The sequence below is a fragment of the Leucopleurus acutus genome (assembly GCF_964270905.1).
Source record: "Leucopleurus acutus genome assembly, chromosome: 2".
Taxonomy (NCBI): Eukaryota; Metazoa; Chordata; class Mammalia; order Artiodactyla; family Delphinidae; genus Leucopleurus; species Leucopleurus acutus.
This window is the reverse complement of record NC_139143.1, coordinates 23,928,339-24,067,425: the sequence shown is the minus strand read 5'-3', so window position 1 is coordinate 24,067,425 and position 139,087 is coordinate 23,928,339. Positions and strand designations below refer to the sequence as shown.

General features: G+C 48.0%; 1 protein-coding gene across 1 annotated transcript; it reads right to left on the bottom strand.

Annotated features, from left to right (window-relative positions):
• Positions 1-34,299: 34,299 nt before the first annotated feature.
• Positions 34,300-94,484, bottom strand: STUM (stum, mechanosensory transduction mediator homolog; the record flags this gene model as incomplete). Its single annotated transcript, XM_082832478.1, has 3 exons — positions 34,300-34,420; positions 39,052-39,231; positions 94,277-94,484. 3 exons carry the CDS (start codon positions 94,482-94,484, stop codon positions 34,386-34,388), a joined length of 423 nt encoding a protein of 140 aa, XP_082688604.1. The 3' UTR covers positions 34,300-34,385.
• Between the last annotated feature and the right edge of the window lie 44,603 nt (positions 94,485-139,087).

Sequence of the window (139,087 nt, the reverse complement as noted above, 5' to 3'; positions counted from 1 at the left end):
CCATATCCCTGGGTAGGTGAGCCACAAATGGGAAGATAATCACAACTGCAGAGGTTCTCCCCAAGGATTGAGGGGTTTGAGCCCCACATCAGGCTCCCCAGCCTGGGGGTCCTTCACCAGGAAGATGAGTCCCCAGAATGTATGACTTTGAAGGCCAGCAGGGTTTGCATATAAGAGAGATGGAGGGCTGTAGGAAACGGAGACTACAATCTTAAAAGGCTCATGTAAAATCTCACATGCTCTGAGACCCAGTGCAGAGGTAGTAATTCAAAGGGAACCTGGATCAGACCCACTTGTTGATCTTGGAGACCCTCCCAGAGAGGCAGGAGGCAACTGAGACTGCCTCTGGGGCCATAAATGTTGGCAGCAGCCATCTGGGGGAGCTCATTCTACCACAAGGACATTGGTGCTGGAAAGCACTATTTTGGAGTCCTCCCTCTAGCCTATTAGTGCCAGAGGCTTACCTGCCACCAGTAGGCCAGCACCAGCCTCAGGTGTCCCCAGGTCCCACAGCCAGCCATCCTGGAACCCAGACCTGCCCACCAGCAGGCTGGCAGCCCATTCACAAGGCAGGGCCTAGCAGCCAACCAGACCATGACCCATCCCTGCTGACCAGTGCACTCACAGTAGTCAGCCCTGCCACAATAGAAGGACCCATGTAGCCCAGAACATATAGTTCTGGTGACAAGAGGGGAGTGGGCTGCTGGATCCCATTGAACTTCTCCTATATAAGGCCACTTCTCCAAGATCAGGAAAGGTAATCAACCTATCTAATACCTAGAAATAAACACAGAGAATTAGACAAAATGAGAAGACAAAGCAATATGTTCCAAATGAAGGAGAAATAAAAGAAGAACTAAGTGAAGTGGAGATGAGCAATCTACCTGATAAAGCATTCAAGGTAATGATCATAAAGATGCTCAACAAACTCAGGGGAAGAAAGGATGAACCCCGTGAGAAACTTAACAAAGAGTTAGAAAATATAAAGAAGAACCAAGTGGAAATGATGAATATAATAACTGAAATTAAAAATGTACTAAAAGGAATCAACCAAAGATTAGTAGATTAGTAAAGGAATGGATCAGTGAACTGGAAGACAGAGTAGTAAAAATCACCCAAGCTGAACAGAAAAAAGAAAAAAGAATTTTTAAAAAATGAGGATAGTTTAAGAGACCTCTGGGGCAACATCAACCATACTAACATTTGCATTATATGGCTCCCAGAAGGAGAAGAGGAGTGAAAGGGGCAGAGGACTTATTTGAGGAAATAATAGCTGAAAACTTCCCTAACCTGGGAAAGGAAACAAGCATCCAAGTCCAGAAATCACAGAGAGTCCCAAATAAGATGAACCCATAAAGGTTTATACCAAGACGCATTATAATTAAAATGGCAGAAATTAAAGTTAGAGAGAGAATCTTAAAAGCAGGAAGAGAAAAGCAACTAGTTACTTACAAGGGAACTCACATAAAGCTATCAATTAACTTTCAGCAGAAACATTGCAGACCAGAAAGAAGTGGCATGATATATTCAAAATGATGAAAGGAATAAACCTACTGCCAAGAACACTCTACCTAGTAAGTCCATCAGTCAGATTTGAAGGAGAGATGAGGAGTTTTCCAGACAAGCAAAAGTTAAAAGATGTCAGCATGACTAAACTGGCTTTAAAAGAAACGTTAAAGGGGGCTTCCCTGGTGGCTCAGTGGTTGAGAGTCCACCTGCTGATGCAGGGGACATGGGTTCATGCCCCGGTCCGGGAAGATCCCATATGCCGCGGAGCGGCTGGGCCCATGAGCCATGGCCGCTGAGCCTGCGCATCCGGAGCCTGTGCTCCACAATGGGAGAGGTCACAACAGTGAGAGGCCCATGTACCACAAAAAAAAAGAAATGTTAAAGGAATTTCTTTAAGCAAAAAAGAAAAGACCATAAATAGAAATATGATAATTATGAAAGGAAAAAATTTCATTGGTAAAAGCAAACATACAGTTAATGTAGTAGATCAAGCACTTATAAAGCTAGTAGGAACATTAAAAAACAAAAGTAGTAAAATCATCTATATCAACAATAAGTAGTTAAGAGATACACAAACAAAAAAGATGTAAAATATTATATCTAAAACATTAAACATGAAGGAAGGAGTAAAAATTAGGGGTTGTTAAAATGCCTTCAAACTTAAGAGATAATCAACTTAATCATGTATGTATATGAAATAATAATAGTGTTATATATGAACCTCATGGTAACCACAAACCAAAAATCTATAATAGATACATACACAAAAAAGAGAAAGTAATCCAAATATAACACTAAAGATAGTCATCAAATCATAAGGGAAGAGAGTAAAAGAAGAAGAAAGGTACAAAAAAGAACTATCAAAACAACCAGAAAACAATTAACAAAATGGCAATTTGTACATACATATGAATAATTAGTTTAAATGTAATGGACTAAATGTTCCAGCCAAAAAACATAGTGGCTGAATATATTTTTTAAAAATTTTTAAAAAGACCCATATATATGCTGCCTACGCGTGACTCACTTCAGATATAAGGGCACACACAGACTGAAAGTGAAGGGATGGAAAAAGGTATTCCATGCAAACAGAAACATAAAGTTGGGTAGCAATACTTATGTCAGATGAAATAGACTGTAAAACAAAACCTGTAAAAAGAGACAAGGACATTTCATAACGATAAAGGGATGAATCCAGTAAGAATATGTATAACAATTGTAAGTGAATAAGGGCCCAATATATGAGCACCTAAATACATAAAGCAAATATTAACAGACATAAAGGGAAAAACTGACGGTAACACAATAATAGTAGGGAATTTTAACACCCCACTTACAACAATGGACACATCACCCAGACAGAAAGTCAATAAGGAAACACTGCCCTTAAATGATACATTAGGCCAGATGGAATTAATAGATATGAAGAGAAAATTTAATCCAACACCAGCAGAATACACATTCTTTTCAATTACACATGGAGCTTTCTTCAAGATAGATCACATACTAGGCCACAAAACAAGTCTCAATAACTTGAAGAAGATTGAAATCATATCAAGCATCTTTTCCTGCCACAATTATATGAGACTAGAAATCAAATACAAGAAAAAAAATTTAAAAATCACAAACATGTGGAGGTTAAACGATACACTACTAAACAACCAATGGGCCACTGAAGAAATCAAAGAGGAAATCAAAAAATATCTGGAGAGAAACGAAAATAGAAACACAATGATCCAAAATCCGTGGGATACAGTAAAAGCAGATTTAAGAGGGAATTTTGTAGTAATACAAGCCTAACCTAGGAAACAAGACAAATCTCAAATAAATAATCTATCCTTATACCTAAGGAAACTAGAAAAAGTTTGCGAATATAACCCAAAAGTAGTGGAAGGAAAGAAAATATAAAGATCAGAGCACAGGGCTTCCCTGGTTGCACAGTGTTTAAGAATCCGCCTGCCAATGCAGGGGACATTGGTTTGAGCCCTGGTCTGGAAATATCCAACATGCTGTAGAGCAACTAAGCCTGCACACTACAACTACTGAGCCTGCATTCCACAACTACTGGAGCCTGCATGCCTAGAACCCATGCTCCACAATAAGAGAAGCCACTGCAATGAGAAGCCCATGCACCGCAACGAACAGTAGCCCCCGCTCACCACAACTAAAGAAAGCCTGTGCATGGCAGTGAAGACCCAACACAGCCAAAAATAAACAAATAAAATAAAGAAATTTATTTTAAAAAAAAGATCAGAGCATAAATAAATAAAATGGAGACTGAAAAAACAATAGAAAAGATCAATGAAGCTAAGAGTTGGTTCTTTGAAAAGATAAACAAAATTGATAAACCTTTAACCAGACTCCTCAAAAAAAAAAAAAAAAAAAAAAGGGCTCAAATAAATACAATCAGAAAGGAAAATAGAGAAGTTGCAACCAGCACAACAGACATACAAAGGATCATATAAAGATTACTGTGAACAATTATGTGCCAATACAATGGACAACCTAGAAGAAATGGATAAATTCCTAGAATCTTACAATCTCCAAGACTGAATCAGGAAGAAATAGAAAATATGAATAGACTACCAGTAATTAATTTGAATCAGTAATAATAATAATATTTTTTAAACTCCTAACAAACAAAAGTCCAGGACCAGATAGCTTCACAGGTGAATTCTACCAAACATTTAAAGAAGAGTTAACACCTATCCTTCTCAAACTATTTAAAAAAATTGAAGAAGGAATGCTTCCAAACTCATTGTACAGGCCAGCATCAACTTGATATGGAAACCAGACAAAGATATCACAAAAAAATAAAATTACAAGCCAATATCAATGATGAATATAGATGAAAAAAGTCCTCAACAAATATTAGCAAACCAATTCAATCATACATTAAAGATATACACCTTGATCAAGTGGGATTTATCCCAGGGATGCAAGGATGGTTTGATATTGGAAGTCAGTCAATGCAATACTACACATTAAAAAACTGAAGAATAAAAATCATGTGATTATCTAAATAAATGCAGAAAAAGCTTTTGACAAAATCCAACATCCATTTATTATAAAAACACTCAACAAAGTGGGTAGAGAATATACCTCAACATAGTAAAGGCCATACAAGACAAACCCACAGCCAACATCATACTCTGCAATGAAAACATTTCCTCAAAGGTCAGGAACCAGGCAAGGAGCCCACCCTAACCACTTTTATTCAGCATATTATTGGAAGGCCTATCCACAGCAATCAGACAAGAAAAAGATATAAAAAGAATCCAAATTGAAAACGTAAAAATAAAACTGTCACTGTTTGCAGATGACAAGATACTATATATAGAAAATCCTAAGGACACCACCAAAAAATATTAGAACTAAGAAATGAATTCTGTAATGTTACAGGATACAAAATTAATATATGGAAATCTGCTGTATTTCTATACACTAAAAATGAACTATAAGAAGAGAGATTAAGAAAATAATTCTATTTATAATGGCATCAAAAAGAATAAAATACCTAGGAATAAATCTAACCAAGGAGGTAACAGACCTGTACTCAAAAGACTATAAGACATTGATGAAAAAAATTGAAGATGACAAAAACAAATGGAAAGATATCGTCCTCATGGATTGGAAGTATTAATATTGTTAAACTGACCATACTCTCCAAGGCATTGTACAGATTTAATGCAATCCTTATCAAAATACTAAAGGCATTTTTCACAGGACTAGGACAAATAATTCTAAAATCTGTATGGAAACACAAAATACCCCCAAATAGCCAAAACAATTTTGAGAAAGAAGAACAAAGGTAGAGGTATCGCACATCCTGATTTCAAATTACACTACAAAGCTACAGTAATCATAACAGTAGGTATAGACACATAGATCAATGGAACAGAATAGAAAGCCCGGAAATAAACTCACACTTATAGGTCAGTTAATCTATGACAAGGGAGTCAAGAATATATAAAGGGTAAAAGAGAGACTCTTCAATAAATGGTGTTGGGAAAACTGGACAGACACTTGCAAAATAACCAAAATGAACTACTTTCTCACACCATACACAAAAATAAATAGTTGGTGGGAATGAAAAATGTGCACTTTGGAAAACAGTCTCACAGTTCCTCAACAGGTTAAATATGGAATTACCATATGATCTAGAAATTCCACTATAGGTTCATACCCAAGAAAAATAAAAACATATGTCCACACAAAAACTTGTACACAAATGTTCACAACACCATTATTTATAATTGTCATAAGTGGAAACAATACAAATGTCCATCAACTAGTGAATGGATAAATAAAATTGGTATATCCATACAATAGAATATTATTTGAGAATAAAAAAGAATGAAGTACTGATACATGCTACAACATGGACAAACCCTGAACACATTATGCTAAGTGAAAGAAGCCAGACGACATATCAAATGGTTCCATTTGGATAAGACATCCAGAAAAGGCAAATTTGTAGCGACAGGAAGTAAATAAGTGGTTGTCTTAGAGCTAGGGGGATTGGGATGAAAGGGAGAGTGACTGCTAACAGTTATTGAGTTTCCTTTTGGAGTGATGAATATGTTCTAAAATTGGTGATGATAACTATCCTAATAAGGGATAACAGTGCATCATTTAGAAGGATAAGAAATAAATACTATGAATAACTTTTTTTAAAATAAATAACTTTAAATTTAACAACTCAGATAGAATGGACAAGCTACTAATGCTCACTAAAGAAGAAATAAATAAATTGAATAGTCCTATATCTCTTAAAGAAAATTAATTTGTAGTTAAAAATCTTTCCACATCAGGCTTCCCTGGTGGCGCAGTGGTTGAGAGTCCACCTGCTGATGCAGGGGACACGGGTTCGTGCCCCGGTCCAGGAAGATCCCACATGCCACGGAGTGGCTAAGCCTGTGAGCCATGGCCTCTGAGCCTGCATGTCCGGAGCCTGTGCTCCACAACGGGAGAGGCCACAACAGTGAGAGGCCTGTGTACTGCAAAATAAATAAATAAATAAATAAATAAATAATATTTCCCCATCGATTGGTTCAAGATGGTGGAGTAGAAGGACGTGTGCTAACTCCCTCTTGTGAGAGCACTGCAATCACAACTAACTGCTGAACAACCATCAACAGGAAGACACTGGAACTCACCAAAAAAGATCCCCCACATCCAAGAACAAAGGAAAAGCTGCAGTGAGACAGTAGGAGGGGCACAATCACAATAAAATCAAATCCCATAAGTGCTGGGTGGGTGACTCACAAACTGGAGAACACTTATACCACATAAGTCCACCCAGTGGAATGAAGGTTCTGAGCCCCATGTCAGGCTTCTGAACCTGGGGGTCCAGCAACAGGAGGAGGAATTCCCAGAGAATCAGACTTTGAAGATTAGCGGGATTTGCTTGCAGGACATTGACAGGACTGGGGGAAACAGAGATTCCACCCTGGGGGGGAACACACAAAGTAGTGTGCACATCAGGACCCAGGGGAAGGAACAGTGACACCATAGGAGACTGAACCAGACCTACCTGCTAGTGTTGGAGAGTCTCCTGCAGAGGCGGCAGCTTTGGCTCACTGCGGGGACAAGGACACTGGCAGCAGAAGTTCTGGGAAGTACTCCTTGGCGTAAGCCATCCTGTCCCGGAGATTAGCCCCACCAAAGAGCCTGTAGGCTCCAGTGCTGGATCACCTCAGGCCAAACAACCAACAGGGAGAGAACTCAGCCCCACTCATCAGCAGACAAGCGGATTAAAGTTTTACTGAGCTCTGCCGACCAGAACAACATGCAACTCTACCCACCTCCAGTCCCTCTCATCAGGAAGCTTGCACAAGCCTCTTAGATAGCCGCAGCCACCAGAGGGCAAACAGCAGAAGCAAGAAGAACTACAGTCCTGCAGCCTGTGGAATGAAAACCACATTCACAGAAAGACAAAATGAAAAGGCAGAGGGCTATGTACCAGGTGAAGGAACAAGATAAAACCCCAGAAAAACAACTAACTGAAGTGGAGATAGGCAACCTTCCAGAAAAAGAAGTCAGAATAATGATAGTGAAGATGATCCAGGACCTCACCTCAGAAAAAGAATGGAGGCAAAGATTGAGAGGATGCAAGAAATATTTAACAAAGACCTAGAAGAATTAAAGAACAAACACCTAGAAGAATTAAAGAACAAACAGAGAAGAACAGTACAATAACTGAAATGAAAAATACACCAGAAGGAATCAATAGCAGAATAACTGAGGTAGAAGAATGGATAAGTGACCTGGAAAACAGAATGGTGGAATTTACTGCCATGGAATAGAATAAAGAAAGAAGAATGAAAAGAAATGAAGACAGCATAAGAGACCTATGGGACAACATTAAATGCACCAACATTCACATTATAGGGGTCCCAGAAGGAGAAGAGAGAGAGAAAGGACCCGAGAAAATATTTGAAGAGATTATCATTGAAAACTTCCCTAACATGAGAAAGGAAATAGCCACCCAAGTCTAGGAAGCACAGAGAGCCCCAGGCAGGATAAACCCAAGGAGAAACACACCGAGATGCATAGTAATCAAAGTGACACAAATTAAAGACAAAGAAAAATGATTAAGAGCAACAAGGGTAAAATGACAAATGACATACAAGGAAACACCCATAAGGTTAACAGCTGATTTCTCAGCAGAAACGCTACAAGCCGGAAGGGGGTGGAACGATATATTTAAAGTGATGAAATCGAAGAAACTACAACCAAGATTACTCTATCCAGCAAGAATCTCATTCAGATTCGATGGAGAAATCAAAAGCTTTACAGACAAGCAAAAGCTAAGAGAATTCAGCACCACCAAACTAGCTCTACAACAAATGCTAAAGGAATTTCTCTAAGTGGAAAACACAAGAGGAGAAAAGGACCTACAAAAACAAAACCCAAACAATTAAGAAAATGGTAACAGGAACATACATATTGATAATTACCTTAAATGGATTAAATGCTCCAAACAAAAGACACAGGCTCACTGAATGGATATAAAAACAAGACCCATGGAGAGACCTTCAAGATGGCAGAAGAGTAAGATGTGCAGATCACTTTCCTCCCCACAAATACATCAGAAATACATCTACATGTGGAACAACTCCTACAGAACACCTACTGAACACTGGTAGAAGACATCAGACTTCTCAGAAGGCAAGAAACTCCCCATGTACCTGGGTAGGGCAAAAGAAAAAACAGACAAAAGAATAGGGACAGGACCTGCACCTCTGGGAGGGAGCTGTGAAGGAGGAAAGGTTTCCACACACTAGGAAGCCCCTTCGCTGGTGGAGAAGGGGAGTGGGGGGTGGGGGGGAAGCTTCAGAGCCACAGAGGAGAGCGCAGCAACAGGGGTGCAGAGGGCAAAGCAGAGAGATTCCCACACAGAAGATTGGTGCCGACCAGCACTCACCAGCCTGAGAGACTTGTCTGCTCACCTGCCGGGGCGGGTGGGGGCTGGGAGCTGAGGCTCGGGCTTCAGAGGTCAGAACCCAGGGAGAGGACTGGGGTTGGCTGTGTGAACACATCCTGAGGGGGCTAGTGCACCACAGCTAGCTGGGAGGGACTCCAGGGAAAAGTCTGGACCTGCCTAAGAGGCAAGAGACCATTGTTTTGGAGTGTGCGAGGAGAGGGGATTCAGACCACCACCTAAACAAGCTCCAGAGATGGGTGCGAGCCACGGCTACCAGTGCAGACACCAGAGATGGGCATGAGATGCTAAGGCTGCTGCTGCAGCCACCAAGAAGCCTGTGTGCGAGCACAGGTCACTATCCACACCTCCCCTCCCGGGAGCCTGTGCAGCCCGCCACTGCCAGCGTCCCATGATCCAGGGACAACTCCCCCGGGAGAACACATGGTGCACCTTAGGCTGTTGCAATGTCATGCTGGCCTCTGCCACCGCAGGCTTGCCCCACATTCGGTACCCCTTCCTCCCCACGGCCTGAGTGAGCCAGAGCCCCCGAATCAGCTGCTACTTTAACCCCCCTCCTGTCTGGGTGGGGAACAGATGCGCTCAGGTGACCTACACGCAGAGGCGGGGCCAAATCCAAAGCTGAACCCCAGGAGCTGTGCGAACAAAGAAGAGAAAGGGAAATCTCTCCCAGCAGCATCAGGAGCAGCAGATTAAATCTCCACAATCGCCTTGATGTACCCTGCATCTGTGGAATACCTGAATAGACAACAAATCATCCCCAAATTGAGGTGGTGGACTTTGGAAGCAACGATATGTATATATTTTTCCCTTTTCTCTTTTTATGATTCTGTATGTGTATGCTTCTGTGTGTGATTTTGTCTGTATAGCTTTGCTTTTACCATTTGTCCTAGGGTTCTGTCTGTCTCTTTTCTTTTTTTTTTTTTAAGTATAGTTTTCAGCACTTGTTATCATTGGTGGATTTGTTTTTTGGTTTGGTTTTTCTCTTCTTTCTTTCTTTCTTTTTCTTTCTTTTCTTTATTACTTTTTAATTCTTTTTTATTTTTAATAATTTTTTATTTTAATAACTTTCTTTTCCTTTCTCTTTCTTTCTTCCTTCCTTCCTTTCTCTCTCTCTCTCTCTCTCTCTCTCTCTCTCTCTCTCTCTCTTTCTTTCCTTCTCTGTGTTCTTCTGAGCCATGTGGCTGACAGGGTCTTGGTGCTCTGCCTGGCTGTCAGGCCTGTGCCTCTGAGGTGGGAGAACCAAGTTCAGGACAATGGTCCACCAAAGATCTCCCAGATCCATGTAATATCAAATGGTGAAAGCTCTCCCAGAGATCTCCATCTCAACGCTAAGACGCAGCTCCACTCAATGACCAGCAAGCTACAGTGTTGGACACCCTATGCCAAACAACTAGCAAGACAGGAACACAGCCCCATCCATTAGCAGAGAGGCTGCCTAAAATCATAATAAGGTCACAGACACCCAAAAACACACCACTGGACACAGTCCTGCCCACCAGAAAGACAAGATTCAGCCTCAGTCACCAGAAAACAGGCACTAGTCCCCTCCACCAGGAAGCCTACACAACCCACTGAACCAACCTTAGCCACTGGGGGCAGACACCAAAAACAACGGGAACTACGAACATGCAGCCTGCAAAAAGGAGACCCCAAATGCAGTAAGTTAAACAAAATGAGAAGACAGAGAAACACACAGCAGATGAAGGAGCAAGGTAAAAACCCACCAGACCAAACAAATGAAGAGGAAATAGACAGTCTACCTGAAAAAAATACAGAATAATGATAGTAAAGATGATCCAAAATCTTGGAAATAGAATGGAGAAAATACAAGAAACGTTTAACAAGGACCTAGAAGAACTAAAGCGCAAAAAAAAACAGTGATGAACAACACAATAAGTGAAATTAAAAATTCTCTAGAAGGAAACAATAGCAGAATAACTGAGGTGGAAGAATGTAAGTGACCTGGAAGATAAAATAGTGGAAAGAACTACTGCAGGGCAGAATAAACAAAAAAGAATGAAAAGATTTTAGGACAGTCTCAGAGACCTCTGGGACAACATTGAACACACCAACATTCGAATTATAGGGGTCCCAGAAGAAGAAGAGAGAAAGAAAGGGACTGAGAAAATATTTGAAGAGATTACAGTAAAAACTTCCCTAATATGGGAAAGGAAATAGTTAATCAAGTCCAGGAAGCACAGAGAATCCCATACAGGATAAATCCAAGGAGAAACATGCCAAGACACATATTAATCAAACTATCAAAAATTAAATACAAAGGAAAAATATTAAAAGCAGCAAGGGAAAAAAACCAAATAACATACAAGTGAATTCCCATAAGGTTAACAGCTGATCTTTCAGCAGAAACTCTGTAAGCAAGAAGGGAGTGGCAGGACGTATTTAAAGTGATGAAAGGGGAAAACCTACAACCAAGATTAGTCTACCCAGCAAGGATCTCATTCAGCTTCGACAGAGAAATTAAAACCTTTACAGAGAAGCAAAAGCTAAGAGAAATCAGCACCACCAAAACATCTATACAACAAATGCTAAAGGAACTTCTCTACTCAGGAAACAGAAGAGAAGGAAAAGACCTACAATAAGAAACCCAAAACAATTAAGAAAATGGTAGTAGGTACATACATATCGATAATTACCTTAAATGTAAATGGATTAATGCTCCAACCAAAAGACATAGACTGGCTGAATGGATACAAAAACAAGACCCGTATAAATGCTGTCTACAAGAGACCCACTTCAGACCTGGGGACACATACAGACTGAAAGTGAGGGGATGGAAAAAGATGTTCCATGCAAATGGAAATCAGAAGAAAGCTGGAGTAGCAATTCTCCTATCAGAAAAAATAGACTTTAAAATAAAGACTATTACAAGAGACAAAGAAGGACACTACACAATGATCAAGGGGTCAACCCAAGAAGAAGATATAACGATTGTAAATATTTAGGCACCCAACACGGGAGCACCACAATACATAAGGCAAATGCCAACAGCCATAAAAGGGGAAATCAACAGCAACACAGTAATACTAGGGGACTTTAACACCTCACTTTCACCAATGGACAGATCATCCAAAATGAAAATAAATAAGGAAACACAAGCTTTAAATGATACATTAAACAAGATGGACTTAATTGATGTTTATAGGACATTCTATCCAAAAACAACAGAATACACTTTCTTCTCAAGTGCTCATGGAACATTCTCCAGGATAGATCATATCTTGGGTCACAAATCAAGCCTTAGGAAATTTAAGAAAATTGAAATCATATCAAGTATCTTTTCCAACCACAATGCTATGAGCCTAGATATCAATTACAGGGAAAAAAATCTGTAAAAAATACAAACACATGGAAGCTAAATAATACACTACTTAATAACCAAGAGATCACTAAAGAAATAAAAGAGGAAATCAAAAAATTCCTAGAAACAAATGACAATGAAAACATGACAACCCAAAACCGATGGGATGCAGCAAAAGCAGTTCTAACAGGGAAGTTTATAGCAATACAATCCTACCTCAAGAAACAAGAAACATCTCAAATAAATAACCTAACCTTACACCTAAGGCAGTTAGAGAAAGAACAATAAAGCCCCCCAAAGTTAGCAGAATGAAAGAAATCATAAAGATCAGGTCAGAAATAAATGAAAAAGAAATGAAGGGAACAATAGCAAAGATCAATAAAACTAAAAGGTGGTTCTTGGAGAAAATAAACAAAATTGATAAACCATTAGCCAGACTCAACAAGAAAAAAAGGGAGAAGACTCAACTAAATAGAGTTAGAAATGAAAAAGGAGAAGTAACAACTGACACTGCAGAAATACAAAGGATCATGGGAGATTACTATAAGAAACTCTATGCCAATAAAATGGACAACCTGGAAGAAATGGACAAATTCTTAGAAAAGCACAACGTTTGGACACTGAACCAGGAAGAAATAGAAAATATAAACAGATGAATCACAAGTAATGACATTGAAACTGTGATTGAAAGTCTTCCAACAAACAAAAGCCTAGGACCAGATGGCTTCACAAGCAAATTCTATCAAACATTTAGAGAAGAGCTAACACCTATCCTTCTCAAACTCTTCCAAAATACAGCAGAGGGAGGAACACTTCCAAACTCATTCTATGAGGCCACCATCACCCTGATACCAAAACCAGACAAAGATGTCACAAAGAAAGAAAACTACAGGCCAATACCACTGATGAACATAGTTGTAAAAATCCTCAACACAATACTAGCAAACAGAATCCAGCAGCACACTAAAAGGATCATACACCATGATCAAGTAGGGTTTATCCCAGGAATGCAAGGATTCTTCAATATATACAAATCAATCAATGTGATACACCATATTAACAAATTGAAGGAGAAAAACAATATGATCAATATGATCCTCTCAATAGATGCAGAAAAAGCTTTCAACAAAATTCAACACCCATTTATGATAAAAACTCTCTAGAAAATGGGCATAGAGGGAACTTACCTCAATATAATAAAGCCCATATATGACAAACCCAGAACCAACATCGTTCTCAATGGTGAAAAACTGAAAGCATTTCCTCTAAGATCAGGAACAAGACAAGGATGTCCACTCTCACCACTGTTATTCAACATAGTTTTGGAAGTCCTAGCCATGGCATTCAGAGAAGAAAAAGATATATAAGGAATACACATTGAAAGAGAAGAAGTAAAACTGTCACTGTTTTACAGTGACATGATACTATACATAGAGAATCCTAAGGACGCTACCAGAAAACTACTAGAGCTAATCAATGAATTTGGTAAAGTTGCAGGATACAAAATTAATGCACAGAAATCTCTTGCATTCCTATACCCTAATGATGAAAAATCTGAAAGAGAAATTAAGGAAACACTCCCATTTACAATTGTAATAGAAAGAATAAAATACCTAGGAATAAACCTACCTAAGGAGACAAAAGACCTGTATGCAGAAAACTATAAGACACTCATGAAAGAAATTAAAGATGATACAAACAGATGGAGAGATATGTCATGTTCTTGGATTGGAAGAATCAACATTGTGAAAATGACTATACTACCCAAAGCAATCTACAGATTGAATGCAATCCCTATCAAACTACCAATGGCATTTTTCACAAAACTAGAACAAAAAATTTCACAATTTGTATGGAAACACAAAAGACCCCGAATAGCCAAAGCAATCTTGAGAAAGAAAAATGGAGCTGGAGGAATCAGGCTCCCTGATTTCAGACTATACTTGAAAGCTACAGTAATCAAGATAGTATGGTACTGGCACAAAAACAGACATATAGATCAATGGAACAGGATAGAAAGCCCAGAGATAAACCCAAGCACATATGGTCACCTTATTTTTGATAAAGGAGACAAGAAGATACAATGGAGAAAAGACAGCCTCTTCAATAAGTGGTGCTGGGAAAACTGGACAGCTACATGTAAAAGAATGAAATTAGCACACTCCCTAACACCATGCACAAAAATAAACTCAAAATGGATTAGAGACCTAAATGTAAGGCCACACACTATCAAACTCTTAGAGAAAACATAGGGAGAACACTCTATGACATAAACCACAGCAAGATCCTTTTTGAACCACCTCCTAGAGAAATGGAAATAAAAACAAAAATAAACAAATGGGACCTAGTGAAACTTAAAAGCTTTTGCACACCAAAGGAAACCATAAACAAGATGAAAAGACAACCCTCAGAATGGGAGAAGATATTTGCAAATGAAGCAACTGACAAAGGATTAATCTCCAAAATTTACAATCAGCTCATGCAGCTCAACACCAAAAAAATAAACAACCCAATCCAAAAATGGGCAGAAGACCTAAATAGACATTTCTCCAAAGAAGACATACAGATTGCCAACAAACACATGAAAGAATGCTCAACATCACTAATCATTAGAGAAATGCAAATCAAAAGTACAATGAGGTATCACCACACACCAGTCAGAATGGCCATCATCAAAAAGTCTACAAACAATAAATGCTGGAGAGAGTGTGGAGAAAAGGGAACACTCTTGCACTGTTGGTGGAAATGTAAATTGATATAGATAGTATGGAGAACAGTATGGACATTCCTTAAAAAACTAAAAATAGAATTACCATATGACCCAGCAATCCCACTACTGGGCATATACCCAGAGAAAACCATCATTCAAAAAGACACATGCACTCCAATGTTCATTGCAGCACTATTTACAATAGTCAGGTCATGGAAGCAACCTAAATGCCCATTGACAGATGAATGGATAAAGAAGATGTGGTACATATATACAATGGAATATGACTCAGCCATAAAAAGGGACGAAATTGGGTCATTTGTAGAGATGTGGATGAACCTAGAGACTGTCATACAGAGTGAAGTAAGTCAGAAAGAGAAAAACAAGTATCGTATATTAACGCATATATTTGGAACCTAGAAAAATGGTACTGGTGAACTGGTTTGCAAGGCAGAAATAGAGACACAGATGTAGAGAACAAATGTATGGACACCAAGGGGGTAGGGGTGGTGGTGGTTTGGGCATGAATTGGGAGATTGACATATATACACTAATATGTATAAAATAGATAACTAATAAGAAATTGCTGTATAAATAAATAAATAAAATACGTATATGCAAAAAAAGAAAACATCTTTCCACAGAGAATAATTCAGGCCATGATGGCTTCATTAGCAAAATCTACTAATTGTTGAAAGAAACAAAAATACAAATTCTACACTAACTTTTCCAAAATGTAGAAGAGAAGGGAACACTTTCCAACTCATTTTGTGAGGTCAGCAGTACCCTGTTATCAAAACCAGACAAACCATTACAAGAAAATGACAGATTAATTACTTTCAGGAACATAGACACAAATATTTTCAACAAAATGTTAGCAAATCATGTCTAGCAATATGCAAAAAGAATAATACATCATGACCATATGGGGATTATCCTGGGGATGTGAGACTGCTCAGATTTGAAAGTTAATCAATGCAATTCATCATATCAATAGACTAAATAAGAAAAGATATATGATCATATTAATAGAGGCCAAGAAATTATTTAACACAATTCATCATCCATTCAACATTCAATTCCAGGTAAATAGGAATCAAAAAAACTCTTTAACATAATAAGGGCTTCTACAAAAACAACTGCAACTAACATCATACTTAATGGTGAAAGACTAAGTGTTTTTCTCCTAAGAATGGGAACAAGGCAAAGATATGTTCTCTCACCACTCCTATTCAACATTGTACTGAAGGTCCTATCCACTGAAATAAGACCAGAAAAAGAAATTAAAAACATGCAGATTGCAAAGAAAAAAAATAAAATTATCTCTATTTGCAGATGACATTTTTGTCTACTCAGAAAATCCAAAAGAACCTTACAAAAAAGCAACGAAAACTAACAGGTGAGTTTAGCAATGTCTCAGGATACAAGGTAAATACACAAAAATCAATTATTTTTTCTATATACTAGTGATGAACAAATAGATATTGAGATTTTAAGAACAGTACCATTTACCATAAATCATGCCCAAAATGATGAAATACTTAGGTATAAATCTAACAAAATATGTGCAGGATTTATATGCTGAAAACTGTAAAATGCTGATGAAAGAAATCAAAGAAGCACTAAATACATGGATTGATATAACATATTCATGAATGGGAAGACTCAATCTTGTTAAGATGTCAAGTCTCAAAATTCATGTAATCAAAACCCTAGAAGGATTTTTTTGGGGTAAAAACTGATAAGTTTATCCTAAAATATACATGGTAAGACAAAGTAATTAGAACAGCCAAAACAATTTTGAAAAAGAACATAGTTGGAGGACTCACACTACCTGATTTCATTACTTACTATAAAGCTAGAGTAATTGAGACAATGTGGCACCAACGCAAGAATAGACACATAGGTACATATATATAGTGGAATACTACTCAGCCATAAAAAAGAATGAAATGATACCATTTTCAGTAACGTGGATGCAACTAGAGATTAAGTGAAGTAAGTCAGAAAGAGAAAGACAAATACCATATGGTATCACTTATATATGGAATCTAAAATATGACACAAATGAACCTATCTGCAAAACAGAAACAGACTCACAGACATAGAGAACAAACTTGTGGTTGCCAAGGGGGAGGGGAGGTGGGGGAGGGATAGATCAGGAGTTTGGGATCAGCAGATGCAAACCATTATAGATAGAATGGATAAAGAGAAGGCCCTACTGTATAGCACAGGGAACTATATTCAATATCCTGAGATAAACCATAATGGAAAAGCATTTTTTTTTTTTTTTTTTTGTGGTACGCGGGCCTCTCACTGTTGTGGCCTCTCCCGTTGCGGAGCACAGGCTCCGGACGCGCAGGCTCAGCGGCCATGGCTCACGGGCCCAGCCGCTCCGCGGCACGTGGGATCCTCCCGGACCGGGGCACGAACCCGTGTCCCCTGCATCGGCAGGCGGACTCCCAACCACTGCGCCACCAGGGAAGCCCCGGAAAAGCATTTTTAAAAGAATGTACATATATGTATAACTGAATCACTTTGCTGTACAGCAGAAATTAACACAACATTGTAAATCAACTATACTTCAATTTAAAAAAATAAATTAAAAAGAATAAACACATAAATCAGTGGGACATGAGAGAGAGTTCAGAAAGAGATCTATACACAGATTATGAATTCATTTTCAACAAAAATGCAAAAGTAACTCAATGAAGAAGGGATAGTTCTTTCAACAAATAGTGCTGGAACAATTGGACATCCATACACAAAATAAACAACCTTGACTCAAACTTTGCATCGCATGCAAAAGTGAACTCATGTAAACTGAACTCATGTAAAACCTAAAACTATAAAACTTCCAGAAGAAAATATGGGATAGCATCTTTGTGATTTGGAGTTAAGCGGAGAAACTTCTGTTCTTTTTTTTAATTAATTAATTTATTTTTGGCTGCGTTGGGTCTTCGTTGCTGCGTGCAGGCTTTGTCTAGTTGCAGCGAGCAGGGGCTACTCTTCGTTGCATTGCATGGGCTTCTCATTGTGGTGGCTTCTCTTGTTGTGGAGCACAGGCTCTAGGCATGCAGGCTTCAGTAGCTGTGGCATGCGGACTGAGTAGTTGTGGTGCACTGGCTTAGCTGCTCTGCAGCATGTGGGATCTTCCCGGACCAGGGCTTGAATCCACGTCCCCTGCATCGGCAGGCATACTCTTAACCACTGTGCCACCAGGGAAGTCCCCAAAACTTCGGTTCTTTTAACAATATTGTAAAGAAAATGAAAAGACAAGCCACAGGCTGAGAAAAAATATTTGCAAAACACGTATCTGACAAAGGATGCAACCATTGTATCCAGAATACATTTTAAAAAATTTTTTTGTGGTGCAAAACACATAACATGAAATCTACCTTCTTAACAAAATTTTAAATGTACATTATGCTACTGTTAACTCTATGCACACTGTTGTACACTAAATCTCTAGAATGTTTTCATTTTGCATGACTGAAACTCTGTACTCATTAAACAGCAATTCTCCGTTTCCTTCTCCATCCAGCCCCTGACAACCACCATTGTACTCTCTGCTTCTGTGAGTTCAACTACTTTAAATACCTTGTGTAAGTGGAATCATACAGTATTTGTCATTCCGTAACTGGCTTATTTGACTTAGCAGAATGTACTCAAGTTTCATCCATGTTATAGCACATGACAGGATTTCCTTCTTTTTAAAGCTAAATACTATTCCATTGTATATCTATTCTATGTTTTCTTTGTCCATTCATCCATTGATAGGCATCAGAAACTCAGCAATATGAAAACGAATAACCTTCCGCCAAATGGGCAAAACATCTGAACAGACATCTCACCAAATAAGATAGGAAATAAGCACATAAAAAGATACTCAACATCATTAGTCATACGGAAAATGCAAATTAAAACCATAATGAACTGCTACTACGTACCTATTAGAATGGCTTCAAAAAACAAACTGTGATTGCAAGTGCTGGTGAGGATACAGAGCAAGTGGGACTCTGACTCGCTGCTGAAGGGGATACTGAAGGGAATGGTGCAGTCACTTTAGAAAATAGCTTGACAGCTTCATATAAAATAAACATACGCTTGTCATACAATCCAACAATCCCACGATCTCTCGTATTTACCCAAAAGAAATGAATATTTTATGTTCGCACAAGAACATTCCCAAATGTGTGTAACTTTATTCACGATCATGAAAAACTGAAAACTCTGCTTATCTCCGTCAACTTGTGAATACATAAAAACTGTGGTTATCCTTACAGTGAAATACTACTCAGCAATGAACAGGAACAAACTATTGGTACAGGCAACGACATGGATGAATCAGAAACGCATTATGCTAAGCGAAAGGAACAATTATTCTAGTTATAATTATATATGATTCTCATGATACGACATCCTGGAAATGTAAAAGCTACAGTGACAGAAAACAGCAGTGGTTGCGAAAAGCTGAGGTTCGGGGCAGGGCTTGAACACAGGAAACTCTCTGGTGGGAAGGAGCTCTTCTATACCTTCATGGTGGTCCTGGTTATACAGCTGTATGTGATTGACAAATTATACATAGGTCTGTATATAGAACTATTCCCTATAAAGGGTGAATTATGTAAATTATTTCTCCAAAAACCTGACTGAAAAATTAATTGATCTCTGTTATGAATAAAAAAGGCTGGAACATAAAGAAAATAAATCACCCAGCATCACTGTTAGTGTCTTGGACTAATTCCTTCTACATTTCTTTTTTGGGCATCATCACCCTTAACCCTTTGCCTGCTCTATATCAGCTCTGTTCTAGGCATTGTGCAAGTGTTATTTCATTTATCCTTAAACATGGTTATTATTTACAGAAACCAAGTGTGATGGTCAGTTCTGTGTGTCAACCTCATGTTGCTGTGAAGGTATTTTATAGATGTGTTTAAAGTCCATAATCAGTTGACTTTCAGTAAGGAAGATCAACCCAGATAACCTGGATGGCTGGATTCAATCAGTTGAAAGACTAGAGCAGCAGAACTGGGACTTCCCAGGAGAAGCAACTTTACCTGTGCCTGGTAGCGTCTGCTCACGTCCAAGCATTCCAGCACGCCCTTCCTGGTGGTCTGCCCTGCAGGTTTTGGAGTTGCCACAATTGCCTAAACCATTTCCTTGCTATCTATGTCTCCTACTGGCTCTGCTTCTCTGGTTGATATGCCTGAAAGATACACCAGAACTCAGAGGCATCACGGATAGGCATCAATTTACTCAGCTAGTTAGTAGCTCAGTGGGTCCTGTCCTTTCCCACTGTGTTACTCCACTCAGAGGCGAGACCCTCAGGGACAGAAGAAAGAAACATTTTGACTTGCGTCTCAGGTTAAAAAGAAAGGAATGGCATCCTGACCTTTCCCTCCCTCCCTCCCTCCTCCCCCATTTCCTCTGCAGAATCCCAGTCAGTGAATTCTCTCTCTGCGGCCCCTTATTTATTTTATGCTTCTCCCTTCCTCTCTCCTTCCTCCCTACTCAGTTTCCGGCTTCCCCTGCACTAGGTTGACAAGAACCCCTTCCCTGGTGAAAGAGCCGCAGGCTTTCCTGCAGCAGGGCCTTCCAGAAAGGAGCTGGAGTCCTCCCAGCCAGCATCCACTCTCCTCCACCTGTCTCTGGCAGGCGACAGTGGCTATGGAAGAGGCTCCTTCTCTTGGCCCGTTCGTTCGGGAGAGAACAGAGTGGATGCGCCAGCAGTGGCAGGGCTGGAAGTTCTAGCATCTGCAGGGAAGGGTGCGAGTTGGCTCAGGCTCTCTCAGGGCCCGGGGTGTGGGGAGTGTGGGGAGTCTTAAGCCTGGGGTTGCAATCACTCAGGAAGGGAGGCCGAGGTGGGTGCCGAGGACTCATTTATTTCATGGCTATGCCTAAACCTGTGTTGGGCAGTGAGGTGACCATTGCAAGGAGAGAGCTGTGGTGACCCCAGCTCTTTTCTAATCTCAAGGCCCTGGATGGTGGGGCACTGGGACTTGCGATCTAGTTGGTGAGACACCCACTCTCTACACCTACATGCACATACACTTGTCAGCAATCAAAACACATGGACGGGCTTCCCTGGTGGCGCAGTGGTTGAGAGTCCGCCTGCCGATGTAGGGGACTCGGGTTCGTGCCCCGGTCCGGGAAGATCCCACATGCCTCGGAGCAGCTGGGCCCGTGAGCCATGGTCGCTGAGCCTGCGTGTCCGGAGCCTGTGCTCCGCCATGGGAGAGGCCACAACAGTGAGAGGCCCGCGTACCGCAAAAAAACAAACAAACAAATAAAACACAAGGACTAGGATTCCTTGTTCAGAACATGGGCATGTCTGGAATCCAGATCACATGGGTGACGGTTAAAAGGACCAAAGGTATTTACCCTGCAGAAGAGAAGGGGAGATGGAGACAAGAGAGACACCTTCAGATAATCGAGGGGCTGGCTATCTAGTAGAAGAGGGAGAGGACCTCCTGTACTCCCATCTTATCCTCATTCTTTAGCTCTGGAAAGAACCACTGGGACTGATGGGGAGAAGTTACAGGAAAGTAGGTTATGACTCACCCAACAGGCTCTCACAATTCTCTTTCCATCCCACAGAGGAATAAGGTAGTGAGTCCCTGGTCATTGGAGGAATTTACACAGAAGCTTCATGACCACTCATCTGGCCGATGGTAGGGGGGATTCACAGAAAAGGTAGGGGATGCGGCACCATGACCTCCAAGCTCCCTCCCAACTCTGAGATTTTATGAAGAGCCACTTGACATGCAGAAAAGTAATTTTCAACCAACAAATAAGCTTTTATTTTAACTGCCTTTTTATATTTTCCAAAAAGTTTTCATGAACATGTATTGCTATTATAGTGAAAAAGATACATTTAAAGGCTCAATTTTTTTTGCATCAAATCCTGCAAAACCAGATGGTCTGCCTGTGTCCTGAAGAGGATGTAATAATGGCATGATTGACAGGAAATGAATGTGGAAAGCAATCTGGGGAGGTGAGTTTTGAACGGGGTGGTCTCGACCTTCACCACTCAAACAAAACTACTGTCAGTAGAGAATCTGATCTCTCCAGCTGGGCACTCAGGGCAGGCCACCTCCATGGGGACGGCCAGACCAATTCCCAGGCTGGGACCTTGAGGCCAAGGCAGCAGTTGAGGCCAGTGACCTGCAGTGCCTTCTTTCCTTACACCGTGGTCCTTGGCACATGCAGTGTTCCCCACCTCTGCAAAGTGCGGCTCCCTCAGATGTTTCCAGGCATGCTCCCAAATGACCTGGGGCCTCAGGACTCTGGGCTGCCCTACGGCCACAGCAAACAGTGCCTCTTGGGTCTCACAGCAAAGAGAGAACAGAGCCTGGAGGTTAATGCTTTCGCTGAAATTGAGAGACATTTTGGAAATCCTGGTCAGTCCCGAGTGTCACCATCGCTTCAAGAGGCTTGGCTGTCCACCTTCTTCCATCTGTTTGTTCTCTTTCTGTCTAGCTTCTTTCTGGTCCAAATGAAATTCTTTGACTTGTGCTTACTTTCATGACTAGTAACCAGCATTTCAGACAGGCAGGAAGCCAACGGACACAAACTTTGCTCCTATCCTAGGTTCCGAGATGGTCCTTTGCACAGAATATTTCCCATTCTAGGTAGAAGGTGGGAGGTGGAATAGGGGCCAATACGCAGGTGTGCTTCGTGTCAATTAGCAACTTGCTGCTTCTAACTCTTCCTGCCCCGTGGAATGAAATTTCTCTGGAACAGGGCCAGAGACGGCACAAGGGAAATAAAAAAATGATCTGAGCTGGTGCTATTTGGGGGAGAGTTTCATGTCTGAGAAACCAAGTTCCCTCTGTGAAGCGACTTGGGCCACTGGCCTTGCTTTGTGGAGAATTTAGTGGGGCTGGACGGCAGGACACTGGCTGAGGGTCCAGAATCATAGAGAATTCCCAGGGACTTTGGAACACTAACCTCTGGCTGCAGTTCTCGCAACGGCTAGAAAGGAGAAACTTAGACCGAAGTCATGAGCCTTCAGCCTTAGTTTCTTATGCTTTAACTGGCTCCTTATTCACCAGCTAACAACTCCCAGCATGCTTTTGGTGCCTCGCCACGTGCTCAAAGGCCCTGCACCCACCTGGAGGGTCCATACTTACAATCTTTTATTGGTGGGAAAAGAAAGGGGTTTTGTATGTATGTTAACTTTTTCTGGAACTTCTTATTTGTTTATTTATTTTATTATTATTATTATTTTTTGGCCATGCCATGAGGCTTGTGGGATCTTAGTTCCCCAATCAGGGATCGATCCCAGGCAGTGAAAGCGCGGAGCCCTAACCACTGGACCACCAAGGAATTCCCAGGAACTTTTTTTTTTTTTTTTTGAGGTACGCGGGCCTCTCACTGTTGTGGCCTCTCCTGTTGCGGAGCACAGGCTCCAGACGCTCAGGCTCAGCGGGCATGGCTCACGGGCCCAGCTGCTCCGCGGCATGTGGGGTCCTCCCAGACCGGGGCACGAACCCGTGTCCCCTGCATCGGCGGGCAGACTCTCAACCACTGCGCCACCAGGGAAGCCCTCCAGGAACTTTTTAATGTAAAAAAAATTTTTTTCATTGAAATCACTGTGCCTATATACACCTACGTTTTTTCTTCTAAATAGTGTTCTCCACTACTGTCAGGTGAGACAGGAGGGGTCAGGCGGAGTGGGAAGCTGGGAGGACGGGGCTGGAAGAGCTAAAAACCTGAAACACGTAGGAGCCAGACCCATCACTTGTCACAGGTGGAAAACAATCACACGTGTGCCCAGGCCTGGCGCATGCACACGTGTGTGTGAGTGTGTGTATATATGTATGTGTATGTGTACATGCCATGTACGTAAGGATCGAGTCTGTGTCTGACACATTGTAGAAGCTCGGTAGATGGTGGCTATTGTTCATAGGTGGGAAGAACAGTGAAGATAGGATGAGTCAGAGGAGGCTTTGGGAGCAAATATTTACTTAGGATTTTTTCGTGTGAGTGAAAGAATCTCAACTTGAACAAGTTTATGAAAAGGAAGAAAGCAAAAAAGGCAGGGAGGGGGGAGGGAGAGAGGGCAGAGGCGCACAGATGGCTCATGCATTTAAACTGTGGGATGGGCAGGGCTGGTACTGCCTTGGGGGTGACGGGTGGCATCCTCCCTCCCTCTTTCACCTCTACTCTTCCCTGTGTGCTGATGTCTTGCTCCATCCTCATGTCTCCACGAGTGGGGGGACCTTGGCCATTGGCAGGTTTGGGCTGACGGACCACCGCCTCAGGACCAAGGAGGGAAAATTGCTTTCCCGTACTCCTGTTAGAAAGATCTCAGGAAGGAGCCGGATCTTTGCAGGTTAGCCCAGCAAGAGGGACACGCTATGGGCCTGTCTGGGGTGGGGAGAGGTCTGGGAGTGGCTTCCTCCCCCAGAATCCCCTGAGCCGAGCAGGGCAGGAGCTGGCCCCTGGGAAATGCAGGTGGAGGGCAGAGCAAAGAAGATTCCAGTCTTGTCTCGCCCTGGCGGGTGCGGTTCCTGAGCTGGGCCTGGGAGCCAGCGAGGATCTGAGTGGAGGGGGGAGGCGGGCTGCCTCCGCTCAGGGAGAGGGAACAGGCGGCCGACTCTGGGGGCACCCCCATGCTGGGGGGACAGGATGCTCAAAGCCACCACTCTGACCTCTTTGTAATAAAAATCTATACATCACCACCTCGGCTTTTTCAGAAGATTCTGGATGTGTTTCAAGTTTCCCCAGAAACTTAAAAGCAGCAGCGGAGGTGAATCCTCTGTCCCCTGACTGCTGGGTTCCCCTCCTGGCCCGGAACCTCAGGAGATGGGGACAGCTTCTAAGGGTTTGGAAAGTGCTTATTTCTTTCACTGAAGACATTCCTAGTTTTAAAAGTTTCTTTGCTTTCTAGAGCTTTTTTCTTTCTTTTTTTTTTTTTAAACATAGCTATTTTTGACAAAAATATAAATAATCACCACCCTGACTGGAGAGACAGCTGCAGGCTCCTGCTCTGAGCCCCTCCTCTGATTACCCTCCACAGAGCCAGAGCCCATCGCGGGGCCTGGACTCAGCATTGCGGGTGGAGGGGGCACTAACCCAGGGGCCATTCAGGTCTCCAGGTTTTCCACAAGGACACTCAGGGCCAAGGCCACAGGAGTGGCCGCACAGCTGCGCCCCACAGAAACTGGCAAGTGGGTGGGCACCCTAGGCCCAGGACATGGGGCTGCCCCCGGAGCCATGAAAGTGTACCCCACTCACGTGGCCAGACATTGCTCTGTCTCCTCTTTTTCTGCGGGGGGTCCCCCTTTGCCCCCTGCTACCCACCAAGTGACCATCTCAGTAATTCCTAATTTATGTCGCTGTGTGAGGAGGTCTCAGTGACCTAGCTGGCGGCCATCCTCCAGCACTTTGGGCCACTGGCCAGCTGGGGGTTGAGGACAGGTCATGGGGCTGGGGGAGAGGAGCCATGCATACAGGACTCAGCTTCCTGCTCAAGGAGCTGCCCGGGCCCGCTGCTTCCTCAGCACCTCTGCCCTCCCTCCCTCCATTCCATTCCTCCTTTCCATAAACTGATTTAAGTTGAGTCCCTCTCACTAGTGACAACAAATTCTAGTTAAGTCCTTGCTCCCAGCATGCTCTCTGCCCCAGCTCTCTTTCTGCTCCGGAGGCCATGCATCTTCAGAATAGATCCACAGCCCAACCACGGCCCCCCCGCCTCCTGCCCCCCATGTACCCTCCCACATCCCCTCCTGTGACTGACTGCAGGCGACCACAGATCTCCCTCAGAGCCTGGGCTCTGGGAGTGCAGGGATTTCTGGACAGCAGATGGCTCTGTGTTTTTCACAGCCCCTTCTCTCTGGGTCTGAGAACTCTCTGTCTCTTTGGGGGACACTGTTCCTCACCCTCCAGGAGAGGCACTAGAAGGTTCAACCACGTCACCTTCCTCAGGATGAGCAGGTGGCGGCGGGGAGGGGAGAGGAGATGTCGGTGCCCCCCAGGGTTCTTTTCTGTCACGTAGCAGGGCTGGAGAATGCTGCTAACTTCATTTCCCACTGTGCCTTCCCACCAGCCCCCTGAAGCCGGAACCCTCTGCAGGAAGCAGTCTCTAGCCAAAAGCATTCCTGGAATAACCTGAGCACAGTAAGTACTTGGAAGATGCACACCGTCAAGAAATGCTCCCCGGGGTGTCTGGGCAACCGTGATGTGTCTTCGGTCATTATGCTGCCTCGAGCTTTGCGTCCTGGTTTTAGCAGTGACTAAAGTCAACACTTAGGCACAGATGGCATTTCTGGGGCCTCGAAGCAGTCCCTGAGGTTGAACCTGAAGTCCCCCTGGAAGGTGTACCTTGCAGCAGATTCATTCTTTGGGCCACAGCGGCATCAAGGTCCCGAGACGGCAGCATCTCTCAGTAGACACACCAAACCGCCCCCGACAAGTGGACGAGGATGGCGGGCCCCAGGGGTCCCAGGCTGACCTGAGGAAACAGCGAGCGGCAAGGCCTTTCCATTGGGGTGTGAGTACTGGGGTGACACGTGGGGATTCACCTCCCACAGCCCCCGGTGTTGAATGCAGCACTGCAGACGTGGCCTCTTTCTGGACCCCAGGTTGCTGCTCCTAAGGCATCGGAAATCAGACGTTCTGTTCTGTCACCTACACCGCACTGCTGCTGAGTGCCAAGCCGCCTGTCAGATGCTCCCCTGGCACGAGGGAGAGCCTGGAGCCTTCTCAATTCCTAGCACGACTTGTTCATTTCACGCTATTAGATTTCATCTTGTTAGATGGCCTCTGCCTCTCCAGAGCTCTTTGAATTCTGATTGGTCTAATATATTTAGTTCCCTTCAGCAACACATTGGATAAGCTCTCTAGGTCTTCATTCAGTTATTAAAGAGAACACCGACTGGGCCACGGGCCATGCCCTGAAATTCCTTCCAAGGTAACATCAGTTCAACCAGTCCCTTGTTACAACTGACCCGCTAGTTATAAGTTTTCCTAACCACCCTTATGCAGCTTCTTATTTACACCGGAGACTTGGACAAATAAGTACTCTATACACACGTCCCTCATCAACCCGTCTGGCAATCAACAGAAGAAAATGAGTTTCATCTGTACACTTATTTTTGGAAAACCCAGTCTGGGCCCAACACTCGATTTAGCCCGCAAACTCCAGGTTGAGAAGGGATCAGATTACCAAACATGTGGGCCTTTGAGGAGTAACTTGTACAAGCCTCCCAGGAGAAGGGGGATGCGAGGAAGCAGTGTGAAGGAAGGCAAGGCCCGCCTTGGAGAAGGGCAACCTTCGTGACAGGAAGGACACCGACAGCAAATGCTGCTGAGGGAGAAGGAGGGAGGCATCGAGGACCAGTCAGAGATCTGCCCAATTCTGAAAACGAGAGGACACAGGGACTCGAGAAGCCACCAGAAAGGTCACATGGGTGTTTATTACATAGAAAAGAGGGAAAGGAAGAAAAGGTTTCCAAAGCCATAGTTCTGGGATTTAAAAAAACACAAACTTGGAATGTCAGAGAGATGCCATGCTTTCTACATTTATAATAGGAATATATAAATATGTACATGGAGATATGTACACAAGTTTTTATTGTCATACATGGTATTTTTCATTACATGTACAGTAAAGGTGCTCGAATTATGCATCTGAAAGCTGGCAGAAGGCTGGAGAAACTGGAACCCTGCTCAGTGCCTAGAGGGCGCTGTAGAGACCCAGCAGCAGTGGGCAGGTCCGCCAGTGGCGGCTGGGTTTTGAGGGTCTGTGGGAGCTAAGCTGCAGGCAGGCCTGGGCCCCAGGCTGCAAGGTTTGGGCCAGGGCAAGTCTGGAAGCTTCCCTAGTCTGTGGCATTAGAAGTTTCTTCCTCTCTTGGAACCGAGGAAGGCTCCAGTCATTGCCATGGGCTGGAAAAGCCCCTTGGCTGGATTGGATCCCAGGGGAAGCTTGTGGAGGCAGGGTGGGCTCCCAATGGTCAGGGTAGAAGTGAGACAAGAACGCCCTGGAGATCGGGGAGTAGATCTTGCCAGAGAACAATAGAACCGTAAGGCGATTAATTTAACATAAAGAAGAGCGACCCAAACAAAGCCAATCACGGAATCAAAAACTGTAAATCACAGCACTCATCCATATATAAATTCAGCTGATAAGCAACAGAACCAGTCCTCTTTCTATGTACGTTGTTTTCTTAAAAAATGGCATCACGTACAACAGCATGGAGCTTAGGCTGTGAAGGGGGCCGGCCAAGGGCTCCCTCAGGGCGCCCAGGCCACTTAGAGCCACCGTCACCCTCTCCCTGCTTGGAACATGGGCCAGAAAGTCGGGTGGACGTGACCTCTGTCCCCCTTCTCTCCTCACTGGTTCCTATACCGGGGCTGGTGGGAGGGTTGTAGGAACAGAAAAGGACCTCAGAGGACAGGGTTGTCTGCAGTCCTACAAGAGCCCAGAAGGAGACCACTGTCCCCTCTTCTCTGGGCAGACTCCTCTTGCCCCTCCCACAGAAGGCCAAGCTGGGGCGCGGGGCTGAGCACAGCCAGGTTTGGTGAGGTGTGGGTGCTAAGCCCGTGGACCCTGGGAGGAAGAGGTCCAAGACCAGGGGCCCTGGAGGGAGAGGAAACAGTGTGGGCATCTGGGCCTGGGATGGGGGTGACGACGGCAAAAGTGCCACCGGCCAGAGGCCCTGCTGAAGGGAGGTGGCTCCTGGATGGGGCACGGGGCTCCTCTGGAGACGGTAAGTACCAATCCTGAGTCTCCAGACAGACCCTGGCCTGACTTCTCCCAGCATCAAAGGGGCTGTGAGTGTGCACGTGCGCGCTGTGTGTGTGCACAGGCAGGGGTGTGCATGTGTCTGTGCTTCTGCTCACTCCAGGGTGAAAGTGCGGGGTCGGGGATGACCGTGGAGTCCGGACCAGCCTGGGTGGTTGGCATTTTGGCAAATCCAGACAGGGAGGAAGAGGGGTTAGGAACAGAGATTCCACAGCTAAATCAAAAGCGAGAGACAACTTGTACCAGAAATTAGGACACACAAGTGGGACCCTGTGGTCAACCTCCCCTCTCTGGGGCAGAATCAGGAAGGGAGAGCAGAATTGGGGGGGCCAGTGTTTCTCTTTTACTAGGAAGAGTCCTGGCCTCTAAGTCCATGGGGCCGGCTACTCCCTGGACCTGGCCCTGGCCCTGGCCCTCGTCTGACAAGGCTCGTCCTCCAAGCCCTTTGCTCTGAGAGAAGCGGGAAGGATGACGGTTGCCCAAGCCCCTCCTTGTACCCAAGCTACAGATTTTAAACTGAGGCACAAGACACTGGGAGAGACGAATAGCGCTGAGGCTGGAACTCACCCCCGGGGTTTCGGGGGACATTCGGGGTCACTCTCGTTGGGGTTTCCCCCATCCGTCAGCAGAGTGGCTCATCCTGTCTCCACGTGGGATCTGGGGTGGATCCATGAGAATCTGAGCGTAAGCCTCCACACTTCTGTTGAGCCCAAGAGCGTTCTGAGGTTCTAAGAATCCAACGGGAAGAAAAGTGATGAAAAATACAGGACCCCGGGCATCGCCACCTGCTCAGGCTGACCTCAGCCTCCCTTCCCCTGACAGCCTGGACTCCTGTCTCCTCCAATACACACAGAACTCTCTGCGGGGGAGAGGCTCCAGCCCCAGGCCCTGGAGAGCATCTCCTCTCTTGGACCTCCACTCACCTTGCTATTCTACCTGTGGAGGTGGGGATCCTAGCTCACCAGGTAAGTGGTATCTTTGAGCTGCTCCTCCGAGGCCACGCCCAGGACCTGCTTGGCCCACTCAGTGCCCGCTGAGCGCTTGCTGAATGCATAAAAGCAAAACAGGGAGCCTCCCCTGGCGGGCCTGCTAGAGGCCAGCACAGGGAGCCCATAGAGACAAACGCCAGGTTCCACGGGGGAGGGTGTGTCCGCGGAGGGTCAGCAACTGCTTCAGACTGCTCGTCCCACAGCCAAGGTCATGGTCTCTGGGGAGGGTCAGTGTGGCCGAAGTGGCGGCTGGTGATTTAAAAGTGTTCATCCACCTCCGATGCCCCTGTTGAAAGCCCTCTAAGCAAGCCGGCCAGAGGGAGTGGCAGTAACAGTGAACAGCCCCTGCAGCCAACAACTGGAGGATTTACATCTCAATTACATATCCCCAGGCCGTTTACACGATGGAGGAGGCTTTCTCTGTCAACACCACTAACAGGATAAAAACAGCCGGTGTCATTAAATCCTGAGGTGGGCCTGGAGCCCATGGCCAGCTTCTCCCAGGGTAGGATCCGCCCTGGCTGGGGCCCAGCGGCCCAGAGGGAGGTGGATCCAGGCAGAACTGAAGTGACCCTCACAAACTCACCTGTCTGGGCAGGGATGGGGGCTCACTAAAGAAAACACGTCAGGTCTTTGTTTTTTTTAATTTTAGAGAGCCAAGATGGCCCAGAAAGACCGCTGTCAGCCAGCCCCTTGCTTCCCTCCTCCGGAGCCCCAGGCCTTTGGAAGCCATCCTCCTGGTCCCGTGGATTCGGTCCCTCCTTTCGCTGGCCTCAGGGCTTGGTGTTTGGTTTTTGTTTCTGAGATCTGGGTCCCCGTTCCTCCAGGGGGAAACGTTGCCGTGTGGCTTTCTTTCTTTCTGTCCTTCCTGTTTGCGTGCCCCCTACAGCTCCTCAGCCCTGGTGGCGCCCAGACGAGGCTGAAATCACTGCTGTGCCTCTGAGACAGGGTGGGTCAGGGACTGGAGCCCCTGGGCGGGGTCCTGCGTGTTGGGACCAGGCAGGTTTGCCTTCCTTCATCAAGGGAGCGCAGGTTTGAGGGCCGCCCAGGATGGTGGCAGCAGGGTGGCACCCTATTACTTCTGAGTGGGCCGGGCACTGCCCCCCGAGAGGACCCTCTCTTGTCGCCTCAGTTCTGACATCTGAAAAACACCCCACCCGCTCCCATCCTCACACACTGATATCCCCCTCCTCTGATTCCCCGGCAGGCTATCGGTAAGGGTCACAGGAGATGAAATGCACCCCGCAGTGCCTGGCAAGGGCTCAGCATCTAGAGGCTGCCCTTGTCGTGGGGGCTGACACGTGGGTCCGAGGCAGCAGAGAGAAGGCCTCGTGTCCCTTCCTTACATTCCCTCAAGTACAGCCCCAGGCTGGCTCCAAGGCCAGGCCTGCTGCTCGTCAGGCAGGGGCCGCGGGAGGGCTCCTGCTTGCAGCCTCAGCGCCACGGCAGGCGGGAGGGGTGCCAGACCGGAGCCGGGAGCCATCCACCCCTTTGCTCCCCACGGGGACCCCGGCCTTCCCGGCCCGAAGTCTTGGCTTGGGCTCAGATCTTAAGATCCAAGTCAGCTGTGTCCACCGTCCGCAAGACACTCCCAGGCGGCCAGGTGGCTGATTCTTGCTCCGGGATCCTGCTCTGGCCCAAGGGAATGGCCACTGTGTTCCAAGTGTCATAATGAGGTCTGGGAGTATCTCATTCACTGTGAAGTTCTCTGTGTGCCTGTGATCCCTGCCCTGAACACCCGTGGCCTAGGAATGTCCTACGGAATTCTGACTGATAAATGGCTGGACCTGAAATGCACCCTGGAGCTTCTGGACCATCACCCTTGTGCTGTACCACTGAGGTAAGCCCAGATCTGTCAGCAAAGGGCTGTGTGTCAACCAAGCTCTTGCTGGCCAGAGAACCATGCTTTTCAGCCGGCTGGTGTTTCAGAAATTAACTTTGGCCATCTAAAAGCCTGAGCGGCCAGCTCAGGGGACTAAAGGTACACCAGCCACTGTTCCTTATCTAATGATGATGATGATTCTGAGACCATGGTCTCACTCAGAGAGAAGCTATTTTGAGCTGTTCCACCCGCCTGGCAATCCTCATAGACTCATTGTTCAGAAGACGGGCTGGGGTCCTCTTGGTTTCTTCTGCACGTCAGTTACCTGGAAAGGGGCTGCCTCTTGAGGCTGGTGTCTTCTCAAGTTTGGAGAAGCAGCCGCAGGTGAGGGGAGGGTCCGGGGACCGGGGGGTAGGAGGGGAGATGTCCTTCCAAGCACACAAACCCTGGCATGAAGCCATCCCACACTGGGACACATGGTGACACTTGTCACTCAAGAAAACTCCACCCGTGTCTGAATGTGTCACTAAACACGAGACAGAAATTGCTCTCTCTTCTCTACCTCCTTAGCAGCCACCCCCGGCCACGCCAGGAAAATAAGATCCCCCCTCTCCCTGTGGGGGCCGTCCCCTCCTGACACCTGTCATCTCTCCGGGGAGTCAAGCAAACTCGGGGGAGCTGTTTGGGGTGACGGGCCGTGGGCTAGAGTTACTTCCCTCAGCTGGAGCTGTTTTTATCTGATTCTAGGGGAGGCTGCGTGCTCTGATGCCGCTTCCTCGAGAGCAGCCAGCCGCCAGCCTGCTCTCCTCTTGGCCTGGAGGATGCTGTCTTCACACAGCAGAAGGTTCTGACTTTCTGGATAAAACCAGATCTGAGCCCACACCTTGAAAACACAGAGGCTGCCAAACGTGAAAGGAGCAGCAAAGGTCCAGGTTGGGGCCAGGAAGAAAGGAGGGGGAAGAGATAGACACTGCCAGGTGTCCAGAAAGTGCAACCCCGCCCCAGGCAGCTCATCAGAGCTAAGGAGTGGACAGCGGGGTAGGATCAGGCCAAGGAGAGAACCCACCCCTGAGTCAGGGCCAGAGTGGGCTAGGGGAGCCAGTGGCTGGAAGCAATTCTGTCTCTCCCAGGATGCCGGTTTGCTCTCCGGGCCACAGGGACCCTGAGGCCCACTTCCTAGCAGGACTGTCATTAGAAAGCCCAGCGGATGGGGTAGGTGGGCCACTGCCCCAGGTGGAGGGTTGTAGGAACAGAGACTATGCAAGCAGCGGCTCGCAAAGGGGCTCACGGTGGAGCGAGGGACCTGTCCTGCGGCCGGCTCCCCAAGCCTTTGGGGAAAAAGCCCAGACAGGCCACTCCTCCAGCCCTGGCCAAATTCTGACTGAGCCCCTGATGGATAGGAAATGCCCCTTGGAGAGAAACACACCCAATGGCACAAAGTCCAGTCAGGCCAAAAACTTGGCTTTGGGCCAGTCCCACATTTTAGCGATTCCTACATTAGAATGAAAATGAAAAGAAAACAGACATGTAAATGTCCATCTCGTCCCTGTCATGTAGGTCTCCGTTCTCTTAACTTCTGATGGATCTTGAATCAGACAGCTTCTGTTGGCTCCCGGCTCTGTAACAGTCACTTACAGAGGTGTCTTAAAGGGCCTGACCGTCCCTTTGCAACAGGAGAAATCCCTGTGTAACACCAACAGTATCACCTGAATGCATCTGTTTGCAAGAAGGATTTTCAGAGAGAGGGCCAGCACCCCATACAATTTTGTTTTCTCTTTCTGTTTTTTGCAATCCTAAAACCGCCAAAGCTCTCAAATGGTGACTTTTCTCCCATAGCTTATTTAGTGGCAAAATCTGACCTGTACTGAGGTAAGGCTATTTACAGTTTTATTGATCCTAATTAGTCTGACTATTCACATGTTTCTTTGCAGAAATGGTCACGTGTTTGATGGTGGTGAGCTGTTCCAGACTCTGCCGGGCTGTAAGGAAATGTATGGCAAACATCTCTTATTCTCCTCCTCAGATCCAAAATTTGTCATGTCAGAGACCCATTCGGCCCCACGGATTTCAGAAAAAGGGGTGTGGACCCCAAATGGTGTTAAGTATGACGGGAAAGGCTGCCCATGCAAACCTAGGTTGGTAAATTGGTGTATGAACATCGGGCAATTCCAGCAGTTTCGCCCCGGGAATGGAGCCACTGCCCTCCTTCCCAGGGAAACAAAGGTCAAACGCACCCAGGCCTGGAGATTTCAGGGGCGAGGAGGTGAGGGCTGCGATTAGGGTCAGCAGACACCTGCGGAGATCTGTCCCCCTGACAGCTGAGGGCACAGCAGGCCTTTCCACGCTGGGCTGGAGTCTGTCCATCCTCACTCCCGCTGCCCCCAGGAGACCAATCTGGCAGGGGCTGGGGACCCGGAGGAGGTGTCCACTGCAGTCCTGCCCCTTGACGAGCCCTGCTCGTCTGGACAGGGCCACTGCTGCCTGGACTGGCGGCCCCTCGCGCCCTCGCAGTGGGCGGCGGGTGACGCGAAGCGGGCCGAGCCAGGGCGCTCCTGCCTCTCTCTAGGCATTCCCATCTCCATCCCACTCCCCACCCAACCCAGATGCTCTGCGTGTCTGCACTACAGGGCTTTCTGGAGCAGCGGGAGGAGCTGGTAGCCCTTAGAGCCTGCTGAGAGAAGCAGATGCGTGTTCAAAATAAATAATATTTTTAAGTCCCCTCTTTCCACTCCAAACCCGGGAAGCGGCAGAAGAGAACATGTGAAGACCCCGTGCCCGCCTCTGCCTGACGTGGCCCTCCAGGACACTGGGCTTCTCAGTGGCTCGCCCGGGCTCACAGCTGCTGTGGGATGCCCTGCTCCTTGTAGCCTGTAAGGAAGAAGCAGAGGAGAGATGGTCAGACACCTGGTTCCCTCAGCACTTCTCCAGGTGGTGCCCCCAGACTAGAATATGCTAGAACTTATTCACACAGAGGTGTAAATGACTGCCAAGGTCATTGGCTTTTAACGGGAAACAAAGGGATGAATGGAGAACAGTGGATCCTTGGGTTTAGTGGGGGATATATGAAAGGAGGGTGTCTGCTGCAGATCTGGTGGGGCTTGGAAGGTTATCACTGTGCTCCTGAATCCACACCCTTGAAGCTACTGCACAAAAGTGGCCCCAGCAGACTGGCCTGCTGTGATTTCCCAACGCGGAGCCTTGGGAGAAGGTACCAGGCAGGCTTCCCCAAGTGATGGGCATCTGGTGCATGTGGACCGAGAGGAGGAAAGAATTAAAAAGGAAGACAGCGTACACAAGGCAGGAGCCGAGTGTGCGTGCTCCATCAGCTGGACGCCTCTGACACAGGCCAAGGCGACGGATGGCTTCGAGCCTTTAAAGCCTTGGTGATGATTACGAGGACATGGGAAAAAATTGACCACTGTTGCTATTAAGGAACTGATGCTAGTTTATTTGAGCATGAAAGGGTATTGTGGGTTGTTTTTTTTTAAAGACATCTACTGGGCTTCCCTGGTGGCGCAGTGGTTGAGAGTCCGCCTGCCGATGCAGGGGACACGGGTTCGTGCCCCGGTCCGGGAAGATCCCACATGCCGCGGAGCGGCTGGGCCCGTGAGCCATGGCCGCTGAGCCTGCGCGTCCGGAGCCTGTGCTCCTCAGCGGGAGAGGCCACAACGGTGAGAGGTCCACGTACCACCAAAAAAAAAAAAAAAAAAAGACATCTACTGAAATATTTAAGGGTGAAATTATAAGTCTGGAATTTGCGGAGTGGTTACCCCTATTAGCTGGTAACTCAGCCCACAGAGGAGCATCAGTGGACTCACATGTAGTTTTTCTCTTTATTTACCAGATATTCATCAAATTTAGTTGTTCGGGGTAGAGGAAGATGTAGGGAATAATCGATGAAACCAGAGTGGCCATGAGTGGCTGATGGTTAAAGCCAATATGCGTGTTTGGGGCTCATTGTGCGAGGCCTTCTACTTGTGTCTATGTTTACACATTTTCCAAAATAAAAAAAAAAAAGAAGCTTCTGAAAATAGAAGCTTGTTGACCAATTGGGAGAGGGGGTGTTTGTGTGCATTGGGGGTGCAGGGCAGGACAGTGAAGGGGAGGCCCAAGGCAGCCCAGGCATGTGGCCTGTCATCCCCCAACAGACTCACCTTGGGAAACTTTGGAGCAACACAGGGTTATGAGGCAGCATGAGGAAGAGGAGAAAAAGAGAAAGGGAAAACAGTCTGAAAACAGAGGCCAGAGGGACTGCCTGAAATATAAAAAGAGGGAGGATGCACAGTGCGGCCCAGGAGATGGAAGCGGGCTGTGGCCAGTATTCACAGGGACCAGCCCCTGCGGCCAGTGGCCAGCCCCAGCAGGCGTGTGGACTTGGCTGCAGGAGCGCACAGAGAGCATCCTCCGCTCCCTGGGGGTCACACTCAGTGCGACACTGCCAAGAAGCTCTCTCCCCTTCCCTCCGTATCTCAGCCAAGGCCGCTCTTCTGCTCATCTCCTGCCCCTCACTCTTCTCCCACCCCCAACCCATGTTTGTCTTGAGATGGAATTCTGGATGGACCCCAAGAGGGATGAGTACAGGACAGGTTTAACTGTGACAACCTAAAGATGTTGAAGTGACCCATCCTGGCCCCAGCCCAGCTCTGTCTGAGCCACAGGGTTCGCCTTTTATGTGGACAGGAGTCACATATATAAAACCTATTGCTTTGGGAAAGATCCAGGTGGGGGATGGTAAACAGACTTTATCTTGCAGACATCTTGGATCCATTGATAGTGACTGCCTGAGCCCTGTGTTAAGAACATGTAAGACTATTCAGCAGAAAGTGTCATGACTGATTAGCAATGTCTGTCATGGGTATGGCAGTAGAGAGAGGCTCTCGTACAACTACCAAATATTTATTGACCCACAACCAATACAGGCTGTTGTTAACTGTTATTTGTTATTATTCATATAAATAGAGCAGTGGCCTTGTAAGTTCCTGATTTTAACTTCTACTTTGATCTATATTTCTCTGATTACCCTCTTAGGAGGTTTTTCTTGATGGTACATTTCTTGATGACACCCCAGGCAATGCCAGGTAAAAAAAAATCACCCTGTATTGTTATAATTGAAAAGTTCCCTTCATTTTCACAGGACGGGGCTGGAGTGACACCGGAAAGAACAGCCCCTTATCCAACTATCTACCAGGACAAATAAGTCAATTGTGGCTATTCTCTTCGACGTAGTCATCCTGGGATACACACACTGCATTGTTGCTCGGGGCAGTTCCAGCCCACAGCACCATCTCAACAGTGGCAATTACTCATCCTTTGAGGGTGGGCTTACTTTTTGGAGTAAGGGCAAAGGCACCCCTTGCTGAGATGGGTGAGCAGGTCTGGTGGCCAGGTGGGGTAAGTGGGTAGCGGTGAGGTGTGTTGGGTTTTCTGGTGCAGCCCTCAAGTCCATCCCCCAAACAGTGTTCTAAAAAATCTGACACAAAGACAGCATCCCTGGAACCAAGGAGGTGACCCACAGTGAAAGCTTGGATCGGGGCGGGGGGGGGGGAGGGTAGGAAGGGTGGGGAGGTGGGTTCCAGCACTTGATTAGCCTGGCGCCAAATACGGCCCCGACACCAGCCACAGAAGAGGGATTTCTGCTGAGTCAACAGCTAGGGTGGTGGAAGGTGAGGAAGTGACAGACCCCCATCTGCCCTTCTCGGGTCTCTGTTTCCTCCTTTAGGAGGTGATAAGGGGAGTTCTTGAAGCTGTCTCTAAGATCCAGACCCCTGTGGGTCCTGGTATCAAGCATGACCAAAAAAAGAAAACCAGAAAGCTCTCGGGATCAGATTAGGCATCAACACATTTATTGAGACCCACCCTGTGACACAGGCTTGTGCCGCTGTAACAGGAAATTTCCTTACTAACATGCCCCAGTGCCTGGCCAGACAGTTGTGTGATGAGGAGATGATGTAGTAAGAGGGGTCGGGGCTCCTATTGGGTGGAGATGGGGCAGCCGTCACAGGCTTTCCATCTGCCGCTGAGGACGCCTCTGAGAGCAGAGGCCCCTTCCAGTTTCCAACTGGGACCAAGGTCAGGAGCTTACAACAGGCCTCTCGGGAAGCACCCAACTCCCCCTGGGAAATTGTCAGACTTGGCTTCTCAGGACTCACAGGATGACAGGCAGCACTTCCGTCCAATTAGCGATGTTCTGCACCCCTCCCCACAAATGCAAGTGGTCCGTGGACAGGCCCATGGGGCGGGGCTCCCATGAGGGGCCTGCCTTGATCTCTGCCTGCTCTGCCCACTCTCCGACATCCTCCCTGACAGCAGCCCCTGCCCCGAGAGCAGCTCTCCACAGCAAGGAAGGACGGCTCCTCAGCTTCTCCCTGCCCAGTGTCCCCCTCCCTCTTCTCTGGCTGCCCCTGTCTCCCAGCTCTAACTTTGGGATGCCCTGGCAGTCCAGCATCCCAGGCAGGGGAGGAGCTGCTTCCAAGCAGCCTGTCTGACCAATCTACGGGCTCTGCCGAGCTCGCTCATGCTCAGGGACCTGCATTTTCTCCGGCCTGGTGGCTTACTTGGTCACTGACCCGAGCCTTGCTGGGCCCTGGCATCTGTGTGTGCCCTGAATCTTGGGTCCTCACAGGATCCTGAACTCAGACTGGGTCAACTAGGAATCATTCTAGATCGTTCTAGAGCCCCTGGCCCCTGGGCTTCCCCTCCTGCTTCTGCTGTCCTTACCTGGCACAGCTCACCTCTGGCATTGACATTCCACCTGTCAATGGTTTTGTCAGGTGTAGGACACAGTAGGAGCGTGGGGTGTGGGGAGAAGGGCAAAGTGCCTGAGGAGACGTGGTCCTTGTTAGGACCTGAGGCCTAATGAGGTAGACGGAACGTGTGACAATACAGGGACATGCACAGGGGCACAGGGTGACGAGTACGGCTGCTTAAAATATGTGTCTGTTTTAAGATCTCACTAGGTTATTTTTAAAATGTTAATCAAGTCTTCTCTGGTAGTTTTGTGTCGGGATCAAGTTTGTGTTAAGTGACTGGTGAAGGTCCACTGCATACAAATTAGGAAGAGTAAGGCTTTAGCATCAAGGAACGAAGAGCTTAGTTTAAAAGAAGTTGAAATTAGGCTGTTCTAGTTATAGAAAAAGTTACAGTGTTTCCTGAGGGCAAACATACCCAGTGGGCTTTTCCTTCTGTCTGGAAACGGCATGATGGAGCACAGGGGACCTGAGCTGACGCGGGCCACACCCCTGCTACCGCGGTTGTCAGCAGGACTGTTTCTGAGCTGAACGGGGGCTCCCTCCCTCCCTTATTCACGCCCTTCCCCTCCGGCTCAGGCCCCTCAGATTCCCTGCAGGCCTCGGGGCTGGGCGTGCGGGGAGGGTCCCGGAGGCAGATCGCCCTGCGAAGCCCCCATGCCCTGAAGCATCGCAAACACCCAGACCACCCTGGCCCCTGCCCCTCCCCCAGCCCTGCTCCCCGCATGCCGGCCCGCTCCAGCGGTTACTCACTGGCGAGGATGACCATGTCCATGCCCCAGAAGATGCTCATAATCCAGCCCACCATGACGATGGCCGTGAGCATCTGGATGAGGGCCGCGGCGATGTTCAGCCAGAAGACGCAGCACACGTGCCTGTCCGGGAGGTCAGTGCGGGCGCCACACAGCACGGTGAAGGCCGAGACGAACGTACCTGTGAGAGGCCGGAGGGGACAGCCTCCTGAGGGCGCTGCGAGACACAGCGGCACGTGCGCTCATCACTAGCGCACATCACAGCGGCACGTGCGCTCATCACTAGCGCTCATCACATGAACTAGCGGTTCACCCTCCGGGAGCTCCGAGAGAGCGGCCTGGGTGGCACCTTCCGGCTCAGGCCACCTCTGCTGCCCATACTAGAGATGCCAATGTCCCAGCCTGGAGGGGGCATGGCCTGGGGATGCCAAGGACCCAGCACAGTCCTGAGGCCTCTGGGGGAACACAGAGGTCACAGGACAATTGGTCCCTGCCATTAAGGAATGATGGTGCAGCCACTTGCAAGGACAACAGACAGCGGGTGGAAAGGGCACCAACCTCGTGTGGCAAAGATCCTCAGGGCCTAGCAGTTCAGAGGTAGGAGCTGCTGCCGCTGAGGTGACACAGAAGCCACCCACAGGGTAAATTCAGGAAATGACCCCCGGCACACATGCTGATGGCGGGTGCCAGCAGAGGGGAGAGAGCACAGGCCAGGGCATATCCTGAGGGGGCTCCCCCAAGCACCCCAGACCTGAAAGGGGAAGGACAGAGAGCCCGAGACTTACTGGGCAGCCACAAAGTACAGAGCAACGTGGTGGGTGTGTCCACGGTCTTTACCTCGTCCCAAACTTCCCAGAGCCCTGCGGGTACTATTGCTGCATTTACTGACATTTCTCTCCAGCCAGGCTTTTATCTACACGGGCTCTGAGCCCCTCAATGACCCTGCGAGGCAGCTGGCCTTCCTTCTATTTGTATGAGTTTCCTATGGCTGTTGTAACAAGTTACCACAAACTTAGTGGCTTAAAACAACGCAATTCTGGAGATAAGAAGTCTGAAATGGGTCCTCAGGGCTGGGTCCTTTCTGGAGGCTCTGGGGGGCCGGAGGTTCCCTGGCCTTTTCCAGCTTCTTGAGGCTGCCTGCATTCCTTGGCTCGTGGCTGTGTCATCAAAGCCAGGAGCTGCACTTCTCTCCTCTCTGACCTCAGCTTCCATCCTTACATCTTCTCTCTCTGACTCTGATCCTCCTGTCTCCCTCTTATAAGGACCCTTGTGATTCCATTGGGCCCACCGGATAATCCAGGGTAATTCCCACATTTTAAGACCCTTAACTTAGTTACATCTGCAAAGTCCTTTTTACCATGTAAGGTACCATATTTGCAGGTTCTGGGGACCAGGGTATGGACATTTTTGGCGGGGGTGGCATCCTTCTGCCCACCACACTAGCTTACATATTGTATTAACCAGGTGTTTCTGATGCTTTGATATCTGGGGCCTTGCTGACCCTGGAAAGACCCCCTCCCAGAGCTAGCCAAGTCCTAGAGATACTAAATGACTTTCTTACGCAAGCCAACCAATCCACAGCCCACACCCAAACTCCTCCTTTATGGACTCTCACACTCTGGGTCACTCCCTGCTACCCTAATCACCCAGAGCCAGGTACCAGACCACTAGGGCAGCCCCTACACCCCAGAGACCACTGAAATGGTTCAAACTAACCAATCCTAAACCTGCTTACCCTGTGTTGCCGTTCCTTCCCGTGGAAACCACAGTAAAGGCTCCTCCCCACGTGTTCCCCTCACTCCCTCTGCCTCCTAATTGTGCTTTCTTATTTGCCACCCCCAAAGTGCGGTGTGCCCCCTCCTCTTAGGAACTGTGAGTAACAAGCTATCTTTCCTGCAAACTATTATATATAGAATGGATAAACAACAAGGTCCTACTGTATTCAGTATCCTGTGATAAACTATAATGGAAAAGACTATGAAAAAGAATATATATATGTATAACTGAATCACTTTGCTGTACACCAGAAATTAATACAACTTGGTAAATCAACTATACTTCAATAAAACTTTTTTTAAAAAAGGAATGTTAAAGAGAAAAAAACTATCTTTTCAGTGGCCATGATTTCCTGATCTGTTGGCCTCACCATACCTAACTAACAATAAAATCTACATTTTAAATCATGCACACACACACAATCAAGAGTTAAGTATCTTATCCAAGGTCACACTCACAGGTGGGCATTGACCCCACCGCTGTCTGACGCGGATGGCCATGCTCTGTCATCCTGACCTCACAGGTGAAGTGACCTGGGAGAGCGGGTCCAGATGAGAACGCAAGCCACTTGGGAAATCAGCCCATGATTCTCACGTTCCTACTTCTCATACTTCCTGCTCCTTGAAGAAGCTGCTCAGCAGGCGGGATTGGGGTGGACGGAGTGGGGGGAGCTTTGATTCCCCTCCCTCTCTGCACCCTGGCTGCTGGTCCTTCTTTGCCCAAACTTGGTGGCTCCTACTGGCTTCCTAATGTGGCCTTTCCCTCAGCCCACACACTCGTGCCTCAGATCCAAGGCCGACCCCTGAGTCCACCAGGCTGATTTCTGATCCCAACCCTGCCCCGTCCTCCTCTTCATCCGAACAACTGCCACTGCTTGTGAGTGTTTCTGCCTCCTGAGCTACTGAGAACTCCTCTGAGGTCCCAGGTGGCATCCCATCCACCTTTCTGCCCCCAGCCCAGCACAGCGCCTGGTGAACAGCAGGTGGGATATGGGGACCCAAAGAAATGCAACCCGTGTGAAGTTCATCCTCAGACCACCTGCATCATCGCCTGCAGTATTTGTTTAAAATGCAGATGGCTGGGTGTCCGTCTGAGAGCTGGATGTCTAAGGGGTGGCCCAGGAATCTGCATTTCTAAGCAAGTTTCTCCTTCCACTCAAATAATGATAATGCCCACTAAAGTGTAATTACCAAGGGTTCAAGATCAACCAAACAGATTCAAGATCAAGATTCAAGTCTAAACAGCCCCTCTGTGTTCCTGACGCAGCGCCAGGGGTGGCCCTCTGGGAGATTTGGGGAGGCAAATGCTGTTCTCCCACTCTCACCAAATGGACAGTCCGGTATTTTTTGGTTTCTAAAAATTTATTTATTTATTTATTTTTGTCTGTGTTGGGTCTTCGTTGCTGTGCACGGACTTTCTCTAGCTGCGGCGAGCAGGGGGGTACTCTTCGTTGCAGTGCGCAGGCTTCTCATTGGGTGGCTTCTCTTGTTGCGGAGCACGGGGTCTAGGCGCGCGGGCTTCAGTAGCTGTGGCACGCGGGCTTAGTTGCTCCACGGCATGTGGCATCTTCCCGGACCAGGGATCGAACCCCTGTCCCCTGCATCGGCAGGCAGACTCCCAACCACTACACCACCAGGGAAGACGGACAGTCCGTTTTGTCAGCAGGGTGTTGAGTAGACTGAAAGTGTCTGAGATGACTAAGACAAAGAGCTGAAAAATGATGGGGACACGAATTCAGGGCTTGGTAGTGGGCACGGGAGGAAACAGGACATAGGGACCATGAGAAAATGTGCGCCACCATCCTTCGCCTCTGCTCGTGTATTATGCTGTGGGATATGAGATGAACACAAGCTGACACCATTAAAAAAGAGAACACCACTGAAGTAGAAAGATGGTAGAAGGTGAACACAAGCACGTGGGGGAAATATCAAGTAAAATTAACACAGATATCATCTACTGCACACCCACAGTGTGCTGCAGCATGTTACCTTCTCCTAACCACACTACCTCTAATCCTTACGACAGTTGGATAGCGGTTCCCACCTTATAGAAGGGGAAACCAAAGCTCAGAAAGGCTAAGTGACTTGCCCACATAGCAGAGTGCAGATTTAAACCCACATCTGTCTAGTGTGGAAGGCTGAGCTCTTTTCAGTCTAGGAGGTTGCATCCTTACATTAAAAATTAAGGAAAATTATGGAAAACAGTATGGCCCTTCACAAAAAAATTAAAAATAGAGTCACCATATAACCCAGCAATTCCACTCCTGGGTATATACCCAAAAGAACTGAAAGCAGAGTCTCAAAGAGATATTTGTACACCCATGTTCAGTGCAGCATTATTCACAATAGCTGAAATGTGGAGGCAACCCAAGTATCTACAGATGGATGAACAGACAAGCAAAATGTGATCTATACAGACACTGTAATATTATTCATCTTTAAAAAGGAAGGAAGTTCTGACACAGGCTACAACATGGATGAACTTCGAAGATATTATGCTAAGTGAAATAAGCGAGTCACAAAAAGACAAATGTCTGATGTCACTTGTATGAGGTACCTAGAGTAGTCAGATAATAGGAAGAGAAAATAGAATGGTGGTTGCCAGGGGCTGGGGGAGGAAGAAATGAGGGGTTATTATTTAATGGGTACAGAGTTTCAGTTTTGCAAGATGAAAGAGTTCTGGAGACGGATGGTAGTGATGGTTGTACAACAATGTGAATTTGCTTAATGCCACTGAACTGTACACTTTTTTTTGTTTTGTTTTTTAAAATTTATGTATTTTATTTATTTATTTTTGGCTGTGTTGGGTCTTTGTTGCTGCGCACAGGCTTTCTCTAGTTGCGGAGAGCGGGGGCTACTCTTCGCTGCGGTGTGGGGGCTTCTCTTGTTGCAGAGCTCGGGGTCTAGGTGTGCAGGCTCAGTAGTTGTGGCTCGCCGGCTCTAGAGCACAGGCTCAGTAGTTGTGGCGCACGGGTTTAGTTGCTCCGCGGCATGTGGGATCTTCCCGGACCAGGGCTCGAACCCGTGTCCCCTGCATTGACAGGCGGATTCTTAACCACTGTGCCCTGTGGAAGTCCCGTGATTGGATTTATAATATAAAAACATCGTTTTAATCTATTCAACCAGAAGTTTTTAAAAATGATTTTAGCACCCTTTCATATGAAGAGGTGTTAATTACTTTAAATGAGTCTTACCCGCTAAAGAACGGACCCTGTCCAACAGCGACGGGTTAGTTCTAACTTATTGCATGAGCACAAACCACGAGCCCGTGCTGGGCCCTGGGAATACAGAGTGCAGCAGGAGATGGGGCTCGGCCGGGTCCCTCTCCGGGAGCTCACATTCTGGTGGGGACACTGGGTCACAAAAGGAACAGTGACGAATCTTGTTTGGTTTATCAGAAAAGGCTTCACAGAAGAGAACATGAAGTGGGGAGAGGTCTGGAAAGCTGACGGGAAACATTCAAGGGGAGGAAGAGGGGAAGTGCATCCCAGAGATGACCCAGTGTGTCCGTCTGGAAGCTCAGAGGGTGGCAGGGGACTTTGAGGGCACAGGGAGCTGAGCATAGGGTGCAGCGTTCAGGGCAGGGATGAAAAACGGGGCTGGAGGTGGGCAGGGGTCAGACTGCAGAGGGCCCCGAGGGACTTGCTGTGGGGCCCAACTTCCTCTTCTAGGCAACACGCGGCCCCAGGAAGGGTTTCAATGGGGAATCACAGACCAGGGTTTTGACTCCCAAGGGGAGGATGGGGCAGAAGGGGTGAGGCAGAGGCTAGGAGATGAGATGAGATGAGGTGGGCAGGGAGGCATGGCAGTGGGGAGGGGAGGCGGAGAAGGACCCCCAGGAGGGGATGGTGTCCCGGGGATTGGGGGACCTGCTCCACGTCAGGGAAGGGAGAAGGGGGCACAGGTGGGTCTGGGTGTCTGGTTTCCCACATTATGTGATGAGGGTTGAGCCACGAACCAGGTACGGAGTCCAGCGAGGGTTGTGCCCACGGGCTGAGCAGAGCCGAGCTGGAGACAGAGGCTGAGGGTAGCACAAGTCACCAAATCGAATGATGTCACCCGGGGGGTCATGAAAAGACCCAGGGGGACATTAAGACCACAAAGGGGACAGAGCCGGGCCGATCCGAGAGGTGAGGGAGAGTGTCCCAGAAACAGAGTCTCAGGGAAGAGAAGCTGGTGGACAGGGTCACTTACCGCAGAGATGGAGAAGGGACAGCGGGGTCCCGGGTCTGATTAGGTCACGAGCAGCCTCGGGGGGGGGGGCTGAGAGGATGATGAGGAGAGAAGAGAATGTCAGAGGTTTGAGGGGAGAATGAGGTGAGGGTTTCAGAACACAGACGAGGACCACTGTCTCAGAAGTACTTGGGAGAAACTTCAGCTTGTCTGTCTGCTGAGAAGCCGCCAGAGAGGGAGAGGATGAGGACATAACCAGATAGAGGGTAAGTGGGTGGCGAGGTTCTCGATAAGGTGAGAAGGTGAGGGGTGAGGGGGGAGTCTACAGCAGATTTCCCAAACCGGTTTGCGCATTAGAATTCTCCAACTGAGGTTCATGCAGATGCAGGTCGCAGAGCTGCACCTCCAGACCACCAAGGGCACAGTGACGCATCCAGGGATAGGTCCAGGGATTGCTTGTTTGAAAGGACGAAAGAAACAGTCCCCCAGCTGATTCTAACTCACAATCAGGTTTGAGAATCCTTCTCCAAGGGGCGGAGAGACTGGTTTCCTGGTTACAGAACCGGAAAACCACAGAACCTTGTAGGAAATTAGTCCGTAATTCCGACCTTTCACTCTGTCCCACAGCATCCGCCACGTGACCCGGCGCTGAGTCAGTGGAGGTTACCCTCTGCAGCAGAGGCAGGGGCCTGGCCATAATGTTTCTGGAGGTGTCAAGGCCCGGCCAACACTAATTGGCACAAAGGAAAAGGATGGTAATGAATTGAACTGTCAACCCCCAAAATCAGTGTGCTCTAAGACACCTGCAACTTAGGCATGGACATGTGCTTTGCATGTCCTACAGGATCCTGAGAGAGAGAGGAGGGTGGGAGAAGCCTGAGGAGGACTCCACCCTCACTGCACAGAGATTTACAGCAAAGACCCCCAAGGACTTTGCAGCCATAGCCCTCTCTGGCCACCATGGATCTGCCGAGGTCACTGGCTTCCCCGAGGAGCTCAGGGCTCAGGCCCCAGGCGCAGGCAGTGGGGAGGGGAAAACATCCCTCCACTTCCATCCTGGATATCCCAAAGCGTCCTGGGGGAGGGCTCCTGGTTCCCCCGCTCCCCCGCCACTCTTCTGTCAGGTGCCAGAAGTGGGCTGACGGTTTCCCATCAGCAGAGGGACTGGTTCTGCTCTATAAGATTGAGCCTGGGGGCTGAAATCGTCCTTCATGAGCCCCATCAGGTTCAGCTTGTCACATGACTCACGTGAGAGAAGTAGAAGGTTCTGGGCTCAAGGGGGGCTCTCAAGGCCTCTTGAACTCAGGGGGAGAAGGGCAGAGCTGTCCTCTGAAGAAGTTGCTCCCCAGAAAATGCGCTCCCCTGGGACGGAGACCAGTAAGTCCAGCTGGATCCCAGCCATCACCTGCAGCTGGCTCTGTGGTCATTAAGATGTGCTACTCGTCAGTGGCCGAGACGTACATCTGGATCCCCTCCATCATTCCTCCAGGGAGGGCTGGTTGAGCACAGCTCTCTTACCAGCACAACCTTGAACGTGAGCTTCGGGGGAGGGGAAGGAAATGTAAGGGAAGGCTTGGCCCGGACTTCACAGCTGATTTGGAAGGACAAGCCACACCGTACAAAACACGTCCCACTGCTGACTGTGTGTTCCAGTTCACAGCCAGAATAAGATAAACGGCAGACCACGTTCAGGGTCAAACTCAGCCCTATGAGATTTCAATTCTCAAACCTGGAGGTGGGGGCGTAAGAAGCAATGGAGATTGTGCTAAAAATACACCTTCCTGGGCTACACCAACCTAAGATTGTAATTCAGTGTGTCTGGTCATCATCTTTTCATCATTGTGCAATCATTTCAACGGGAAATGGAAAAGGAAAGGAAAAAGAAATGACTACAAGTTCACAAATGATTCTGGACAAAGGCCCTAGGAAGACAGAATCAGGAGGGTTTAAAAGTGCCTGTGACAGCCACTATGGAGAACAGTATGGAAGTTACTTAAAAAAATAAAAATAGAACTAACCTATGACCCAGCAATCCCACTACTGGGCACATACCCAGAGAAAACCATAATTCAAAAAGACACATGCACCCCAATGTTCATTGCAGCACTATTTACAATGGCCAAGACATGGAGGCAACCTAAATGTCCATCAACAGAGGAATGGATAAAGAAGATGTGGTACATATATACAATGCAATATTACTCAGCCATAAAAAGGAACGAAATTGGGTCATTTTTAGAGACGTGGATGGACCTAGAGACTGTCATACAGAGTGAAGTAAGTCAGAAAGAGAAAAACAGATGTTGTATATTAACACATATATGCGGAATCTAGAATAAATGGTATAGATCTCATTTGCAAAGCAGAAATAGAGACACAGAAGTAGAGAACAAATGTATGGACACCAACAGGGGAAAGGGGAGGGGGTGGGATGAATTGGGATTGACATATATACACTACTGACACTACGTATAAAATAGATAACCAATGAGAACCTACTGTATAGCTTGGGGAACTCTACTCAGTGCTCTGTGGTACCTAAATGGGAAGGAAATCCAAAAGATAGGGGATATATGTATACCTATAGCTGATGCACTTTGCTGTACAGTGGAAACTAACACACCATTGCAAAGCAATACTCCAATAAAAATTATACTCCAGGAAAAATTTTCATACTCCAGTAAAAATTAATTAAAAATAAAATAAAAGTGCCTGTGGCCTAAGTAAGCCAGGGTCGGTCTGCAGAAGATAAGGTCTTGGTCCTGGATGGGGTCCTGCATGTTCCTTCTGTCATCCCGGCTCCTGTGGTTCTGATTTCCTAACAGACGGGGCAGAAAGGGGAGAGGCTTTTGGACATTGTGTGTTCACATGTGCTTGTGGGAAGGCACGGTCTGTTTTTTCAGCCTGATAAGTCGAACAGAGTCTGAGAAGGCTGTGCTAGGTGGGCAAGGAATGCACGCCAGACCAGTACAAGCGGGACCTCGTGCGTCTCAGAGAACGAAGGGTATCGCTGTGAGCCGAAGGACAGTCAGCCCAAGGTCCAAGGCTGTGGAGGTCTGTGAGGACGACTGTGTCCTCCTCCAGAAAGTGTTTCGTAGACCCAACACCATGCTTCTCGTGTCCTGGCCAGCAAGGAACTTGCAAAGAGGAGACCAATTATAAAACCAAGAGAGAACAGTGCAGGCAAAACATGGACAGTTCTAGTATTTTTGTCATCCTGACCACCCTCAACGTCTTCAAAACAAATCTGCCTTGTTTCTTCAAAACAAAGCTAACTGCATCCCTCAAGAACAAAACAAAAAGGCCACATACTTAACGGGAGAAGATATTTGCAAATGATACATCCAACAAGGGGTCAATATCCAAAATATACAAAGAACTCGTACAATTCTACATCAAAACAAGAACACAAACGACCCGATTTAAAATTGCACAGAGGAGCTGAATAGACATTTTTCCAAAGAAGATACACAGATGACAATTTTCCAAAGAAGACATACAGACGACACATGCGAAGATGCTCAACGTCAGTAGTCATCAGGGAAACGCAAATCAAAACCACAACGAGGTGTCACCTCACACCTGGCAGAATGGCCGGCAGTAAAAGGCAACAAATAACAAGTGTGGGCGAGGATGCGGAGAAAAAGAAACCCTCCTGCGCTATTGATGGGAATGTAAAGGCAGCTACTGTGAAAAACAGTATGGAGGTTCCTCAAAAAATTACAAACAGAACTACCATACTATCCAGCAATCCCACTTCTGGGTATTTATCTGAAGAAAATGAAAACAGTAACTTGAAAAGGTATATGCTATGTTCATTGCAGCATTATTTGCAGGAGCCAAGGTAGAGAAGCAACCTGTGTCCATCAATAGATAAAAGGATAAAGAAGATGTGGTATGTGTGTGTGTATACACACACACACACACACACACACGCACAGTGGAATAGTGCTCAGCTATAAAAAAAGAATGAAGTATGCCATTTGCAACAACATGGATAAACCTAGAGGGAATTATGCTAAGTGAGATAAGTCAGACAGAGAAAGACAAATACCGTTCGATTTCAGTAATATGTAGAATCTAAAAAAAACCCAAAACAAATGAACAAACAAAACAGAAACAGAGTCATAAACACATAAAACAGAGTCTGGTGGTTTGCCAGAGGGGAAGGGGTGGGAGAGGAAAGAAATAGGTGAGGGAGATTAAGAGTGACAAACTTCCAGGTACAAAATACATGAGTCATGGGTATGAAATGTACAGTGTGGGTAATCCAGTCGATAATTATGTAATATCTTTGTGTGGTGACAGATGGTAACTAGACTTATCAGGATGATCATTTTGAAAGGTACAGAAATATCGAATCCCTACGTGGTGTAACAGTAACTAAAATAGTGTCATAGGACTATTATACTTCAAAAACAAACACACACGGTTGCAGAAAAAGAGATCAGATTTGTGGTTACCAGAGTCAGGGGCTACGGGGAAGGGCAACTGGATGAAGGGGGTCAAAATGTACCAACTTGAGGTTCGTTGTAAGATAAATAAGTACTACTTATGTAGTGTAATGTACAACATGATAAATATGTAAACACTGCTCTATGTTATAGATGAAAGCTGTTGAGAGAGCAAACCCTAAGAGTTCTCATCACAAGGGAAACATTTCCTTCTATTTCTTTAATTTTGTACCTACATGAGATGACGGATGTTCACCAAACCTACCAAGGCGATCATTTTATGATGTGTATAAGTCAAACCATTATGCTGTGTACCTTAAACTGATATAGTAGTGTATGCCAATTATATCTCAGTAAAACTGGAATAAAAATATATTAAAAAAATCTGCTAGTGTCTTTGCCCCATAGATCCTGGACCAGTGGCAAAAGGGTTTGTGAACTGTTCTCTCCATTCCAAACAGCACAAAGATCCCTAATGAGGTCGCAGCAGCCCATCAGAAGGCGGCTTAGAAGTGTGTGGTTGGAAGCTCATCATTTTAGTGCAGTAACTGGGGTTCCCTCCTGCTGTTAGCATCTCCTAGGGTCTGTTCTATCCACCTCTGATCAATTAGAGACAAGAAAGTGAATTTATTACGACTTAAACATTTCCAAGCATCAATTTCATGGAAGAAAAATAATGAAGGGTGGACAGATGGGCCTTCTGTGCTCCCAGTAAAGAGAAGGTGTATGGTACCCAGGACCACTTCACCATTAGCCCCAGCTGTTACCCCACACCCGGTGCCCCCTCTCCTCTCCACTCTCCTTAGTCAGAAAGTACCAGCTCGGGGTACCCTCTCTGTATTCCTCCCTGGCCCTCAGGCAAATGCTGAGGAGTCACATGGGGACCCGAGGATTGAGGAGCTTGGAGAAAGGCAGCCAGGAAGAAGCCATTGGATGGATAAGGGGGCTTGCAAGGGAGACCTCGGCAGGTAACAGTCCTGGGTCGACACCACAGCCATGGAGGGGCCTTAGATTTTCCAACTGAAAAGCCTCCGTGGCTTAAAGGAAGGAGGACAGGAGCCCCTCCGGCTGCCACTAATAAATCTGTCATCCTTCCATGGAGGGCAGAGATAATGAGACCAGCTCCCTCCTCCGTCCCTCTTACTGCCTCCACCGTGACATCAGGCTGATTGTCCTGCGGACGGGCAGGTTGACTGGAGCAGATAATTAATTTTAATGGCACTGGGCATTGCATCAGCCTCCCTGTGGCTGTTAGCACATCTCCTCTGCCCTCAGCCTCCCCTGCCACATCCTTGATGGGCTCCAAGATGTGCTCCCAGCCCTAGACGAGTTGCAGGACAGAACTGGACACCTTAGATCTCTCGGGGGCCCCAGAGAGGCCCCAAGATCTCCCCGGGATCTTAAGCCTGAGCAGAAATGCAACCACGTGGAATTTCTCAGTTCCCCAGTTCTGAGCCTTGTCAGGACAGATTCTGGCTTAAACGGCAGAGGGTAAACTGAGGAAGTGGGGGTAGGACCAGGAGGGCGGCTATGTAATGACCAGGGCTAGGAGTGTCCCGGCCCTCAAGAATCTCACAGGATGGTGAGAAGGAAGAAGCCACGGAACACAACCTGTGTGGTCAGTCCTGGGGGACAGCGCAGAGGCGGGGTGGCCCCACGTTACAAAGGGGGGCTCTGGCGTCAGAATTCCGGCTGATCCCCCAGAAGCCTAGACAAGTGACCTAACGTCTCTAGACCTCAGTTTCCCCATCTATGAAGTTAAGGTAATGATAGTAGCCTGCCTCATAGGGATGTGAGGACTGAATTCATGCCTGTAACATACTTGGAACTCCCTCATGGGAGCAAGGGGAGGGCCCTCACCCCGACCAGGGAGACCCAGAGTCTTCCCCAGGAGGCAATGCTGGAGCAGAACCCTGAAGAAAAAGGAGTTATTCTCAGTGAACATGAGTGAAACTGAAGATCTCCATGAATCCTGCTCTCCTAGCGGCTTGTAGCCAATGGTACTACTCTTCACTCTACCTTAAAACAAAGTTTACTACAATTGCCGAGTTCACTATGTCAGCCTCACGGAGCCAGAGGCTCGGCACGCATCCATCTGCCATGGTACCATGCAGCCAGTAAAAGTTATAGTTATGACAACTACGCAGCAAGCCAGGCCAGTGCTTTAAGTGAAATTACAAAAATAGTATGTGTACTGTGCAGAGGACTATTTAAAAAATATTTACGCTGTGGACAAGGATTGGAGTGCATTAAAGCAAAATGAGAATTGTTTTGCCATGGCAGAATTAGAGAGAGCTTTTTCTCTTTTTTCAGAAACAAATTCTCTTTCCAGTTAAAAAAAGTTTCAGGCACCTGTCAAGATCCAACTCTGCTGTCCGCCAAACAGCATCTTACTGGTGACAGAGAAAACCATGTGACAGTCGAGCCAAATAGGGGACAGGTGGCATGCAGACACCTGACACAGAAAATAAATGATGCCATGTGACCACGTAAGGGCTGTGACAAAATCCCCGGAACTTCCAGGAACACCTCTGGAATGCAGCCCCCAATCCTACGGCGTCTTTCCCACTTAAGCAGGGAAAGCTAGGCTATCAAGCTAAATGGGAGGCTTGGGCTCACCTGCTGGAGGTGGGATGAGAAGGAGGATGCTCCAGGTTCCTGTCTGGAAGCCAGGAAAGGACTCCAGTCCCAAGAGACCTGGAGGAGCCACGGTGGGTTCATGTAGGAGGCCACGCGACAGCAAGAGCAGGAAAGGAGGGGGCTGGGCTGAGCGGGTACCCCAGCCTCCCGGAGGACAGGGGAGGAAGGAGGGAGGGCGGCAGGAGGCCTGTGTGGGGCTCGTGCTCAGATGCTCCCTGTCTGGCTGGGGACTCCCTGCTGGCCCAGCAGGCACACCTGCTCCTTCCTGGAGCCGTGCCCTGCAGGGTGGCCCGTGTGTGTGTGCTTCCGTGACAGGGACAACCTCCTGTCAGGGCTCCTGGGACTAGGCTCCTGTTGGCTCTCTCCAAGCAGGGCTGACGTTGCAGCTCATGGCACAGGAGCGTGCCACGCTGGCAGAGAGGGGTTGTCAGTTGTGGTCTTTATTTTGGAAGGAAGCAACTCAAACAGGCTCAAACGACACAGGGATTTGTTGGTTCACATAATTGGGAAAGTCCAGGAAGGCGGTGTGGGGCAGTGGTTAGGCATGTAGGCTCGAGAGTCAGACTGCTGAGTGTGATTTCTGACTATCATTTACTGGCTGTGGGAACGTGGGCAAATGACTCTGCCTCTGGAGGCCTGTCCCCTCATCAAACATGTGTACACCTATTGCCTCATCTGTAAAGTAGGAGTTATAATAATACCCTTATCCAGGGCTCTCTGTAAGGCTTAAAAGAGATTACGCATTTAAAGTGCTTGGAACATACTAAGTCCTTAACCGCTGTATGCTGTCTTATTATTAATAAGAATTCAGGATTGGTTTGATTCCATGACTCGGTGATTCAGCAGGGACCCAACATCTTCCATCTCTCCTGTGTCTTCCATGGTATCAACTGTGTCGCAAGACCAACTTCCCTCGTGGTGACAAAATGATTGCAGCAACTCCAGTTTTCACATCTACATACCACTTGTCCAGAGAAGACAGAACATTTCTGTCCCAGTGTTCCAAGCAGGAGTCCTGAGATCTACCTAGATCGGACCGTGTAGGTCACATACCCACCCTTGAACCAACGAGTTGGCAAAGAAAGTGGAAGGTACTTACTGGCTTAAGCAATTGGGCCCACCCCTGGAGCTAGAAATAGGGTCAGATTTCCCTACAACGCCCAGATTGCGTGAAGGAGGTGTCGATTTCTGAGTGAAAATCTTAGTTTGGGGGGGGAAGTGAGAAGAGGGTAAAATGAGGCTGGTAAATGGTCTTTGATGTTTGCTAACAGAAATGTGTTACAAAGTCCAGCAGAGAAATGACACATTGGACCATCATTTTCTAAATGGAGGTGTGGTGATTTTAAAAGATCACCCCAAATTCTTTGACACTCTTCCATCAAGAGGTGGGGTCTAAATTCCTTCCTCTTAAACTGTGCTCTGTGGCTGGCCAACAGGATATAAGAGAAATAACACTGTGCTAGTTTCCCAGGTCAGGTCGTAACCAACTGGTACTTCCACTTCCTGAATCTCTACCTTCGCACTCTTAAACCCAGCGGGCATGCTGTAAGGAAGCCCAAACTAGCCTCCTCAAGAAGCCACGTGGAGAGGTGTGTAGGTGTCCAGCCAACAGCCCAGGTGAGATCTCAGCTGATGGCCAGTATCTGCCACCAGACATGTGAGTGAAGATGCTTCCAGATAAGTCCAGTCGCCAGCCATCAAGTCACCTTGGTCTTTGAGTCTTTGCAGCTGAAGCTCCAGACATCATGGAGCAAAGATAAAATATCCCGTGTGTCCTGTCCAAATTCCTGACCCACAGAATTGATGAGCCTCCCACAAGGCTTTTCTCACACCACTAAATTTTGGGAGGTTTTGCTGGACAGCAATAGATCATTGGAACAGGGGTGTCACTGAGCAACATGTCAGTGGTGGGGAAGGAAGGGTAGCAGGAAGTGGGCCAGGCTGTTTGGTTCTTACAGCGCTCATTTACCACCTGACTCCAATCCTAGAGGGCCAGTTCTGCTTGCCCCCTGGGCACTGGGTGCCTAGTCACATCCTCCACACCGAGCTAGGACAGCCACCGACAGTCAGGGATTCAGTTAGAACAACACCACACTGGAGCAATGTTACTAGAAGTACTCAATACTGTCAAAACATAGGGCTGCCGGCCACGTATGGTGTGACCTTTGACCCACACAACTGGAGGCGGCAGCCGGGGACAAGAGAGGCTCATTTGCCCTGTAGCTGGGCCACTGTGACTTCTGTGTCTCCTGGACAGTGAACTGATGCCCTCGCCTCCCCCTCCAACCCCCCACTCCATTGAGGAGCAGTACAGTGGACCCCGGGGCTATGCGGAAAGAGAGAGGAAGGGGCCAGTGAGGAGGGGGTCCCTGAGGACCGTGCCAGGTGGACAGGGACAGACTAATAATTCACTGAGAAGGAAGAAGAGAGAACTGCTTCTACTGTCCTTTCTGCCAGATACGTGTGCTTGATGTCTACAGAAAGGTCCTTTCCCGACCTTCCAACGGCCACGTGTATAACCGTTATTATGATTCTGATTATGGATCTATAATGTATCGAGCATTCGTTAGAGGTTAACATTTTACTATATTACCTCACCCGGTTCCCACAGCAAGCCACGTCTTTATCCTCATTTAACAGACAAGACCTGGAATACAAGGTGCATTAACCCACTGTAGTCGATTGCAGAAGTGGCCCCAATTCTCTATTCCCTGTACCCATGTCCTTCGCCATGTGACTCTGCACCTCCTCCCATGAAAAGAATCTGTTTCCCCACCCTTTGGCTCCAGACCGGCCTTGTGACTTTCATGGGCCGATACGTGGCTAGAAGTGGCATCGTGGCAGTTCTGGGCCGAGGCCACAGGGCAACGCGTTCCTTCACCTGCTCTCGTGGAGCTCCGGCCAGCCGCCATGTGAACAAGTCCAGCCTGTCCGCTGGGGGATGAGGCCACGTGGAGGAGACTCCAGCCACCCGGCCATCGTGGCTGAGAACAACCACGCCTAGCCCCCCTGAGCCAAGCCCACAGTGCAACCCACGGACTAGGTAAATGGCCGCTGTTTTAAGCCACTACATCTTGGGGAGGTTTGCTCTGCAGCAAAAGCTAACTAAACACCAACTGTGCCTGTTTTCAGAACCCAGTGGACGCCAGGAAAGGGGAACGAGAGGCCAGAAGACTGGAGGCCCTCAGCTCCATCAAGAGAACAGGAGGGAGGGGAGGACTCAGGCTTTGGCTGCAGAACCTATCCTGGGACCCGAGAAGGGCTTTTCGGAAAATAGCCAAACAAAATTGGTCTGGCTCCCCGTGGATTGCCCTCTAGAGGGACCACCTCTGCGGCAGCATCTACTTGCTGATTTCTTACAGGGGCCAAGAGGAGAATGGATTTGATAAACCTACTTATTTCAGGAAAGGACCAAGAATTAAGCCAGCTGTCCTGATGGAGGCCTTCCCTCAGGTCCGGGAGGCTGGGACTTGATCTCTATAGGACAGGGTCCACACAGCTGTCCCAGCTCCAGCCTCAGTATTGGTGGAGCTGGGGCAGCACCCCTGGGACGAGAGCTTCCAAAGGAGGCTGGGAATGTCCACCGTGGCTGCAGGGTGACTCAGCTGAGGGGCCCACATGGCAGGGACGCGGAAGCTGTGATGCTCAATGGGGCAGATACATGAGTGGGGAGGGAGGGGAGGGCAGAAGCTGGGCGGTCTGCAGTTGGAAATGGAAAGAAAGAAGATTTCAGTGGAATCCCAGTTGCGAAGGGGACATCTACATTACTACCCAAGGTGACTGGCCACGGTCAGTCCAGAGAATGGCTCTGCCCGAGCCGTTGCAGCTTCTCCGTGACCCGAGGGCGCCAGGCTAGGCTCAGGAGGGAACTCGCTAACGGGTGGTGAGTCTCCCAGCCCGGCCTCCTACCCACCAGCCAACTCTTCTCAGCCGATTTTGCTAGTTTCCTATTCTTCTCCCCGCCCACAAGCTGGCTGTCCGTCCGTCCGCCCCCACCATCTTCTCCGCTTACACTCCCTCCCGCTGTACAACCCACCTGAACGCTCCAGCTCGGAGCCCGGGTGGTGCCGCGAGCAGCCCACGCTCCACCCGGGCACCATGGACCTCCGCTCACCGCTTTGTACTATTTGCAGGTAGGTCGCTCACCACGGTGCAAGCCTTTCGAGGGCCCTGGCCTTGTCTGGTCCACCTTTGAGGCCCCTACGTTGCCTAGAAGCATAATTGGCACATAGAAGGTCCTCAAGTGTCTAAGGAATCTGAGTGGAGCACAGTGAGGACAAGCCCTGGCTGGAGAGCGTCCCAAGAAGTGACACTCTGCCCCCACACAAGCTACGAGCCCTTCGAGGGGTGCAGCCAAAAGGTAAGGAAGCTGACTGTGAACCCAGCCTACTTGGGTCTGAGCCCTGGCTCTGCCCCTTACCACCTGGGTGACCTTGGACAAGTCACTTAACCTCTCTGGGCCTCAGTTTCCTCATCTGAGGATGAGAGCAATCATCTCTATTGCTCTGTGCTGTCATCAACATTATAGGAGGTGTTTGGTGCTTAGAACAGTACAGGGCACCCAATAAGTGTGATGGAAGTGTGTGCTTTAACTCTTAGGACACTAGAAATAGGCTTTGCATTTTACTCCCCTTTATCTTCCAGGCACGGGTGCAATGCCTGGCACATGGCAGACCTTTAGTAAGAGTTTATTAAATGAATAGATCTCCACAGAGGCGTCAGCTAAGGCCTGAAGATCTGTGTGTCTACAGAACTGGGCAAGATGTGTTTGTGAGTTTCTACATCTCCACTGGGTTCCCATCCCACACCCTGACCCGCTTCTGTGGTCGGCACACAGCTCACATTAGAGCAGTGCCCTCGCGGGACCATCTTCCCTGAGAAGCTCAAGGTTACGCAAGCCAAGGAGCTGGATCCACTCTTTCTGGTCCCTACAGATGAGAGATGGCCTGAGATGGCCTGAGGTTCTGAGAGATGGCCTGAGGTCCTGCCTGCACATGCTCCAAACCCTTGGGCTGTTTAGGAAAGGCCGCGTGGTAAAGGAGAGCAGAGTCACATCGCGGCCTCCAGCCCTACTTGGACACTCATCGCTCACTGCAGGACCTCGGCCATCACTTCCCCTCTCTAAGCATCCTCCTACTCCTGGCATGGTTATTATTACTGATGTTATTATTATTATTATTATTTTTTTTTTTTTTGCGGTACACGGGCCTCTCACTGTTGTGGCCTCTCCCGTTGCGGAGCACAGGCTCCAGACGCGCAGGCTCAGCGGCCACGGCTCACGGGCCCAGCCGCTCCGCAGCATGTGGGATCTTCCCGGACCGGGGCACGAACCCGCGTCCCCTGCATCGGCAGGCAGACTCCCAACCCCTGCGCCACCAGGGAAGCCCTACTGATGTTATTATCGGCACCCAGCAGTATTCAGTCCCCAGGATGTTCGATCTGGGCACCACTTTGCCTTCTGAAATGGAAATGATGTAGCTTCTTGGGGGCTGTGCAGTCCAGGAAGTAGCTCCCCACCCTCCCTGCAGGCCTGGCAGGGTCCGAGAAGGAGACAGGAAAGGGACAGAAGCCCTCGGGGGACAGCCTGACAACAAGAGACCAAAGCCCTGTTGAGAAGGAGCTACATGAACAGCACAAGGACTTTATGTCCCAGAGCGTCCCACACCCTAAAAGTGGACACAAACAGACCCAAGCGCACATCAAGGAACGTGTCCTTAAAGAGTTTTGGGGACCATAGCCCCCTCCCCCGCAATGAAATGGCAGGAACATTTCAAGATATGTGAACCATTATTCCACACAGATAGTCGCCCCAAAGTACACGCTTCATTCCCTGAGATGCTGTGACTGTTTTGCACCCACACCGTCAGGACAGGAACACGGCAGCAGACCCTCAGAACCCACACCAGGATTCAGACTCATGGGTCTTGGTCACAGTTCACCCTGATGGAAGTCAGAATACTTGGCTCAATCGCTCACTTTATTCACCTCGCTTGGCTGCAAACTGGCTCTTTCCAGAAATTAACTTCACCCTCCTTGGGTGTGCTTTCTGGGAATGATCTAGAATTTTCCAAAAAATGTGCTGCCGACCTTGAGAGCAGATCCCCAGGGCATGAGCTTTTTCTGAGCAGCGGCAGCCCTGCTAAGACCGGTGACACGCAAGACAAGAGAATTGCCCATAAATGTGCGTCTTGTAGGTGAGGAGTTATTTCATGTCCCAGTCACCCCCTCAAAGGCGATGGCGTCCAAAGGCAGAGCACACAAGCGTTGGGTAAACACAAAAGCCCGTTCCCTTATGTCCCTTTCCGGTGCTTCACCAGTGGGGACGGGCAACGGGAGGTTTGGATGCTGGAGGGCAGCTGCCACCTTCAGCATCACCAACCTCATCTCTAGAGGTGAGATTAGAGCAGAGTCAGGCCTACCCTGCACTCCTAGACTCAGCACGTCATCTGCTGCAGTGTTGCACGCCACCTCCACGGGGCTGGAAGAAGTAGGTGCAGATGGAGAGAGGCATCAGCACTTATGCAGACACCCTGGTGGAATGGCAGGTACACCAACCAAGGTCCTGGGGCTAGTCAGGGTGCATGGATAGTGCAACTGGACTTGTTACATTATATCTTTACAGTTAATGGCAGGCTCATGTCATTCTTGAGGCTGATAAATTGCCCTGTTGTTAGGCTTTTTTTCCAAAGCACTTCGAGGGTCTAATCGAGGAACATAGCTGCTTGGAGATGGTATCTCTTGGTATGCTTTGGGCTGAATGTGACAGAAAGCCAACTCAAACGAGCTTGAGTGATGTGAAGTGTGTATCATCTCAGATGATAGGAAGTCTAAAGCAGCTCGATTGTGTCCCCAAGGGCCCAGGCTCTTTCCGTACCTGCACGGCCACTCTGAGAGCTGGCTTCAACCTCAGGCTGTACACAGATGGCTGCAGCAGTTCCAGAGATCTCAATCCAGACATGACACTGTCTGCAAGAATAAAGATAACCTCTTCCTGTGGCCCTCTTTCACGCTCGAGGAAACATTTCCCTAATTAATGATCATTGAGTCGCCTGTCAGTTCCTGAGCCGGTCACCCATAAGGGAGTTGGAATTATAAGACTGGCTTGGACTAGTCATCTTGGTGGAAAGGATGCTGGGAGTCCACCTCCCTGCCCACCACACACAGCCTTTACCTGGGAGCAGTGGGCCTCTCTCCTTTCTCCTCCTGGGCACACCTCTTCCCAGGCAAACAAATCAATCCCAGAGACTGCTACGGTGAGATGTCACAGCTAGACATCTAGAGAGACCCTCAGAACAATCACTGCATTTCAGAAATACCCTACCCAAGTGTGCATCACTGATGAATGCATACACAAAATGTGGAATATATACAATGGAATATTATTCAGTCTTAACAAGGAAGGAAATTCTGACAAGTGATACGACATGGATAAAACTTGAAGACATTATGCTAAGTTGAATAAGCCAATCACAAAAGGACAAATACGGTATGATTCCACATAGAGACAGAAAGCATTGAGGTTACCAGCGGCTAAGGGAGGGGCAGTGAGGAGTTACCGTTTAATGGATACAGAGTTTCCGTTTCAGATGATAAAGTTCTGGAGAGTGGTGATGGGTGCCCAACAATGTGAATACACTTAATGCCACGGAGTTGTATGCTTAAAAATAGTTAATATGGTCAATCCTATGTGATGTATATTTTACCACAATAACAAAAGTCACTTTTGGATCTCTACTAGTCGGCAGCCTCAGTGAGAGGTGAGCCTTTACCGGGGACGTACACACCCCGCACGGCAGCCACTCGGGAGCCTTGATCCTGTGTAATCTCGCCACGTCTCAATTTAATTTCATCATGGCTTCTGGCATATGGAAAGAAGTTTTTTTTCTTCTCTGACTTGAATGCCTTTTTTTTTTTTCCGGTACGCGGGCCTCTCACTGTTGCGGCCTCTCCCGTTGCGGAGCACAGGCTCCGGACGCGTAGGCTCAGCGGCCATGGCTCATGGGCCCAGCCGCTCCGCGGCACGTGGGATCTTCCCGGACCGGGGCACGAACCCGTGTCCCCTGCATCGGCAGGCAGACTCTCAACCACTGCACCACCAGGGAAGCCCCCTTGAATGTCATTTTGATTAAAGAGGTCCAACCTATAGGGAGGCAGTGTGTGAACGCCAAAATCAGGGCCACTGACCCCCCCAGGCGCACTCACAGCTGGGGACCCCAGAAGACACAGCCTGCCACCCCATCCCCTGCCCCTAGTACAGCTCAGTCCCTCTAACTCTGCTCCTGCAGCCACCCTGTCAGCAGCTCCAGGAGACTGTGTGTCACTCACTTTAATGAGGAGCTTCTGAGACCTGGAGTAAGGACAGACCATCAATCCACCTGCCAGGGAGCGGCCGGGAGACGAGTCATGTTCCTTCCTGTGATCTGACTACGGAGCCAAGGGGAGAAGCACAGAGTCAGATAGAGCCGCTTCCGCAGCTGATAGATTTCTTGGAGCAGAACTCATTAGGTGGAAGGAGACTTATCTGGGGGCTTTGCAACCTCGGTAGGATATTCTCTTTCCAGAGATCTGAACAAGCAGGAAAATAACGAAGGTGGCAGCCTGGGAGCTGGGAGGTGGGACTTGGCCCCAGTCCAGACGCCCAGGCAGGCTCTGGGGAGCAGCTCACCACCAGACATTGCAAGAAGGCTCTGCAGATGTGAAAAGCAGAATTTGTGATCAGAGTGTAGTTCCCGTCAATATTTTAGAAGTTCAGACTCGTCACTATAAGTCCCAATCGCCTAAAAGGGGGCTGGAAACTGGGCAAGTGAGTAAGGCATGCCTTTCTGTAGAAACAGTTGGCTGTTTCTATCCTCTCGGAAATGGTACTTTGGAAAATCTTGCCCTCTGATGGACTCCCAGAAATCCCCGCCCCGATCTCCCCAGCAGGGACAGTGTAGGTGGAGACTGGCCCATTGCCCCTGCCCCAGACTTCCCTGTTGCCACTTAGCCATCCCCCGCTCTGTTGCTCCCCGCGACCCAGGGGCCAGCCAGGCCTGGCTGCCCAGTTCAGCGACCAGCCGCTTCCGTCCGGCCTCTCTCCCCGGCTACCCACCCTGGGTGCTCTGCTGGGGTGGGGGCCGGAGAGTGGCCTGCCGGAGAACTAGGCCAGGCCAACCTATCTCTCTGGGAACCTTCAGCTCCCAGCTGGGGTGCTTCCTAACTTTCTGCTCCCCGTCCTATGTGTGCAATGGGGCAGGGCGACAGCGCTCAGCCCCACCTGGGGCTCGCTCTGTGCCAGGCCTGTTCAAGTGCTCCGCCTGCAAAGACTCCTTCCGTCCCCACAAAAGCCCTGAGGTGGGCGCTCCTGGCAAGGGAGGGGGTGGGACATTGGTCACGGGCTGCTGATGGTGCCAGGGTGCCCACGCCAACCTGGCTCTGCCCCCTTCCAACCTTGGGCAGGTCAGCTAGGCCCTCTGTGCCTCCGGCCTCCTTCTGCCCCACAGGGCTGATGTTAACTGTACCTGCTGCACAGGTGTTTCAGGCAGCTTGGGCCGCCATAACGAAGTGCCACAGTCTGGGTGGCTTAACAGAAATGTATTTCTCACAGCTCTGGAGGCTGGGAAGTCTGAGATTAAGGTACTGACTGACTTCAGTTTCTGATGAGAGCTCTCTTCTGGCTCCTCAGGTGGCTGCCGTCTCACTGTGTTCTCAGGGCAGAGGGAGCGAGAGAGAGTTAGCCTCTGGGGTCTCCTCTTATAAGGACACTAATCCCACCAAGAAGGCCCCACCCTTATGACCTTATTTAACCTCAGTTACCTCCTAAAAGCCCTCCCACATACAGACACACTGAGGATGAGAGCTTCAGTGTAGGAATGGAGTGGCTGGGGGCAGACACAGTTCAGTCCACAGCAACAGGCCTGGTGTGATGAATAAGTGAGTGAGTACACACAGAGCTCCTGCAACACAGCCAGGCACACCGTCACACCTACGGGGAGAGTCTAGGTGCGTGACCCAGACTTGTACTCTTCACCCTGATGCTGTGACACTCTCCACCCTGCTCATAACACGGGATGGGGGGGACCATCCACACCTGTCCTGATTGCTTGTCCCCTGTGAGTGCTAGGCAGGCCTTTCCCTGGAGGGTTATGAGGTCTGCATCCCTGGGGTCCCCTGACATCCAGCCTGGTGCCCCCTTCCATCTCTCCGGTTCATTCACTGACAGAACCTGACTCCTATCCTCTTCTGGGCTTCAGGAGTCCTCTCACAGCCCCAGCTCAGGTGGACTCCTGGAGATGTTTAGATTCTGGACTCTAACAGATTTCTGAAGCCCGCCCCGTAGCTCCTTCAGAAAGGTGCTTCCTGTCCACACAGGGCAACGACTGGTAGACAGGAACCAGACTTATGGACCCAAATCTATTAACCAATATGACTAACACCCTAAGGAAACCACTCAATCCTGCCTCGGGTTTATATCAGGGACAATTTCTCTAATACTTTGTCCATTTGCTTGTGCTGCAAACCAGTTGTAGCCACCATGGCCCCTTCCTCCACTCAGCTCTCTCCATTCTGAGAGTTGGCAGTGGTAACATCCCCACCGTCAGCTCCCCTAGATGCTCAGGTTTCTGTGAGGTCACCACATCCTGTCTGCTCACCTGTAATTTTTACCTATTTCATATCAGTTCCCCTTCTTCTGGAAACAGTGCCCATAGCTTCCTTTGGGACCTCCCTCTCTCCCATGCTCAGGCCATGAAGTTTGGGTGGGAATGACCTTGGCCCCCAACTCCCAAGGCAGATGAATGATACAGACCTGGACGATCCAGACATTCCACTCCCCAGGCCACAGTGACTGGCTCAGAGATGGGCACATGACTCAAGGCAGGCCCTTGAGAATCAGTTCCAGGAGTTTGCTGGACCAATTGGGAGAAAAAGCCCTCTTTACACTGGAATTGCTCGTTTAAAAGACATTGTCAACCTGAAGCACGTGGGAGCTATTGTGTAGAAAGAGCCCATCTAAAAATCAAACATAGAGGAATGGAATTAGGGCCAAGAGCTGGGAAGAGAAACTGAGTCCTGAGGACATCTTTGAGCACCTGGATCCAGCAAAACCTGAAATCCACTGTGCCATTAGATTCCACAGTTCCGTAAGGCAATACTCTCTTTTGTTTAAGCCAGTTGAATTGGTTTCCTGACACTTCTAACTTAAAGACGGTAACCCTTCACCATGTGTTCCAAGAGCTCTATGTGTATGAACTCACATGACAACAAGCCTGTGAAGTAGGTACTGGTAACATCAGGTTGTTTGAACACAGGCACAAAGAGCTTCATTGACCTGCCCAAGGTTAGACAAAGCAGAGCCAGGGATGGCAGGGCTGAGGTACCACTTTGGAAAACCTTAGTATGCGGTAACTCACCAAGGTGGGGAGTCACATCACCTTATCAGAATTGCCCAGGTAACACGCTGTGCGTGCTGAACTGACTCTCGGATAGTTGTATTAAAACAACAAGCCAAACTCCGTCAACTGCAACAGGCCCAGGACTCAGGAGCGACCTCCGTCCTGCCTGGGGCGAGAGGAGGAAGGTGTGGTCACAGCACACTGCTCAGGACTTGTGGTCAGGGGCCCAGGGCTCTCTCCCCGCCTCTTGCCACTGCCCCACGACCTGGGAGAGTCCCTCTCACTCTGACCCCCTGGTGTCCAAGTCTGTAAATTGAGAGGCTTGGATGGCATGTTCCCCAAGGACCCTTCCAGGTGTCACTTTTTGTGGCCCTGGTCCTGGGAAACAGAAGAAAGACATTCTGGCAGAACCAGCACCATGGGGCCCACAACTTTCCTGCTCGGTGATGGAGCAGAATCAGTGGTGGGCGGGGGAGGGAGGATTTGAGCCTTTGCTCAGAGGCTGGTGGGGCCCCCTACACGTAGGCTTGCCCTGTGGCAGGCAGAGAGCGCCTGGGCCCCAGGAACCCTGCCCAGTGGCTGACTCCGGGACTCTGGGAACACGCGGAGGTTTCCCTGCCCACCTAACCCGCCTGCAGGCCTGCCCGGTGGGTGCAGCTCGTGCAGGGCAGCCCCTCCTCTGACCCAGAGGTCTCGGGTGCTCTGCAGTGAGGCAGGGGCCGCTCCCGGTGCCACCTGATTGACTTCGCTTTCTGTCTCCCGTGGGCACCTGGCCACGCAGGGCTGTCAACCTCCCCACCTGGGTTTTCCTGGTTTCCACTGAAGCCCAGCTTCATGAGAACAGCACTGCAGACCCAGGATCTAGTCGAGTGACTAAATTTTAGGGTGTTGAGAGCTATTACATGGATGTAGTAAATATGAGAGAAACAGACTGAAAACAAGCCCCATAGCTGTCCCTCCTAGTCAGAAGCTCTCATGTTTCCGAGGTTTCCGAGGTCAAATCACATCTCAGTGACCTTGGCCCGGGACGCCTGTGTTGAGAATGCCCCTCTCTGTGGAGGAAGGTGAGGGCAGAGGCCTCCTTGACGACACAGGTCACAGGTTCTCATGGCAGCCCCAGCGCCGCCACGCCCGTCAACACGTATTCGCTATGTTTGTTCGACAGTGTCTTGCTGCCTTTCTGTCTGTCTGTCTGTCCATGCCCATGGAGCAGCTCTGACAACGTAGGTTTTTAAGCAACTTTGGTTAACAGGGCTGGGTACACAGAAGTGCGAAGTAGGAGGATTAGGAAGGGAAGAGGTTCTAAGGGGTAAACAGGGGGCCACAACCCCCCTGGGGATCCACGAACTAGGACTGGAAAAAATTTACTTCTTTATTTTCACTAACCTTTAACTCAATTTCAGCATTTCCTTTCATTATAGATGTAGGCAACAGCCACCATAATATTAGCAGAACCTGGTCTTCATCACCAATAAGATATTTCCATACCACAATGAAGCTGAGAAGTAGATTTCTCAAAATATCACTGACACTTATTACTATTTCAAAGTTATGGTATTATTTCAAAGTTATGGTAATTATTTCAAAGTTATGGTAATTAGTCTCACGGCTGGATCTTCTTATTTAGTATATTAATACAGGAGCCTGGTGTTTCTATATACAAATTTGTTTTTAATATTTTGATAACTGTTTTTTTTTGTTTTGGGGGTTTTTTTTGTGTGGTACACGGGCCTCTCACTGTTGTGGCCTCTCCTGTTGCAGAGCACAGGCTCCGGAAGCGCAGGCTCAGCGGCCATGGCTCACGGGCCCAGCCGCTCCGCGGCATGTGGGATCTTCCCGGACCGGGGCACAGACCCACGTCCCCTGCATCGGCAGGCGGACTCTCAACCACTGCACCACCAGGGAAGCCCCCTTGATAACTGTTTTTTAAAATCATTCATTTTCTTTACAAGTCTATGTAGTAAATACATTAAAAATGCATTAAAATTATTTTGAAAGGGAATCCAAGGCTTTACTAGACTGTTAAAGGGTCCAATGGCACTAAACAAGTTTCAGAACCCCTGGATTTGGGTCTAATATCTCCTCGAGGGCTCAAACCTGCCGCTCTTCAATTACAGACCATGGAAGGCCATTTGATTGGACGCTGGGTCTCCAGGTGCCGGGGAAGGAGGGAGTCATGAGGAGAGGAAAGCCCTCCAAGTGATGCTTTTTCCACTGGCCAGAAGGAAGCCTCGTGGAGGGAAGTGGCTTGGCGTCCCTGGGTAGGAATTTTTCTCCCGCGGAGCTCTCTAATCTAAACCAACAGCTGCTGCATCTGTTCGGGGTTCTGAGTTTTTCTGCCTGTTGGAGGCACTATGCTCAGACTTTTCTCTCGTACTCTACAGATTTTTATTGTATTTGCGATGGTGCCTGCGGGCATCATTGGATGTTCCGACACTGCCAGCGTGCTCTGGATGAGCCCTGTTGCTAAGAAACAAATCCCAGAGGTATCTTTAAACACACAGCTCCATAAAAGCACATTCCTCCTCACTCGACTCCAGCGTGTCTTTTCTCTGGCTGCTTAGGTTAAACTAATAGCTGTTTTGCAAAGGCCTCAGTCTGAGCCTGGAGGAAAATCCAATGAACTGCTCCAATGATGCAAACAGGGGAGCTACTTTCAGAGCTTGGGGTGGTGGCCTTGGACAGAAAGAAGGGCACCACCCTGGCCAAAGTTGCCTGCAGGCTCTGAGCAGGTGGCTGGTGAAGGAGGGCCTCCTAGGAGGGACCAGCGCAGGCTGAGGGGATGAGCAGGGCCCTGATGTGCAGAGATGCCTCGAGGGACCCCCCCACGCCATCCTGGGGGCTCCTTTGAGGGTTTCTAGGAACCACTGACCTCACCATTCCCTGCAGAGCAGTTCCAAGTTAATCATGCTTTAGACCAAATTCAACCACAACTTCTCTCCCTGGAAGGCTCCAGCCTTCCTTGGTGTGTCCACCAGATAGCACAGAGCAAGGGCTCCTGTGAGGGACACCACCTTCCCCTCGCAGCCCTACCCCACGCTTACTCCTATTAGTAGGAGTGAGGTGGGGCTGAGGAACTTGCATTTTTAAAAAAGAACCCCATTTGAGAAACTCCTGGGGCAGGCCCTGCTGGTAGCAGTCCCCCCTGGTTCCCTTCTCCTCCAGGCCTGGCTCTGGGGACACCACAGAGTGCCACAGGCTGAGGTTGTGCCCCACCCCACTCCTACTAATACTAAACCAAACTCTCAGAGGATGAAAGCTGGGATTTGACATTTAACAAGCTTCCCAGGGGATTCTAATACACCCTGAGGTCGAAGAACCACGGTGTAGGACCACACAACAGCCATGTCCCCACCTGGCTATTGTGATCCCAAATTACTGAGGATCTGCTATGAGCCAGGCATTGTACCAGCCTCGGAGGGGCAGAGCTGAGTGTGAGGACCGGTCCTGTGCTCAACAGGCCCATAGTCTAGAGGCCCTGCTGGTTTATACAGCATCCGTGCTCTCAGCGCTGGAATGGGAGGGCTAGCTTCACCCCAATACAAATTCCAAGGATGATAAGAATAATATTTAATTTTTCAAAAAAGCAGTTTAAAGATAGGCAAAAAACCTGAATAGACATTTTTCCAAAGAAGACAAGTGGCCAACAGGTACAGGAAAAGATGCTCAACATCCTTAATCATCAGGAAAATGCAAATCAATGAGCTATCACCTCACACCTGTCAGAATGTCTATTACCAAAACGACAAGAGCTAACTAGTGTTGGAGAGGGTGTGGAGAAAAGGAAACCTTCGAGAACTCTTGGTGGGAATGTACATTGGTGCAGCCACTGTGGAAAACGGTATGGAGGTTCCTCAAAACATTAAAAATAGAACTACCATATGACCCAGCAATTCCACTTCTGGGTATTTATCTGAAGGAAATAAAATCATTATTTTGATGAGATATTTGCACTTTCATATTCATCACAGCATTATCCTCAAGATATGGAAGCAGCCTAAATGTCTTTCAATGGATGAATAGATGAAAAAACTGCCGTGTGTATATATATATATATATATATACACACACACACACACACACACATAAATGTTATTCAGCCTTTAAAAAAGAAGGAAATCCTGCCATTTGTGACAACATGGATGGGACTTAAAGGCATTATACTAAATGAAATAAGCCAGACACAGAATGGTAAATATTGCATGATCTCACTTACGAGTGGAATCTTTAAAAAAAAAAAAAAGCCAAATTCCTAGTAACAGAGAGTAGAATGGTGGTTAGCAAAGGCTGGGGTGTAAGGGAAAAGAAGAGGTAAAAAAAATTGTGTTCCAAGCACAATTTAACACTTTATGTGTAATAGCTCATTTCGTCTTCAAAAGAGTCCTATGAAGTGGGTACTATTATTATCCCCATTTTACAGATGAAGAAACTGAGGCACAAGAGGTTAAGTAACTTGCCCAAGTCACACAGCTATCACATGGTAGAGTAGAATCCAGGCCCTCAGCAAAATAAAGAAGTTATACCCAGAAAAGGATCACCAGGATTCATTGAAGCACACACAGAAAATTGGGGATCCCCGACTCCCCACATCAAATGCCCTTTTGCTCCCGAGCCCACAGGGGACCTCTCCCTCCCACGCCCCCATCTCTGGGCAGTGTAGCAGGTGGTTCTGCTTCTACTTATTTTTCCCATCATGAGAATGAAAGCTTCCCATTCCTGGCAGAGGGAGCAAGGGCCAGCCTGGCCTTCCTGCACCCTGAGCATTGAGGAGCATCTCAGAAGGCGACGCCCCAGGGCAAAGCTCTCCACTGCAGTGCACACCTGGGCCTCCACCCTGCAGCAGGACAGCGGCCGCCAGAGTGGGCAACAGGAAAAAACGCTCCAGGCTCCTTCCCTCTCCCAGCTGCCCAACGGCTGCAGCCGCGCTGCCTGCTACTGGTGCATTTTTTAAAAAAAACCTCTAAATTAAATATGTATTCAGGGAAGAGGCTGGAGCAGTGCTCCAGGCACTGTTCTGGTTCTGATTCCCACTCTGGACGGGGCAATGAGCCACTTTCCGGCAGCCCTCTATGCCAAATTCCTCTGGGCTATTTCAGGGCAAATAAAAATGCCTGGGAAGCCCTCTGAGCAGCCCTGGAAGGCATCACTACAAACTAGTCACCAGGTCATAATCAAGTCACTCCACCCAGGGTTGACAGCCAGGAACATCCCGTGCCCCAGGCAGGGAAGCCCCAGCAGCAAAGGTGCCAGCTCTCCACCGGGCATCCACAGTGGGACCCAGCCCAGGTCACCCCCACCATGAGCCTTACCCCAAGCTTCACCTACTCTAGAAGGGAGCCTCACGCCTCTCTTTCACACTCTTTTTCTTTTTCAATAAACTCACTTAACAAATAACAAGTCAGCAGCAGCTGCTGTCTCCAGAGTCTGTAGACTGGATAGCCCACTGTGTGAGGGTGAGACTGTGGGTAGTAGGGCTGGGGCTCTGCACCTTTCTAACTTGTGCAAACTCTGAACATGCCCTTGTGCTGTGCACACCGGGGGCACCAGTGTGCAGGCTCACACGTGCACACACTGGGTGTGCACATACAGCCTCTCCCGGGCATCGCAGTTTGGCTTTCAAGGAACAGAGATCAGCACTCCGCCAGACGGGGAGTCTCGCACATCCTCTGGGTGGTCCTGTTCAAATTTCCAGCACTACATAAATAATAACAGTCAACACAATGGCTTTCTAGTAATTCATAATGCCTTATGATTCATAATTCTGTATGATTCAAACCCCTCGGCTGGGCCCAGGTGCTCAATTAGCAACTCCTGGCACTGAATGCCTGCCCTGCTCACTAGAGAGCCCTCGGTGGAATTTGTCTAATGCCGACACACTTCCTCTTTTAACTCCTTTTACTGGTCATTTCTTTTCCAAAACATTTTTAGTTACTAGAAAATCCTCTCTCTCATGCATTCTGCTTCTCCCTCGATGGCTTTGTCTATTCCATTTTCTGAGAAATGAAGTTTCACTGTGAAGCCCCTCTGTTTAGGAGCGAAAGAAATATCTAGCATCATTGATAAAAAGTCTGGTGCCACTGGGACCATCTACCTCTTCTTCTAATTAAATCTGCTTTTCCTTAACTGCTGGCATTCAAGATGACTATAAAACTCTTTCTGATTCAATGTCTTCTTGTTTTGTTTAGCAGTTAATATTGTTACATTTTGATTTCCTGTTATTTTCCATTATAGATTTCAGCATTTTAGCAGTATTGTGCATTAAATGGGATTCTTTTATTTTTGACAAATCTGGTTAAAAGGAATAAAAGAGCCCTCGGGCTCTTCACCACACCTTGGGTAGCACCAGGGTGTCTGGTCCTCAAAGGCTTTCTGAAAGCCAGGTTTAAAGAGACTGCAGGTCACTGAAACCTGGAGAGGATCATTGATTAGCTGAGACCACGCCCACAGTCCACCACCCCATTGGTTTCATCCGGAGAGCAGGCTGGACTCCCTTCTCCCCTGACCAAGTCCACTTCCCAGAAGCCTCTCGTGTCGATTGCATTCTTTAGAGATCCAGGTCTCTGTCATAACATGGACTCTTGGAATCAGATCTCTAGCACTCGAGGGAGCAGCAATTGGTGGCTGACAAATTTACCACCTACTTTCCCCCAAGCATATCAACCTCAGCCTTCAATGTGCAAAAATCTCGACAAAAATCATGTTTATGGAAATTATATCACCATGGCAACTGTAAAGGTCTCACAAGTATTTTTAAAATAGCAAATTAACAAAACCCACTTATAAAAATCTAAAATCTGTTCCTTTATGGACATTAGTGAACACACAGATTCGAACAAATACAAAATACGTTTCATGACATGATGCCCAAAAGTCAGTAAAAAGGGCTCCTGACCCTAGATTAACTGGGGACAGAGGGCTGAATTTGTGAAAACAGTTTCCTTTTTCTAATAAAAGGTTGCACCTTGGATTTCTTCTGGAAAATGACACCAAGATCTCCTAGTGCAGAAAAATGTGGATAAGAGACCTGAATTGCTGAAATACTAATTTCTTACTTTCTATTTTCACATCACTGATATTATTACCTTCCCCACTCTGTAAGACTATTCCATTTTTAACTCATAGGTTTTTAACAGTTGCATAAGCTTCTGCCGCTGTGATTTAGCCTGGCTGAATCTCTATTATAAAATCTGCTTCTCAGAAGTCTGCACACAAATCACACAGGAGGAGGAAAAAAACAGATCAGAGGTACCCAACCGGAATCTTTTTGCTTTTTAAAAATGTTAATTGGTATGGCTATCAAAGGGGATCCTTTTGAGTAACTGATGCACTCATTTTTGTTGTCTTTTGTAAAGACTTTAAACGTAATAGGCGTATTTCGATGACTCTTCTCATAACAAGGAACCTTTGAGGGTTTTAACAACTCAAACGGTGGGGGTTCTTTTTGAGAGTGGAGGGAGAAAAATCAAGCCATGCACCTGACGACTTCGTTCTCTAACTGGTCTCAGTCTCCACAACGGGGAGGGCTGGTGGTGGGTACAACCAAAGGAAATGGGGGGCAAAATGCAAAATGATGGGTCCTCCAGAGAGGAACACACGCTGGATGGAGGTGGTGATTTGCTTTCAGTGTCTTCCATTTATAGCAGGAAGCGTGAAGAGGAATAGCTGTTACAAGTACAACAGCCTGGGCTGATGCTGCATCTTGCAAAATGATCATAGAGATCACAAGCGAAAAGTTGCTTGTGAATGGTGAGTTAGTTCTGAAAAGGTGGACGGTGTTCGGATTCATGTCAGGGGAAGAGGGGAAGAGGGGGCCGAGCGGCCAATGGGCAAGTAAAGACGAGGGCTCCAGGATGAGAGAGCAGCGTCTCCTGGGGCAGCCATGCTTCCGGCGACCCACATCTGCAGAGCGGACGGGGTGGGAGGGCAGAACCTGGCTTCGGCCGCTGGGGAAAGAGGGGCGGCGCACAGATCTCTGAGCCAGGCGCCAGGGGCCAGAACTGCCCAGGGAGGAGCTGGGGCTGGCGCCTGCCGTTAAACAGGAACGTGAAAAACCATAAAGGAAAACACAGGAAGAAGATCCCTGGGGCCCGGGGGCGCCGCTCAGCACCGTGTCAGGCCCCCCCTCCCTGCGCCGCCCCCTCCCCCGGGCACTCTTGGGAATGTGGCATCTCACGAGCACGAGAGCCATTTGGAAGCTGGACGCCCACGCTTTTCTGGCTCTGTGTACTGGCTGTTCCAGAGCTTCCAGGAGGAAGACTGTTGGAAACCAACTTCTTTAGGAAAACCGGGCTGGGTCGGGGAGGGGCGTGACTGCCGGGTTGGCGGCCGGGCGGCGGTAATGGTGCCAAGCTGGTGGTTCAGGATCCCACAGCCCAGCTGGGGGCGCTAGAAACACAGGTCTCTCTGCCAGTGGGGGTCAGGGTCTTAAGGCAGTGACTGTTGACGGAGGTCTGGGCAGGACCAGGAGAACCAACCAGTGAAATGCTGATGTTTAGCAGCAGAAGGGGCGGGAACAGGGTGCTGTCTGAGTCTCCAGAGGGCTGGGTGGAGGAAGGGGGGTGCAGGATAGAAACCATGGTCAATACACAAGCCGAACGGAGCCCGAGGGGCAACATCCCACCTCTCTGTTCCTTTGCTCCATCCCCTGCCGGTGCCTCCCATTGGCCAAAGCGCCTGGAGCAGGTGCGGTCACGGAGAGGTCAGCCTCAAGGCCAGGGATGAGTTGAGAATGGATGGGGGACAGGAGGAAGGATGTGGAAGCCTCCGCTGCTGCCCACCTCGGCAAGGGCAAGCCTCGTGCCCTCAGAGCATGAAAGCAGATCAGCCGGACTGCGTGGGTGGGTCGAGCCAGACAAGCTGCTGGAGCAGAGCCCCCATTCACTTCCTGACTTAAAGGGACAGGGTGCATGTGACCTTGATCTTATGTCGTTAACTATCTCAGCGCAAACAAGGAGGCAAGAATAATAATCACTCTTGCTTTGGAGGAGTACAGAGCAGGGCCCATCAGGGAGGTGAGCGCCAACGGGCCGAGGGTACGGTTAGCGACAGATCTGGAATGAGAAGCTGGGATGCCAGATCTCAGCCCAGCGGGGGCCACGCTCCTTCCCAGCTTATTATCAGTCAGCGAGTGTGGCTGGGATCCTGCTCTGTGCTCTGCGCTGGACCACACTCTAGGGGATGACACAAAAGAGGTGTAGTTGAAGAGACAAGTCGAACCCATGTGATAGATTAGAAAACCCAAAGTTAGAGCAGCAGGTAGGCCAGATAATCCAAAAGAGTAAATAAATGCTCAGTTTTAAGGCATATTCTACCCATCACCCTATCCCCTACCACCAGTCAGTTTTCATTGTCTTCAGACTTACGCTAAGAACCACGTGCATTTCTCCCATGGCCGATCCCCTGATGCCTGGGGGTGGTGGGTGAGGAACCCCATGCAGAATATGAAATGATGGGACGCAAACAGCACAGGGGAGACATAACTGCTCACTCCTTCCTTCCTAGGTCTACCTTTAAGGAGTGCGTGGGTCCATCTCCAAGTACCTACATCCTGACATGGGGTAGACCAGCTCTTGTTCTCAGGGGAACCCGCACAGGATCATTGACGGCACCCTGTGGCAGGTTTACATTGGACTCAGAGACGCCGGCGGGGAAAATAAAACACACAGCCATGGGACTTCCCTGGTGGTCCAGTGGTTAAGACTTCACGCTTCCAATGCAGGGGGCGTGGGTTCCAGCCCTGGTCGGCAAACTAAGTTCCCACAAGCTGCGTGGCCAAAAAAAAAAAGTGTACAAGAAAACCAAAAACCAAAAACAAGACACACAGCCATCCTACCCAACTGTGGGCCCAAGCAATTGGGGATCTTGGCCAGGCCATTGCTTTCTCTGCTTTCCTTTAGCCCAAATCAATTCCCAAGCCCCAGAGTGAGGCCCCTCTCCTCAGGATGGACTCAGAGTCCAGCCACAAACACTGAGGTCCTAGACTTCGGAAACCTGGCCACGCCCAACTTGTGAGCTTTGGTGCCTTAGCCACTACCCGCCCCCCTTCTGCCTTAAGCCTCAGAACCCCAGCTTTAGGGCCTAAGATGGTTATGTTTATTTTTCTCCTTCCTGAGTCAGGCCACAGGATGATCCCTGAAAAGATTCCACTTGTGTATTCTATCCACATGACCCCTCAGAGTGGCCGAGGCCAAGGGTAGGCTCTCCCATGCCCTCCCGGCATGGTGTGGTCATTGGTTGTCGGCTTGAGGCTGGTTTCTTTGAGGTCCACAAATGATTCTTGGACTCCACACTGAGATGTCAAAAAGAGGAATTACCAAGACAAGAAAGACTTCTCCAAAATAGCTCTGCAGCATCGGGACCTGCTCCAGCTCTGGCTGAAGCATTCAGATGCCTGACCGGCCCCAAAGGAAGGCTGGGAATGCAGCCGGGTCAGTCCCAACCAGCCACTGCAAGGCAGGCTAGCTGTGTGCACTGCCCACGGGCCCCAGCCTCCCCGGAAACTCACTTTAGTTATGATCAAGCCTGTTGTACTTGATTGATGTGCTGATGGAACAGAGGAACGGTTCACGCTCCCAAATGTCTGCAAGAAGCTTCTGTGCCTCCTTGGGATTTTAATGGTTGGCATCCCTGAGAGACTCTCTTTTGGGCGTCTGGACCCTGCAAGCCAATGCCACCTTGTACCATGACTTTATTCCCATGGCCCCAGGCAGCCCCTGAGTGAATTAGAGCTGGTAGACTTGAAGTGATAGGAAAGCACTTACATAGGGTTCAGTAGTTTAAATTTAGGTGCAATTGCTATATCTGAACTATGTGAGTTCAGAACGTTCGGCTTTTAACCATATACTTTTTAACCTATTAGAAAATACTTTCAAACTTACAGAAAAGTTTCAAGAATAATATAGAAAAATCGTGTCTACCCTTTGCCCAGATTACCAGATTTTAACACTTGACTATATTTGTTTTGTTTTTCGCTCCCTTTCTCTTTACATAGTGTTATCTTTTTTTCTGAACTATTTGTAAACAAGGCTGCATACATCTCGGCTTTTTATCCCTTAATACTTCAGCGTGTTTCCAAAGACAAAGGTATTCTCTTACGTATCCCCAGCACAGTTACTGATTTTAGGAAACATAACATGGATACAATATTCTTTCTAATCTACAGTCCATATTTCGATTTTATCCACTGTCTCAATAATGTCCTTATTGGTGTTCTTTTTCCCTCCAGTACAGAATCCAATACCCCAAAGATTATGCTTTGTATTTAGTGGTCATGGTTTTCTGTCTCCTTTAATCTTTCATAACGATGATGGTTTTGAAGAATACAGCTCAGGTATTTTGAATGCCCCTTGATTTGGGGCTTTTCTGATATTTCCTCATGAATAGATTCAGATTATGCACCCCTGGCTAGAATACCACAGAAGTAGTGATGTGTCCCTCTCAGGATGTCACATCAGGAGGCATGCGATCCTCCTTGGTGATGCTAATTTTTTTAACAGCTTTATTGCGATATGATTCATATACCATAGCATTCACCCATTGAATCATTCAGTGGCTTTTAGTATATTCAGGTTGTGCCACTATCACCACAATCAATTTCAGAACATTTTTTATCACCTGAAAGAGAAACCCCGTACTCATTAGCAATCATTCCCCACGTCCTCCCAGCCGTGCCACTCCTCCCCCGACAGCTATTTTCTGTCTCTGCAGATTGGCCCATTCTGGACATTTCACATAAATGGAATCGTACAATATAGGGTCCTTTGTGACTGGCTTCTTTCACCTAGCATGACGTTCTCAAGGTCCAGGTAATGTTATTTTGTTCACCCAGTCAAGATGCAGTCTGCTTTCTCTGCTCTATGATTTTTTTCCCCTCGCAAGCAATGAGCATTCTGTGGAGAGACACTTGAAGATCATGCAGATATCCTGCTTCTCATCAAAATGTCCCCTTAGGTTTAATTTGATGGCTATTGCCCAAAGCAATCTTTATTAAAATGGTTTACGAAGCTTGATCGCCTCCGCTGCTCCGCCCTCCCCCTCCCCCTCCCCGCCCACGCTTCTCAGTTGTTGGCTGAGCAACTTGAAAGGATGGGTTCTGACCCAGCTCTTCCCAGTCACATGGTGACCGTCCTCAGTGAATTCCCCACAGAGCAAGCCCTCTGGCCCAGCGACGGGGGCGGCCAACATCCCTCCCCTGCGCCACGTCCCTCCCCTGAGTGGCTGGAACACCAAGGACCCGCCAGAGACACACATGTTGTGGTACAGCGTGTACCACACTCCTCCAGTCCTGCCTCAGCCCTGAGAACTGGATCCCATCCTTCCCTCTGAGTCGGGAAGGCTGAGAAGTGACACGAGAGCCTACGTCCCTTGGGTAAGAGACACACTCACTAGGTTAACGGGGCCAGGACACGCTCATGACTCCACCTTCACAACCAGAAGTCAGTCTGCACACACATCTTTCCTTCAACAAATGCCTACTGGGCCGTGCTAGGTGCTGTGGGAGGCTGAAGTGATAAAGCACGGCCCCTCCCCTCAAGGAGATGATTCATATGAGAAGATTAAGACACTAACAGCAGAACAGAATTTAAGGGGAGCAAGAGAAATGTCCTAAGTGGCCTGACAGCCCCAGGAAGGAGGAGCTCCCCACACGGAAACGGTCAAGAAAAGCTCGGAGCGGCAGGGCGCTGGAGGTGGGCCTGGAAGCTGGGCAGGATTTGGACACGGTGGTGGAGAAGGGTGTTCCAGGCGGGGGTACAGAGGAGCAAAAAGGCGTGGGCAGAACCATAAAAGCAAGTCGTCTGGTTTGATTCAGTAAAAGGGAGGGAAAGAATAGGTGAAGTTCATTGAATCCTGGTGGGTCTAACGTGGAATGTGAACTTAGTCTGTGGACAAGAGGGAGCTATTGAAGGCTTCAGAGCAGAAGAATGAAATGGGCAGAGCTGAGCCATGGGCAGACATGGCTTAATCTACTAGCATAGAAATTCTACTAAAACCATAGGTGCACTGAGCTGTTGCCCAGGAAGACCCACGTCCACCTGAGGTGCTGTGGGCACTCCCTTCTGCCGCCTGGACTAAGGGGGACTCTTCTTGGGCCAATGCAACACCCACAACCAGGGCCAGAGCCCATCTGCCTCCAGAGGGAGGGGCTCACTCCACCTCGGAAATGGCCCACGTTTCAACTTATGCCACTGGTGCCATGCTTTTATGTTTTTCATTGAGAAAGTTTTCCCTCTTGGTGAGACGCTTCTTTTTAAAACAAAACAGAAAATAAAACATGACAACCTCCCAAAAATTGTTTCTTCTGAAAGCCTCCAAGCGGCTCGCGTCTCGCCCATCTGGGCCTCGCCTTCTGAGATGCGGATTGCTGACTAGCAGAACTCTGAGAAAAAGGTACCCAGACAATCACTCTTCCTCAAAACCACCTGCCTGAAGGTGTTCTTGTCACATGAAGCTTCCGAGGTTCTCAAAGGAGACGGGCCAAATGGTGGAATTGGAAAGCAGGGCAGGGGAAGGAACAAAAGGCTCTGAATAGACTACAAACCACTGAGTTGTACACATTGAAAGAGTGACGTTTATTTTATGTAGCTATATCTCAATAAAGCTGTTATGAAGGGAAAAAGGCTGGGGCAGTGAGAAAAAGAAGGTTCAGGTGGTGGGATCGGATGTGATCACTGACAAGTCATGTATTGTCTCCTGCAGCCCTCATCAGGTCTTTATAATAGCCACACACTCATTTAATTCGACAAATAGTAATTAACCCTCCAGTACAAGCCAGGCACTGGAGTGGGCAGGAAGACCTTGGGCTGGGGTAAGTGACGTGAGATTGTGGGTAAGAGCCTTCGGTCTGGGAGGAGACCTCTTCTCTGTAAAGTGAAGGGGTTGGACAGCCCTAAAGCTGCCTGGCCCTGGGAAAAGGGGACCATTTTCTTTGTTGAGTTTTTAGGACAGCTGACAGGCTCTTGTCCACAAACACCAAATTATTCTTGGCTTTGGGGTCAAACTTCTCAGTCAGTGAAGACCAAAGTCTACAGAAGACCTGGCCGTGGCCCCTACACAGTCCAGGTTCCAGGACAGCCCTGGTCTCATGTCATTTTCTTCTTTTCAAGAAAAATGACTTCTTCAATGAATTTAAGACCTTTCATAAAATAAACGCTTATAAGTATCCATCAATAGACAAACGGATGATGTGGTATATATACACAATGGAATATTACTCAGCCATAAGAAAGAATGAAATAACGCCATTTGCAACAACATGGGTAGACCTAGAGATTATCACGCTAAGTGAAGTAAGCCAGAAAGAGAAAGGCTAATACCGCGTGATATCACTTATATGAATCTAAAATACGACACGAACCTATCTATAGAACAAAAATAGGCTCACAGAAATAGAGAACAGCATTGTGGTTGCCAAGGAGGGGGAAGGGGGGAGAGGGAAGGATTGCGAGTTTGGGATTAGCAGAGGCAAACTACTATACATAGGATGGATAAACAACAAGGTCTTAACTGTATAGCACAGGGAGCTACATTCAATATCCTGTGATAAACCATAATGGAGAAGAATATGAAAAAGACTATATATTCATGCATAACTGAATCACTTCACTGTACAGCAGAAATGAACACAACACTGTAAATCAACTATACTTCCATAAAATAAATTTTAAAAAACGAAATTCTGCTATTTGCAACAACGTGGGTGGACCTGGAGGGTATTATGCTTAGTGAAATACGTCAGACAAAGACAAATACTGTATGATATCACTTATATGTGGAATCTAAAAAAATATGTGAATCTAAAAAAACCACAAACTAGTGGTTACTACTGGAGAGAGGCAAAGGCGGAGGGGCAAGTTAGGGGCAAGTCTGTTAGAGATACAAACTACTATGTATAGAATCAATAAGCAACAAGGATATATTATACAGCACAGGGACTATAGTCAAAACTTTGTAATAACTTTAAATCTATAAAAACACTGAATCACTATGTTGTACACCTGAAACTAATGTAATGTTGTAAATCTACTAAACTTCAATAAAAATACATCCTCCCAAGGCCAACCTCTGCCCGTTGCCCAGGTGATAGGGCTTCAGGGCTACAAACCACCTACATGGCCTCCAGGATGAATAAACGGTTTCCCTGGAATCGTGAGCTGGGAAGTTCAAACACAAACCTAGGACCTGTCTAACTTTTACAGTAAGATAACTACAGTAAAGCTTGTGGGGCATTTGTGCATGTGCCTGCGTGTCCAGATACACACGCACACATTCATTCTCCAGTTTGATGCTCCCACAGCCTTTTACCAAACGGCAGAGTCGGCCTCAGAGACACGTCCCTCTCAGAGGCCCAGGGTTCGGGGGTTATAATGGCAGGACCTTCTGGTAAATGGTAAACCAAGCCCTAGAGAATGTGCGCTGTTGCCCCCTTGCCCCCAGCGTGTTGGGTATGGGAGGTCCCAGCAGTGCCCAGCAGAAGGTCCCAGGTCTCGGCTCTGAGCCACATGGGACCAGATGCTGAAAAAGCTGCCCTGCTTACAGCTCTCCCGCTCGCCCTCGTGCCACTGTGAGGAAAAGCCCAGGATGAGCTTGGGAACAAAGGACATTTTGTTAATGTTAACTGGTAGTGATAACCCCCTTTCTGACCATGGAGTGCTTTGTGGTTAAACAGAACATAAACGACCCTGCGAGGTGGCAGAGTGGGGACTATTTCCGCTTCACGGATGGGGAAATGTGCTCAGAGAGGTGAAGGGGCTCAGGGCTGCACGGATCTGAAAAATCAGAACTAGCTCTGGGGCCTCCTAACTTCTAGTTCACCCCCTTTCCACAACACCTCGTGGCTTCATGAATCTGATGCGCAACTGGAGATGTGATTTAGTTCAGTGCCCTCCAGGTCGCCCCACTGTATTTACCCTACCTGCCTGCCTATATATTGCAGCATCACTTAAAAGCCAATGTATAAATGTCACTGTGCCAAGCGACACTCGCTCAGTGAGTCTCCCATGGGACGTATCCCGTAGTGAGTTGGGTCACAGCCTGGGCAGCGATACTTTGAGGGGTGACCAGGTCCGGTTCAAGAATGTAAATAGCATCCACATTTCTTCCCAGATGTTGCAAGAAACGGAGCTGCTGTGGGGAGTGGACGTGGTCAGTCAGCAGGTGATACTAAGGAAGTCTGTGCTGCAATCAGGTGTAGACCCAGGGGCGTGCTGATCAGAGGACAGTTGACTCGGTGCCTACTACAGAGCACATCACTCCCCAGATGTGCACTGTGCTCCTGCTGAGATGCAAAGTCAAAGGGGACAGGGTCCCTGCAGTAGACCGTATGTTTGAGAGTGAGAGCGCCCTTAAGGAAAATGAACTAGGGAAAGATAGGGAGTCTGGGGAGGAGGAGGAGAGCCACAATTTTAAGTAAGATCGTCTGGAAGGTGTTATGGGCTGAGCTGTGTCCCCTCAAAACTCCTATGTTGAAGTCCTAACTCCCAGTGCCTCAGAATGAGACTGTGTTTGGAGATAAGGTCTTTAAAGAGGTAAATAACTTAAAATGAGGTCTTGAGGATGGGCCCTAACCCCATATGACTGGTGTCCTTATAAGAAGAGGAGATCTGGACACAGAGACACACAGACAGAAGACCATGTAAAGACACATGGGGGAAAGTGGTTGTCTACAAGCCAAGGAGACAGAACTCAGGAGAAACCAACCCTGCTAATACCCTGACCTTGGGCTTCCAGCCTCCAGAACTGTGAGAAAATAAATTTCTCATATTGAAATGCATTGAGGGCTTTCCTGGTGGCGCAGTGGTTAAGAATCCATCTGCCAATGCAGGAGACACGGGTTCGAGCCCTGGTCCAGGAAGATCCTACATGCCGCGGAGCAACTAAGCCCGCAAGCCACAACTACTGAGCCCACATACCACAACTACTGAAGCCCGTGTGCCTAGAACCTATGCTCTGTAACAAGAGAAGCCACTGCAACGAGAAGCCCATGCACCGCAACCAAGAGTAGCCTCCGCTCGCCGCAACTAGAGAAAGCCCACGTGCAACAACGAGGACACAATGCAGCAAAAAAAAAAAAAAAAAAAAATGCATTGAATGGTGAAATTTTGGATATACTGGGTTACGTACAATATACTAATAAAGTTAATTTCACCTGTTCCTTTTTACTTTTTTTATAATATAGGTACCAGAAATTTTAAGATTACACCTGTGGCTCATGTTATATTTGTTTTTAACAGTTCTGGCCTAGGGCCACGTGGGTCATCATGAGGACTTGAGATTTTACTTGAGTGACGTGAGAGCCATTGGAGGGTTTCCAGCCCAAAAGTAACATTATCTGATTCACTTGTGTTTTAAAAGGATCCCTCTTATTGCCACGTTGAGGACAGACTATAAGGGAGGTCAGTATGCGCAAGCAGCCCGTTAAGAGGCCACTGCACTCTGGAGAAGATGGAGGCTTGGACCAGTGAAGTAGACACAAGATGGTGAGAAGTGGTCAGATACTGACTACATTACGAAAGCAGAGCCAAGTGTTTCCTGACAGACTGGGCGTGGGGTGTGAGAAAAAGAGGAGTCAAGGATGAATCCCAGCTTTTGGCCTGAGCTACTGGAAGGATGCCATTTGCTGCGATGGGGAAAGACGAGGGAGAAGTAAGTTTGGAGAAGAAAATCAGAAGTTTGGTTTTGGATAAGTTAAGTCTATGATGCCTTTTGCTTTCCAAGGGGAGATATTGAGAAGTCATTTGGATATAAAATTCAGGAGGTCAGGGGAGAGGTCTGAGCTGGAGATCTGGATCTGGGAGTCATCATCACAAGGATGCAATGTAAAGCCAGGAGACTCAGCATGAACATGGGGGAGGGCGGTGGTGTAGGCAGAAAAGAGATCAAGATCAAAGAGAAGATTGAGATCAAGAAGATCAAGTGCCCTGGGGAACTCCCAAGCTTAGAAGTTGATGAGATGAGCAAAGGAAACAGAGAAGGAGTCACGAGTATAAAGAAAACTAGGAGAGGGTGGTGTTCCGGAAGCCGAGTGAAGACAGTGTTTGGAGGAGGGAGTGAGCAATTGTGTCCAATGCGACTGAGAGGTCTGGGAAGTTGACGGCCGAATTGACCACTGGATTCAGAAAATCTGGAGGAGACTGGTGATGCTGATAAGTGCAATTTAGGTGACTGATAGAGTTAAAAACACGCTTAGAGTGGGTTCCAGAGAAAATGAGGGAAGAGGGATTGATGACAACAAATCTAGACAACTCTTTCGGGGACTGAGCCACAAAGGGGAACAGAGAGATGGGCAATGGGCAGAGGTGGGTGTGGGATCAAGAGATCCTAGTTCAAAATGATGGGAGACAATTTCAGTATGCATATGTGCTAATAATGAGTCACTAGACAAAGGAAAATTGATGATGTCTGAAAGAGTGGGAATTCTTCTGGTGTTTTCCTAATCTCCAGAGTAGGCTTATGTTGCTTTTTCTGTCTTATCAACTTCAGACATCATTTATTGACTTTCTGCTATGATACATAAGAGTTAGCTTACTTAACCATTCCTCATCTCCCTTCTACTCTTGTTCCCACATTATCCCATTGTCCCAAGACATCGCTACTGTATTTCAGTGCATCTGTTGATTTCCTTGGTAGTCTATTTCTTGGTCTAGCAACTACAGACAGTATGTCTTGATCACTCACTCCACATGAGGAGGGTATTCACATCTCTACTCTACCCTCCACACATTAGTCAGCTTTGGTAGGCTGTGCTGGGACAATAACAACACTAACACAACAACAGAAAAATCTCAGTAACTCAGGCTTATTACTCACTCATGTGACATGTCATGCTCTGCTTCTGATACCCTCTTTATTCTGGGAGCCAGGTTAAAAAGCAGCCCCCACCTGAGACCTGCCATTCTCGTGAGAGAGGGCAAAGAACAGTGGCAGAACCTCACAATACCTCTGAAGATGTCTGCTCAGGCATGGCCTATGTCACTTCCACTCACTCAACTGGCCAAAGCAATTCACATGGCCAAGCCTGATATCGATGGGCAGGAAACGAAGTAGTCCTCTCCCACAGGAATCGTGGCGAGCCACAGGGCATTAAGTGGAGATGTGCCATCATCTTTCAGTGGCTAAGTGGGAACAATAATTTAATCTATCACAATCTACCTGCCAACTTCTACAAGCTGTTTTTTTTTTTAATTTTATATTGCCAAGGTAAAAAAATCTTTCACACTCCTTTATAGCTATTATTAAGTACTCTTCAGTGCTTTGCCTGTGGTTGGTTTTAAAAGTTGAAAACCACTGAGGAGGGCGGAGTCAAGATGGCGGACTAGGAGAACGTGGAATTCGCGTCTCTGCACAACTAGGGCACATACCAGGCACCTGTGGGGGACCACTTACACCTAAGGGGACGGGAGGAACCCCCAGTGACCGGGTAGGCTGTGGGGCATGGCGGGAGTGAAGGGGGAGGAGTAGTGGAGGCCAGACGGAACTGGCGCCCCTGAGGGATGGCTGGGGGAGAACGGATCCCACATCCGAAGGGAACACTGGGGGACCATTGGGAGGGTGAATGATCAAAAGGGAGGGTGGCCAGGTTTCCCCTGCCCACTTGGACCCCCAGGAACCTGCTGAGATCCCGGGCCTGATCCTCTGCCCACCTAGGCCCCCTCCAGCTATGTGGGTCCTGAGGCAGTGGGAAGGAGGGAAGGGGGAGAAAAAGTACAGGCCGGACTTACAGGACTGGCACCCCTGAGGGGTGGCTGGGGGAGGGGAGGAGTTCCTACACCCAGCAGGACCCACCCACCGTTAGAGGTCCAGCAGGGACAGAGGAGACCCTGGGGGAGACCATGGGTGGGGTGGCATGGAGGAACAGAAGGGAAAGCAGCCAGTGCTTTCCCTGTCCACTTGGGCACCAGGGAGCCTGTTGGGTTCCCGGGCCAATCCTCTGCTCTCGGAGCCTCCCTCCTCCCGTGCAGGGCCCAAGCCCCGCCCCTGCAACCCCACCCAGGGCCCCACCTCTACACTCGGAGACCCCCTCCATCAAGCTGGGCCTAAACCCCACCCAGGGCCTTACCTCCAAACTCGGAAACTCCACACTCCAGAGGCCCTCCTTTCCACGTGCTGCCTCTGCCCTTCTGGGCAGGTCCTAAGCAGATGCCCCGCCCCACACTCAAACATCACCCGCCCCTCTGCCTAGGTCCCACCCCACCATAAACCCCGCCCCTGCCTAAGTTCCACCCCCACCTAAACTCCGCCTCCACAGCCAAGGATTTTTTTTTTCTGTTGTGGTTTTATTTTACCTTGTTGCAGTTGTTTCAATTATATTTTTATTTTTCCTAATATATTTTTTATCTTTCTAATTTTATTTTGTTTTTTATTCTTTATTATTGTATTGCTCCTTTTTTTTTTTTTTTTTTTTTTTTTTTGCCACACCACACAGCTTGCGGGATCTTGGTTCCCAGGCCAGAGGTCAGGCCTGAACTCCTGTGGTGGGAGCTCTGAGTCCAAACCACTGGACTAACAGAGAACCTCGGACCCCAGGGAATATTAATCAGAGTGAGGCCTCCTGGAGGTCCTCATCTCAGCACCAAGACCCAGCGCTATCCAACTGCCTGCAAACTCCAGTGCTGGACACCTCAGGTCAAACAACCAGTAAAACAGGAATACAGCCACACCCATCAAAAAAAAAAAAAGAAACGACAAGAAAATGTTACAGCTGAAGAAGTAAGGTAAAAACCTACAAGACCAAATAAATGAAGATGAAATAGACAACCTACCTGAAAAAGAATTCAGAGTAATGATGGTAAAGATGATCCAAAATCTCAGAAACAGAATGGAGAAAATACAACAGAAACATTCAACACCGATCTAGAAGAACTAAAGAGCAAACAAACAGTGATGAACAACACAATTACTGAAATTAAAAATACTCTGGAAGGAATCAATAACAGAATAACTGAGGCAGAAGAAAGGATAACTGACCTGGAAGATAAAATGGTGGAAATAACTGCCAGTAAGCAGAATAAAGAAAAAAGAATGAAAAGAATTGAGGACAGTCTCAGAGACCTCTGGGACAACATTAAACGCACCAACATTCGAATTATAGGGGTCCCAGAAGAAGAAGAGAAAAAGAAAGGGACTGAGAAAATATTTGAAGAGATTATAGTCAAAAACTTCCCTAACATGGGAAAGGAAATAGTTAATCAAATGCAGGAAGCTCAAAGAGTCCCATACAGGATAAACCCAAAGAGAAACATGCTGAGACACATATTAATCAAACTATCAAAAATTAAATAGAAAGAAAAAATATTAAAAGTAGCAAGGGAAAAGTAACAAACAACACACAAGGGAATCCCCATAAGGTTAACAGCTGATCTTTCAGCAGAAACTCTGCAAGCCAGAAGGGAGTGGCAGGACATATTTAAAGTGATGAAAGGCAAAAACCTACAACCAAGATTACTCTACCCAGCAAGGATCTCATTCACATTCATTGGAGAAATCAAAAGGTTTACAGACAAGCAAAATCTATGAGAATTCAGCACCACCAAACCAGCTTTACAGCAAATGCTAAAGGAACTTCTCTAAGCGAGAAACACCAGAGAAGAAAAGGACCCACAAAAACAAACCCAAATCAATTAAGAAAATGGTAATAGGAACATACATCTTGATAATCACCTTGAATGTCAATGGATTAAATGCTCCAATCAAAAGACATAGACTGGCTGAATGGATACAAAAACAAGACCCTTATATATGCTGTCTACAAGAGATGCACTTCAGACCTAGGGATGCATACAGACTGAAAGTGAGGGGATGGAAAAAGATATCCTTGCAAATCAAAATCACAAGAAAGCTGGAGTAGCAATACTCATATCAGATAAAATAGACTTTAAAATAAAGACAAGAGTCTTTTTACTACATTTGATCAAGGGATCTATCCAAGAAGAAAACATAACAATTATAAATTTTTATGCACCCAACATAGGACCACCTCATAAGGCAAATGCTAACAGCCATAAAAGGAGAAATCGACAGTAAGACAATAATAGTGGGGGACTTTAACACCCCACTTACACCAATAGACAGGTCATCTAGACAGAAAATAAATAAGGAAACACAAGCTTTAAATGACACAATAGACCAGATAGACTTAATTGATATTTTTAGGACATTCCACCCGAAAGTGGAAGAATACACTTTCTTCTCAAATGCACACAGAAAGTTCTCCAGAATAGATCACATTTTGGGTCACAAATCAAACCTTGGAAAATTTAAGAAAATTGAAATTGTATCAGGCATCTTTTCCGACCATAACACTATGAGATTAGAAATCAGTTACAGGAAAAAAACAGGAAAAAACACAAATACATGGAGGCTAATCAGTGCACTGCTAAATAACCAAGAGATCACTGAGGAAATCAAAGAGGAAATCAAAAAATACCTAGAAACAAATGATAACAAAAACATGATGATCCAAAACCTATGGGATGCAGCAAAAGCAGTTCTAAGAGGGAAGTTCATAGCAATTCAAGCTTACCTCAAGAAACCAGAAAAATCTCAAATAAACAATCTAACCTTACACCTAAAGCAACTAGAAAAAGAAGAACAAAGAAAATCCAAAATTAGTGGAAGGAAAGAAAACATAAAGATCAGAGTAGAAATAAATGAAATAGAAACAAAGAAAATAGCAAAGATCAATAAAACTAAAAGCTGGTTCTTTGAGAAGATAAACAGAATTGATAAACCTTTATCCAGAATAATCAAAAACAAAGAAGGAGAGGACACAAATCAATAAAATTAGAAATGAAAAAGGAGAGATTACAACTGACACCACAGATATACAAAAGATCGTAAGAGACTACTACACGCAACTATACGCCAATAAAATGGACAACCTGAAAGAAATGGACAAATTCTTGGAAAAGTACAACCTTCCAAAATTGAACCAGGAAGAATTAGAAAATATAAACAGACCAATCACAGGTAATTAAATTGAAACTGTAATTAAAAATCTTCCAACAAACAAAAGTCCAGGACCAGATGGCTTCACAGGTGAATCCTATCAAACTTTTAGAGAAGAGTGACACTTATCCTTCTCAAACTCTTCCAAAACATTGTGGAGGGAGGAACACTCCCAAAGTCGTTCTACGAGGCTACCATCACCCTGATACCAAAACCAGACAAAGATATCACACACACACAAAAAAAATTATAGACCAATATCACTGATGAACACAGACGCAAAAATCCTCAACAAAATACTAGCAAACAGAATCCAACAACACATTAAAAGAATGATACACCATGACCAAGTGGGATTTATCCCAGGGATGCAAGGATTCTTCAATATACGCAAAACAATGTGATACACCATATTAACAAATTAAAGAATAAAAACCATATGTCATCTCCTCATCTCTGCAACAGATGCAGAAAAAGCTTTTGACAAAATTCAACACCAATTTATGATAAAAACTCTCCAGAAAGTGGGCATAGAGGGAACCTACCTCAACATAATAAAAGCCATATACAACAAACCCACACCAAACATCATTCTCAATGGTGAAAAACTGAAAGCATTTCCTCTAAGATCAGGAACAAGACAAGGATGTCCACTCTTACCACTGTTATTCAACATAGTATTGGAAGTCCTAGCCATGGCAATCAGAGAAGAAAAAGAAATAAAAGGAATACAAATGGGAAAAGAAGAAGTAAAATTGTCACTGTTTGCCAATGACATGATACTATACACAGAAAATCCTAAAGATGCCACCAGAAAACTACTAGAACTAATCAATGAATTTGGTAAGGTTGAAGGATACAAAATTAATGAACAGAAATCTCTTGCGTTCCTATACACTAACAATGAAAGGTCAGAAAGAGAAATTAAGGAAACAATCACATTTACCATCACAACAAAAAGAATAAAATACCTAGGAATAAACCTACCCAAGGAGGCAAAAGACCTGTACATAGAAAACTATAAAACACTGATGAAAGAACTCAAAGGTAACATAAACAGAGGGAGAGAGAGAGACCATGCTCCTGGATTGGAAGAATCAATATTGTGAAAATGACTATACTACCCAAAGCAATCTACAGGTTCAATGCAATCCCCATCAAATTACCGAAGCCATTTTTCACAGAACTAGAACAAGAAATTTTACAATTTGTGGGCTTCCCATGTGGCACAGTAATTAAGAATCCACCTCAATACAGGGGACATGGGTTCGAGCTCTGGTCCGGGAAGATCCCACATGTCGTGGAGCAACTAAGCCCGTGCACCACAACTACTGAGCCTGTGCTCTAGAGCCTGCTAGCCACAACTACTGAGCCCACGTGCTACAACTACTGAAGCCTGCGTGCCTAGAGCCTATGCTCAAGAGAAGCCACCATGATGAGAAGCCCATGCGCCACAATGAAGAGTAGTCCCCATTCGCTGCATGTAGAGAAAGCCCGCGCACGGCGATGAAGACCCAACGCAGCCAAAAATAAATAAAAATAAAAATTAATTAATTAAAAAAAAAGAAATTTTACAATTTGTATGAAAGCACAAAAGACCCCGAATAGCCAAGGCAATCTTAAGAAAGAAAAACAAAGCTGGAGGACTCAGGCTCCCTGACTTCAGACTATACTGCAAAACTACAGTAATCAAGACAGTATGGTACTGGCACAAAAACAGAAATGTAGATCAATGGAACAAGATAGAAAGCCTAGAGATAAACCCACACACATATGGTCACCTTATCTTTGATAAAGGAGGCAAGAATATACAATGGAGAAAAGACAGCCTCTTCAATAAGGTGGTGCTGGGAAAAATGGACAGCTACATATAAAAGAATGAAATTAGAACACACCCTAACACCATACACAAAAATAAACTCAAAATGGATTACAGACCTAAGTGTAAGGCTAGACACTATAAAACTCTTAAAGGAAACCATAGGCAGAACACTCTATGACATAAGTCACAGTAAGATCCTTTTTGACCCACCTCCTAGAATAAGGGAAATAAAAACAAAAATAAACAAATAGGACCTAATGAAACTTAAAAGCTTTTGCACAGCAAGGGAAACCATAAACAAGATGAAAAGACAACACTCAGAATGGGAGAAAATATTTGCAAATGAAGCAGCTGACAAATGATTAATCTCTAAAATATACAAGCAGCTCATGCAGCTCAATATCACAAAAACAAACAGCCCAGTCCAAAAATGGGCAAAAGACCTAAATAGACCTTTCTCCAGAGAAGACCTACAGATGGCCAACAAATGCATGAAAAGATGCTCAGCATCACTAATTATTAGAGAAATGCAAATCAACACCACAATGAGGTATCAACTCACACCAGTCGGAATGGCCATCATCAAAACATCTATGAACAGGGGCTTCCCTGGTGGCGCAGTGGTTGAAAGTCTGCCCGCCGATGCAGGGGGCACGGGTTCGTGCCCCAGTTCGGGAAGATCCCACATGCCGTGGAGCAGCTAGGCCCGTGAGCCATGGCCGCTGAGCCTGTGCATCTGGAGCCTGTACTCCACAGCAGGAGAGGCCACAGCAGTGAGGGGCCCGCATACCGCAAAAAAAATAAATAAAAAAAATAAAGAGACATGCACCCCAATGTTCACTGCAGCACTATTTACAATAGCCAAGACATGGAAGCAACCTAAATGTCCATCAACAGATGATTGGATAAAGAAGTGTGGCACATATATACAATGGAATATTACTCAGCCATAAAAAGGAATGAAATTGAGTTATTTGTAGTGGTGGACCTAGCATCTGTCATACAGAGTGAAGTAAGTCAGAAAGAGAAAAACAAATACCGTATGCTAACGCATATATATGAAATTTTAAAAAGCAGTACTGATGAACCTAGTGGCAGGGAAGGAATAAAGACGCAGATGTAGAGAGCAGACTTGAAGGCACAAGGGGGAAGGGGAAACTGAGATAAAGTGAAAGAGTACCATTGACGTATAAACATTACCAAATGTGAAATGGATGGCTAGTGGGAAGCTGCTGCATAGCACAGGGAGATCAGCTCAGTGCTTTGTGACCACCTAGAGGGATGGGGTAGGGAAGGTGAGAGGGAGGCTCAAGAGGGAGGGGTTATGGGGATATATGTATACATATAGCTGATTCACTTTGTTGTACAGCAGAAACTAACACAACATTGTAAAGCATTTATACTCCAATAAAGATGTGGGGAAAAACCCACAAAACTGAGGAGCATTTATATCATTATGACTAAGCAAATATTCTTCACTACAGAATCAAAGGGAAGCTAAGAGCCCATACAGTGCACCACTGTTCCAATGACAGATTCTATGCACTTAAAAGAGCTTTCCTTACGTTCCACCACTTGCTTACAATCAGGCCACATTTTGATTTGCTTCCTATTTGAGCTATACCTTTAATAATTTTTTGTTGTTGCTTTTCCTGAAGTTGTTATTACCTCTCTTTTTTATTGTTGGTAGAAGAAACATGTGCTTTCTACATCATATCCCTAGTATCCTCAAATTCTTTCTCATTTATTGTTTGGAATCTTCTATTCTTTTTGAAGCCTACTGGCCTCCTGATATAATTAGGTAGGTTGCTTCATTTGAGCCTATTAATGCTTTTGCATAGCTTTTTGTCTTTACTGCAGTTACTAATTGCCTTCTGTTTTTCTTGCTTGCTTTCTGTTTTGTATCACAACTTTAATCTCGTGCAGTATACCAATAATATTCTCTACTTTGTGGAATGTCCCCTCCTCACATCATCCTCAGAAACCTCCTTCCTGGAGCCTTCTACCCTCCCATTCTAATGAAGACTGACTGCTCTCCAGGCTTGCTGAACAATTTTATCCTGCATGGCTTTTCATGTCTGCCCTGAATTGGATACATTATTCCCTGTATCTCATATCTTCTTTCTTGATTTACTCTCTTGTTTTGCTGAAATACACCCTCAAATGACTTCCTTAAAAAGGTTGAGTAGGATGTAAACTTCCTTGGTCCTTTGATCCTCCGGCCTGACTCACTTCTATATAAAATAAAGGCATTGGGTGAGATGATCTCTAATGCCTATTCAAGGAGTAAAATTCTGGTCAGTGTGCATTCCATAAATAGCATGTTGATAGTATATCAAGGAGAAATTTTAAATGGTTCCTGCTCTCAAGGAACTTACAATCTATCTAGATAGACAAATAATAAACTCTTGAAGCAATAATAAAAAGGCAACAATACAAAAGATGCCACAGGGTAGGGCATGGTTCATCATCAACTAGAGGCTCAGGCTTAAAGGAAAGAGAGAGAGAAGCTGAGCCAACCTGTGGTGCTGTGACCAGGGAAGCAAGACCTTAGTTGAGTGTCAAAAAGTAGGCAATATATTAGGGACAGATTAAATATTTATGAATATTCAACAGTAGATTAATATCCAACATTAATCTGATGGAATGGTTAACAGTCACTGGAAGTTCTCCTCTGTCCAACTTTCCCTGCCACTATCTGAGTTATCAACATTTTCATTTCACCAAGTCAATAAAGATAAATAACAGTTTTCAAATATGAAAGTATCATTTGGATCCTAACCAATAGATAAACCCGCTGGCCATTTGGGGGCATAATGCTGAACTTCCATGACATGTGTGAGTAATTGTGTGTACTTATAAATGCCCTACCAGTTGGACTATGAAGGTCCACGGTCTTTATTAGTAGACTTCCACTGAATAGGAAATTACCATCATCCATTTTTCAAATTTATTTTGCATTGTTCCAATGAGGTGTCAGAGCGATCATAAATGACTTCTCCTTCCCATCCACTCCCCAGGAAAGGAAACATCCCTCTTATGCATGTTATCCCAACAGCACTGTTGCTTGGGTGGAGAAGGCACCAGGGAACTGTAAGGACTGGGCTTCTCCATGGCAGGTCCTGCAGACTGGGTGGACCTGAGACACTCTACCAGAGAAAAACCGTGCCTGCATTCAGCCTAACACTGGCACTCTCATCCAATTTTGCAAATGAGGAGAGGACTTGCAGGTAAGGAAGCTTCCAGAAAAAAGAAGAGCTCTTTGGGCCAATGCTGTGACCAGTTTCCAGAGAGTGGGAGTGAAGTGAGGCTGGCAAGTGCTTGGGGCCTCGTGATGGATACGCTCAGCAAAGTCTAACCCAATACTACTCCCTCTGGGAGGCTTTCTCTGAACACCCACCCCAACCCTGGAAGCATCAATTACTGCTCAAATACTCTTCCTGCTGCCATCATGGCACTTTCGAATGTAAACAAAGTTTGCATCAATTTCCCTCAACTATCTATGACATCTTGACTGATTTATTCATCATCACATCCCCAGTGCCGGGCATGTGGTGGGTGCTCTGTGTTTGTCGAATGAATGAGTGAATGCATTAAAAGAAGCTTCGCTTCCTCAAAGGGCAGAGCCAGACACGAATACTCAGTTTTTGCAGGAGCATCAGATGAGCCAGGAGGACCTGGAGAGGTAGATCTGGGTTGAGGGAAAAATTTCTGAGAGCTGGGACCATTCAAACCACTGGGGAGGGTGCAGTGCAAAAAAAAAAAAAAAAAAAAGCCTGCAAGTTTTGCCTGGGCTGCTTTGCCGTCCAGGACTCTACTGCAGGTCGAGGGGAACAGAGAGATCAATAAGTACTCAGAAGAAAGGTCCCGGGGGCGGCCCCACATACCAGAGATGGGAGCAGCGCTCAGCTCTGTAGAAGGGCAAAGAGCCACAGGGACCCACGGTCTCCGGAACACTCTCTAACGGCCAGACCCTGAGCTTTACGTAATCTCATTTCATCCTCCCAGCAACCTGGAGAGACACGCATCCTGACTCACAGATATGAAACACCAACAAAGATCTGGAACCCCTTCAGGGTGGAGAGGGGCAGGGGCCTGTGCACTCAGTCCACTGTACAATGACAGTCAAAACAAAATGATAAAAGGCCTGGATTTTGTCATTGAAAATTCCTAAGTCTGTACACCCATGGCTCATCTCAGCCTGTTTTATTACTTTTGTAGTTTGCTTTATTTCCTCTTTATTTTCTTCTGGCTTCTTAGAAAGGTTTCTTACAAAAATCCCATAGGATTCTGATCTAACAAAGGGAAGTGTAAAGAGAGAAGAGCTGGATGCCCAGGACAGGGGGGCAGAAGGGCAGGGGGCGTGGCAGCAGGGCTAAGGGTGGGAAAGGGACCTAGTGAGGCAGACCCAGGAGGGCGGGCGCAGGTGCACAGACGCTGTGGCCTCAGCCAGCAGAGACTTGACGTAGCTCCTCCCACCAGGCCCCAATGTGCTTTTCCTCAAAGACCATAAGATGGCATTTGCTTCACCACTTTAAGAAAAGTGGAATCGAGACACATCCCTGCTCGTGTTCTTCACATCCCCAGAGAGATGGACAGGCAGTGTGTTTTTACTCCAGCAGGTGGGGATTTCTGACAACTTAAATTAACATCGCTTGCGTCCCCACCGTGTCTAAATGTACTAAGAGAGCCGCCCTGATGACACCAACCAGGCTGATGAAGGCACCAACAAGGCGGACGCCCAACTAAAGACCACCTAACTTCCTGCTCAGACAGATACGCTGCTCTGGCCACAGCCCCCCACCTCCCCCCAGGGGGCAGAAAGGTGAGCACGAAGGGGAAAGTGAACGCGACCTGCGTGGGTGGGTGTGATCTTCGCTATCAGCGCTGCAGAGGACCCTGCAGAGCTGGCTGAGAGCGGGGCCGTGAGAAAGGCCAAAGCAAAACAGAAAACCACTCCTAGCTGACCTCTGTTCTTGGGAACTTGGAGGCTTACAGCGGCAAGCTTTCTCCTGGGCACAGAGGTGCCTGCCTCTCCAGTCCCGCACGGAATTGGGGGGGTGGGGTGCTCTTAGCACGGAAGAACAGCCGGTGCCAAGCTGGCAAGCTGGGAGTGGGGGGGAGGGCGCGCAGACAGATTTGGGCGTGGGTCTAGGAGAGGGAGGGTCAAGGAAACCTAGCATTTCCTCCCTTTACTCTTCGGCACTCCCATCTCTGTGATGGGCCTCTGTGTTAAAATTTGGGACACTGGTGCTATCAAGGACCCTGCAGGCAGCCAAAGTCCGACACCGAATTACAACCGCGCTCTCTCCACTTTCTCAGGAACGGAAGTGATGGGATGGAGTTATGGGGTCACCTCTGGCCAAGTGCGGTTCAAACCCACAGGCATCTAAACTAACAAAATCATCCCCCTTCCCCTCGGCGTCCTGCGGGGCTGCCGGCGGAATCGCGGGCACTCGGGAAGGAGGTGGGGGAGACTCTGGCTAAAGAGCTCTCGCCCACACACGCCCAGCACCGCGCGAACGCAGGCGGGGCTGCGAGGAGCCTTCTATCCGGGCTCGCCCCGCTTTTCCATAGCTCGGCCGACTTCTCGAATGCCCGAGACCTTGGCCACCCCCACCCGCGGCCCCAACGCTCTTCCGGCTGGGGGCCCGCGCCCCTCCGAGACAGGAGCTCGTAGGGGGGCGAGCGCGGCGGAGGGAAAAGACAGGATTTGGGGGCGCTTGGAGGGGAACCTAGCCAGGGCCGAGAGAGCCGCCCGGGCCGCCGCCCGCGTGATCCAACATTCCCGGCAAAGTTTCTGGCTCTTTGGGCCCGGATCACCTGGCTCCCGAGTCGGAGAAGGTGAAAGGTGTGTCAGGAGCCCTTCGCCGCGCCTCCCTCCGGGCGCCCACTCCAGGCGCTTCTGCCACCTGCCAGAGGGCGCTGGGAGCGCCGGCGCAGCACATGCCGCCCGTGGTTACCGTCCGAGGGTCCCTCCCCGGCGCCTCCCCTGCCGCCCTCCCGCGCCGGTGCCCGGGGCGCAGGGGTCGCGGCCGCCGCGTCTTACCCAGTCCGGGCACGAAAGTGTTGAGGAAGAGACAGATGACGGCCACGGGGAAGGGCATGTAGGGGATGGCGGCGCGCAGGGGGCCCTTCTTCTCGCGGACCTGCACCACCACCCCGCTGGACGAGGACGTCCCCCGGTCCGCCGCCGCCACCGCAGCCACCGCCGCCGCCGCTGCCGCCGTCTCGCCGTCTTTGTGCGAAGGTTCCATGGCGGGGCGCGCTCCCCGGGAGCCGGGCTGCCGCGGCCGGGACTGCCGCCCAGCGCACAGGAGGCGGGTGGCGGCCGGCTCCGGGCTCCGGGCTCCGGGCTCCGCGCCGAGCTCAGGCGTCCAGCGTGCTCGGTGTGCCGCGTGGCTCGCCCAGAGCCCCGCACTCCCGCGTCCCCAAGCGCCCGGCCCTCTGCCGCGCGCTCCGCTGCGCTCCCACAGCCCCGGCGGAGGGGCGGGGAGGGCGGCGTGACACTCAGTGACAGCGCTCCGACGCCCCTCCCCGCGGGGCCCCTTCCCCGCCCTCCCCTCCGCTGCCCCCACCCCCCAAAATACCACTTACAAATCAGGGAGGAGGGAAGAAAGTAGAAGAGGAACGCAGAGGGAGCTGGTGTCCAGGTATTGGGAGGAATGGACGCACGTCTCGCTCCCCAGACAGGTGAACCAGGAGGGAACCGCAGCCAAGGACACCGCGAATTGGGCGTGTGTGCTCGGCTGGCACGGCGGGGAAAGGCTTCGAGGTTGAGTCCTTTACTCCGGAGGATGCATTTAACGCTAGGGAGATGGAGGCAAGGAACGCGCCGCGCCTGGTATCTAGTACGCTTTAAATTCGTTCTGATTTAAATGGACTTGAGTCAGAGAAAAAGCGATTTTAGGATCGATAATCGAGCTGAAAGCAGGAGACGCAGCTTTTCAAACAGGTCCATGAGACTAGTTTAAATGGGACCCTTCCTTACATACACACACACACACACACACACACACACACACACACACACACATACAGATGCGAAAAGCTAAAAGAAATGAGCCTGTTGCTCGGAAGTGGGGTTGGGGGGGTGGGTTTTGGGGACCATCCCCTGAACAGTTCTGGGAGAAACCTGGGGCTTTTGTGAGCTGGACCTGGTGTTTAAAAAGCCAGCGAAGACACAGCGCCGTCTGGTGTTGCTAATGCAGCAATTGGTAGAAGCAGAAGGATGTGGCCGGGCCGGGTCTAAGCCGGCACCAGGAGGCCCCATGTTTAATCAGATTTCCTGAATAACGCCACCTTCACCTCCACACCTGGAAAAAATGAACGAAAGCAACCGCCTCTTATGTTAGGGAGGGATTCAAGGCATCAGAATTATCCAGATGTTCAGCAAATTGTCTGCATAAATCCCCTTCCTTTTCAGTAACCCTCTTTCTCCAGGAAAAATGGTGATTGAATAATCCCCAAACAACCCAGGGACTCCGAAGAAGGATGCTAAAAAGAACCATGGGTATTACTTTATGGGTATCTGAATAAAATAATTTTAAAAGCAGATGGTCAGCAGAGGGTAGTGGTGATACTGGTGCACACACACACACAGTAACTAGTTAGGCCTGGCAGTCAGAAGTGAACAGGACCGAAACGTTCGTCTCTATTCGGCCGCTAATTACCTGTATGACTTAAAAGAACTCATTTAACCTCTTATGGGCTTGAGTTACTGTGACTGTAAAATCAAAGCAATATTCAGTTTAATACTTGCTTATTGAAGACCTAATATGACTTGGATTCTGCAGAGAGGGAAAGGAGTAAAACCCAGCCCCTGACTTCAGGAGTCTAATAGAGGAACTGATAGATACTAACAACTACAAGGGACAGAATTACAGACGGTGATGAATGCTGTAGCTGGGTAAGCTGAAGGTGCTGGGAAAACATGGAACCATCTGTGAAAACAGCTACAGAGGGGAGGCGTCAGGAGGTTTCCCAAAGACGGTGATAGTAGATGAGATTTGAGCAAAGACTACAGTTAACTACTTGCAGGAGATTTATTTTATTTTCAACAAACATTTATTTATCCAAGCAGTCTGCCGGGCACTAAGCACTTTACATATTTTAACTCAGTTAAGCCTTACCACACTCTGTGAAGTAAGTATTATTTATTACCCCATTTTACCCATGGGAAGATTGGAGCACAGAGAGGTTAAGTAAACATTCTTTGAACATTCTTTTGCAAAGCACCTGAATGCTTTTAGGGCCACTAAAACGGTTTCAGGGAAGGAAATGGATTTAATTCCTCCAGTTTTCTAGATGATTTTCTTAATACCTAGAATGGACGTCAGAAAGACATCTAGGCAGAGCAACAGCATGTATGAAGCCATGGAAACCTAGAAAAGTAGGAACATGTCAGGAATTCAAGTGTGGCAGAACTAAGGTTGGTATGGGCAGGGGCTAAAGATGGCTCTGGTGGAGTGGGCAGGAACCAAGTAATGACTGGCAAAGGAAATTGGATTATATGGAATCACTGCAACATTTTTTTAATATAATTTTATTTATTTTTGGCTGCATTGGGTCTTCGTCGCTGCACGGGCTTTCTCTAGTTGTGGCGAGTGGGGGCTACTCTTTATTGTGGTGCATGGGCTTCTCATTGCAGCGGCTTCTCTTGTTGCGGAGCATGGGCTCTAGGCAGGCGGGCTTCAGTAGTTGTGGCACGCGGGCTCAGTAGTTGTGGCATGCAGGCTCAGTAGTTGTGGCACACAGGCTTAGTTGCTCTGTGGCATGTGGGATCTTCCCAGACCAAGGCTCAAACCCATATCCCTTGCATTGGCAGGCGGATTCTTAACCACTGCACCACCAGGGAAGCCTCCACTGCAACATTTTAAGCAGGCATGTGGCATGACTTGAATATTCTAGTTACTATGTAACAAACTACCCACAGACACAGCTATTTTGTTATGATCACAAATTCTGTGGATCAGGAAATTGGACAGAGTGCAGCTCAGACAGGTCTTCTTTGCTTTATTATGTCTGGAGCTGAGAGGACTCCAACGGTGGCAGCTGGAACAGCTGTGGCTAGAGGGTCCACTTCCAAAAGGATTCTCAACTCTGATACCTTGACTGGGATAACCTAACAGCTGGCTCAGCTGGGACTGTTCTGTAGAGCATCTACACATGGCCGTTCCACGTGACGTGGACTTTTCACAATGTGGTGGCTGGGTTCTGGGAGAAACTTCCCCAGAGTGGGCATCGCAGGACCAGTGGAAGCTGTGTGGACCTTCTGCCCTAACCTCAGAAGTCACACAGTGTCAGCTCTGCGGGCTCTGTTGATCGAAGCAGTCGCAAACCTGCTTAGATTCAAATGGAGGACACCATACCTCTCAATGGAGTGATGTCAAAGAATTTGAGCCCTGGTTTTAAAACTACCCTAATGAGATAAGGTTTGGGGGAAGGACCACTCAGTCAACAGTGTGGAGGATGGATTTGAGGGGGTTGTAGACAAAAAAAAAAAAAGTTTCCATTATATCAGTAAACAACGAATGTTGCCCTCCATCAAGCCATCCGTTACTGTAGCCACCCTGACGGTGCACCCTGAGGGGAATTCAGGATGGAGGGAAACGGGATACTGGCCCTAGGTAGTTAAGATGCGTATCAAAGGTATAATTTCAATGAGCCCAGACTCTTGCATCTTCCCAGACATAGAAAAGCACTAAAATTATTAACTTGAGATGTCTGTTTTTTGTGAGTAGCAGTAATCTTTTGATGCTGGACTCCATGTTTGTTTGTTTTTCAACGAATATTCCTATACATCCCAGTTCCTCCCTTACCTCTTTAAAAGAGTCCTTCAGAGCTATCTGAGGCTATTTCCCAGGCTATAGTCATCAGTAAGGTCCCCTAATAAAACATAACCAACAACTTTTAGGTTGTGCATTTTTTGTGGGTTTTTTTTTTTGTTTGTTTGTTTTTGTTCCTCAGTTGACAGTGTAAAATTAGGGCTCATGAGAGGAAGGACTCTTCCTGACCTCCATGGATGGGGAATAGGGAAGGGATAGTTCCTAAATAATAGTGATATTATTAGCAGACAAAGCGGAAAGTTGAGTTTGAGGGACTGAGGACAGCCAAGGGGTGGTGGGCACTTGTTGATTATATAACCAGCTGTCTTGACTGTCAGTCAGTGTGAGTCTCAGTAAAGCTATTTGGGCTGCAGACTTTGGAGCCCTAAGCATGCAAATAATACTTAAAGCCCTGTGGAGTAACGCAAATGTGGAATAAGAAGACTAGAATTTCCAGGAAACTCACCAGAGGCTACTGAAACCAAGCAGAAAGAGAGGAGGGAGAAGGAGGTTTTAAAGGAGAAACACTAAGAGTGTTTCCTGGGAGCCAAAGAGGAAGATTTTTAAGGAGGAGCGGTCAGCCGTGTCAAATGCCATAGAACGATCGAGTAAGACCCCAAAAGTGCCTATTAGATTTGGCTGTTAGGAGGTTCAGCTCACTGGAACCCCAGCTCAAAAATCTCACCTACTGTGTCCATTTTCAAGGAATTTGTCCCATTTCACCTAAATTGTTGAATGTGTTAGCATAAAATTATTCATAATATCCTTTTATTATCTTTTTAATGTCTGTGAAATCTGTAATGATGTCTCCTCTTTCAGTCCTGATATTGGTCATTTGTGCGTTCTCTTTTTTCTTAAGCCCTCTTGCAAGGGGTTTATATCTATTTGACATGGTGACCATGACATGTTTGAAGGTGAGTTTAAGATCTAAGCTACTTCAGGTAGTAAGAGGTCTCCAAAAAAGTTGAAACCTTAAAAAATAATCTCCCCGCCCCCAAATCAGACACAAATACAGCAGAGGAAACAGAGCAAACAGTTGATTGCATCAGCCAAATGCATCTAGGCCATGCATTGGGTCATGAAGATAAAATCTGTTGTTTGGCTTTGTTCTGTCCTCAGCTGAATAAAGTACCTCAGCTTTGAACCTCTTTTTAGCTGAAAATTTTTTTTTTTGCTTAAGTCAGCTTCCAAATTGTACACGGAATTAATATATCAACCAGGATGTCTCCTTTTGGAAAAGACCACATCGTAGCCTTGGCAGTAGAAAGACAGACTTTATTTGGAGTTCCCTGTATTTAAACAATTTCTTAACTTCTCTGAGCCTCAGTTTCCAAAACTGTAAATAATACTTATCTCATTTGTGTATGTGTCGGGATTAAGGGAGAAAAATATGTGCAAGATACTCAATAAATGGCAACTGAGGCAGGAGCCTTTTCACCCCAAGTGATAGAAAAACCCGACTCCAATTTAGCTTAGAGGGGAAAAGAGGAATTTATGGATGTGATGGCTTTTTGATGTATGAACGTGGCAAAGCTGAATTACAGTTCCCAGAATTCCCTTTCTAATCTGTTTCCATTTAGCGTGGGCTACAGATGATGACGGCTCTCAAGAGCTGAAGGACAGATGGAGGCGGTGGCCACTTTATACCATACGTGCACCTTCTCTGAGGCATTTAATCACATACTAATCTAGGTGCTGTGGAGAAGCAATTCTGCATATGTGATTGGAGTCCCTCATCAGTCAACCTTAAGTTAATCTATGAGTGTCCTGTCTGGGCCTGACTTAATCAGTTAGAAGTGCTTTTAAAAGCAGGCTTAGGCCTCCTCTGAGGGAGCAACTCCAAGAGACTGTCCGCTGTTGCTTTCCCTTCCTTCTAGATCTTCCTTTGTGACCCAAACCTGTGAACGTCAAGTTTCAACTCTTACCAGGGGCTTCCCACTCGCTTGTGATCTTCTCTCCCTCTCTGCCTGGACCTCAGATTTGCTTAGCCAACCCCCACAGCGTACAAGCCAATCCCTTGTAATAAATCCATATCTGTATCCTTATCTATCTGTCAGTCATCTGTGATTCTGCTGGCTCTACTTCTCTGATTGAATCCCAACTGATACAATGGGCTCACATGGCTGGGAAGTCCAGAGAAGGGCTCAAACTATAGCAATGAGTCATCTGATCAATTCCTCTCTCTCTCTTTTTTCTTCTCTCTCTCTCTCTCTCCATCTCTCAGCTCTGCTTCCCTCTCTGTGTAGTGGCTTCGTTCTGTACACTGGCTCTCCCCATGTGGTGAGGGAGATGGTCTCTGAACACTAGGTTCACATCTTCCCAATCAAACCAAGCAGAAAGAGACTTCTTTCTTTCCCACAGAGAAGGGGTTCTGACTGGTCCACATTTTGGATCAATCACTTTTGCCAGAATACTATGTTAAGTTTGACCAGGCTTGTCAAGAGTGGGATTCTGTGATTGACAGCCCCCATCAAACCTCAAGAAGTGGGTAGAAGCACCCCCCAAAAAAGAGGTGCTACTGTAACCAGAACAGGTGTCTGGGGATGTATGCTAGACAAACATAGCGTAGTGACCACCGTCTACTGCAAAGACTGCTAGTGGGCTTCTTGGTGATGAACCTTCTAAGTCACTGATCTTGATCTACACGAGTCACGTGTTCGGACTTCCATCCACATGCTGACTTCCACTGACACATCTTCTGGTTGCCTTTCCCAGACGCAACACACTCATGTGAAGTGTGGTCTTAAAGACAGAGCCCAACCTGGCTTCTCTTCACATCTGCACTTCTACCCAACTGTGTGATCTCAGTCAGAGCAAGTCATCTCTCTGTGTCTCCACTTATCCATTTGTTGAATAGGAATTTTCATGCCCAACCTTCTCACACTAAAAGACCAGGGATGTGCATTTAGATCATAAATTAGAACAGTAGTATTATTTCAGGTCTTGGGATCAGGTGGATCACTTCCCTGCTTCCTCTGTGGATGGAACTTCTCATCTTCCTTCCGAAAGTGGCATTTGCCCTCCCTACGCCTCCCCCAAAGCCATAATGGTATAAGGTTTGCAGAGGAACAAAATGAGAGAAAAGGAATGTTTATAAGGCCAAGATCAAACAGAGAAGTGGAGGCCTGGGCCCCCCACTCTCCCATCTTCCCATGTCGGAGCCAGAGTGTTCTACTGGACTCAGTGTGGGTCCCTGTTCTAGTGGAGGGGCGCTCCCCTTTGTGGGTATTCTTTTTTATATTTAATAGGTAAGCATGGTAGGAACCTTGGCCATAATCAGACCAGGCTGTCTAGATTTGGACACTAACTGTTTACAGAATTTGGAAACCTACTGCTCATAGGAAGTCACCCCTCACAGGGAAGGGTGAAGCTTAGCAGAAGTTACCGATCCCCCAAGTGGGAAGGTGAGCTTGGACATAGCATCTCCACCCCAGGGGAAGAAGGACCTGGGACCCAGAGTTACTGTTAAACAATATTGCTCCTTGCCCTGCACAGTGTTTAAGGATCAAGGGAAGAATTATTATCACACTGAATTTAGAGTCTTGATGACCTGAGAAAAACACTTTAAGGTGACGAGTAAGGCCTCGGGGGGAGACTGCCATCTCTTTAAGAGTCCTCAGCAGACACTCAGCCAGAGCTTTATCTGACCAAGTCCTACTTCTTGTGCAAACAGTTTTACAGTTTTCTAAAGTTGGTCAGGCTGCAATTACTAAGAAAAATATGGAATGCTGTTAAGAGGGAGACCAGGAGAGCTAGCAAAACCGTTTCTGATCTAAAAGCAGGCAGGGACTTCCCCGGTGGCGGCGCAGTGGTTGAGAGTCCGCCTGCCGATGCAGGGGACATGGGTTCGTGCCCTGGTCCGGGAGGATCCCACATGCCATGGAGCGGCTGCGCCCGTGAGCCGTGGCCACTGAGCCTGCACGTCCGGAGCCTGTGCTCCGCAACGGGAGAGGCCACAACAGTGAGAGGCCCGCGTACCGCAGAAAAAAAAACAAAAACAAAAAAACAAAAAAATTCAGCAGAACTTAAACTTCAGTTCACCTGCACCAGCCACATTTCAAGTGCTCAATATCCACCTGTGACTCGTGGCTACCATATTGGATGGTGCAATTAGAGAACATTTTCCTCATCGCAGAAAATTTGATTGGACAGCACTGAATTAGAATAGGATTGAGCTGCATGTTAAAAAGATGCAACACCGAGTGGCTTAACCAAGGTATTAGTTTATTTCCCTCTTTTATAAAATTCCACGTCAGTAAAGTAGCTCAATTACCCAAAGTCATCAAGACCAGTTATGCTCATGTGGTGTCCACAGAGTCAGGGACCCAGGTTCCATCTTGACGCTCTGCCACTGCGAGGGTGTTTCCTGGTCCACATGGTTGAGAACGGTGCCCCAGCCGAGGGAAGAGGGAAAGAGGAAGCATCGCAGCTCCTTTTAAAGGCACCACCTAGGCCTGCATCAATCCCTTCCACTTCATCCCTTGGCCCCATTTTGTCTCATGGCCTCACCTAACTACAAGGGAAGCTGGGAAACTTTATTCTGGTGAAAAATTAAAACTTTATTCCTGGATTTCCCTGGCGGTGCAGTGGTTAAGAAGCTGCCTGCCAATGCAGGGGACATGGGTTCGATCCCTGGTCCGGGAAGATCCCACATGCAGTGGAGCAACTAGGCCCGTGCGCCACAACTACTGAGCCTGCACTCTAGAGCCCACGAACCACAACTACTGAGCCCATGTGCTGCAACTACTGAAGCCTGCATGCCTAGAGCCTGTGCTCCACAACAAGAGAATCCACCCAATGAGAAGTCCGTGCACCACAACGAAAAGTAGCCCCCGCTCGCCGCAACTAGAGAAAGCGCACGTGCAGCAACGAAGACCCAATGCAGCCAAAAATAAATAATTAATTAATTTTTTTAAAAAAGTTTATTCCTATGGGAGAAAGGGAGCATGGCTGTTGGGGGCACGTAGCAATCTCTTCCGTGGCAGTTATGTGGGTAGCCCTGGAATCCGTTTCTGCCGAGTTTTCTTTCTTGTAACCTTTCTCTCTGTTCTCTATCTTCCTACTTTCCTATTTCCTCCCTCTACCTGTTACCCCACTCCCCACTGCACCCCCTTCTATGCAGCAGGCCCCATGCTCCCCAATTTCACATACACAGTCTCATTTTACCATCACAGCCACCTAGTGAGGGCGGTAGTAATTGTGCCTATTTGACAGATGAAGACAGTGTGACTCAGAAAAGTTCAGTGATGAGCTGGACTAGATAGGTCCCGAAAGCTTTCTCCCCCGTTCACTAAATTCCACCTGTTTCTTCCTCTCTCCCCGGCCCGGGCCCATCTCTCCTTCTCCTTGGATTCTCTCCACTGCCTGTCTCTCTCCTCACATCCTAACCCTCTCCCTTCCTCCCCCGGTTTTTTGGCTTTTATTCTTCTTTTCTGTCTCCCAATGTAACAGCATGGCCTCACTCAGCCGATTACTCACTGCTTCCACTCAGCTTCTAATAAATTTATTAAGTTGTAATCAACCTATAAATCAACTCTCCTGAGAAAACCTGGTAGGGATTAGGTTTGCGTTTCCCTGTAATTACAGCTGAGGAGCCGAGCAATGAATCAAATTGACTGGCAGAAAAAATGGGGTGACCCCAAACGCCTTATGTCTTCTCTCCTGTGGCCTGTCCGGCCAGGGCCTGGCCACAGATGACCTGCTCGCTGCTGTGCCCCTCCCTCCTGTCCCCAAAGCTGAGCGTATGGGGACCAGGCCAGACCTCTGACCTCAGGCTGGAGGTCAAGATCCTGAAGGTCACAGAAAAAGGGGGTCTCCAAGGTAGGCAAGAATCTTCCAGAGCTCTCATCTTCCCGTTCACAGATACCCCTCCTCCTCTGGGTCTTGGGTAATTTCTTTCTCCTTTGGTTTCCTGGGGTTTCTCTCCCTCCACTGGGGTACAGAAGAGGGAGGGAGTGGGACTTTCTGAGACGTGTCGGTCCCCTAAGTAGTCTGGAAACTCTGCACTTGATTTTGGCTGTTTCCGACAGAAACAGAAGGGGACGGCCGGCAGCAGTGAGCCTTTGGTGGGGACCAAACATGGAGAGGGGTGCTAAGGCCAGAGGGTGAAGATGCCCTGAAAACTGTGGGAACCAAAGATGGGGGCAGGGGTGCTAAGAAGGACAGCTGGGGAAGATGCCTTGGAAACTGAAAATCAACCTGCCTCTCCTTTCTCTCCAGGAACCCAAGTGGGGTTGAAGCAAGTGTGCTTCGTCCAGGCCGGGATGCTGACCTTTCTTCCCGCCCTCCTATGGAGATTCCCTACCGTCCGGCTTGGGATTCTGTAGCCTTCACGCCCACACCGGCAACTCCTCTTCCCTGCAATACCCTCCCACACCGGCCTGAGCACAGCGGCTGCCACATCCCGCGTGTTCGATCAATGTGAATTGAGTTCGCCTACTCATTCAGGGGCCAATCAATTCATATATCTCCACATGCAATTTTTATTAACCGGCTGTCCCAGACATCCCCCAATTCGCTGATGTCTTTTCGGAAACAGTGGGAGTCCTAGAACTGATGACTCGCTAGAGGATGAGAGAAACCAGGAGGAATCAAAAGAGAAATAGCAAAGATGAGAGAGAAGGAGAGAGAGAGGAGGGTATGGGAGAGGAGAGGCGAGACAGAGACAGAGGGAGCTTGCCTTTCACCTTAAAGGTGATCTGAACCGGGGCATAAGGGTGGATCGTGTGCCATGACACTCACAACCCTGGCATTTAACTAAGAGAGTAACAGACTAGAAAACAAAACAGAGAAAGGCAACCACAAAGCCCATCCAACCTAGCAGGCAGGCGCTGCCAGCCCTGGACGCCCTCAAATCACTGAAGGTGGGTCAGAGCTGAGACCCAGTGTCTTCTTACTGACCTGGTTCCTAACCCGTCAGCTGAACTCCCTCTGGCCCTAAACTGGGAGGCTTAGCCCTGCGGCCACTCACCAGCAGCCTGGCTGGCTGGCTCCTGCTTCCTGGCCCCTCTTTCCGCCTTCCGGGCCCCCCCCCCCCGGGTCCCAGGCTGCTTTTGCACCAGTGCCTTGTCTCCTGCTTCCTGTGATGACGCATGAGGACACGAAGCTCTGTCATTCTGGCAGACACCACAGACTGGGTTCTGTCGGCCCTTAGTCCCTGGGCGTATAACCACCCAGCACTGATGTCAGAGGGGCTTCAGAGGGGCTGAAGGAGGCCTCTCAGGCCTGCACCCTGTCCCCACCCCCACTCGCCCAGGGTCCCGGGGGAGCCTCAGAGAGCCCAGGGGGGCCGCGCCCTGGGAGATGTGCACATGCGTGCTCAGTACCCAGGACACACGGGTATACACTCGGGCTCTCGAGAGGCCGTTGCATGGGTTCTGGAGTCAGACATTCCAGGGGGTACCATCCTACTTCTGTCACTCACCAACTGCGCAAGCTGGGGCAAGGGACAGACTCTCAGAGACTCTGTTCCCACACTTGTAAACGGGGCCAATAATAGTGCCCACCTCATAACGTTGCCCTGAGGGCTGCATAGAGAGTGCTGAGCACGACGCCTGGCACGTGGCAAGTGCTCCATTACTATTATCATTACCGACACTTCCTAGAGGAGACCGAGACAATTGCCTTGGTACCAGGTAGCTCTAGTCATCCCATTTGCCAGACACAAGCACACAAAGTCCAGGTGATTCACTGGGCCAGTTGTCCTCTGGGGTGGTGGGAGGAGGGAGGCTTGACCCTAGAACCCTATAAGAGATGACCCTAAAAAGTAGCAAACTACGTGGTTATCTAAGCAGAGTAATTAAGAGTGACCTTCCCAGCATCTCAATAAACCATCTTTACCACAAATGAGTCCCGAATCCCTAAAACGTCCACCTCTGGTCACTTATTTGGGATAAGGCAGAGGCCCCAGACGAAGAAAATGCACTGAGTCCTCCTTGGGAGACTTGCTTCTTTGATCTGATCATTTCGGCCTTGTTGGACAGCAGGGAGAAAAGTTGCGTTGGGGTAAGATGCAAGGCTGAGTCTCTGATTACCAGCTGAGAAGAGCCCGTCTGGAGTTGGGCATGAGGTTGGGGGGGGAGTGAGGGTGGGGAGAGTATGGGTCTCAGCAAGCAAGGTCATGGATTAGGGCACTGGAGCCTGGGGTTTCTAAAAGGGGGTGTGTGGGACATACTCCAGGGTGGCCTCCATGATTCCTACCCCCTGCTGTTCACACCCTTTGAGCCTGGCTGGGAACTGTGACTTATTCTAGCCAATGGCATATCGTAAAGGTGAAGGGATTTTGCAGATGGAACTAAGGTCCCAAATCAGTTGATTTTGAGTTAATTTAAAAGGAAATTGTCCTGGGTGGGCCTGACTTAATCAGGTGAAACCACCTAAAATGGGACTGGCTCCCCCTTGTGGTAAGCAGCCCTCCTTGCAGCCTGGGTGAAGTCAGCAGCCATACTGAGGAAGCCCACAAGGCGGGAGCTGACAGCCTAGTACCTGAAGGCAGCTTTCGGCCCAAAGACAGCAAAAAGCCAGAAGCGCCAGTCATATCAGTGCAAGGAAATAAACCTTGCCAATAACTCGAATGAACTTGGAAGTGGGTTCTTCCCCAGTCGAGCCTCCTCAGGAGAAGGAGGCCAGCCGACCCCTGGGTTGCAGCCCAGTGAGCCCCAGAGCAGAGGACCCGGTTAGGCCACCCCTAGACTCCTGAGCCACAAACAGTGTGATAGAATGAAGTGTGTTGCTTCATGTTGCTAAACATGTGTGATCTGTGACAGTGACAGAAAACTAATATTATGGAGGGAAACGTCCTGGAGCTGAAGACAGCCTCCAACTGTAACGCGTTAGCCTGCTTCTGTCTCCGGGAAGCACCTGCTCGGGCCAAAATATTCAACCCTGATCACCTTGCTGGTCCCACTCTATTTTTGTCCTGAGGTGGAGAGGGGCCATGTCTGTGGGTCCTGCTCCCCGAAGAACCCTTGCCTGAAGCTGCTATGAGGAGAGTGGCACCCTTGAGTCACACCGCCAAGACCCCTCACCCTGAGAGAAAGCCAAGTGCTCTGTTGCAAAAGGTCCCTGGCTCCCAGGCTCACCCAGGGAGGGGGCTGCTGGGAGTTCAGGGGGAGCTCCAGGTTCTCCAGTCAGATCTGGTCCAAGACCAGTGCCCTCCCTCTCTTTCTGTGCTCCCAGGGAGTGGTCATCTGAGCATTCCTGGCCCTGGCTCTGTCACCTGAGACCTCACACCACCTTTAGTTAGACATGGGGCCACCCCTGGGTAAGTAGGCAAGCGTGCCGAGACTGTAGCCTCAGCGTTGGTCCTGGAGCCGATGCTGGACCCTGCGCACCTCAGCTGCTTCCCCCCCTCCCTCCATGGCAAAGGCCTGTGGGCCTGCTTCCCATCCCTGACCCTGTGTGTGACATCCCCCATCCCGTGTCTCCACCTGCAGCACAGCCCTTGAGCTGACTTCATGTTTCTTATGGATAAAATCTCTCTGAGTGACTTCTTAACTTTTATTTTCTTAGAACCCTTTCTTCGCACAAAAATCATACAAGGAAACTCAGTCTGCAAGGACACAAAAGTGGAGCAGCTCTGACTGAGTGGAGGGAGGTGAGTGGCCTCTACCCAGCAGACCCCTGCCTGCCCCCTCCCCGACTTCAGCGGAAGTGCTTCTTGGAAGTTTGTTTAGACCTTCCTGCCCACGGCCCAGTCAGGACTTCCCGTTTGTCTCCCTCAGGGCTGGCCAGGACAGGAAGTCCCACCCTCTCATCCCCAGCACAGCTGTCAATCAATGAGAGCAAAAAGAATGTTCCCAATCCATACTGAGTCCCTAAATACACAGCCACTAAGATATTTTCCACCTGGAAGACTACGATCCCTATCCCCCGACCCACCTCTCAAATGCCCTGACGTGAACTTGCCACCTGTGAGACAAATGTTCTTCCTGGCCTGCCTAGGAGAGCTTTAAATAGACTCAGAGTTGAAAGGAAGCTTATGGTTACTGAATCCATCTCCTAAGGCAGGGAAGCATTCCCTATACATCCCCACCAGGCTCTCTTTGGACGCCTTCCATGACGGGGAACTCACTATCTCACAAAGCAGGTGTCTCCCTATTAAAACTCTAATCTGTCTCCCTGTAACATTCCCCCACTGGCCCTGCTTCCGGAACTCAAACAATAAGTTATGTAACCTATACTAAGAGGAACCCGGCTCACTCCAGGCCAGTCTGCTCCTTCCCTATGCCACTCTCCTCGGAGGCCTCTTATGTAGACTGGTACACTGGTGGCCCAAGGAACCACGCCTCCCAGTATCCATGGAGGTATATCTGTCTATCCTCCTGTCTCATTGACTCTGGGATTGGCCATGTGACTTGCTTTGACCAATTGAGATATTAGCCACATGAGGCTGGATTAACACCTGCAAATTGGGGCTTGCCCTCTTACAGAGTTCCCTCTTAGGAGACAGCTACCATGCTGTTAGGCTATTGAATGCTACAAGGCCGTATGAAGAGAAGCTCTGGAAGACGGCAGGCCATTTTAGATGTTCCAGCCACAGGTGGGCGCCCAGCCGCGTGCCACCACATGAGTGACCTAAAAGATTCACATGGAACAGCACTGCCCGGGGGAGCTCAGCCAACCCACAGAATCGTGAGAAATAATAAATGGTTATTTTAAGCCACTGCATCTTGCAGTGGTTGTTATGCGGTGACAGATAACCGAAAACCACTGATAGGATTTTCCTGGGAGCAAGTTTCTGGGATTAGTATAGCCAAGACTTTTCATCCCAGGTCAGACATTTACAAAGAGCATAGACCAGCTGGCTCAGCTGTGAGATAACAAACATCTTCGCCGGGGATACTGGGAGCCCTGCCACTTGGAATTAAATTAGAAGGAGCCAGTAGGAGATGGGGGGTAGGTAGGAGCCTTTGGCTGGAGCGAGTCGGAGAGCCCTGGCTGGATGACAAATCATGCAGAACAGCTTGGCTTTCTGCACAAAATGGAATTATGCTTTGGTTCAAATTTTTTGCCACTTATAAATTACTTTTTATTTTATTACCCTCCAAACTGCCATCCAGACAGACTTGGAGGCTGGTTTGGATGTGCCAGTTGCTTTCCAAAGCTGTGAAGGCGCAAATCATGTGTCATCCCCAGTGGTTTGGGAAGAGACGCCTTTTCTTTCCAAAACAAAAAAAAAAGCAATTTGGGTACACGTGTGGTAATGACTTACAAGTGGAAAAACAGAAAGATCCATTGGGGATTATAACAACATCCTGAATAGGGAGAATTAATGTGAAATGTTCTAGAATGAACGCTGCCCCAGACTCCACGCATTCGCTCCATACGCGTTATTTGAGCGCCTACAATCCCTGCCTTCCCGGAGCTCACCGTTCAAGGGGAAAGACTGACAGGTGAACCAGCAGGTGCAATGTGGTGTGATAATGGGTAAGTTTGGGGTTAGAGAAGCACCTAGAAGAAGGCTGACTCCTCAAGAAGCTGTATCTAAGCTGAGAACAAAGGGTCAATAGAACAGCTGAACAAAGGGAACGGACGTTGAATGGCAGAGATTACTAGTTCCTACCCAATATCTATCCATCACTTCCTTATGATTAGAATATCTTCTTAGCCCGGGGTGCAATGCACCCAGCTAAAACACTCCCTTGTTTCTAATAATGAATAATGAGATATAAATGGAAGTTTATATAGATTCTTTGGAAGGAATTCTGTCTCACCTAGGACCTGTCTAGACTCTGTACCTGATGGCTGGAATTCCAGCAGCCATTTTGTACCATGAAGCAAATTTGAGGCTAAAAACCAACTGCTAAGAATGGTAGAGCAGAAAGTCAAAAGAACCCTGGGTCCCTGACAACTATGAAGCAGCTGGGCCAGCCCTGGAGAGCCTCCCACCTAGCTACTTTCACACACAAGAGAAATAAACACCATATTCAAACTACTTATCAGTTGTGTTGTTGTTGCAGCATGCCTGGTCCTAACAGATACAACTGCACATACCAAGGTCCAGAGGTAAGAGAGCACGTGGCGTGTTTCACACGCTGCAAGTGGCTCCAAGTGGCTGGAAGTCAATCATGGTGTGTGATGGGGGAAGGCGTGGTGGGAGGGCCTGGAAAGGGAGGCAGGGTGAGGCTGGAGTTCTTGGGATGATGCGGCGCAGAGGGAAATCGTAACTGCCGGCCCTGAGGAAGGGTTTTTAAGAAGTGGTTCTCCTCTTCCTCTTCTCCACATCTGGAGAAAGGATGACTTCCTGTTCCCCCAGAGACTTAGGACTAGGAAACAAAGTGTCTAAGTCAAAGAGTGTGTCTCAAAACTGGAGACCTGGTCACAGATGACTGCCCTCATGACTTCTCCTAAACTAAATTAAACGAGTCTCTGAGCCCCTTTCCCGGGTGGTGCCGCTCAGCCTCCCCCTCCCGAGAGCGGCACAACATTAGAGAGCAGAACTTGCAGAAACCAGGAAAGGATTCTAGCCTTCCATCATGGGATCGTATCTGAGATGCCCATTGCCAGGCTGGCATGGTCCACGGGCAGCTTTGTTTCTGTCCAGCTAAGGCTGGGAACAGGGATCCCCGTGGAGGAACCCAAGTCCACAGCTCACTGTACACGGCCTCCTGCATCCATGGGCCACCCCTGCAGAGGTCTGACAGCTCCCAGGCTCCAAGAGAAGCAGGGCTTGCTCCCTGCCACCCTCAGAAACCCCCAAACACAGCCCCTCACCTTCCTTGGGGAAACTTCTTCACCTGCTTCTGGATCAGACCCTTCCAGCACCAGCCCTGGCCCCTCCTCCAACCCAAAGAAATTCAGCTTGAGTCTCCTGAGGCCTCAAACACAAAAGAGATTTACCTCCCACCTTTCTATCCTTTCTCCCTGCCATGGGGAAAAGGATGCTATAAGGAACTCTTTTGAAAACTCAATTAGACGTCTCCCACCAACACTGACAGGAGAGGCCCCTGAAAATGATGCGGGCCGAGAGCAACTTGTCACACCAGACAGCGAGGAAGCAATCAAAGACAGCTAGGGGGCTTCCCTGGTGGCGCAGTGGTTGGGAGTCCGCCTGCCGATGCAGGGGACGCGGGTTCGTGCCCCGGTCCGGGAGGATCCCGCATGCCGCGGAGCGGCTGGGCCCGTGAGCCATGGCCGCTGGGCCTGCGCGTCCGGAGCCTGTGCTCCGCGGCGGAAGAGGCCACGGCAGTGAGAAGCAAAAAAAAAAAAAAAAAAAAAAAAAAAAAAGACAGCTAGGGCCAGCGCCGAAGGACTCAGGAGCCAGGCTGAAGAGGTTCTCCCTGGCAAGAGAGACAACAGTATGTATCAGTGAGGACAGTAACTTCAAGAGATTGAAACAGGTCAAATATATTTGAGTCTGTGAGTCTGTAATGATAGTTTTAAGAAAAACAGAAACTAATTGATAATCAGTTGAGGATGCTAATAAACTATTTCATTACTTCCAAACTGACAAATAAAAGGAAAAACTCAAGCAAGAGACAAGCATAGAAAGAAACCACTCTGTTCTGAGTAAATATATCCCGAGATGCTAAAGAAGAAGAAGGAGGAGGAGGAAGAAGAGGAAGGAGTTTAGCCTGTAATGACTCTGATGTCATGGAAACAGGAAAAGCAGCAGCTTTCCACAGGGGAACTGGGGACCACAATTTCTCTGTACCTCGCTGGTCAGCGGGAGGTCTCTGTGGGCTGGAGCAGGCAGGGCCTCCTAGAATATGGTCCCCCAGAGAAAACGTCCTGCCAAAGACAGCGGGGTGCTCTTGGGATGGGAGAGCAGCAAGACTATTCCAGAAAGCATGTGGGCATTTTCCCAGAGTCCAAAACAAGCTATTTTACACAATGCTCAGTGATGTAAAGAAGACGGCCCCTCTGTGGGAAGGATGAGAACCGAGCAAAGCCGTCGAGTTTGGCAGTTTGCAGACTCTGAATATCCTTCAAGGGAGTCGACTCAGGAAAGTCACGAGTTGTCCCCAGACTACAGTGGGAAGGGTCAGCCAGCCCAGCAGGAAAGTCAGAGATGGAAAGTTGACTTGAGGATGAAGCAGGGACAAGGGAACTTCTTTTTAGCCATTTTTTTTTTTTTTAAAGCAGAGGCAAAATACCGTAGTGGTTAAGATCATCAGTTCTAGAATCAGACAGCCTCAGCTGGGTCCCAGCTCTGCCAATTACTAGCCACGCAACCTTGGGCAAGTTACTTCATTTCCCTGTGCCTCAGTTTCCTCAGCTGTAAAATGGGATACAATAGTGGGAGATGCTGGAGCAGCCAAGCATTACAGAGTGGACAAGACACGAACAAGAGGATGGCGGAGCAGTCATGACATGAGAGGGAGGCCATGAATTTTCAGGTTGGTGACTGTCCTGGTCTTCCCCAGGCTCAATCACTTAGGCCTGAGCTGGCAGCGATAAGCATCATCTCATTTAAACTTCTCAGCCCGCATGAGGCGGAAACTGAAAACAACCAGACTCACAGGACAAACATCTCTGAGACAGCAGTGCTGAGCTGACTCCTGCGGAGTTAGTGACCAGCGTGAAAGCCTGCATGCAGGGCAGGTAGTGACAGGAAATGACAGGGAAAGGCGAGAGAAAGAGACACGGTTGAGTTGGGGCTGGGAGGCGGACACCTTGAGAGATCTCTTTCTAGTTTCGGTGAGCAACCTTGCCATGTACCAGCCTGGTCTGTTCACTTTCCTCCCTTAACCTCTTCTTCATTCGAGGTTGGACAGGGGTCCAAACACCCAAGAGAAATACGAAGAGATTCCAAGTCCCTCGTTCCCGAGAGACCGGGAGGTCAGTGGACAGTGCTGGAAGGTCTAGGCCACCTGGAGCCAATGGGACAGGGAAGGGGGGATGGTGGGAAGGGATGTTGGTGAGTGTGGGGAGAGTGAAGAGGAAGGTGGGCTGGGAAGGGAGGTAGAGAGGGAGCTGGCAGACATGGAAATGCAGTATAATTGGAAGTGGCTACCATTGCATCTGACACTTTCATTGTTCAGGTGAGACAATTGAGACCCCAAAGGGCCAGTTCTTGACCACAAAGCTCATCTGTACCCCAAAGGGGAAGGACAGAGGTGAGAAACACGCGAAAACTAGGTCGACACCTCTCCCGGAGACCCCATCACGGAAAAAAAGGCCAAAAGATCCCTGGCTCCGCCCCAGTCAGGTGACTCTGGAGGGTGGTGCTTGAGGGAGGGCCCAGGAGTCTAGGGTGCATGGGTGCAGGCCCGTCCTTCAGGGTTAGTGCCGCCCTTTCCCGAAGCTCTCACCTCCGCAGGGAAGTTCGTGGGTTTAACTGCTATTCAGTGTGTGAAGTAGGAGACAAGAGACTTGGAAACATATGAACACCTGCCCGGTGGAGAGAGGACAAGGTGGCCCTTGTTATACACACACAGGTGGGACTCAGGCCTGCTCCAGCGAGGCAGGCTGTCCCCACCAGGCATGGACTACAGTCACCGTGGAAACCTCCCCGTAAAGGACTGAATGACCTGCATTTTGAGTTTCATCTCCCGACATAGGATTTTATCAACTAGGAGTTTATCAGTAGAACACAGAAGGCAGAGACAGGGATGGGTTTGCTCTTGTTTCAATGCCAGCTGAGCAGCATTATGGAGCCCAGGAGGCAGCCGATGAGCGGCTCTGGTGTATGTATGGAGCAAGGGCATCTCCTTGAGCCATCCTCTGCCATTGGCCACTCTGCTTTACTCATACAGGTTCCAGGTGCTGCGTCAGGTACCGAGGACAGGGAGATGAGTAAGGGACAAATCCTGACCCAAGGAAGGGCACAGTTGAGTTGGGGAAACAAATACATAAATAAGCCATTACAACCCCATGGGGCACGTGCACGCAGCCCAGAGCGATTTGCTCAATAAAGTAGGTGAAAGAGGGGCAATGGGAGGACGGAGGACTGGAAGGAAGTGGTGAAGATTTGCACAGTCATTAAGGGAGATCAGGGGACCAGGTCAAGTGGCGATGGACGGTTGGATCACAGGCCAATGTACAGGCCATGTGATTTTTCTCCAGCAGGGCTTAGCTAAGAAGGTGTGTTGTAGAGGCTGCAGCCGGAGAGTGAAACATTGGTTGGAAGCAAAGATTTAGGCAGAGGAGCAGCTGTGGACATAAAGGGCAGGTCCAGGGTGGGCCCTGCCAGCGGATGGCACCCAGGAGTGGAGAAGAGCCACGGGAGTTGCAGAGGTCCAGGCATTCCATCCTGTTGGAGGACAGGCTGTGTCCACAGACACTGCCGTCTCCTGGGATGGAAGGGATGCTGGCAGGAGTGGGATGGAGAAGATGGACGCCGCAGCCCAGCCGCTCAGGGAATTGGATCCCTCTCTCTGTTCCCTCGTGTGCAGCAGGGGTGATAACACTGCTCTCTGGATCCCTGTTGGGGCGTCCAAGGCTGGGCACGTAGTGTGCCCTTCCTTCTTCCCACACTGCCCCGTTTACTTCCCCAGATCACTCGGGAGAGTGGAGCGCCCTGTGCCACGCGGGTACACCTGGCTCGGAACCCTCGCCAGCTCCGGGCTAAGTATGGACATTGAGCCACGACTGAACATTGGTTCTAGACTGCATTCAATGCGTGTTATCACATTAAATAAAGGAATGAGAATTCTTCAAGCAAATAAGAGAGAAAAGGACAGCCTGAAGGAGGAAAGTTGAAGGCTTTTCCCAGGTTAAGATAGCCTGGCGCTCTCTCCTTGGCCATGGGGGGCTGGCAGCCTTTTCAGATGCTGAGCAGGCACCTGTCAAGCCATTTCCTGCTGGGGTGAATAACAAGCACCCCAAAAGGAGTGTTTAAAGGAGATTCGAGTCCCCTCTTTATCGAGAGCCAGGTTGATAAGAGTATACTCATCCCCTCCCCAGCCCCCTGACTGCATCCGGAAGCAGCCGCCCCCCCCACCCCGCAGTGCCACGAACCAGAGTCCTACAAGGAAAAAAGCAGGACTAGCTGAGTCCTCATGCCCTCCTTTGCACTGGAAAGGGGAGACTAGTGGGATCAGCCTCAGCCTCGGCACCAGAAGACCTTCGTGTGAATCCCAGCCCTACCACTTTCTGCTGTGTGACCTTGGGTAGCTCAATCAGCCTCTCTGAGCTTTGGTTTCCTGTCTAGTAAGACAAACAACACGGGGTTGTCGTTGAGGGCCAAGGGTCAGAATCATACTTCTAGAGTCCAAATCCTGGTTTTGCCATTTACTAGCTGGTGACCTCATCCTCCCCAGTTTTGAAGCCCAGCCTCGCAGGCACTCCGCACAGTCAAATGACCGTGTGACCCTCCCATGGCCACTCTGAGCATGTCTGGTCCAGCTGGCTCCCTAGGGGCCTAGGAAGAGGGACTATCTTACCCACACGTGTCCCCCAGTCCTGCCTTTCCTGATTCTCCGTGGCCTGCACTGTGTGGCCTGCACTGTCTTCCTTTTTCTGCCCTTCACAGAGTCTGCCTGGGATTCTCATCTGGCTTGGATCCCATCAGAACCTCCTAAAGGCCCTCCTCCTGATTCTGTTTTCTGCCTCTTTGGTACCATCTAACCACGTGCTTTCATGGGCCAGAGCAATTTGTATTTACGCGCCTTTCCTCCCCAGGATAACTTACGGGCTCTGTCAAATACCTGGGCACAGCCTGCTCACACTGCCTGCCACAGAGTGACCTATCTGTAAGGCAACTGGGGTTATTTGGTGTCGATTTTCCCAGAATTCAGTGATCATTTTTAACTGCCTTATTGAAGTATCATTTGCATAGTCTTCAGTGGGTTTGAGTGAATTTACAGTTGTGCAACCATCACCACAGTTGAATTTTAGAACATTTTCATCACCCCAAAAGATCCCTATGTGCGGTTGCAGTCGCTCTCTGATCCTATTCCCAGCCCCAGGCATTTTATAATATTTTTACTAAAAAATTTATGAGTCAAATTTTTTTTCCAAATGCTTTGCTTTTGAAAATAGAGCTCCGAAAACATTTTTATAGGAGAAGGATGTTCATTTCCGTTAAGAACATTCTCATAGGAATGTTCTTATGCTCATTTCTCACAGACTCACTGATGATGCAGGGAAGTGCTGAGTGTCTGACCTGGACCCCACGTCCCACAGGTGACATGGGAGTGATGGGCACCCTCCTAACACCACAGAGTCCCCGCAAAGCAGGGACTGGAACCCTCCAGCTCTCCTTGCCCAGCATTGGCCACTTCAGCAACTCTGTCCCTCTAATGACAGCTATCCTAGTTAACTGGTCTTAATTAAGTTAACTATTTTTTTCTTCCACCCTTTTCTTCCCCTCCCTCCACTCAACAGAAAGGCTAACTAGATTTGACTGACTCAGAAACAAACAGCAAAGAGGGAGGTGGAAAAGAAAGGGCTATGAAATCGTAAGTCATTCTCCAAACTTCTCATGCAAGGCAGGAGCCTTCTCCTTGGCTTTCCCACCTCCACGTGGGTCTCCCAGTGTCCAGGAGCTCACAATTGACGGTCTCTGTCTGTCTTTTTTTTTTATTATAGGTTATTACAAGGTACTGAGTATAGCTCCATGTGCCATACAGTAGGTCCTTGTTGTTTCTCTGCTCTATATATAACAGTGTACGTCCGCTAACCCCATATTCCCAATTTATCCCTCCCCCCTACCATTCCCCTTTGGTTACCATGAATTTGTTTTCTATGTCTGTGAGTCTATTTCTGTTTTGTAAATAAGTTCATTTGTATCATTTTTTTAGATTCCACATATAAGTGATATCATATGACATTTGTCTTTCTCTGTCTGACTTCACTTAGTATGATAATCTCTAGGTCCATCCATGTTGCTGCAAATAGTATTATTTCATTCTTTTTATGGGTGAGTAATATTCCATTGTGTGTGTGTGTGTGTGTGTGTATGTATCTTCTTAAGCCAGTCGTCTGTTGTTGGGCACTTGGGTTGTTTCCACGTCTTGGCTATTGTAAATAGTGCTGCTATGAACACTGAGGTGCATGTACCTTTTCAAATTAGAGTTTTCTCCTGATATATGCCCAGGAGTGGGATTGCACAATCATATGGTAACTCGATTTTCATTTTTTTAAAGAACCTCCATACTCTTCTCTATAGTGTCATGTCTTTGTTTTCCAGGTCCAGAAGACCCATTTCCTCCGATGTGTCCTTATGTGCCATGAACATGTTCTTCTGGATACACTTATTTGTGAGTAGGAGGCTTTGGATCAATGGTGGGGTGGGAGTAGGGAATCCTAACTCCACTGTTCACTAGCTGTGTGACTTCAAGCACCTCCCTAACCTCTCTGAGCCTTGGTGTGCTCATCTGTAAAATGGAACCAGAATCGCCTGCCTCAAAGAATTATTGGGAGAATGCAATAAAATAGTATAGGCCAAACACCAGGTACAAAGTACGTGATCAACAAATGGTAGGTTTTAAAAAAAAAAAAATGAATGTATGTACCGCTTAAACTGTGATCCCAGTAACAGCTACCTGATTATACTTCTATATATTACAGTCATATGTATTATACACTTATGTGTATGGGGCCTCTCCCATACACTGAGGACTCTTTCCTTCTGCTGTGAACTGAAGTGTTCTCCCAGCATGTTTTCCTGTCCCCTTTGAGGACAATGCATCCTCACTCTGTAGACGCAGCTGGTCCTTAACCAGATGCACGTTTTTACAAAGTTCAGATGGTGGGACTTCCCTGGTGGTCCAGCAGTTAAGACTCCGCACTCCCAATGCAAGGGGCCTGCGTTTGATCCCTGGTCAGGGAACTAGATCCCGCATGCTGCAGCTAAAGGTCCCGCATGCCTCAACTAAGACCCGGCACAGCCAAATAAATAAATAAACATAAAAAAATAAAAAGTTCAGATGGCAATGCAGGGAATAGATTGTAAAGGTAAAAACTAGAAACCAGGAAGCCTGGTGAGGGATCATGCAACAATCCAGGGAAAAGATGATAAGGCCCTGAAAAGGAGGAGGCAATGAGGAGAAGCTGGGGAGGACAGCCCTGAGAGATATTTACGAAGTAGACTCAGTGGCTTGGCTGTACAGCGGAAATTAACACAACGCTGTAAATCAACTATATTTCAATAAAATATATATTTTATATATAAAAGAATTGGACTCAGCAGAACATGACAGATGATTGCAGAAGGCAGCATGGTGTAATGAAGAGAACTCGAGCTCAGCCAGCCAGGGAGAACAGAGCTCACTCGCTCTCTGCTATGTGAGGACACAGCAAGAAGGCAGCTCTCTGCATGTCAGGAACTGAACCTGCACCTTGACCTAGGACTTCCCAGCCTTCAGGATTGTGAGAAATAAATGTTGTCTAAGCCACGCAACCAACGGTATTTTGTTGGCAGGCTGAGCTGACTACGTCATCCGCGTAAGGTCTTTTAGGAGGCTCTCTGCTCTGCTGCATTGGTCCATTTGCCGTCCCTACACGAATCCCCCATTGCCTTAATTATTGTAGGTTCATAAGTCCTGGTGTGTGGGGGGCGTTCCCCACCTTCCTGCTATCCCTCTTCAGAAGTGCTCTGCTATTCTTAGCCTTTTATTTCTTCCATATGAATTTTTAAATGATTTTATCAAGTTCTATGAAAAACATTGTTCAGATTTTGATAGAAATTGCATTGAATCTATAGATCAAATTGGGCAGAACTGGCATCTTCACGATCTTGAAACTTCCTGTCCAGGAGTTTGGTGTATCCACCTATTTGGGTCGTTGGCATAGCGAACAAAATTTTATAATATTCTCCATAGAGGTCCTGCACGTGTTTTGGTAGAGTCTTGATATTCTCTGATGCTTTTATTAGACACTTGATATTCTCCACTGTCTTCAATAGTAATTACATTCCTAATCATTTGCTGCTGGTATACAAAAATATACCGGAATCTTATATCCAGCAATTTTGCTAAACTCTGGTATGATGCGTGTCAATAATAGCATATGAATTCTTTTGGCTTTCCTATGTAGCAATCATGTCACCAGCAAATACTGAGTTTTATTACCCCCTTTCCAGTTTCATGTCTCTAATCTCTTTTTCTTTTTCTTATCTTACTGAACTGCCCAGGTCTTCCAATACAGTAGAACTTATGGTAGCAGGGATTCTTGTCGCATCCTTGATTTTAAAGGAAATGCTTCTTATATTTCCCCTATTAGGATTTTATTTCTTTGGTTTTTTTATGGATACTTGTTTTCAAAATAATCTTTAATTTAGAAACAGTTTTTAGCATGAAAGTGTTCAAATTTATCAAAGTTAAATCTACTGCCCCCCTTGAAATGGTTAGATGGTTTTTCTCTTTTAATCTGTTAATATGATGATATATTTGCAGTTTTCTATTACTAGGGCATCCCAGACAGTTGGGATATACCCAATTAAATGTGGTATATATTTTTTAATGCCATGTTGGTATTTTATTTGCCAATATTTTGTTTAGTGTTTTTGCATCTATATTCATGAGTGAAATGGGACCATGATTTTCCTTTCTGATAAAATCTGTGGTTTTGGTGTCAGTACAGGGAGAGGAAGATGCTGTAATCTGGCTTTAATATCTTTACACAGAAATCTTTGAAAGCTCATTTTTAGTAAACAATCAGGGACTTCCCTGGTGGCACAGTGGTTTAGAGTCCACCTACCAATGCAGGGGACATGGGTTTGATCCCCGGTCCAGGAAGATCCCACATGCTGTGGAGCAACTAAGCCCGTGCACCATATCTGCTGAGCCTGTGCTCTAGAGCCTGCGAGCCACAACTACTGAGCCCGCGTGCCACAACTACTGAAGCCTGCACGTCTAGAGCCCGTACTCCGCAACAAGAGAAGCCACCGCAACGAGAGGCCCATGCACCGCAGTGAAGAGTGGCCCCTGCTCGCTGCACCTAGAGAAAACCCGCGTGCAGCAACAAAGACCCAACACGGCCAAAAATAATTTTTTTTAATTTATTAAAAAAAAAACAGCTAGCAATCAATGGCACCTAGTGAGGACTACGTTTTTCCCCTAAGTACTCAAAAAATCAACGATCTTAACAACTTTCTGTAGCAATTTCTTGTGGATTGACATCACATTCACCAACACGTAGATGTTAAAATCTGTCTTGTTCCCTCTAAAAAGATCTGGGTGGGTTTTCCCGGCTCCAACCCCCAGCACCTCTCCCCGTTGCTGTCATTCCTCGGAGTCGACCGGCCACTGTGCCTCCAGCACACCTGTGCGACCCCGAGAGCGCCTCACCACCTGGACGTGGCTCTCGAGAAACCCAAGAGCCAGCTGGTACGTGACGTGTGCTTTGGGCACAGCGTGGGAGGTCCCCCAGGTTTCTTAGAAAAGAAGTCACTTTACATCAAAGACATCATTAGGTTGTGGACTCTTAGCGAGTACACTAATGTTATCCTTCAAACAGAACTTTCTAGATCTGCTTCTGGGCAGGCAGCCCAATGTGAGAGCACTCCGTGGCCAGGCAGTGCCACTCAGGAGCAAGGCATCACTGTCATCGCTGGCAGGAGAATCTCGGGGCCAGCTTTCGGCTCCGGCAGGGCCTCGCCTGCATCAGCATGCTTTGCTCATCCTCTCCACCCCCCACAGCGAGCAGCTGGCCTCCAGGAACCCCTCAGGGCAGAGCGAGGTCCAGCTGTGAAGTTCCAAAGGAAGGAAACACCTGCATCTGGCGTCTCCCAGCACAGCATCCCTGCCTTTGCTCCTTTCGTGTTCTGGCTGCAGACAGGCCACGTCATCACCACGTGGGGCCCCTCCTGGCTCCTGCATGGAAAATCACGGAGGCCCCTTCTGCTGGACAGGCCAAGCCAGGCTCTGCTCTGGGTTAAAGACAGGGCATTGCTCTCCACAAGACCTAAGGGGTTTCTGAGCACTGAGATCATAAGATAAGGTGGCCAGTTCCCTAAAGAGAAAGGGTTTGTACTTTGTCCCCTTGCCCATTCTCTTATCCCCTTTCCCTCCTTCCCCTCTAGAAGTAAAGAAGAAAGGGAGAAAGGAAAGTAGGAGCAGGGAGGAAGGAAGGAAAGGAGGAGCGAGGGAGGGAGAGAGGAAGGAAGAGAAGAAGGAAAGAAGGAGGAAAGGGAGGGAAAGTGGGAGAAAACTTCAGGCAAATAAAACCACATGTCTTGAATTTCTATGAACACAGGAAGTGGATTCATTCGTCAGGGTAGCGGGAGGTAACCGAGGCAGCTCTGAGGGTGGGAGGGCAAGCTGGCCGTGAGGGTTGATGCCAGTAACCTTTGGCAGCTCAGTGGACACGCCATGCCCTGGCAGGGGGCTGCACTGAGCTGCCGCGAAGAGATGAGCCCTGTACACCCTCCCTGGGACGGCCAAACCTGCAGCCCCGAGGCTGCTCTGTGCTCCATGAGCTGGACTAGCTCCCTCCATGGAAGTATCTGTCATGGCCCTGGTTTCCTGCCCAGCCCCTGACGGATACCTTCCCCATCACCCCAGCCACCCCTTACCCTCACCACTAACCAGCTTTCACCAGGACAAAAGAATGAGAAAGAGAATGGCCCTGTCTGTCTCAAAACACTTCTGTGATGTTTATTTTTTCCATTATAAAAGAAGTAGCCAGAGGAAGTATGGAAAAGTACAGGAAAGTTTTAAAAAGAAAGAATTTACCCATAGTTCCACTACTCAGAGACAACTGACATTAATATTTTGGGGAACACTTATGCCCCACGTAACACCTTTTAATTTTTTTCCAATTTAAGAAGATAGAGGTAAATAGGTATTAAACAAAATGACAATTATCACAACAGAGATATTCTTAGTAAAAGAACTGTCCTCCTTAACTTCCTAGCTAAGTTTTCCTTAAAAATCATTCTCCTGAACTATTATAATGTGGTGGTGGGGAGAGTCTCTTACTCTCTCTTCTCATGCTTTCCAAATCAGTTCTTTATTTATTATTTGAATTCTTATCCATCACATTCATGTTACTTTGAGAGATTACAAATTTATTCTCCAATATCTCCAACAGCCTCAGAAAGAGAAGATCTTATGCATATGTACAAGTCTAAACCCAATGTGGCAGATTGAAGATGGCCACAAATTCTTGGACAAATTTTTGTGTCCCCCCCCCCAAATTCACATGTTGAAGTCCTAACCCCCAGTTCCCTAGAAGGTAACTGTTTTGAAGACAGAGCTTTAAAGAGGTGATTAAGGTAAAATGAGGTCATTAGGGTGAGCCCTAATCCAATATGACTGGCGTCCTTATAAGGAGAGGAAATTTGGACACACACACAGACACCAGGGATGTGCCCAAACAGAGGAAAGACCATGGGTGAAAGTGGCCATCTGCAAGGCAAGGGGAGAGTCCTCAGGAGAAAGCAAATGTTCTGACACCTCGGTCTTGGTCTTCCAGCCTCTGGAACTGTAAGAAAATAAATTGCTGTTGTTTAGCTTACCCAGTCTGTGGTATTTTGTTTTGGCAGCCCTAGCAAACTAATAAAATAGCTGTGCAGCCTTGGGCAAGTTACTCAACCTTTCTGAACCTCAGATCTCCATATATAACCTGGGTCATCACAAAGGTAAGAATCAACATATGTGATACATAGTGCTCTCCAGCATTCATTAAGTGGTTAAATCAAGGTGCAGAGTGGCATAGCTAGAATGCTTCCTTCTGTATAAACATATATATATATATATATATGTTTTGGTTATCTACCACTGCATAAAAAACCATCCCAAAACTTAATGGCTTAACACATCAACAAACATTAACTTGTCTCTCATGAATCTGTAAGTTCACTGAACGATTCTTCTGTAGGTTTTTTTGGGGGGTGGTTCTCATGCTGCTGCAGTCAGATGGCTGCTGGGCTGGATGGTCCAGGATGACTCACTCACGTGTCTGGCGTGTTGGCGGGATGGATGAGAGGCTAGGACGTCTCTATCTCCCCATGGCTAGCTTGGGCTTTTATAGTTGGCAGCTGAATCCTAAATCCCAAGGGTGAATGTACCAAGGAGGAAATGAAAGCTGCCCATCCTCATAGGCCTAGAATTAGCAGAGGGTCACTTCCTCTGCATTCTATTGGTTAAGGCAGTCCCAGGACCAACCCAGGTTCAAGGGAAGCGGGGAGAAACTTCATCCCTCAGCGGGGAGAGTAACAAAGAATTGGTTACCTCACTAATCCACCACAAAATGGGAGGGGATAATGTGAATACATACGTATTTGTTTATATTTTTTTAAATTGATGACTGGATAAACCAAATGCTAATACAGATTACTTATGTTAATAAAAGTTACCCATGCAGTGAGAGAACAGGATGGAGGAGATAGGGGTGAAAGCTAGATTTCTCTGAATATATTTTGTTATGTAGTTTTGACTTGAATCCATATTTTTTTTAAAAAAATCCAAAGAGCAAGTCTTAAAAATTGAAAAGAAAAGGAAAGAAATGCACCTAACTGCATATCAAGATGGTGGCATAACAACACACACACAAAATAATTGCTTCAAATAATTTTAAAATATAGAATTGATTATACAGTCCTAGTGGGAAATATTCTAAGGACAAAAACAAAGATATCTTATACTGCATTCAGTCATCTCATTGTCAGCAGCGATATGCATATAGCTATTTTGAAATTATTATACTTGTATTGTGGAACAGGCAAACAAGCAATTGTGTTATTAAAGTTAAAAACCAAGTTTTTCAGCAAAGAGAAAGTGAAAGTGTAAATTCAACCAAGTTAACTGAAAACTCTGTAATCTTACATTTGAATTGGAAATATTAGTATGAACTCAGGATTGTTTCCTCTTTAAAAAATATGAGAGTACAAACAGCACAATTATGCAAATTTCAAAATCAAGCAAAACTTAGGATGTTAGAAATCAGGAGAGTGCTTTTCTTTGTGAAGTGGTAGTGCCTGGGAGGGGCCATAAAGCGGCCTTCCAGGTGCTAATAATCCTTTTTTTAAAAATTAATTTATTTATTTTTGGCTGCGTTGAGTCTTCAACACTGTGCACGGGCTTTCTCTAGTTGTGGTGAGCAGGACCTACTCTTCATTGCGGTGCACGGGCTTCTCCTTGCGGTGGCTTCTCTTGTTGCAGAGCACGGGCTCTAGGCGCACAAGCTTCAGTAGTTGTGGCACATGGGCTAAGCTGTGGATATCCCCCAACCCAGAGCAAGATGGACCAACCCCAAAGGACAGGGCATGGCAGGAGCCTGTGAAGGTGACTAACTGACCCTTAGGGTGAGGGTTCAAGTACTGAACTAGTCACGTTAAGTTTTCTATTATACACACACACACACACGCATTGCTTATATGATTGAATACATATTAGAATAATTTTGTTGTATTGCTTTTGTCCCCTTTAATAATGCAATCGCCAGTTATTTTACCAGGAAAAGTGAGTTTATTCAGGAATAGCCAGAGGAAACGCAACTCCGACACACAAACTAGGGCGATCCATAAACAAATCCACAGACCAAGGAAGGGGAACTTGCTTTTATAGGGAAAGCGCGGGGGGGTGGGGGTTAGAAGAGCTTGTAATAACCAAAGAATCCATTGGAAGAGCCAGGAGTCCAAAGTATAGAGGCTTCTCATTGGTTGGGCTGCTTTGATTGGCTGGGCTGTCCTCCAGTGAAGGGAAGCTTTCTTCTTTCTGCTAGAAAGTAAAGTAGGCCACACCTTCCTGTCTGAGATGTGAGTTTAGAGTATCAGAGGATGCGTGGTGGGGCGTGAGAGCCACCCCTACAGGCCTGTCTCGACTCTAGTTTTAGCGGAGATTTCTTTAATTAATTCCACAGTTTTTATTACATTTGTAGTCTGCTGTCTCTTACGATTTGTTCGCATAGCTTCTCGCACGTGTAGCATCACTATATACTGTCAGGTTTTTTAACGGTAGAAATGCCCTCCAGCCAGCCAGGAAAAGAGGCTCAGCACCGCTCATCTGAGCAATCAGGCTCGTCGCCTAAGTGTTGGGGGACCTGGATCTGTAAGATGAGAAGCTATTTTGGACTCGCCTCCCGTGCTGACAATATTCTGAGAGAGAAAATAATTGGGGGAATTAGATCGCCTGGCTGCAAGTGTAGGTAATTTTAAATGAGGTGGCTCCCCTTCCCTGTTCAAATCCCGAGGCCGCCAATGACCTGAACCCTAAAGGTGGTGACAGGGAATGCCCAGCCCAGCCCCCTCAGGTCCTTGCCTTGGGGCACCTGTAGAGTCATGATAATGAGGGAAATGACCCAGGCCCTCCCTGCCCAAGAAAACTACCTAAACCTAAACCTAAACCTTTCTTCAGAATTCCGTTGGAAAATAAACTTCTATTTCAAAAATAAATGCCAAAATATTAAAATACAAATAGACAAGCTACTTCCCAATGCAAGTCATGTTCTTAGTTGTATAACTCCTCACTTGTTCAGCGTTCACCATGGGCTGGCTTGTATATAGTTCTCCATGGAAAGAGACTGCAAATAGCCTCCGGGCAGCTCTCTCTTGCCCAGCACTTAGCAGAACAGCCAGCCTAGAAGACTCTTGATGTTTGCCAACTACAGTCATATTTCAAAGGCACTGATAAAGGGGCCACAATTTGCTTTGTTATTGGAGCCTGAGTGATGGTTAAGGAATGAGGGTTTATCGCATCATATAGCCTTCCATCCTCCTCCTGTCTCTCTCTCTTTTCTCACACTCCTCCCTTCCCCCCTCTTTGCATCCGAGTGTGTGTGTGCACACGTGAGTATGCACAGGTGTGTGCGTGCACGTGGTGGAATGCTGGTGAGAGTCGGGAGAGAAAGGATGTTGGTCTCACGCACACCCTGTCTTTTCAACGTCCTGACCTTTTCTTTTTTCCCATCCCCACTTCCAAGCCTTAAGAGGCCCTGCCCCTGTCCCCGCCCCAAAGCCTCTTCCGGGTCTGGGTTGCTTGGGCAGGAGTGGGTGGGAAAGAGAATGTCAGTTGCACCTCCGCCCACGAGGAAGACGGCCTCTCAGCCTCCCGCTCCCTCTTCCCTGCGCTCTGGGAGACTGGTGTCGTGAGAGACAGTCCTGGGAGATAAAGAAGGACTGAGTGAGCTGGCCGACTTCAAACTGTCTTCCCAGAGCAGATGTGGCCTGAGCCTCTGCCATCGGGCTCCGCCTTCCCTTGTGTCGTTGTGTGTGGGCAGGGCTGACTGCCCTCCTCAGCTGCGGCGTTATTCATTGCTTTTTCCCCTAAGCGCCCAGGCAGTAGTGTGGGTGCCCGAGAGCTGCCTGGAGTGTGGACAAAAGCCCACTTAGGAACCACATCCTGGTTCCTCTCCCCTGACTCACACCCCAGCTGCCTGCACTGGACAGCAAAGTCCTCTTCTTGGGGACAGAGGGGTCACCGTGACAGCGCCACTCGCCTCAGAAACCCCTATGCAACCAGCTAAGGATAATTCTTAGAGAAACCCTGGCATTTCCATTCCATGGAGATACTAATTCGTTCCAGAGTTGCTAATTAAAGGCCCAAGCTGCTGCGTACAAGGGTTCTCTGTGCGCTGGGCTGAGGCCACAGTGAGAAGCGGGAGATAAAGCTAGAGGCATGGGGCTTCCCCGGTGGCGCAGTGGTTGAGAGTCCGCCTGCCGATGCAGGGGACGCGGGTTCGTGCCCCGGTCCGGGAAGATCCCACATGCCGCGGAGCGGCTGGGCCCGTGAGCCATGGCCGCTGAGCCTGTGCTCCGCAGCGGGAGAGGCCACAACAGTGAGAGGCCCGCGTACCGCAAAAAAAAAAAAAAAAAAAAGCTGGAGGCATGGCTGGGCCCGCCCTGGGGGACTCTTCAATGACAGGCCCAAGAAATAAATGAACCTCCAAAGGCCCTTTAATTTTCTCACTTAGCTGTCTTGATAAGAAAGGACTAAATCATCATGATTTGCTGGGCCATTTGCGGACAAATGAGGGACAGACTCTGGAGCTGAAGTGAATCCAGCTCTCTCTCCAGGGTGAGCTTCTGTCTTACATTAACTGGGGGCTAATGAATGTCTCGAAGGAGAGGCTTTGAGACCTTCATGTGGATTGAAGGATCACTCCAGTGGCAGCTAAAATGCCAGTGACGGCCTGCCGTTGGCCCGTGACAGCGTTAATAGGCCCTTGAAGACACGGGCAATTTCTACCAGAGCCGGTCCTTTGCTCAGTGGCCCCCATGGGAGTTAATAAACGGAAAAGGTCAGATCCCGCACCCGCCTGGAATATACACAGCCCTGGAACTCTGCACCACGTGCACAGGGTCTGCAGACTGGCCAGGCACAGGCTCCTCCTTGGCCCAGGGTGAGGCTGGCATTTGCAGGCAGATTCTCCCTCGGAAGTCACAGCATCTGGGGGTTTCTGCACAGAGGTGCTAAAGGAATCCAGTCGGGTCTTGGACACACCACACCACAGCCCCTGGGTGGGAAATGCAGGAAGGAGCTTTAGAGAGAAGAGGAAAGGGCAAGAATTGAGGAAGGCAAAGGGCAGGGGGTAGGGAACCAGGGAAGGTCCTCTGGTCAAATGGGGGAAGCTCACCGCAGCAATGCCTAGCCATACTTCCCCAAAAGTGCCCCGAGGCCCCGGGATAGCTGTTCCCCTCACTCTCCACCTTCCTCAGAAGATGAGCCGGGCCAGCACAGCCTTTCCGAGGCAGCTGTGTGGGCCAGTGGCCTTGGGTGAGTCACTTCCCTTCTCTGGGCTCAGTTCTCTCCTGCATTGATGGTGGTGGGCTCATTGGATACTCTCACATACGGACACCTCTGGGCTGGCTTGGAGGGCTCGGGTGGAATAAGGTGACACTTCCTTCACAGAGTAGAGGGCTCAGCCCAAACACCTGGCAGTACCCCTGCCTGGCCCTGTGGGTAACGTCACTAAGGACCCCACACTGTCCGTCAGGCCCAACAAAACTCTCCAGGCTACATCACATGCCCAGTGGCGTGCCACCCACCCTAGCCACGCCCCTCCCCAGTCCTCCAAACACCTTGCTGGTCTGGCAGCGCCCTTCATACCTTCTGCTCCTTCCGCCCCCTCCCAACCAGCCCCCTACTCCTTCTCTCTCCCTTTACCTTGTTTCATTTTTCTTCAAAGCCCACTTCACCACCAGATACCATCAAATCTATGAGTTTGCTCGTCACCTTTCTCCCCTCCTCGATGGCAGGAACAGGGTCCGCCATGATCGCTGCAACACACGGTGAGTCCTCAACAAATAACTCCGTGCCTTTGCGCCCACAGCTCCGCTGTTCCCCGCCACCTCCCTCCAAGATCCAAGATCGTCACCACCTCATGTCTCCCCTCACCTGCCCCTGGAAGCCTCTCCAGTCTGAGGCCCCCTTCGCTCTAATGCCTACAGTACCAGGCTTCCCTGAGGGTCACGGCAGTAAGCAGTGCTGGGGACTAAGCTGTGCTCAGAATGTCAGCCCCCGGGCCAGAGGTTCCGACGTGATGGCTTAGACAAAGAAAACCAAATACCATGCACGTAATTGGCACTGAGGGAAAAAAATCTTCTCAAAGTCTCCAACCCACAGAACTCCACTCGTCCCTTCTGGGTACCACAGATGCTTAGTGACAGCTGAGATCTGTCTTCCAGAAGCAGGAACCAGGGAGTATTTCTGGCCCAATTAAGCTTTAGTGCTTGACAAGTAGGAAATGCAGCCTCACCTCTACGTTCCTCGTGTGAGAAGCACATGGGCTCCGTGTACATCTGGGCCATCTTGCTTGCCTTCCTGTAGGTACGTCATGCCAAGGACACAGGTGGATGTGCAGGCCATGATGAGGGTATCTTTAAAAGGATGCGGTCGACTGGTAGCATCTGCCTCAGGCAATGGGTACAAATATTGTTTTCAAATTATCCATATTAGAAAATCAAGCAATTATCTCCATTTCAAAGGTATGAGAACTCTTCTCATAGCTATTATTACCAGCAGCATCGAGTTTATAAGTGCAATAAATATTGCCAATAGATCTGCAATCTGCCAGGAACATGGTTTCTATTCTTCCAGGCATGGCAGATTGTACCCTTTCAGTTTTAGCAGGGAGATCAGATCTGAGCTGTGATCCCTAATTGAACCCTAGATAGGTAGGTAGATGAGAAGACAGATTAGATAGCCTATTTAAGTACACACATTTGAAAAACTCTTAAAAGAAACACATCAACTCTAATGTTAAGTGCCCATTTGAAACAGACCTCGTTCCAGGCAGTGAATGTCTGGCTCTCCCCCGGAAAGAACCACAAGCATCTTGTCCTCAGGGTGGAGAGAACCTGTCCCGCCCCCCTCCCCAGGCTGGTCCCCACCCTGCCCTGAACACTAGAGGCCTGTCCTTGGCCTGTGCTCAGGACCCTGCTGTACCACCCGCTGCATCAGCCATGAAGAGCTCTCTTCCCCGAGGACTGATCAGTTTCAAGGAGGGTCAAAGGCCCCTCTGTGTCAACAGCCCCTTGCCTTTGTGTAGGCACTGGCCCTGTGTGACATGGGTCCTCCTCCCTCTTGACCTCTCTGTGGGAACTCAGGACCATAGACCATTATAGGTAGGGGTGTCTCCACGCAAGATAGCGGAGGGGTTGGTGTAAGGCGAGGGAGGTGGTGAACGGCCAGTACCTCGTTCATTTACTTAAGCTCTACATAGCACTTAGTATGTAGTTTGTGGTGTTCTTCTCTGAAGCCCAAGGTCTAGCAGAGTGTGTGGCACGTGGCAAGCTCCCAGGAGTTGCTGGGGCCGAATATAGGCATAGTCAGGTTGGCAAAGGGAAGATGGTCAGCTTGATCCATCAGAGTCAAATCAATTACAACAATATTAGTTACCATTTATTAAGCTTACTCTATGCCAGGTACTTTACTGACTTTTTTTTTTTTTTTGCGGTACGCAGGCCTCTCACTGTTGTGGCTTCTCCCGTTGCGGAGCACAGGCTCCGGACGCGCAGGCTCAGCGGCCATGGCTCATAGGCCCAGCCGCTCTGCGGCACGTGGGATCTTCCCGGACCGGGGCACGAACCCGCATCCCCTGCATCGGCAGGCGGACTCTCAACCACTGTGCCACCAGGGAAGCCCTACTGACTTTTAACATAATGAACATTTATGGCCTCCCAGGGAGCAAGATGTTATGAGCCTCATGTTTCAGATGAGAAAACTGAGGCTCAGAGAGGTTAAGCAACTTTCCCAAGGTCACACAGCTTATGACATAGCTGTCAAACCCGGGATAGTCTGACCCCAGAGCCTGTGTTTTTGACCACTATGTACTTCTCCCCTTCCCTCCCCTCCCCTCCTCTCAGAAAAAGCAAATGAGGGCAGGACCAGGAATCTGAGGTCAGTAACCTGACCACCCCCTGGGGAAGCCTTGAGGGAATGTGGCTTCAATGGAGCCTTCAGACAAAGCAGCTGCCTCCACAGAGGAACCCTATAATTGAGGCTTGTTTTTCCACCCGACTGTCATTCAGCAGAGCCACCAGGACTGCTAACCAGTTGGTGTGCACCGGTACAGTTGTACCTGTTGGTAAAACTTTGAAATACATTCATGCACATTGACAAACAGCTGCTGTCCTAATGTCTTCCTCCTGGACCCCATCACCCTGATGGCTCAGGAGCCCCCATAGGAACCCTGGAGCTTCCCCTGATCCCATACCTCAAGGGTTAATGCCTGGCCCTGCATGGAACCTCCAGGCCCCTGCTCCAGGGGAGGGCTGGGGCTTAGTCAACGCTGGGTCCGTTCCTGTGCAGACCACTTTTTCATAATTTTGAAATTCTCCTTCGGGTCCCACCCTCTCATGGGAACTGCTGGTCTGAAAGGGCATCTCCAGCAGCTCCTGGGCCCCAGGGATGAAATAGTCCTCCTTACCCGACCCCCTAGGGAAGCTGCATCTGGGGGGTCAGGCTCCGCCAGCACAGAGGGGTGGTCCCCAAGGCAGGGAATTGGCCAGGGCAGCCATCTCTCCTTCAGAGCCCCCCATAACCAGAATGGGCAACTCCCAAGCACGCCTGAACCAATTGCGGAACCCTGGTGAGCCAGGAGGGCTGGAAGAATGGTCCAGGGAGGGGTCTGCGGTGGCCCAGAAGGGACTAAATGTTCAGGAAGTCAAAGCTGGATAATCAACTGTTAGAGTGGATCTGTGGGGTGGGGCAAAGCCAGAGAAAGAAATGAGCCTCAAAGACAGAAGCTGGAAGAGCAAGGACAATTTGGTTAGAGGCTTTGGAGGTGGGTCAGAGCATGTGATTTCAGCCTAAAGATGCGAATACCATAAGGCGGCTTGAGGCCTGTTTCACGTGGTGCTGGTACGTGGCCTGCAGTCTCTTAAGACTGGCTGGGTGGAGGCCCAGGACCTGAACGCATGAAAAGCTGTAAGAAGGGGAGCTGTGACTGAGGAAAAGGACAACATTTTGCTATCAGCAAGGACAGCACAGGTCCCTCCTCCTGCCCCTGCCCCAAGCCCCCAGCTTGTACTTAGTGCGTCTCCCATCCCCACGTTCTGAGTCCAAATGCGATCAGACTCTATGTACCAGAGCACATAAAAACAACAAAGCCCTGTGGATTCATCTCTGCTCAATTCCCCCCTCCCAGGCCTGCTGTTTGCTTCACAGCCTCATATTGTGTTTGTGTGCAGTTCAATAGATTTTTTTTATTACAGCTGGAGTTAAATAATTGAAAGATGGATCCAGTGGGCTTAGGGAAAACAGAAGTTTAATCAAAGGAAATAACAGAGTCGGCCTGGTTCTAGAAATGCAGGATGTCCTGAAGCACCCAGCAGGGCCTGGTGACGATGTTCCTCTCTCAGACTTTCCCTTTGAGGCTTCCTCCCCCAGCTTGTGCCCATGAGGGGGCTTCAGAGGTCACCCACCCCCTACAGGTAGGAGACTCAGTGGGTGGGACCAGGGCCAGGCTCTCAGGGCCACCACGAGCTCTGGAAAGATCAAACCCAGGGCCTCCATCACAGCATCAAAGTATTGCTGAAGGGGATTATCCTTTCACTTTTCTCTTGCTCTGAGGTTTACGGGCAGCAAACCCTGCTGAAAGGGATCATAAATTCTGGCTTGGGGTCCTGTAATCTTGGCTGTTTCCAGGACTCATGCGGCAACAAGAAAGGTTATATGAGGAGGGGAAGACAAAGTGTGAGATCTTGGAACCCAGCTGGGCGTGGCCCTGTAACTGGGGCAGCTGGCAGGTGGCAGGACCTGGATGGGACCTCCCTGGAAGGTGCAATGGGAAGGGGCAGGGCTCAGGCCCACCCCAGGGGAGGCCTGATCGAGCCTGCTCAGGGGACTGACAGGCAACCGCCGGTTTAGAAAGCCCCTACCCGCATTGCCAGCCTCTCTGTGCCCCTTCTCCCTCTCATCCGCTGTGCTCAACACTCAGAGGTTCCCCCAGGCATCTTCCTGCCTCAGAACCTTCACACGTCACTTCCTCAGGGAAGCCCTCCCTGACCCCTTCAGACCGGCTCAGCCTCCTCTATGAAACACTCCACAGCCCTTAGGGTCTCCATGGCGCTGACCACCATTACCATGTTATGTTCAGTATCTTTCTGCCTTGCCGCCTATGAGCTCCCCCTGGGCCTGGGCCATCTCGTTTTATTCTCCACTTTCTCCCCAGTGCCCGTTGAAGTGTCTGGCCTATAGAAATGGCTCAACAACATTAAAAAATAAAGGACTTGAGTCAGACCTTACCTGTAGGTGTTAGGAAGGTTCCAAGACAAGGCAGAGCAGGTAAGGGGATGGAGGCCAGGGCAGGGAGGGCTTCCAGGGGCCAGCAGGACTCCAGTCCCAGGGGTGTGGAGTCTGCCAGGAGCAAGGAGGGACCAAATCCAGGGACCCCCAGCCTGGGCCGCTCACCGTGATGGGACTCAGGCCCCAGGAACAAGACGTGGTCCGGTTCTCCATCACTGAGACCCAGGCAGTCGCTCAACCTCCAGGAGCCCTTGTTTCTCATTCGTAAAATGGGGATAAAAATTCCTGCCTCACAGGTTGCTATGAGGATTAAATGAACTCAGGAAGTGGTAGCTTTTTTCTTCCAAATGTGTGCCTTTGCCTGGACTGTCTTTGGTGATATCTATGTATCTATATGTATCCATCCATCTATCTTACCTACAACTATATAACTACATCCATTTCTATTTCTACCTCTAGATCCCAATGTCTCTACCTCCATATTGTTTCCCTCTCTCTAAATCTCCCTCAGAGCCTGAGCTCTGAGCTCTGACACTCCAGCAGCAGCTGGAGGAGGTTTGGGTTTGTGACTATTTGGACAAATACTAACGAGACCGGCAGGACCAGCCCTTCCTAGATTACATAGATGCTTCATCACAGCCCACAGATGCCCCCAACCTAATTAACTTGGCCAACTTAGGAGAGACCAGAACAGGCTTGCAAATTAAATCCTGTTATTGGCTCCAAAGGGAGCTGCTCCCTTCACATACACACCCCTCTGTGTGCCGGGGAGAGGCAGACTCAGGGCTCCTGCTTAGCTGCTCGGGCACACCAGGGTTTCAGGGTTGCTGCATCACCAGAGAAGTAACCCCATCAGCTGATTCCAGGCCTCGATCAATTTCAACAGCAGCTTTGGGGCTTTCCACAGGACGTCCTAAAATCAAACCTTGCGACTCCACACATGCCTTGAAGGAATAGGAATCACCTCTCTGGCGGCAGCAAAGGGAGTCGCGGGACGTTGTGTTTGGCTTCATGCAGACCCGAGTTGAGTCCTGGGTCTGCCACTCACTAGCTGTGTGATCCTAGTCAGCCAGCTCGACCTCTCTGACCCTTGGTTCCTCGTCTGCATAATGGGGTGACAAGACCATGTCCAAGGGCTGATAAGAAGATTAAATAGGCCTGTAAAGTGCCTATTCAACAGAAGCTCATTCTCTCCCCTTATTCCAGATCAAGACTGGGAGAGCTGCCAGCAAATATATCAGATCCCAGCAGAGGACGGTGCATCTCCCTCCTGTTCACTCTGCTGCGGAGCTAGTGAGAGGTCGAAGTCAGATCCCACCTGGGGAAAGGTCCTCTGCAAGGAGCAAATTCGCTTGCGCCCAGGTCCTGCTGGTGTATAAGACTCCTCTGTAATTACCGGCTTCCACGCCTTGTACCCACCTGACGTCATCCCCCCACCCCCACCCCCGCCCCGGGTCATGGCTGACCCGTGCTTGGGAATGATCTGTCCCAAGGCTGTCACGGGAGGCCGGACTTATTTGCTGTTATTTCGGCTCAGCTTCCAGGACACTTGCCTTGTCCCCTTGTCCCTCCCCCTCCTATACTTCAGCCTCAAGAACTGTCCCCTGTATTACCACTGTCTGCCTCAATATCCATGCCTTGAGCCATCCCCTGGGAGCAGGCATCCCACCTTCCCCCAAATCTAACCTCAGTACTCCAGCTAAACCGAGCTCCCAGAGGCTGGACCTCCCCGGGGACAACTGGCTGTCAGCCCAGCCTACTGGCTCCGCCTGCCACCATACGTACCTGACTCTGAGTGCCAAATGCCTGCTATCTGGGACCTCCGCCTCCCTGTGACAGCTGCTCAGAGCCATCAGGAAATGGGGAAGAGACCCTGGTACCCAGGCTGAAGGACAAGAAATGCGCTTCCCCTCCCAAACATTACTACAGGTTTTTATCCTGTCTTTCTCCAAAAACCCCACTGAAATGAAAGCAGAGGCATTTTTGAAAGTATAAGCCCAAAGACTAGGAGAATTTCTCCTCTAGGAGAGGAGACAATTATAGATAAGAGATTTTGACAAAGATGAAAAGCAGATGGAAGAGGAAAATTAGCAGAGGAAGATATAAGCTGAAATGCCTGCAAAGGAGGTTCCAGATGAGAAGCGAACCCATTTGCCCGGCAGAAGACCTGGGATGCTCAGGACGTAGAAGCAACAGGTACAGAAAGTTGTGGGCAGGAGTGGGGCTGGAAAAAGGAGGTTTGTGTGGGCACCTACACTGAGTGACACCCCACCCCCCAGATTCCCCCTTTGCCCTGCACAACTGGGCCGCTCACATGCTTCCTCCACCGCCACCTGGGCAAGATGCCCAAGGCTTGTTCTCTGGTGAAGCAGAGAGAAAGCTCCAAATTTGGGGATACCAGGCAAAGTGAGGGGTAAGGCTCAGGACTGCATTCTAAAAACTGCACAGTGGGGCTTCCCTGGTGACGCAGCGGTTGAGAGTCCGCCTGCCGATGCAGGGGACGCGGGTTCGTGCCCCGGTCCGGGAGGATCCCACGTGCCACGGAGCGGCTGGGCCCGTGAGCCATGGCCGCTGAGCCTGCGCGTCCGGAGCCTGTGCTCCGCAACGGGAGAGGCCACAACAGTGAGAGGCCCGCTTACCGCAAAAAAAAAAAAAAAATTAAAAATAAATAAATAAATAAAACAAAAAACTGCACAGTGGGTTTCTGAGTCCCATTTTCTGGTCCTGCTACAGGTATCCTGCCCCCAAGCAAGAGATTAGAGGATTCTCCTCTTGAGTAGCTGAACTACCCCAGAGAAAAAGATCTCTAAATACTGGCATTTGACAATTTCCAATGTAAAAAGCCCCACCTGTCTTCACGCTCCACCCAAGCATTCAGAACTTTCAATCCGCTTTATAGAGCCTCTTGGAAATGTGATCAGATAGTCAAGGATTAATAGATATTTGAGGAAAGACTCCAACGTGAAAAAGAGACCCAAAAAAAGGCAGCTCTGGAGTAGGTGTCAGAGCACCTAGCATCTCAGAGACAGGGCAAGGAGCAGAGGACAGTTTCAAAACGAATTCTAGTGAAAATTCTGAGAATCAAGAGCAGACATTGCCCTTTATGGGAAACGAAATAATCAGAAAACAAGAAAGAACTCTTGGAGATAAAAAATATACATAACAGTTGAAATTAAAATTCAATAAAGGGAAACCTGCCAGAAAAGAAAATTAAAACACAAAGAGGGAAAATAGGACAGATGAAATTTTTTAAAAATTTCAAGAATCAAAGAGAAAACAGGAGGGAGGAAATAATTTTTAAATATTTAGATAAATATTCCTGGAATAGAAGGGTGTGAATTTCCATATTGAAAGGGCCAATTGAGAGTCTATCATTACAGATGAAAAAAAAATACCTACACCAATTTTGAAATGTCAGAACACCAAAGATAAAGAGAAGATCCAAAAAGCTTGGGTCTGAAAGCTGAAACAGGGCACAATAAGAGAAGCAGGAATCAAACTGGTACCAATTTCTCAGCAGCAACACTGGAAGCCAGGAGATGAGGAAACAATACCTTCAGCATCCTCAGGGGGAAAATGTTATGTTCAAACTGGATTCTATATTCAGCCACTCTCAGTGAGCGTGAGGGTAGAAAAAAGACAGTTTTTCCATGTAAACAGACTCAACCAAATTGACCAACCATGTACCCTGTCTTAAAAAACTGCTGAAGGATGTGCTCCACCAAAACTAGGCTGTAAATCAAGAAAGAAGATATGGGCCTGAGGAAACAGCAGAGCTGGGATTGGACAGAGCAGTGAATGCAAGTCCCTGTATGACAGATGTGCAGCAGGCCTAGAGAGCAAGCTTATGATTTGGAGAAGGAGGGAGAGCTGCTCCAGGAGGGAGACCACCGGGGAAAATGGGATAGATACATTAAATGATAGGTCTCACCATTCAGAAATTATACTGTTAGGCCTTTGCCAGAACCGAAGGAGCAAGTTACATAGAAAACTAGGTGAATTCTTTTTTTTTTCTTTTTTTCTTTTTGGCAATAAAGCAGGTATATTTTAATAGGGGCAGGCAGCTAATTTGCACTCAATTTATACATTTTCCATCCAATTTCATTCCACTGGTTCAAGTTTCTTCATAGCCATGGCAAATGCTTCTTCACCAAAATGAACATTTTTACCCAATAATATTGTCCTAACCATTTACATTTCCAGAATGGGAGGAAGAAGTCATGTAAATGGACATTTTTTTTTAAAGTAAAAGATAAACGTACAAACATGAACCCCGTTTGTAATCTAAGATCGTTTAGACTAGCACTTATCAAAGTTTAATAAGCCTATGAAACACAGCATAAGATGTAGCCTCTGATTCAGTAGTTCTGGAGTGGGACCTGAGATACTGCATTACAAACAAGTCCCCAGGTGGATGCTGCTGGTCTGTGCGTCATACTTTGAGTAGCAAGTATTTATACAGAGATAAATGGCAATGAAAACATCTGTTGAGCTATGATAATAATAATTGCCATTTATCTAGTGCCTACTGTATGCCAAGCACTACACTGTTTTGCATGCATTATCTCAATTTATTCCTCAAAATCCTTATTATCATTATCCTCATTTTGCAAATAGAGAGTTGAGGCTAAGAGGAGAAGTAATTGCCCAAACTCTGACAAATGTTAGTTGGTGGAGTGGGGATTGAAGTAAGACTTATGTCACCTCAATGTCCAGATTTTTTTCCTTAGAATTACAGCTTCAACCTCCCCTGCAATGTAAAGAGACAGAAATAAATGGAAAGACATTCTGTGTTCATGGATTGAAAAACTCCATGTTGTTAAAATGTCCATACTCCTCAAAGTGATTCAACGCTATCTCCATCAAAATCCCACTGGCATTTTTTACAGAAATTTAAAAATGAATGCTAAAATTCATTTGAGACCACAAAAGACCCGGAATAGACAATGTGATATTCAGAAAGAAGAAGATAGCAGGAGGCATCACACTCCTTGATTTCAAAATATATTATAAAAATAAAGTAATTTTAAAAGTGTGGTACTTTATGATTATAAATGGGATTGTTTTCTTAATTTCTCTTTCTGATAGTTCATTGTTAGTGTATAAAACTATGACACATTTCTGTATATTAATTTTGTATCCTGCAACTTTACCAAATTCATTGAGGAGTCCTAGTAGTTTTTTGGTGGTGTCTTTAGGATTTTCTTTATATAGTATCATGCCACCTACAAACAGTGACAGTTCTACTCCTTCCCTTCCACTTTGGATTCCTTTTATTTCTTTTTCTTGTCTGATTGCTATGGCTAGGACTTCCAATACTATGTTAAATAAAAGTGGTGAGCCCAGGCATCTGTGCCTTTCTTGTTCCTGATCTTAGAGAAAATGCTTTCAGCTGTTCACCATTGAGTATGATGGTTGATGTGGGCTTGTCTTATATGGGCTTTATTATGTTGAAGTATGTTCCATCTAATGCATTTTGTTGAGAATTTTTATCATAAATAGATGTTGATTTTATCAAAAGCTTATGATACATCTCTTGATATGTTCATAAGATTTTTATTCTTCAGTTTGTTAACATGGTGTGTCACATTGGTTAATTTATGTATGTTAAATGCTCCTAGCATCCCAGGGATAAATCTCAATTGATCCCAATGGCAGGAGTTGGGCTGGCAGGATGCAGCTATATTCGGGGGCTAACTATAGCCAAGTGCAGCAGGGCAGGCCAGTGACAGGAGACAGGGTTTTCCGGAGTTAGGGTTACACATTTTTGCTGTTCTTCTGTTTAAAAACATACTTTTAAATGTCTTTAACAACCTTGCTTTGTCAAATCACATTTGGGAAAAAAAAGAGAGCTGCAGTACCTCCTGAAACTGTTGTCTTATTCTCTTGACTCTAAAGGTTCACTGCCATTTTCCAATAAGAATGGCCTGAAAACATCCCATCTTTCTAAGCCATGATGAATGAGCATTGATTAAAAGTAGTTTCTTGCCTCCAAGCAGCCCACAGAGCAGTCAGGGCCACAGCCCTGGGCCCCTAAGGCAGCCGAGCCTAGACACTTCTGGCTGTAGTGCTCAGAGCAGGCGGCACACCATCAAAAAAGCGCTAGGTGTGGGCTTCCCTGGTGGTGCAGTGGTTGAGAGTCCGCCTGCCGATGCAGGGGACACGGGTTCGTGCCCCGGTCCGGGAGGATCCCACGTGCCGCGGAGCGGCTGGGCCCGTGAGCCATGGCCGCTGAGCCTGCGCGTCCGGAGCCTGTGCTCCGCAACGGGAGAGGCCACAACCGTGAGAGGTCCACGTACCGCAAAAAAACAAAAAACAAAAAAAAGCACTAGGTGAATTTTTAAATGAGATAATTATTAATCCCAGGATAAACAAAGGAAGGTAGGAAATATAATCACTGCATATTACTTGCTCTACCATAAATAATATTCACACAGTTGTAATAATTATACACCAACTGCTTATATTAACTAAAAGTATCAGAGCCATTATCCTGGGAGGATAAGAGAAGGGAAG